We start from the raw sequence: 142,210 nt of genomic DNA, 5'->3' as shown, positions 1-142,210 counted from the left end.
CATAGCTAAGATGGTAAACATTTACCCCCTGTGCATCTGCACCGTCCTTATCATAGAGCCGTTATATCTGATTTATCAGGAGCCCCTGGCTTTGCCTCTGTGACTATGAGCTGTGACCAAGTGAGAGAAGCCTGATAGATGTGGTCAGAGTGATTAATGGCAGCCTGTCTCTAGAGCTATGGGAGTGGCAAGTGAGACGCTATGCCCTGACTCCCCTTCTAATTCTGTATTGTCATTTGCTCCTGTTTGGCCATGCGGAAGCCCCCGACACCTCTCATCACAGCGTCTGGCTGTGGGCCTTGGATTTCCTGGATCACAAAGATAGATTCTCTGGGCATTGGCATTTACCCAGAGTAGAGTATGAGCGTGGGATGTGTGTGCAACTGCAAGTCTGCACTTGACTGATTGTGTCTCAGGAAAGAATGTGGGTCAGAGAATGCGCAGCAGAGTCACGCCTGTGTGTGTCTCGTCCCTGCTACTGCAATGCCATTGTCTGGAGCTTCTGCAATGAGCAATCCATCAGTAGTGCCGTGTGCCAAAGAGTGTTAAGAGCCAAATCAAACCAGAGAAGAGACCTGTCTCATTTTCAGATCTGGGTATCGAGGACAACGCATCTTCTGGAAATGAAATAGTAGATTTTTTGCTAAACCCTGTACTTACCAACTTCCCTTTTGCAGACACACAGATGTCTCTAGCCTTAGGTCTGGAGGATTAAACAGAAAAAAAAAAAAAACCCAGCCAACTCAGTGACCTACTAAAGTTAGGACTCTCCCCTGACCCTTAGAGCACTCACTGATTTTATTCAAGGGGAAAACAGCGGGAAAAATGGCTTCTTCTTCCTCAAGCCAGTTCTTAAATAGAAAACAGAGTTTGTGGGACTGCAATGTGTCAGGAACAGGGAAGCCCAGGTCTTGCCCTGCTGGGCCAGCCTTCCTGCTCTCAACGCCCCCAGTAGAGTTGGAAAAACCACTGCAGTTCCTCTTTCAAATTACACAGTTGGATGATGTTTCTCTTGGCTTCAAGTAGAAAGGCTGGTGCCCAGAGCCATTTTTTGGCAAAAAAATGCAATGTATGAAGTTTTTCTTCCCTTCTAACATTCTCAGCATCACTCTTAATCACTTTTCTCTTGATCTCTGTCCAAGTTTCTCAAGAATGATTTCTTTTTTTCTCTTTGCCTCATCTACTTGTGAACTCTGAGGGATCTGAAACAGCTTTTCCATCTCTAAAATTGGGAGCAGTGTTTCACAAGTATAATGTGTGTATGAATCTGCTATATTTAGTTCTTTTCTGATAACAAAACTCCTGAGACTTGATAATTTGCAAAGAAGAGAGGTTAATCTAACACACAGTGTAGGAGGCTGGTAGTTCAAACAACATTGCACTAGTTCTAGTGATGACCTGCCTGGTTACATTGCATTATAATGATAGGATCAGCAGAGATCTCCCATATCAGAGGGAGAGATGGCATGGCAAGACAGGAAGCCAGAGGACAGGTGGAGGGGGAGTGGCAATGTTGCTTTGTTACATCAACGTTTTCCAAGAACTAACCCAGTGTTCCCAGAACAGCATTATTTCCTATCATTCCTTTTATACCCATCAATTTTGGACACCTAATTTCCTCCCATTAGGCTCTACTACCCCCCAAACATGATGATATCTGGGCTAAACTCAAAACACAAGGTGGATACATTCAATCCACAGCCAGACCATACCTAGGATTATTAAAATGCAAACTCAGATCCACTCGTTCTGGAGTGAAGTCTGAGTCTGCATCTCTGAAAAGCTCCTCAAAGGGATGATGTGCCTGGTCTATAGTATACACTTTGAGTAGCAAGGCCATAAACCAATGCCAGGGGAAGCCACCCATAATAGTTGTGACAGTATTTAAGTAGGAAGAGGAAATTGAGACAGGTGCAGAAATCTCTGGGAAAAAAAAAAAAAAAAAAAAAGATGATGGCCAAGGCCTGAGCTCCTGCAGGCTATTTTAGTCTAGGAATTAAGAAGCGATTGCTCCTGCTTCTAGCTTTGTGGGGCTCACACTCAGGAAACATCACCAGCTGGACACCTCAGTTCTGAATGTCCCCAGGCAAGGAGTACCAGATCAGACCTCATTCCACCATGATTGAAACGTTCCAAGTAATGGGATTTTTGAATAAATTAGCTATTCATCAAGAAAGAGGTATTATAGATAAATACCATATCTCATTGCTATTCTAAGCTGTCCACCAGTCATCTCTCTTAAGGAGAAAAATAGAAGAATTAATGTGATTCTGAGCAGCGATCTGCTTAATGATTTCAAGGTTTTTATCTGAAGAGGATTTCAATAAACTACTTTAAAAGAAGTGGAAGAGGAAAAATGTATGAAGGGCTCATAAATTGCCAAAAGGTTGGTTCTCCAGGACTAGAAATCAAGAAAAGGGTGAATGTTATAGGAAGATGTTTAAGTACTTATTCAGAAAAACTAAATAGAAAATCAATCAGAAAAATAAAAAATTCATAAATCCAATTGCTTCTAATTGGCTTAGTACATAGTACAGAATTTCAAATGTTTGTCTGTGAATAACTCCATCTCTTGAAATGAGGCCTCTTAGCACAGGAGAGTATTTGGGTTGCATTTCTTTTCCAATCAAAGAGACCGTATCAAGCCGACAGCAGTCCTTCAAAAAGCTCAGACCAAAACTCCTCATCCTGGGTATTTATAGGGAAATTCCCACCAAGGATTCACTTAAGTCAGGGAAGAACACATTTTCATTTCTCATCATTTAATCATTTATTAATTGCCTACTATGTACACAGCACTAGATGGGGGGGGGGGTTCTCACAGGAGACACACCATCCCGAGCTAGGATTCTTGGAAATGTGTGATTTTGGGGGGGGGGTGCCTTTGTTTGACCGTGAAAGAGTTGAAAGCCTAGTTAACTGAAGAACAAGAACAAGAGCGACAGGAATGATGACAGCAGAGACCTCTCCACGATGTGAGAGGAGAGGCAGAGGCAGCGGTGATCTCTGATGAAGGGAAATGCAGATGTTTCTTGAAGGAGGTGAAATTTACTTTGGTGGGTATGAAGATACAGGGTGGAAAAATCCACAATGCTTTCAGCAAATATCCAGTAGAAATGTGAGTTAGGCTTGGAGAATGCAGACAGACTTCTAGCTTTTTATAGCGAACTCTGCACCTTGTGAAAACTAGAAGTCACGCCATTGGTTCTGAACCTCAGAGTCTACCTCCCCTTCTCTAACTTCTGTGATTGATTTGACCCAATTCCTTTGGTTTTCTATGTTTTGTTTTGTTTTTGTGTGTGTGTGGTGTTTTGTTTTGTTTGTTTGTTTGTTTGTTTGTCAGAACACAGTCTTCCCACTAAGGCCTGCAGAGATGGATCGTTGGACAGGGTACATACTGCTATTCCAGAAGACTCAAGTTTGACTTCCCGCACCCATGTCTGGCAGCTCACAGCCCCCTATAATTCCAGCTCTACTGTGTCCAACACTGCTGACATCCACGGGCACCTGTATTACACACACATACCCCCACACAGACAAAGTTGGGTTCTGCCTCCAAAGAGTATTTGCTTTACTTTTAAAAAAGTGCAAAGGGGGGGGGGTGGTTTCTTCACTATGTGTTTGTTTAAGAATAGAAGAATTCATGATGTGAGAGAATTCATAATGTAAATAGCAAAAATAACTTTATGAAGCTGTTGCCCCCTTACCCCCTCCACTTTTTTTTTTTTTTAGCATTTTCCCTTTTCCGGACCTTGCTCAATGAGTGCTTTTATGGTGGAGACAAAAGGAAACAATCCCATTATTTTCTAAGGTGCAATCATTAACCCCGGAGAGATTTCTGGCACCTGAGTAAAGGTTCCATTTTCAGGCCACAAGATTTACCAAAGGTCACCCTGGGTGTAGCCCTGGCACTAGACAAAGAGCCTGTGTTGGGGAACCGGGAAGTCCTGGGTTTTGATTCCAGCTCTGCCCCTCGCAGCACTAACTCTGGGTCAAGTGGCTTCTGCTTCTCACAGCCAAAACCTCTGTTTGTGCAAACTTAAAGTGGCTGGCTATGACCAAGGAAGGCCTGAGTGAAGTGCAAAGTCCCTTCTGATCATGACAGGAGGTGGTAGGTGTCCTGTTACCTACCAGTAAGGTCGTTCTCAGCAGTAGACATGGCTTGTCAGAAGGGCTCATGGCACCTTCAGGGTCATGGAGTCCCGCTGCCTGCCTCTAGCTCAGAAGAGCTCCACAGCCCTTGACAGCTGGCTACCACTCTCTCTGTCTAGTGCCTGCTGGCTGGAGTAGTCATCCCTGCCTCTTAGGGGAAGAGGTCTTCTTCTGGGAGACTTTGACCCACACAGAGCAGGCAAGGGCTGATCTCCTCTCACTCCTATGCCAACTTCTAATTTACCAACCTTCAGTGTCCTCATTACTTAGAACATTCACATGGGTAAGTACCAGCCTGGGCTGTAATGGATGAACGCAAATACTCTTTTTTAAAAATTGCCTCTAATGATTTTTAAAATTTTCTAAGTTGATTCTTAGTGAATTTCATACCATGCACCCCAATCCCACTTTTTCCTCTGTCCCTTTGTTTCTGCCCTCTGTCCTTGCAACTCCTCCCCCCACCCCAAAGAAAAGAAAATAAGATTTTTTAAAAAATCTTTTTTTGCGGGAAGCTGTAGTGTCTCACACAGTGTCCTCTTTTGTCTACACATCTTCACTTGCAAATGTTCTTTGAAGTGAATGATTGGTCTGGTTCGAGGCCTCTGGCTTCGGCTACACCATTAACATTGGACCCTCACAGGGACTTCTCTCATGTATCATGTTGTTGCCCCGTGTCATGGAAATCCTGCAGCTTTGGATCTGCAAGCCAAGCCCTTTCTTGTGCTCCAGCCAATCATAGGTGTGGTAGACGTTGAGGTGGGCCAACCAAAAGCTCTGGATCTGGAGCCTGGAAGGTGGCTGAGTTGGTCAGCCCACAAGCTCTCCAGCACCTGCAGCACCAGGGGGAGCTCTTCAGTGCTACCATAACTAGCTCACCCAATGCCTTAGTTGGCAAGGGGCAGGGCCCTGCTCTCATGTCCTCAGGCCAGTTCACTCATGCCTTCACCACCGGTGCCATCTCTACTCTATTGCCCAGATGTAATGTGGGGCCCACACTCCTGAGTGCTGTAGCCGGTGAGGGTCAAGGACAACTCTACTCCTCTTATGACCTCAGGTTGGCTCACCTACTCCCCCCTCCCCGATCAACAGGGTCAGCTCTATTGTGCTGCCCAGGGGAAAAATGTGCCAGCTCAGTACAGTGTCTCATGTAGCAGTCCAGATCAGGGACATCTACATAGCCTCTGATGATAACGAGGGCCTGGGACATCAACACAGACCATGGCTATCATAGGACCATGGACCAGGAGCTATCCCCACACTCTTCTTGACTTCAGATATCCACATGGTCTCCATGGCAGCCCAGACCACAGACGTCTGCCTGGCCTTTGGTGGTAACTCAGGCCACAGACCCCAACTGCAGCAGGACCACGAATGCAGGCATGGCCCTTGGTGGCAACCTGGGCCCAGGACATCACCATGACCTCCTCATATCTGCCTGTTGCTCACCACCATTGGGCTTCCAGTCCCACCTTTCTCTGCAGTGTAGGAACCTGGGCTTCACTTTCTCTTTCACCTCTCTACCGCATACTCCGTCTTTTCCATCTCAGCGTCACAGATTCACCCATCGTAGGGACGCCTGCGGCAAGTTCTTGTGTGTCTTTCTTTGGACAAGGCCAGCGGGGCTGGGCACTTAGGTCAAGCACAAGTATTCTTGAGTGAATGAAGAATAAAATGGGAAGGTGAGGGAGATAGGGAGGGAAGAATGGAGGAAAGATCATGTTAAAATCTACTGCACCACAACCCACTAGACCACCATGGGGGAATGCCAAACTAAGTTGGCAGCCACCGTGGCAGAATCAGAGGCATCACCCATTAATATGCTATGATCTTTCTGAAAAATGACATGAAGGCTGCCCGATGCTAGCTCATTCCTATATGCATCCGCTTCCCTTTCAGCACATTTCTTGCTAATGTTTAGCTGTCATCGTCGCGATCCTGGGGCCTCAGGAACGTCACACAATAAAATTCTGCAGACTGGCACTCCTCCATGGCACAAGAGAAACCTTCACAGGCTTCTTCACCTGATTTACAAACTGGTCTCTTTCTACTAAGTAGAGGGGATAAATATTTTAAAGTAGCCTTTCAGGAAAATATAATAGAATATTCTATCATAAGGTATTCTGCTTCTGTTTGCAATGTCAAATATTTGATGGGGCCTGGAATGGGGAATTTAAAAGGCTCTCCTGAATATTGGAAGCCCTAGAAAGGAGGAGGTGAGGTTATAGAGAAGTGGGGATGTGCATCAGGGGATTTACAGCTCAGTGTAAGGAGCCTCTATGAAGCATTTAGTGGGCTGAGCAGCTCAAAATAATGCCAAGCATCAGATATCTACCATGTTAATAGTTAAAATGTGTTATGCAAGTGCGGTGTCGGGCATTAAATCATCTCCCTTAATCCTATCGCTTCTGCAGGTGGTACCATTCTATGCCTCCTCTAGTTGTACCAGACACAATAATCAATTTAAAGAGTGTACAAACAACACACAAAAAGGCTGCATAGTTCTTTAGTGGTAAATACAACAGGACAACTGCTCCCCCCACTCACCCCACCCCCAGCCTTGGGCAACGCAGGTCAGGCCCAGTGGGTGGGAACGGAGGGAGAGTGGAGTGGGAAGTCTGGCCTTATGTTGGAGGTGCTTGAGCCATCAGAAGTGCATGACAGGAGAAACTCAGTGCTCTCATGTTTCTATCCCTCCTCAAATCACTGAAGCTCCTCTTGGAACTAGAGAAAAGTCTATTGTGCACTGTACTTGCTGTTCCTATAATCTTCTCTTGTCCCTCTGATCCTAATATTGTGGCTACAGCTGACTGGACCACAAATACTGAGGAAAGGAAACATTTTCTAGGTGAAGGAAATCACTTTTTCAGGTGCCTGTTGTGATAATGCCTTAGACCTTAGAAGAGTGTTTACTGGAGAGAGAGAGAAAGGGAGGAAGGAAGGAAAGAAGGAAGGAAGAAAGGAAAGAAGGAAGGAAGGAAGGCAGAGAGGTAAGTCTAGACTCAAATGCTGTCAAGTCCTGAAGCCCAACAGTTTAGCAACCTTACAATATTATCCTGTAAATATTTATTCAGCATTTGTTTAAATGGGAGTCTGAGATCTGCTGGTTAAAGGGCAGAAGGAAGGCCATATTCATCTGTCCTATGGTCCTGGGTTAGCTCTGATCACAAACATCATGTTAATTCATCAAAGCCAAGGGTCTATGGTAAAGATCAGCTTCCCTCCACCTCGCCTACCTCTTTTCTTATACCTCATTCCTTCTGTCTCCATCCCCGCCCCGGGGGACTTATCTTCCACCCCATTTCCAAATGCCTTAAGCTTTCCAAATGCATGTGGTGATCCCAGAGAAGAGTTGCTTCTCTGTAACCATTTGGTACTAAACTATATCTGTACAGTTCTTCTTGAACGGTGGTTCTCAGTCAATGGGTCGGAACCCCTTAGGGGTCGCATATCAGATAGCCTGGATATCATATGTTTACGTTACCGCTCATAACAAAATAACAGTTATGAGGTGGCAACAAAAATAATTTTATGTTTGGGCATTTCCACTGCATGAGGAACTGTATTAAAGGGTCACAGCATAGCATTAGGAAGGTTGGCCACCAGCATTCTAGAAGATTCTCCTAAGGAACTGATCAAACCTATCACTCATCTCTGAGACAAGGAGAGATACATTGAGAAGGTCGGTTCATGATGGCACAGGGCCTTGGCCTAAGGACAGTGGGGGATGGGAGCCACTGGAAGTTTTAAATGGAAGTGACATGGTTTGTGTTCTATGGGGACTGCTGTGCACAGGACGACATGCTGGCTGTGACTGGAGAGTCTATGGCACTGAGGGTCAGCAATATTAGAACCTCTCAATTCCCCAGAGTCCAGGTTCCCATCATCCTCTTTTATTCATAATTATTGTCACAGTGATCACCTTTGTCTTCCTGGTTCAATGGGCCTGGGGCAAAATGAAAATCTAGCCTCTTAAGAATTCAAAGATAGAAATTAGCCAGGTTGGCGCTTGTTTGAGCCTAGGGCCCACAAAGCCTGTCATAGCTTCCCTGTTCCAGAATTTACTGTAGTAGTCCAGCCATTTCCTGTTCCAACATCTCCATTATACACTTGCTGACTTTACTGTGCCCTTTGCTGCCTCGTTGTCTGCTTACTGCTTTTCTGAATGTCACTGTCCCTACTGGTGAGCAAGTCTCAATAATTCATGCTCAGCCTTCACACAAGAGAGAGCCTGAGAACGCAAACAGATAGCATCCAATAGGGACTGCTTTTTGTTAAATGAATACAGGCAATGATTAATCTCAAAGTCATAGGCTGACCTCAACATATCCAAGTACTTTGGGCCAAGCTGGCAGGAGTACATGGCAGATGGGGTTAGGGAGGGGGCAGTGAAGGGCAGACAGAATTGTGTAACAGACCAAACTGTTATTAAAACAAAATAGAGATGAGCCCTTGTCTGGGCTTTAGGCCTAAAGAGAATAAGAAACATGATGGAGTGGTCTAGAGAGGGGGCTCGGTTATTTAAAGAAAGTACTTCCCACTCTATTGGAGGAACTGGGTTTGATTCTTGGTACATACACAGTGGGTGGCTCACAGCTATCCATAATTCTAGTCTCAGGGAATCTGGCACCCTTTTTCTGACCTCTCTGGGCACCAAGCAGGCAGATGGTGTGGACAGCATACCTACAGGCAAAAGATTCATACACATATGCATACACACACACACACACACACACACACACACACACACACACACACACACACAGAGTAAATCTTTCAAAAGAAAAAAGTACCTTCATAACCATCTCTCCCCCTGGCACAGGCTGGGAAGTCACCTTACCCACACTGTCCCCTGTCCTATCACCCACGTTCTGTTCCAAGCATGTTTCTTCATCTCTATGGACTTCAACCTTTTCATTCATAAGACTGGTACAGTAGTTATGAGGTCCCAACATCACAGAGTTCTGTGTCATAAAAGGAGGGATCATCTGTTCCTGGCTCAGTAAATAATTTGACTTAATTTTTTCTGCCATAAACTACTGTCTTCCTCTATTCCTTAATTTCCAAGTGTTTTAGTTAGGGTTTCATTGCTGTGAAGATCACAGCAACTCTTAGACAGGAAGATATTTGATTGGGGCTGGCTCACAGGGTTAGCACATTATCATCACGGTGACCACCGTGGTCGCATCCAGGTGGACATGACCCTGGAGAAGAAGCTAAGAGTTCTATATCTTGATCCGCAGGCAGAAGATGGGGACTGGGTGCCACACTTGAGCATAGGAGACCTCAAAGCCAGCCCCCATAGTGACACACTTCCTCCAACAAGGCCCCACCTCCTAATAATGTAACTCCCTATGGACGAAGCATTCAAACACATAGTCTATGGAGGCCATACCTCAAAAGTCAGAATAGTTCATCATCCAAGCCCCTGTTGACCAGGCAATCTGATCTCTCTCCAGAAGAACCACGCCTTTTTTAAAGCTCTCGTAATTCTGCTCACAATCTTTCCACCACTTAGCGTGTCTTCCTTTCTCTTAACCCACCATGGCCTTCCTCAAACTGTCCTTGATGGTTTTAACCCCAAGATGGACTAAGAGAGCAGTATTGAGAACTAACACCCTCAGACCTCAGACAGCAAACCTTCCACTATCCTGGAAATTGATGTTGGCTGAGTCCAAGGTCTAAGGCCTTGTTTCCAACCCCCTGTTTACATCCTGCGTCTCACCACATATCATGACACTTAATCATCATTACCTCTGCTTTTCCCGCTTCCTGTTCTAAAAGCTACTTCATGTTCAGCTCTCAGATCAAAAGAATCTTTCAACTTTTTTTTTTTTTTTTTTGATCCCTGGAACAGACTAATCTTGCCAGCTACCCTCTCAGGCTACCTGCTCTTCTCATTGACAGACTTCTCCTAAGAGTGCTCGGGAGTGCCTGCTGCAGTTAGGTATCTCATGCCCATCTCCCTCCTTCACTGGAAAGAAATCTGCTACTGTTTAAAGATCAAATGTTTCCTGTCCATAGTGAGCTGACTACTAATGATCCGATGGTCACCCAAGCGATTTGTTCCCTGCCTTCATGAATTCTATATAAAGCTACACAACTGAAAATTGAGTATGAGCTCCTCCGATGTATGGGATTTCTCACAAGTTGCAAGTACTTCTTTAAAAATAAAAAGAGAGCTGGGGATTCCTTCCTCTAAATTGAGGTGAAACAGTAATGGGATTTCTGTGGTCAAACAAAAAATGGAAAGAAATACCTCATGCTCCTAACAAAAGAAATGGAAATACCACACTCTTTGTGGAAAGTTTTGGGTTTGGGGCTCAAGTGACACACTGAGATCGGCTGTCCTTTTAGGTTAGAGATTTATTATTGGAACATGTATCAGTACCGTAGACAGACAAGCAGACATGGCATGGTGAGGGCTCTGTGGGCAGTGTGGTGTCCTTCCTGATACAGGTATCAAGAGAAGGGATGCTCTATGCAACACAGTTCATAAGGTGTTCTTAGCACATGCTCACTATCAGGCAATCTCTAGCCAACTATGACGGGTATGGGGCGGGGCGGGGGTGGGGCACGGCAAGAACCTAGAAACCTAGAAACTCTCACTTTTCAACGCTTGCCCTCCAAGGTGTAGCCTGGTGCTTTGTGAAGACGACGACGGTGGTTGTCAGGAGCACCTGAGCCTTATCTTCCTTCATTAAGTGATACAAATGTAAACTAAGTTCTTCCCAGAGTTCCCTTTACTAACTTGTTAAAAAGAACCAAATTCTTGGGAAACAGCACTAAATTATAAGCATCTGGCTCATAAGGGTGACCTGAAGAATTTTCTAGGCTTCTGGTTGTACACTCATGGAAACCTGCATCTCTGGTTAGTTTGTTTGAAAATATTCTCTCCTGGGATTAGGATGTTTGCAGCATCTCCAGCTATAGGTTTTTGTTGCCTGGTGGTGGGTTCTGCTTACGTTGGTGCAGAGAGCTCAGGATAAACAGGTTCCGGAAGGCCTTATGGGTAATTTCTCTTATTCCTAATACCCACAGGTGACCCCTCTGAGTTAGAAATCTGAGACATGCTCCACACTCCGTAGTCAGATGTAGACACTAAGTACTGTCAGAATATGACTTTGGTGCCTCCTTCCTCCCCGAGCCACATCATGATGCCTTTATTACTGTAGAAGACACTTGCTTTCCTCACTTTCCACAAACAACCTACTTGTTTTCTCTAAATCTGATCTCCTTAAGTCAGTTCTCTTTGCAGTTACTATCCTGCCACTTGCCTGTCAAACCTTACAGTGTACTCCAGTGACGCTCAGCATTTTTCCTCAAGGGATGAGCTCCTTTGAAATGTCTGGAGGGTGGTATTTCTGCAATGTCTGTCACACTGCAAAACATTAAGCACTCCCACTCCTATCCCTGGTCATTGTGATGACCAACACATGTTTCCCAGTATGCCTTGGTAGCACTTTTTCTTTGTGTCGGCTTCTTGCTTCTCAGCCACAAGGAGGTAAGGCACATGAGTGAGGAGCAAGGAGGATTTATTAAAAGAATGAAAATGCCCTCAACAAGATAGGTTGTGGCAAAGAAGCTGCCTGCAGTTCCAGGAGTCTTCCTTCATCTTGTCCTATCTGGTTTCCCTGAATGTCTTGCTGTTGTTCCCTTCCTGATTCCAGCAATGATTGGTCAAGTTATTTCTCCGAGCACATTTGACAACACAGCAACATTCACAATGCTGAGCCTATAGGGTTACAGTGACCTGCTTTTGCCTGTTATTTTGGGGACAGATGTATCTTCCAGACCTTATTTCAAGGGGGACTTTGGTGTCTATATTAGTTTTCTACAGCCGGTGCAACAAAGTGTAAAAACTGGAGTGAATCTCAGAACCATTATGGAGAGCTGAAGTTCAAAATCAGGGTTTCGACAAGGCTGCTCTCCCGCTGACAGCTCAGAGGGAGAATCCTTCTTTGGTTCTTTCAGCTACCCATGACTCCAGGGGTTCCTTGGCTAGTGGCTACATGATATTAATCTTTGCTTCATTTATTTTATGTCTCTTCTGTCCTTACAAGTACCCTTGGCATTGGATTTAGGGACCTCTGGTCATTTCAGGATAATCTCATTTCAAGATATTACCTGTGGTCCAAGTCTGATTTGAGTATTCTTGCGATTATACCCAAAGAATTGAAATAAAGCCTCACAAGGATTGCAAAGTAGCAGGGAAACTTTGCTCCAAGCAAAGCGACAAGATAGTACAGCCCAGAAGGAAATACACTGACAAGGAATAATAGAGGGACGCATGAGTAAAAGTATTCAAGGGCCCAATTATTGTTTGGGGATTCCTTTTATTGGATATATATTAGTCACTTTGCTATTCCTGTGATGAAAAGCCAGGGCCAAGGCAACTTATAAAATGAAAGGTTCATCCTGAACTTACAATTCCACAGGGACAATATTTCATGCGTGATGGTGGAGTAGAGGCAGCAGAAAGCCAATGGCTGAAGCAACAGCCAGGAGTTCACATCTCAAACCACAAATAGAAGGCTGACCATGCAATGGGCACAACACATGACTTTTGAAACATCAAAGCTTGCCCCCAGTGGCATCTCTGTTTTGGTTCATAAGTTTCAATTATGTAAGCCTTGTCTTGTTGTGCACGGACCTTCCCATGATGCATTTGCTTTTTTGGGGGGCGGGTTCCCTTTGAGAACAGATTTTTTTTGTTGTTGTTGTTGTATTATAGATTTTTTTACCAGCTTGTTGAGAGTTTCATGGGCTATGTTTTGATCATATTCACCCTCTTTGTCCTAATGCTTTCCAGATGGGTTCTCACTTCCTTACCAACCCAAATTAGTGTTACATATTTTGAATCCTTCAAGACCAGTTTATGCTGCTCAAATATTCTTGGATGTGTGGTTTTAGCTAGAGAGTAGACAACTACCAGGCACTACCTTCTTAGAGAGAACTATCTCTGCCTCTCTCATCAGCTAACAATCTGGTCTCAATCACATGAATACTTAATTATAAGTAGATATTCTATCTAAAGGTTCACTCAGAGGACATCCAAAACTGGTCCAGCCTGAATTGACCCCTTGCTCATAGGTCCCAGATGTGTTTGCATAGACATGGGCATTATCCAGGAGATCACTAAGGAAAATAGCTAACTTCCGTTTTTTTAAAAGCAGGTATATGAAGCCTGGTGCAGGTGACAGTCCCAGATTGCTAGCAAGTTGTTATATGTATTGATAGAAGAGGGGCCTGTGCAATGTTAATCTCTACGTTTGCCTGAATCAAAGAGTCTTAGCTTAATTACATCTTCACCAATGCTTTAAAAACATATCTATCACAATCTCTGGTTCCACCAGTTAGGAGAAGGTACATTTGGAGAGGATCCACCACCTCACTGTGTGGACCAGGCTGTGCCATGCTCTGAGCTAAGTTGTGAGAGACAGTGGCTTTTACACTGTGCCTTCCCCTGAGTGACTCCAGTCTACACACCAGCATTTGGCTCCATGTTGAGGCAGAATGACTCTGCAGCTCATTTGTTGCATGTGGACACCATATATCCAGCAGCAGCCCTAGGGAGCGAATAGCTGATAACTTTTTTTCCTACAAATAAAAGGATGCTGACTATAAACTTAACAAAGTGGATCAGAAGCACATGTGTCCATGGGCATATTGACACCACATCAGACACACCAGGCTTCTGACCTTAACAAAACGCACCAGATCCACAAAGAGTACAGCATCCTAAAGAAGAAGTCCATATAAGAAAAGACAGCAGACACAGCTGTGCTGCTTGGCTTTGTTATCTCAACATACACACACACACACACACACACACACACACACACACACACACACACACATCTGGGAACAGGACCTTAACAGAAAACAGCATCATAAGATTGGACTGTGGAAAATTCTGTGCAATATTGTCCTGACTAATGATTGATATAAAAAGGCACTGTGGGCAGTGCCATGCTCGGCAGATGGTCCCGGGTTGTATAAAAATGCAGGCTGAGAAAGCCATGGGATCATGCTAGTTCAGTAGTTGTGACAGTTTGAATGAGAACAGCCTCCAATGTTTAAATGCTTGGTCTCTGTTTGGTGGAACTGTTTGGGAAGGATAAGGAGGTGTTAACTTTGTTAAAAGAGGTGTGCCACCAGGAAGGGCTTTGAGATTTCAAAAGACTTGTGCCACCCCCAGTGTGATCTCTGCCTTTTGTTTGGCATTTGAGATCTGAGCTCTCAGATGATCCTGCCACCATGTGTCCACTCTACCATCATAAATTCTAACCCTCTGGAACTGTAAACCCAGTTGGACACTCTTTCATAAATTGCCTTGGTCATGATATTTTATCACAACAATAGAAAAGATACTAATACATCAGTGTTCCTACATGGCTCCCACTTCCAGGCTCCTGCCTTGAGGTCCTGCCATGCTTCTGTCAGTAATCTATAAGATGAAATAAACCTCCCTGCCCCCAAGCTACTTTTGGTTGTGCTATTGATCATGGCAATAGAAAGCAAATTAATGCAACTGCAATACTCATGGGCCCAACAACCTGAGCCATGTGTACGTATGGTCCAATGACTGACAGGCAACAGACTCCTGTCTCTGTGGTTTAGTAGTTCCCACGGCCTGACATAGTTCACGCTGATATCTACCCATCTATCCTTCCTTTAAGAATTAGACGTGTACCTCCCCTAATGATCCGTGGTCTCTGTAACCTGGGTTTAATTCCTCTGACCTCTGCTAGAGTTCTTACTGGTTTCGTCAATACATAACTACTTCCAGTAACTTCCATTGCATCTGTATCACAAGCTTACTGCCTCCAGCTTTAAGATGTCTTTAAAATCTGTGGATTCCTTAATTCTTTTATTTGTAGCCATTCTATAGTGTGTGTGTGTGTGTGTGTGTGTGTGTGTGTGTGTGTGTGTGTGTGTGTGTGTGTTGTATTACATGATCTTAGGGTCGATATTAGGAATTAAGATAAAAAAAGAAAAAAACGTGTGACTGTGGCTAGCCACAATGGCAAAGGAAATTGTGATTTCCTGGTAAATTGTAACTAGTGAACCAATCTAACTTGTGAACTTGTTATTCAACTAATTCTGATATTACATAATGATACAAAATACGTCTATGTATCTGGCACGGAATCCCAATATACTGATCCCAACACACTTATACCAACACACTGATCCCATCATACTGATCCCAACACACTGATCCCAACACATTGAACCCAACACACTGATCCCAACACACTGAACCCAACACACTGAACCCAGCACACTGATCCCAACACACTGAACCCAACACACTGATCCCAACACACTGAACCCAACACACTGAACTCAGCACACTGAACCCAACACACTGATCCCAACACACTGAACTCAACACACTGATCCCAACACACTGATCCCAACACACTGAACCCAACACACTGATCCCAACACATTGAACTCAATACATTGATCCCAACACAATGAATCTAACACACTGAACCCAACACACTGATTCCAACACACTGATCCCAACACACTGAACTCAATACATTGATCCCAACACAATTAATCCAACACACTGAACCCAACACACTGAACCCAACACACTGATTCCAACATACTGATCCCAACACACTGAACCCAACACACTGATCCCAACACACTGAACCCAACACACTGAACCCAGCACACTGATCCCAACACACTGAACCCAACACACTGATCCCAACACACTGAACCCAACACACTGATCCCAATACACTGATCCCAATACACGTTCCAATTACAGGGATACCCCAGTTACAGTTTTACAGAAACATCATGTTAGTCTGCATCACCTGATGGCTATTGGTATGAGTCATGGAGAATTAGTCATCTTCTCTCTGGGAAATGAATGGGACCACAGCCAAATGCATCCTCTTTTCACTTTTTTATGCCTCTTTGACTCACTTCTCTGAGTCTCTTTCTGTGAAAAATTTCTGAAATCCTTTATGTCCCTCATCTGAGGTGTTGAAGTTGCTACAGGAGGCATCTAACAAACTTCCTGGTCCACCTGGGCCAACCCTCAGGATAGGAGGGCTATGATTATGTATCATGATGAGCAATAAAGAAAAGTATGGGCTTCAGGAAGAGAGCAAGGTCAGGGTCTCTTGGGCTCACTTTCTAGAGCTGTGATGTCAGACCATCCTTTGATGTTTGAAAGTTTTAGACACCAGCTTCCCTGCAAGCCTCTACATGTAGGTTGAACTCATAGAGAAAAGTTCATGTCTGCCTTGGGCCCCCACTGGGCTATAGAGCTAGAAGAACCTTCAGCAGAGGAAAGAAAGGCAGTTCGCTAGCCTGACAAACTAGGGGGCAGATGAGACTGGGCATCTAGCTAAAGTGTGAGTGGGCTTCCCTACATAGAAGAGGAAGAGTGGTCTTTATGAATGGAAGAGGAACATCTCTAGTACAAAATAGTAGAATGTATGTGTACGGGTGATTGCACCTTCAGCTGTGTAGAGGCTGCTCTGAAGCTTGTTGGAGGCAGAACCTGGAAGGAATTTTTAAAGAGGGGAGAGAGAGGTTGGAGTAGAACTTTTAAATTATCATTTTTTCAAAATTTTTTATTTTTAAGGACTGGAAGGACAGTGTCCTCTTGTGGAGTACTTTCCTGGTTTATATAAAGCCCTGGGTTTGACCTCAACATAGTAAAACAAAACAAAAACTATTTTGCTTCTAGGGAAATTGTTCAGGACACTACAAAAAGGTGAAAGAAGCTGGATGGTGGTGGCGCATGTCTTTAGTCCCAGCACTCGGGAGATAGGGGCAGGCAGATTTCTGAGTTTGAGGCCAGCCAGGCCTTCATCTTCAGAATGAGTTCCGGGAGAGCCAGGGCTGTGTAAACAAACCCTGAATCAAAACCAACCAGCCAACAAGGAAGGAAGGAAGGGAGAGAGGGAGGGAGAGAGGGAGGGAGGAAGGAAGTAAGGAAAGAAGAAAGGAAGGAAGGGAGAGAGGGAGGGAGGGAGGAAGGAAGAAAAGAAGGAAGGGAGAGAGGGAAGAAGGGAAGGAGGGAGGGAGGGACGGAGAGAGGAAGAAAGGAAGGAAGGGAGAGAGGGAGGGAGAGAGGGAAGGAGGGAGGAAGGAAGGAAGGAAAGAAGGAAGGAAGGAAGGGAGGGAAGGAGGGAGGGAGGGAGGGAGGGACGGAGAGAGGAAGAAAGGAAGGAAGGGAGAGAGGGAGGGAGAGAGGAAGGAAAAAGTGAAAGAAGAGAAACAGGACGCCAGTGTGAGATGCTGCTGCAGTTCCCTGGGCGGTTTGCAGGCTAGGACTTAGAGCTGAGGTGCTAGCGATGTTAGAAGCCCTTGTGGATTGTTGATTTATTAACTGGTGTGAACTTTAAAGGGAGAGAAATCTCAAATCACGTCAAACTGAAGAGGCTGGGAGATATTTAAAAGTACAGATTTTTCTCCCCCCAAGATGAGCTTGCTTTGGGACATGTTGACCTGCCATAATGTCAGGAAATTCAAATGGAAATGCCCAGCTGTTTGTGAGAGGCCTCGTGACTGCGCTGTCACTTGCTCCAGGTTAGTTCTGTCACAGGCTCGCCTAACAACAGGCTGTCTCTAGGGGAGACAGCTTCCTGTTACCTCCACAAAAGCTTTCCATGTCTTATCGTGAATGTGACCTTTCCCTTAGTTTATAATATCTACTCTGGACTCTTTTCATTATGGTAGTATCCGTTTTCTCCTCTCGTAGCAGGAGGAAAGTCAGGGCAACACACATTTATTTGTTCACCAGATGTTTATCAAGCACCATTTTTGTGCCAGGCACTGAGTTAGGGCTGGACGTTCAAGAATGAATACAACAAATGTGATCACTATACATGGTGGGGCAGACAAATGACAAAGAAGGGTGACAGGCATGAAAGAGGGAGGGCAGGATTCTTAGCTGTACAAGAAGCCCGAGCTCTCAAAGGCATAATAATATGCTCTGTGGTCGGGTCTTGCAGGAATTTGCGAGCAGGTCAGAATTGATTCTGCCCCCATTCAAACTGAGCTCATAAGGCATTAATACATACATATCCACTTATCTGTTTGTTAATTTTCATGCAAAATTTGAGCATCTGTCGCGAGGATCAAGGATTGACAGCCTAGAGGTGCTGACTCATGCTAAGTAAATTCCCAAGGCATAAATATATGCAAGCCAGCATGCCGGTTTGCTAATTTTCTATGAGAAGCAGAGTCTGTCTGTCAAGCAGACCTGAGATTGACAGCCTGCCCTCTCTCTGTATAGAGCCTCCCTGAGAAGCTTAATTATCCTAGTGCTTCGTGGTGAGCCTGGAATCAGAGTCAAGAACAAATAGTTACATGACCTGCAGATTTATGGACCTCAGCCTCTATGTCAGATGGGGACAGGCTCAGTGGGCTTGTCAAGAAAAGGAACACTATGGGATGACAGGGCAACGCCCACTTCTATGCCACAGAGCTCATTAACCCTCCTGATTCTTCCGAGGCTTAATGTGCTTACGAGATAATTTTGTAAAATCGACAGTGTGTCGATTTAGGAGTTTAGTCCTATTATCCATGTTCTTCTGCGGCATTCCTGCTGACTTTATGCCTCCTCATACCTACAAGCTAATTTGAAACCTTAGTGTTGGGGTTCCGCAAAGCTCATATACTTTTAGTCTCCAACACAATAATGTTGAGGAGTGTGTCCACACGTAATCAGGGAAAGGCTCAGAGTCACCCTGGGATGTCATTTAAGTCACCTTGCCAAGATAAGAACTCACACCTTCAGACTTCCTGCTCCTCTCTGCTAGGGCTGTGTGGGCCTGGCTACACCCCTGCCCCAGGCTCTCCCTTCTGTACACTCAGTCCTGCTCAGTCTCGTGTTTAGTGTGTGTGTGTGTGTGTGTGTGTGTGTGTGTGTGTGTGTGTGTGTGTAGGATGAAGACCTTTGCCTTAGTCTGTTTTGTGTTGCTATAACAAAACCCACAGACTAGATTGGCCATAAACACTTCAAGTTTGTTCACTTTTGTGGTCCTAGGGCAGTGGTTCTCAATCTTCCTAATGTGGTGACCCTTAAATACGGTTCTTCATGTTCTGGTGACCCCCGACTGTAAAATTATTTTCGTTGCTACTTCATAACTGCTATTTTGCTACTGTTGTGACTCATAATGTAGATATATGATGTGCAGGACATCTGCTATGCAACACCTGTGAATGGTTTGCTCAGCCCCCCAAAGGGGTTGCCACTCACAGGTTGAGAGCCACTGTTCTTGAGGTCAGGACACTTAGGAACTAGAGTTCTAGAACTAGAACTCCAGTCCTGTCGCCTTTCTTGCCACATCCTAATGTGGCAAAAGGCATCACACGGTGACAGAGTACATGTGCTGAACAGCACCCAATCCCTGCGATTATAATGAGTCCCAAATTGATAGCACCAAGAACCAACTAGGGGACAACCTTGGGTTGTGTCTGGATTAGGTTTATTGAAGTAGAAAGACTCGTCCTAAGTGTGACTGCAACCATTCTATAGGTTGGAGCCCCGCCCTGCCTCCCCCCATCCCCTCCACCACCCTTCTGGTGAATAAAAAAGATGAAGTGATCTGGACACCAGGGCCCATCATTCTCTGCTTCCTGACTGAGGATACGATGTGACTAGGTGCCATATGCTAGTCCCCATGCTTCTCTGCAATGGTTAACTCTAAGCTTAAACTGTGAGCCCAAACCAACCCCTCGCTCCTTTAGTGACCTTTGTTGGGTTTCTTATCATAGCAGCAAGAAAAGTAACTAATGCATTCCCTTAACTCTTTTATTCAAGAGTATCAACCTCTCCTTGAATCATCAACTAATAACCTCCAAAGACCACACCATCACATTGGCCATTTACCTTACAGGATGATGAATTTTGGAGGAACCATTCAAGCCGTCACACCACCCCCAAATTATGCACACTGTAGCCTGCAAATGTGATCTTACCTCATAAAAAAACCCTTGCAGACGTGATAGAGTTAAGACATCTTGAGTAGGGGAGAGAACTGTGGATTATCTGGACCCAGCATAATCACTATGGTCCATATAATAGGAAAGGAGGCGATAATAGGAAAGCCAAGGGCATGAAAACACAAGTCAAAGATTTAAAGATGCTATTCTGCTGGCTCTGATGATGCGTAAAGGGGCCAGGAAGTGTGATAGACTTTAGAAGCCATAAAAGGCAAGAAAAAATTTCATCTGAGAGCCTATGGGAGAAACACAACCCTACTTATGTCTTGATTTTAGAGCGTGTAACACAGACCTGTCAGGTGCTACATTTGTATTGCCTTATAGCAATGATTGGGGTTGTAAGGACTGAACCGGAGGAAATAGGGACTATTAGCCTCTCTCAGTTAACTTCCAAGACCTACATGCCACTGTCCACTCCTCCTTCCAGCATTCTGATCACTGTACACATTAGAGGTCCTGTTGGTGCGAGGTAAGTCCTCAGTGTTTGTTCAGGACAGTCTTAGTTCTCAATTAAATCCCCGGCTCACTACCTGTGTGTAAATGGTGACTCCCGTGCCCTGGACCAAAAATACAGTGTAGCCACCTGTGTCTGATCCGAGCCTCCTAGAGTGCTGATGGCGATGTGGGCTTCCTTTGAAGTTGCTGTTCAGATCAGCGCGATGGGGGGCCTCAAGCAAGATGCGAAGTAGGTCCAAGATTCTCATCACGATGCGGGTTTCATATCAAAATGCACAGTCAACTGACTGGAACAGGAAATAATTAATCAGGACATTACAAAGTAGTTAAGTATAATTAATTCATACAAAGGAATCTGAGTGTGTGCAGTTTTAGCTGCCAGGGTGATTTTATTTCCATGCAAATTTAACTCATGATAAACAAACATCAGAATAATCTTATCAAAAAATTCATGACTCATAGGCTATTACTTCCTTTTTAGCTACCTAAAATATTAGCAAACTCTAACACAAACACCTTGAGGTTGGTCATATATTGCAAGAACAGCTGTCTATTCTTGGTATGAAAAACTGACTATGTGAGAAAAAACACTTTTTACTTATATTAATGTCGTGTGTGTGTGTGTGTGTGTGTGTGTGTGTGTGTGTGTGTGTGTGTGTGTGTTGGAAGGAAACTAAGCTGTGGGTGTTGAAAAAAAACCTGGAGGGAAGTTTTTATTTCTGCCCAAACAACTTAAAATCTGAGCACAATGCATAAAAAATTTATGCTGTGAAAACACCATCTGAGAAAGTGACTTGATCCCAAGGGTAAACTTACTGATATTGTGTGGATTTTTCCCTCTCTCTTATCTTTGTTTTTTCCCCCTTCCCTAGAGCTGGGAGCTCTTTATAAGGGAAGAGGCGGAAAATATGTATGGTACCCTGAGTTGGCTGCAGCAGCAGTATTATTGGTCTTCCACCCACTGCTCCTGTCACAACAGGGACCCAAGAAGCCAAAATGTCATGCCCCGTGCAGAGGGTTTTATGTAGAGGTGGAAAATCCATCATACAGGAGTGCTGGAGGAGATATTTCCTCCCTGTTGTGGCTTCATAGAGCACAGTGTGCTCTGCCGAGCTGGACAAATAGAACCGGGTCGGTGTGATGCACGGTTACAGTTTGGAAATACAGAGCCATCAAGACCACAATAGGAAAGGCAGGGTTCAGATAGCTTGCAGTGCTCCAGTGGGTGCCTCTCTCCCCGATGGTTGTCTGTAGGGTCTCAATTTACTTCCCAGATTCATGGGATCACAAAATGTATATAAACGGCTTCTCTGATTGCCTGAGTCAGACAGGAGTGTCCTGTCATGTGGCAAATACAGTGGTGTTCCAGTTTCTGGCCCCACCCACAGTGCCACCATGTTCATTTATTTCCAGGCTTATTTCTTGCAGCTGGAATCTGTGTGGTACCCAAGAACTTTGCTTTCATGTCTCTACCTTCACTGTAGGATATGCCTTTCAAGATGAAAGTTACGACCCACCCGTGTGTTTTAAAATACATTTAGTGGGTCACAACCAGCATTTTTATTTTTATTTTTTTACAAAGAAGTAGAACAGAAAAGAAAGTGCCAGAATATGTCACACCTAGCATAGAGTTTAAGACCTTAGTTGCAAAGAAAATATGTGTGTTCCTCTCTATCTAGGCTCCCTCATGTACATTCACTTACATGGATACTGGTTGCATTTACATAACGAGAACTAATTAGTGGTGTGACAAACATCAAACATCAGAAAGCTTCTGCTGGGTTTGTCCATAGGCCTACCATATCTTCTGCAGGGCTCTGAGGACCAAGTGTGATGAAATTCATCTCTAACTAGGAGGAAATAATGGATACAGACAAAAAGACAGGGACATTCAGGGCACACTCATCGCAGCTACTCTGGGCTTGCGGAGGTTTCTGCCCCCAGACACAGTTCTCTCCCTGAGTGCCTAGAATAAGCCTTTTATGCTTTTCACTATACATGCTTATGGCATGTGTGAGTCTTCATGTGCCAAATGGGATGTCACTGGTAAGCTAGGGGGTATCTACAAAGTCTCTTAAAGTGAACGCGGAAGCAGATTGTGTGGGGAGAAGGAAGAGCCTGGTGCTTTAGTACCACAACTCCTTCATTGTGCTAAAAGTAATGTAAGCCTGGAAGATGTGCTACGTAAGCAGTGGCCTCGAGGACCACTGCTGAATGGGAGTCCCTTGCAGTCCTGAGCTGCATGTTTATTTTATGTGCTTAGGTGTTTATCTTGTGCCCTCAGAACTACAAGCAGGGGTTTTGTTATAGACAGTCTTGTGGTCTCCACCCCCCCTGTGTTTCTTGTTAGCTGAAACAAAGCTTTGTGTAGTTTGGGTGTGGTTCCGTGGGTCCTTACGTCACTGCAGAAGACACTGAGGTGTGAACAGAGAGCACGATTCTTCCTTGTAATTGAAGGCTGACTGGGAGGCACAGCTCCTGTTCTCAGCCTCGCCATTTTGTAAGGGTTAGAATGTGGGGCAGTGATATCAAAAGTGCTGGTTATGATGAAATCTAAGATATCATCAATAAACAGCCAATAAGAACTAGAGACAACCAGGTATTACATACCTCCCGACAGATGTACCCCCCCCCCAAAATTAACCACACATATCTTTACAGTAGCCGATACCCATGTATAGGAACTGTGGGAGAAAAGGACCCATATTAAACAATGTTGTATAGACCCCATCCACGAAGTGAAGCCACAATGTGGGACTCTCCCCCCACCCTGAGACCTGGTTTATTTAACAAGAAACAGGGAAAAGGACCCGGGCTTCATTTGGATCTTGAAAAAGATAACCTCCAGAGGGAAGAATGACAGAGGTTATTAATAGGAGACTGAGGGAAATGGAAGTACTGTGATGATGCTATTGAGGGATTTCTTAATATTAATTTTAGGTAACTGTGATGACTTTAGGGTGGTGTGCTAATGTTGTCATTTTTTAAGTATTACTTGTCTTTTTACAGATACATATCCAAACATTTACTGATGAGAAGCCCTGACGTCTGGGATTTACTTCAGAACTCATCTGGAGCAGAGAAGGTGTGGGTAGGGGACAGAGGAGACAAGACAGCCCATGCGCTGAAAAGACTGAAGCTGCACAAGGCATGCATTTAATTCGTCAGAACCTGCTTGACAGTTTTCCTAATGAAAACCTTCAGAGTCTATTTTCCTGAGGTGTTTGTTCTTCTAACAAGCATATTTTGGAATCATATGGCACACCAGGTATTGGTGTTCTGGTCAGACATTGCTTCAGTCTCTCTTTCTAAGATGTCATTGATCTTTAGGATATACAATTATTTTAATTGAAGCTTTTAAATTCTCCTGACTTGAAGATCAGTAACTCTTCCTGGAGGAAAAGAGATAGGAAGAGAGAGAGAGAAATGGGGCAGGCGGAGGAAGAAATTCCTACCACATTAAAACTATGTACTGATTTTTAAGAGGCATCCTGGGTACAGGTTATCCATACTATGTATCTTAGAATAAAAAAAGAGTGGGGATTCCCCCCCCCCTCCAATTTTGGCTCTATAGTAAGTTGCACTGTTTATGTATTCATTTTTAAATGTGTCAGAATGTAGCCATCACGTTGAAATAGGTCAACGTGCTTTTACTGCCACTAGGCCTGTCAGTCATCTGGAGCATGTGGCTGCAGGAAGTCACTCCAGTACATTCTCCAGGAAGACAGCTGTAGAAACCATGTTTGCAGCTGCTGTAAGCTGCTTCCTAGAAGTCAGCGGAGATTCAAAGGTCTGAAACCCAAGGAGCCTTCCTTGGCACCGTGGAGAACAGAGTGGGGCTTGGAGTCAGACAAACTGACTTGAGACTTGCCAGTGTCTATTATCAACAGGGTGACCTTGGATATTTTTTTTTTCCTCCAAATCTGTGTGGCTCGTTGATAAAAGGTATCTGAAAGACCCTGTCACAGACTGTTGCGGGATCGAAAGGAGTGAGAACAAATCCAAGGTAACTGAATAGAGTGCTGGGACTTAAGTTGTTATCACAAACTACTTCCTGGAACCCGGAGTGAGCTTCCGTCAGCCTATACTCTGGATAGAGGTTTTTATGCCAGATTTCTAAAGGACACTTTTGCTGACTGGTCATTCTACAGAGCTATCACCTGGTGAAATCACAGCCAAAGAATGCCTGTGGGTCATATCTTATCCCAGGATGCTGCATTGCTGTCCTGTAGACTAGGTAGAGACTGAAGGTGGCTTGAAGTACAAACATTTCTTTCTCAGCTCTGAATGTTGGGAAGACGCAGGTCTGGCAGGTTTTGTGTCCAGTCAATCCCTCTTCCTGACCATTGGCAGAAAGGCCCGACCCTTGTGAACGCAATCGAATTATATATCCCAAAGACCACATGCCCAATATCATCCCCACCCTTATGAATGCAATCAAATTATGTATCCCAAAGACCTCATGCCCAGTATTGCCACTGCTGTTATGATTGCAATTGAATTATGTAGCCCAAGGTTCGCATGCCCAGTATCATCACAGCAGCCATTATGCTTTCAGCCTGAGTTTGGAGGAGAAACACAAATTTCAGTTTCTAGTAGGCCGTTTCCATCCTGACTGGAAACTGTAGGTACAGAAACCTAAGGATTTTCTCCTGGTAGGATTCACACACAACGATGAGTCATCTCTGTGGCCTGCTTGGTCATAGACAGGGATGACAGGGACACTGCGTTGGTCTCAGGACCTAACACACAGTAGGCACTTGTCAAATAGGCCTGGTCACTGGGACTGACGAGAAGATTCTCAGAGTCCAAAGCTTGGCCTGGACTTTATTCATATGAATAACACTGTGACTTTTCCTTTTCCGAGGATGGTCTATACGCTATTAGCTTCTTATGCCCAGGAGATGCTCTAGATCACAGACAGTACAAAATCATATGTGAGTTTCCTTTTTATTGAAACACACCTATGATAAAGTTTATAAACTAGGCATAGCAAGAGACTAATAGATAATATTAGACCGACTATGACAATTACTATAATAAAAGTTATATAATTATTCTCTCTCTTTGAATACTTTTGACAGTCGTCATGTCCTTGGCGATGCTGAGATACATTGCTTACATGAGACAGGGAAGAGCGGAGAATATAATTCATAAGTGAGGCTACCCTCATAAAGATTAATTGAACACAACACTGCTGTACCACAGCAGTTAATCTGACAACTCAGGTGGGCTACTAAGTAACAAGGAGGTGATACATATAGCTTGGAAACACTGGACAAAGAGAGTAACTCACGTCGTGGGCAGGACCTCGTCGTGATTTCAATATGCTACTCAGAAGACTATGCAATTTTAATCCTTTGAATTTTTGGTATTTTTGGAGCTTCCCACAGAGCACTTTCAGACAAGAGATGCCCACAGGTAATTAAAATCATGGAACGTGAGACCACAGATGGCAGTGGACAGGAGCTACTGTATACCCTCCGTGTGTCATGATTTAAGTCACACCGCAGCTCTAGAATGTGTAACCATTTCCTTTCCCAGACCTTTCTGCTGGGATCCAGGCAGCACTGTGGAGCCAGAAGCATAAAAGGGAGGTGGCTTCTAATTGTCCTTGTTCCCAAGCAGCTGGTGTTCTCAGGACTCTAGGACTTGGTTTTCATGGCCAGGCTCTTTCTGCAGAGGCCATCTCATCTGGCTGCAGGCACCTGGCTGCTCTCTCTGCGGTGCTCCATCTGCTTGATGGGGTGACGAGGAAGGGGCTGGGAAGATCTAGCAGGCTTAGAACTGGAGGGCTAGCATGCACACATATTTCAGGCATCCTGAGAGACTAGGGAAGGGAGCCATGGGAAAATCTCCTTGTCCTTTCCAGGAAATGAAGCAAGGACAAGTTCATGTCTAGAGCAGCTGATGTTCCATTTCCACTCTTTGGACAAGTTGTTTGCCTGTCTGAACCTGTGTTTCTTTATGCCTATGAATGATGGAAGAGACAGAAATAGAAATTCATGCTCTTAACATTCCAAGCAAACAAGCTAAAGGTTAGCTTCCCAAATCCTACCCCTTTGAAGATTGATGGATGAGATCTGCTAAGTTTGCTGCAGGCAATGAAACAAGCAAGGGGCGAAGACTATAGACCTCCACAGTGGTGCTACAGTAATCCCGCCAGGACTTGAGGAGGAGGAGGAAGGGCTTGGAAGAGCAGTTGCAGACTGTCTGCTCATTTCCACTTTCCAACTTTCCCAGAGAGACACAACGAAACCAGTAGAAGCAGACTAGGTATGTGAATGAGCCCAGGGTGCTAGGGGTTTGTGCGGTAAGCGTCAACATTATTCCTTGCTTCCAAAAAGATGCCTTTTCCACTTGCTGGGAAAGGCCCTGTGGGTATATGTTTTGCCTTCTCAGATTTTGTAAATTCAGAGGCACAGAGAAATACTTCTGTACTCACAATAATCGCAACACTGAAGTACATACTCAAATAGCAACCGTGGAAGGAGCTGTGAGGATTGGAGAGCCTCACTCCCAGCAAAGGACCAAGGCTGTACAACTCCAGCTGAGCACAGAGAAAGGGCCAGGTCCCATACAGCCACATCGTCATTACTATCATGAGCATCATCACCACCTCCTCCACTTCCTCCTCCTCTTCCTCCTCTTTTTGATTTTTTTTTTTGCATAGAAGCTGGAAATTAGGAATTTTTAAATGCTTTGTTTTTTGTTTTTTTTTTTTCAACTTTACTTCTTTTAGTAAACTTAAAAAAAAAAAAAATCGAACAAACCCTGGCTGCCTGTTGCCCATTTGCATGTCATCTTGTACACAACTCTCTGAACGATGAAGGGTCTTTGCTGAATTTTTCTGAAGGTACTCTGAGCATCCTTAAGCTGGTCCTAAGTGATCAGGAAGACATACCTTTGAGCTTGACTTAGGCCTGGTTTCCTCAGGAGATGTCATGGGGATAAAGTCGGCTGGGTGGAGGGGATATTTGTTTTTCTTACCAGAAAGGTTTTCCTTTCTGGTGTCTTTGTGCCAACTGAGGTAGGAGATGGGACTCTGGATTCTTTTGTAAGTGACTCCTGACTTCTACCTAGGGTCAAGACAAGCGAAGACACGGAGTCCAGGAGTGCTGAGCACATGCCAGAGGTGACTGATGTGTAGAATTGGATGAGGCAGTGATGTAGCATCTGGGCCAGACCCTCGTGTTACACAGGCGTAGACTAGGATACAGAAAGCCATAGACCTATCACAGCCTGGCAGTTCATCAACTACAGTGATGGAATGAGATTGCCTGCTACATCATGTGGCCTCTGCCAGTACCATGTACATTCAGGGTCTCCCAGCCTTCCCTGGGGTTTACTCAACAGTCAAGCAGAACAAAGAACTAAACTTTAGAGCTGAAGTTGAGAGAACTGCATTATAACCAGGGGGAGATCTGAGGTGAACGGCGAGTGGTGGTGGTGGTGGAGTTAAACAAGGAGTTAACGAGAATTGTTTACTTTTCAATCTATCAAAAAAAATTCTGTTCCTGGTTTTGTCTGTTGTGAACAACATGTGCCCACGCTGCCTACGGGATCTGAGGGCCTGGCCTGGGCCTGGCCTGGGCATGACCGTGCGTGTCTACCACCTTGCATAAAGTGACTATTATTTGTAGCAGGAAAGCCATTTCTGGGAATCCAGGGTGTAGATTCCACTTCCCAAGGTCTTGCCCTCCTTCTTGGAGCCTAGAGACTTTTGGGTTCCAGGACTCGGGCAGCCATTGCTCACTGCTAATGTTGGGCCCACCCACAAAAGCTGCCCTTGAACTCATGGTAGTTCTCTGATTTCTTGACTGTGAACGAAATAGCTCATCTGCTTTTTTTTTTTTTAATATTAAAAAGCTCAACTTCTATCCAACACCACCATTAATATAATTAAGAAAAGGGAAGGGCTGCAGAGATGGTGGCTCAGTATTTAAGAGCTTCTGTTGTTGTTGCAGAGGACCTGGGTTTGCTTCCCAACACCCACACTGTGGGCTCACAAGCATCTGTAACTTTAGTTCCAGAAGAACTAATGCCCTCCTTTAATTTTCTGAGGGCACCAGGCATGCACATAGATGCATGCATCTGAAAACACTCATACACATGAAATACAAGTAAGTACAAAAGGTTTTTAAAAAATGGAAGAATGTACGGTTATAATTTTTTTTTCCTTCTTATTTGTGAGTGGTAGGGGAAAATGAGTAAAATTTGTCGAGTTTCTCATTAGGTGCTCTTATGTGTACACAAATTACCTGAGGTGCAATAAAACCATACAGTTAGTTCATTTGAATAGAGAGCAGTTTATGAACTGGGGAGTCCCGGAGTGAAAGGGGTTTAGCGTTTTGATAAGATCAGAGGCAAGAATGTACCAGGAAAGTTAGAAGCAGAACAAAGAAATCATTGAATTGGCTGTATCCAAAATTCCCTTTTCCACTTTCCCGGTTGGAAACTCCCTAGCCATACCATCCTGTATCAGCTGCCATGACTGGGTGGGTGAGGCTATATTTTGTATCCACCTGACATGTCTAAGTGATGACTAACAATTACCCAAGTGAGGTGTTGTTTCTTTTTGCAGTTTAACTAAGAGTAAAGATATTTTCAAGGCCTAATTGTGTTTGCCCAAGACTTTTCTAAGCCTTGTTTATGTTTCATTTTTGCCATAACCATATCTTATAAAGCTCAAAGTACAACAATAAAAGGAAAAAGAATGCTATTCTTTTATTTATGTTTTTTATGTGTAAAAAAATAAGAGGTCAGTGTACACAGAAGGTATGAAAGCCACTGACTTTTTGTACTCTGTCCTAGAAGAACTCTGTTTCTGCCTGTGTTTTCAGTGTCGTGTGTCGTATCTACAGGCATGATGGCTGAGAATGTCATTTCCAGGGTGAGTGAGTGAGCCACTAAACGGTATCTTCTCAGAAGTGGAGGAAGGGAGTGTATAGGATAAAGTAGACAGGAATGAAGCCGACACAATTAACAGTGACATAAGAAATGACATTGATTTATATATCGTCCCATCTTTCTTCCTGGGATTTTACGGCGTTTGACACGCTGTCTCACCTGTCTATTCACCAATCCAGGAACTGTTCCTGAAATGTGAGAAGAAACACACAGGGAATGGTTTGGCAAGGGATGAACGTGAGGCTCTCTAAGGCAAGGTAGAATCATCTCCAACTCCTGGTTTTGTCTCTTACCCCGAGCCTTCTTAGGACTGTGGGGAGAGTGGGAGAGAGAGAGAGAGAGAGAGAGAGGAGGGAGGAGGAGAGAGGAGAGAGGGAGGAGAAGAGGAGAGAGAGGAGAGGAGAGAGAGAGGAGAGGAGGGAGAGAGAGAGAGAGAGAGAGAGAGAGAGAGAGAGAGAGAGAGAGAGGTCTGTCTCCCTCTTCCCTCCTCCAGTCACCTACTCACCTTTCTGCTGCTACATTTAGCACAGATCATCTCAGGTATCAAGCCTGGGTGCTTAAGTTCATGATAGAGATGGAAAGGAAACAAAGTAGAAAATAAATTATGCTAAGGCATTTAGACAAAGTGGTCGTGATCAAATCCTGAGGCCTGGCCCACAATGCATACTGCAGTGCTGAGAGTCTCACAAAACTGTAGACAGAAAGAGAGGTATCAAGTGACTTCTCTGCTGGGCATTCTTGTGGTGTGTCTATTGCCAGAAAAATAACATACTCATGATTTTAGCTGCAGATTTGTTTTTCTGAGCTCAAAATGTTGTGTGTTTTTTTTTTCATCACAGCCTGAAAGTTACGGAGGAAGTAGCTTAACTTTTTGTTTCTCTTGGTGTGTTTATGTGCATATGTTCGTGTGTGTGTGTGTAGAGGTATATGTCGAGGCTGGAAAGCAAAGTCTATCTTCCTCTGTAGCGTTCCAGTTTTACTGGTTTTGAGGGAGCCTTTCACCAACACAGAATCCACCAGTTGGCAAGACTGGCTTGTCCATGAGCTCCAAGAACCCCACTGTCCTCACATGCCTGTCTCCATGTCCCCTCCACCCCAAGTGTTAGGGCTCCCGATCACACCCCGCTTTTATGTGGTTGCTGGGGATAAGACTCAGGCCCTCATGGTTGCACGGCAAGCACTTTGCCAACGGAGCCACCTCCTCATTCCAGAAATAGCTTCAGAGTTCCAGCTCCGCGTGGTTGTGTGCAGAATGGAGACCTACCGACCTGAACCGTGAAAGGCAGCGGAAGTTGGAAGCCGATTGTGCCGCACTACCATCCATCTCAAGAGAGCAAAATGCAGAATTCTTGATTAAATGCAGATGACAAGATGTCCTGAGTTAATTTTTTTTCTCATTTAGTATTAGACTGTCTTGATTTAAACAGCTCAGTACAAAGTATTACATACTTCAGACTCGCTTTAAATTATGCCTATGGATGCCACTCATGTTCCAACACCAGTGAGATAGTGCTTCATTTTCACTAATGCTGTTGGCTTCTATGTTCCCGTAGAACATTCTTGTTAACATTGTTCGGCTGTAGTTGGTTGTTCTGTTTATCTAGATGGTTCTGTCGTTACTCCACTGTAGAACAAATGATTTTACAGTCTTCACTAATGGGCACATCCCTCTCCCTGTGAATTGACTGATAAAGCCAATGACTCACAGTTGCACGTTTATTTCTGGGAGGAAAGGAATGAGAGATGGGTTTGGAGCAGAACCTGAGACAGAAATGTGTGTAACGCTCCCTTCATTTCATTGCAGTAGTAATGTACTGCGGTGCTCCCAGTGGAAGGCAAACGTGGCTACCCTTTGATAGGATTATGGGGCTGTAATTGGCTCTCTACAACACTTTCTGTTCCTCAGGGACAGATGACAGGATAAGGGAGGACCCTAGAAGAGTGACTCATTCGCAAACACCAACCAAACACAAACACCCAAAATATTCCCCCACCCACCCCCCAAAAAAACCACTCACAAAGCATCTTTTAGTGAACTATGAGCTACTGACTCTTCATAAGATCTTGTCCAAACGGGGAGTCAGGAGCTAAGCACTATCACAGGACACTTCAGCCTCTTCTCAAAGGACATGTCAGTCATAGTATTGTAAGCCTTGAGAGTTAAACAGAAAACCACGCTGCACATGTAATTTGGGTCTATCTGTCTGGTATCTTCTAAAATAAGTTTCTGTGCTGTCCTTGAAGAATTCGGCTACTTCGCCTACACGATGCTTTAGTCCTCCTTGAACCGGGCACCACCTCTAGCCATAGGAGTGGGCAGAGGAACAGTCACTAGATGCCACTTCAATTCACAGCACCTTGCCAGCTGCCTTTCCTGGCTTCCAGCAGCTCCTGAGAGGGCAGAAGGAGCGAGGATGTCAGTCATTTTTGGAAAAGGGAGTGGGCTGATTACAGTACAACCCGAGACTCAGCAAAATGTCTAGCCATAAACGCTTCCATTTGTGAAGCAGCATTAATGAGGCTGCAATTTCTCCACTACATAGCTCCACTCCCATATACTTTGATTTGCTTTCTGCTGGTTATTAGGCTAAGACAGCTCCATGTTCTCAATCACATTCTGTCCAGCATGATTGGAGGGTCCGCTCTTAACATATTTCTCAGAAGTCTTGAGGATCAGTCACTGGTGCGAAGGAATAAATTCGATGGACAACTGCTGGCGAAAGTGGAGCCCCAAGTACCCTCCATGTCCTGCAGAGATGGCTCCTCCTCAGTTCTTTGCATTCAAGTAGAAGGAGAATTACCTGCTGCCGCGTGCCCCTTTCTGTCTTTCGGTTTCACTAATGGGAATGCTGTGGCCGAGGCTGGTGTTTCGGTTTAGCCATGCTGGTTGTTTATACTTCAGTCACTTCATGGTCCTCTTTGGTCCTTTGGCAATCACAGCGCAGGACAATACAGACTTCAGTGTGCGCATGCTCTTTACTGGATTCTGCCAGGCCCGATGAGCAACAAGAGGAAAACGGGAGAACTTCCTGGGTGTTTTACATGGAGACTGGCACTGGGTCAGCGATACTGCTTCTCACTGAGCTGTATATTCAGTCTTCATTTGGAGAAGCTAACAGTGCAAGGTGACACGGGGGGGGGGGGGGCGCAAAGACCAGGAACTCTAACTGTGTGCATTGTCCCACTTACACTGCAAGGTCTCCCATCCGATGCTAAGACAATAGGAACAGAAGAACCTTCCCTCTTCCATAGATTAAAAAAAAAAACTGATTACTGGGAGACACTGAAATTGCCGTGGCCTGTTTCCAAGGGCAATAACACATGTGATGACCTGCCCTTCACGGCACTAACACTGCGCTCTGAGCATCACTGCAGCTATTACTGTTTTCAGTATGACACTTGGCCAGGTCTTTCTCTTCTTCACTTTCAGGCTAATAATTAGACTTAAATCCCTGACAGGACTCCAAACATCACCACAGGGAGTGCTACATTTCCTTACTATTGCTTACAAAGATTTCATTTTTAAAAGACCCTTTGAAATTATAAGTAAGTTATGCTCAGCAATAGCTTTTTAAAAATCTGTTATCTTACTGAGTCTTTTGAAAGGCCCATACAGCTCTCTCCCTCTTTGCCTAGAGAGACTATCCCCTCTTTTTAATCTCCAGCTGGAAGAATTAAAATGCCCAGGAGGATCAGGGTGGATTGATTCTAGACAGCATCTACGGCCCTAGAAAATGTGAATTCAGGAATCTTGTCCTCATTTCATTACAAAACAAATTTGTTTCCTATATAGAGTGAAATTGTGGTGGCTTTGTTTCCCAGGGGAAACATGACAAACAACTGTTCGTTAGAAATTAATCTCTCAACCTCTGTCTCGGTTGCGTGGATCAGAGCTGGAGAAGCCTTGGCATAGAGGTGTTTGCCTGGCACTGCTCTGCTCTCTCCCTCCCTACCCATCCATCTCCAGTATAGCTATAATCAGAGGGAGCCACTTTCCTGTCCTTTGAGGAGCAAGAGGGAATCACATGAAAAACTGCAAGTAGCATCGTGGGCCTCACGAAGATGCATGAAGGCAGGTGAGTGGCCTCCCTGGAGGCTCACCACTCCAGGAAGACTATGCTCTGAGGCCTTCAGCAGTAGTTGCTACTAGAACGAGTTCTGTCAATATGCATATGATCAAAGATATGGGCACTACTGAATTCATGATTATCAAACTAAAGATCACACACACACACACACACACACACACACACACACACACACACACACACACACACACCCTAGCCCATCCAACTGTGAGAGGAACTCTTGATAACACTGGAATGAAAAAAAAAGGTCTCTTTAGGTAACCAAATATATGCATCGGCTAACTTGCAAATAAGCAGCTTAGGAACATCACCTTCTAAAAACTCCCAGTTGAGATGGGGATGGAGCTCCCTGAAGAGCAAGAGATTCCTTCCTAGAAAGAGCTGCCTGTGATGTGGGGTTAGAGGCCAGCCCACAGAGGACCGTTACCTAAGGTGATGGGTGTTAGAGAGCTAAGGTTTGTGGACTGACCAGCTGCTCTAAGCCAAGCTGAGTCCCTTTACCCTTTATTTAGAAAGCCTAATAGCATCTAGGTTGTCACTTTAACCTGGAGGGATTTCTCAGGTCCCTATGCCAATCTGAAAGAAATCTATAGTAGTTAGCAGGGGGTGGGTACTCAGTTCTAGCACGTGGGAGGCTGAAACAGGATGATCATAAGAGGTCAGCCTGGTCTATATAGCAAGTTTGATGGTGAGATTCTGTATCAATGAACAAAGTGTGTGTGTGTGTGTGTGTGTGTGTGTGCGCGTGCATGCGTGTGCGTGTGCATGTGCGTGTGCATGTGTGTTGTTTAGAAGTTGGGTCTATGAGCCAGTGAGCTTGTTTTAAGCAGAGGCTCTCAGAAAGCCTATCACCATGCTATGGAGTTAATCATCTGTCCCCAGAGAGCAAGTGCACATATCACAAAAACCGCAAAGCTAGCATGCTGGCACCAAGACTGACACCACTCTGTCTTTCAGATTTGCGAAATATTAATCTCCAAACCTGGGAAATGTTTACCAGCACCCAAATTGGATAGAGACACCTGGTTCCCCCCAGTTGGCTACTCCAGAGTTGCAGGGTTGCTGCCTTCTCATCAAATGACTAGATACATACACAACTGATAAGAGCTAGTGTTCTGGTCACGTCTGTGTGGTCTATAGGGCTGTCTTCAGCAATACATAAGCAGCTCAATCATCTGTACCTTAGGCTAAATACTTCATTTCCCTCCGGTGTGGTAGGTGAGTACTTGAACCTACAGCTTACCAAGAGCATACTGTGTGAATTCCCACAAGGCAAACACTGCCAAGTGGGCAGCCTCAGATATTACCCTAATCCACTGTTTTGTAAAGTTGTCAAACCTGAGGCCTTGGGTGGAAAGGTGCCACACAAAAGTGAAACCCAGTTGCACTTGAAGCCTACACCTCAGTGGGAGTTCTAATCAGGTTGAGTACAGTCCTGTGCTCCAGCAAGCAGCTTTCAGTGCAGGAGGTAGGCCATTAAATGCTTTCTGAATTCCATTAGTTACTCCTGCTGAGAAGGAAAAAGTCCTCCTAAGCGCATAAAAATTAAATTGCCTATGATGGGGGGGAACAAGATGGTACTTTGCTGCCAAATATTATTTTCCATTTAAATGGTCGACAATCACACATGTAGTATAGACTTGTAAGGACCTGAAGGGATGGGGCACTGACTGGGAGCCTGGTCCTCAAATCTAATGACTTCAATTGTCTGGTAACTACCCAGTTCTGCTTCAAGAGACTTTGCCCTCTGTTCTCCACATCCCAGCTATGTTAATGCACTGTGAATACAGCCTGGCACCTCTGTTTCAGGCTGGATGTGGAAGTGGGTCTGGCCAAGTCAGTGCAAGAAATGCTTGGCCTAGTGATTCAGACATGGACACTGAGACAGCTCCTAACACCAGTTTGACAGTGTCGAAGGCCACCCAGCAGACAATCCTCTGGGCATGCCGTGAGGGACTATCTGGATTGGGTTGAGGTGTGGAGACCCAACCTAGCTGCTGGATTAAAGACTGAGGAGAAAGGAAGCTGAGTGACAGAGTGCATCCCCTTTTCCCTGACTGCGGATGCAATGCCAGCTTCCTTGAGACCTTGATGTCATGGCTTCTCTGGACAGTAAACTCCTGACTGTGAGCCAAAATTAACCCTTTCTTCCTTAAATTGCTTCTGCCAAGGTATTTTGCCACAGCAATGGGACATGAAATGGATACGTACTCATGTTTTTAGCTCTGTGTTAAGTCCTTCAGTGTTAAGTGGAACCTGAAGGCAGGGTCCATGAAGAGAAAAGCAAGACAAGACCACAACTCCTTGGCTAGCTGAGGCCCAGACTCTAGCTGTAATGGCTGAATTTTCCAGTTACACTGGCCAAAAGCTCTGCATGGCCCCCACCTTAGAATTGAGTCTTCTTTCATTGTAGTCGAACTAGCTTCACCAAGGACAAATTAAAATGAAGAGCCATACATTTCTGTTTGGGCAGAGGCTAACTTCATCCTCCAGAGATGCCTGGTAAGTGCTTTGCCAGGGAGCACTGCTTCCAGTATTAGATCCCAGATTAGATCCCAGAACCCTTGTTTTCTCATGTTTACACTCTCTTGTGGGAAAAAAATTATGAAGAGTTACCTGAAACACACATTGCACCTGTTTCAAACTTCTAATATAAACTCTAAGAGTCATATATTGAATATACTTAAACTATTAACTCAAAATTCTTTTCAAAAAACCATCCTATCCACTACATAGAAATTTGAAAACTAGAAAATATATTTTTAAAACCCACAAAATTTCTCAGAAACGTGCTTGTGGTCTGTCATCACAGGAACAGAAACAGCCCAACAGAATAGCTTAAAATGTTTTATTAAGTATATATAATATTACAGGGTAATATTTACACAGTTATTTTTTTTAAATAAAAAAGTATCTTGGCAAAGATTGCAGGTATTCAAAGCTTCAAACAGTGATAAATTGATTTAATACATATAAAAAAAAACCTTTAAGGGTAACACAGCTGTAAAACAACTTTGGTCTTTAAATCACTGCAAAAAAATGGCTACTGACAAATAGCATACCTTTAATTGCTATGCAAAAAGGCCCCCAGGAGAGTTCCTTGCACATAGCAACACTGGAGTTCTCTTACAATTTAGAATAGTTAATGGATATTTATGTGATGTGGGAACTAATTCTCAACAATGGCTTTCTGTAAATAACGCTCTGTTTAATAAAAATCTAAAATGTTTTCCTCTTTCATCCATCATGCTAACACTGAAGACCCCACCGATGCCATCTTAGAGAAATGCTTACTAAAAATGCGTTTTCTTTTCTCCCAAACACTAGCTATATGGAAAGTTCAGAACTAAACAGCCTTAATTAAGGGTGATCAAAGTTAAAGGCAGGACAACTCCTAGCTACTGCTTATCTCTTTAAAGTTAACTTGGATCATCCCTGTTAGCCACTGAAGATGATGTAACAAGTCCCAAAATGGGTGTGGCAGTTAAGAGCTTTTAAAAACTCTTTTTCTCTAAATAAACCTTCAATTAAATATAGTAAAAAGACAAAAGGTTTCCAATTTTTTTTTCTTCAGGTCCCAACAACAGGCAAATAGAGGCAGCTATATTTACACACCTCCTCTGCTGTCCATTTTGAATATCCATTGTAAGACAAGATAAACCTAGGCGGTGATATACAGCTGAACTCTTACTGAGATAATAGCAGAGTGAATGCATCACTTTTTGAGCTTTATTAACTCAAATACATTTTGGTCACTCTATGGACTACAACACCCTGAAAGAAAGCCTGCTATGATACAGCTCCATGACTTCTAATCTGATATCCTCAATGATTTAAACAGAGCAGACTTGGAATTTTCAGGTGAATTGTCACCTTTTATAATTTTCAAAGCATGTGAAGTTTGTCAAAAGAAAAAAAGAAAAAGAAAAGGAAAGAAAAGAAAACATTCTAGCTCACCCTATTAAAAAAGAAATCTAAATACAGGCAATGTTTGCCATCAAACTTTTGGACGGAGGGTCTGATGTGTGCAGAACACTGGAGGCAGAAAGGGAAGCAGCACATGCACTGTGGAAGGAATTTTAAAGTCCAGTCAAAAGAACAAGAGAGAGAGAGAGAGAGAGAGAGAGAGAGAGAGAGAGAGAGAGAGAGAGAGAGAGAGAGGGAGAGAGAACCCAAACAGAGCTAAGCAGGGATACAGGAGGCAGCAGGAAGGGTAAGTGAGAGATGAAAAGAGGCCCCCAGACAGATGGGGACAGACTGCCAAGTACAGCCAGTGAGGGGAGCGGGCTGGAGCGCAAGGGTTTGAAAGAGAAGAAAAGCGGGACTCAGCCATAAAGGCTAGAAAAACTGTTACAGAAAATGACAAATGGCATCACTCTGTACTATTGTATAAATGGAGAGCAGAAAATAAATAAAAACAGAATAGAGGATATGACAGCATAAATTGGGATCAGGGAGAGAAAAAAAGCACATTGTGGGACAAAACAGATGCACGATGCCCACAATATTGTTAGCAATTTATATCTGATGGGACAAGAACTGGGAGCCTTTGTGGGCTTGATTTCAAGAGGGTGAACTGGCCCAATAATGCCCAGGCAAGAGGACTCTTGCTGCTATGTTCCTTCTGAGAGAGAAGTTGGTAAGAGCGAGCAAGAGTTGGGTTCACCTTGTGTTTCCCTGGCTACCACCAGTGGCACCGTCTAGGGCACTCAGTGCCTCAAATGGCAGGCAGCAAAGAGGACATGACAGCTGGTTAAGACCCAAGACTGAACCCCGAGCAGAGGGGCGTTGAGTATATTAAAAGGTACAACTTTAGTTCATTAAAAAAAAAAAAATCTGACTATAAATATTTTCACACCTGACTTTCTTAATAGGGAATAGGAAAGTTTGAATCTGTTCCAAGTCCATCTGCTTTTTGCTCTCTTCATCAAAATTGATTTTGAGTAACCAACATATGAGCAAAGAGTAAATATTTTCTGGAGGAAAAAATAAATGCATCAGGAGCCACCAGGTTTGTGTAAAGGTATTCGGCTCTCTCTTGTTATGCTAATATTTTGAACAGCTACAAAATCAGGGAGGAAACCTACTTTTTGTTGAGAAGCACTATCTTGGTAGTGTGGTCAGTTTTCTGAGAGGCCTCAGCAGGTCATAAGCTTAGGTTTGCCACAGACAAACCCCTTGGTCCCCACGTGAAAGATGACAGTAAATTTGGCATACAAGAGGCACATGGAAGCATCCAGTGGACTGAGAAGGAATAACCATTAGTAATGCAAACACAAACACGAATGCCTTGGTTACACAAACAGGAAACATTACTGGTATTTTCTTAGAGGGCACTGGTGAGCAGTCAAGAAAGCTTGGCACATTATCTAGTTTTAAAGTTTTAAAGAGATCAAATATTTGCATCAAATATAATTGCACCCAATAAAGACTTGTGTGTTTAAATGTATTTACTAAAAGCACAAAGTTAGCATTTGCTCTTCTGTAGCTGCCTCGCTTTTGTTCATACAGAAGACGCATGTGCCTACCTTATACATGTGCACACACAAACACGCCCACAGACGAGGTAAAAAAAAAGTGCTAGTAATCTAAAAGTACTCCATGCGGTCACAACTGTCAGGACGTTGGTTTTCTTCTAACTGGGGAGGAGATGTGGTGGTTTTGTTTTGCTTTTCAAACTTAGGGGAGGAGGAAGAGGAGGCAGAAGGCAGGATACAGGAGGAAGGGGATGAGTGTTCATCATGCAACAGACGGACAACAGGCGTAAAACCTCCTCCCTGGGCCTTGCTCGGGCCTGACGGAGACACATGTTGCCATGCAGGAGACGCATAGTTCAGATTTCAGTCTTGCTTTGTCATGCCTCCGATCAGAAAACATGGGAAGAAACACTGTAGATTTTTTTTTTTTTTTTTTTTTTTTGCCTTCAAACCAGAGGTCTGGAATACATATGTTACACCCATAGCTATTTTTTATTATTTTTTATTTTTTGCTGAAGAGTGTGAGCACAGTGCTTTGAGAATAAGTCTGGCTCCTTTCTGCAACTGACACGCTAGTGTCACAAGACCATGTTTGAAGAGGACAAAAGGTACACAAGCAGCAGGACAGGACAGGGAGCAAAGGGTCATATGCAAAAAAAAAATAAAAATAAAAAAAGAAGAAGAAGAAGAAGAAAAAAACCCACATCTGTAAAAAAGAAAAATGTATCCAAAATCTGGGTGTACTGTATGTCAAAGGGGGGAATGTGTGAACGGCAGCAACCCCCAAGAATGAAGACACTAGTGCCATCAATATCATAGCACATATAGGAGCCACATGGGATTTGCCCAACCACGTCCATCATTTCTACTCCAGTCTCTACCGTTCTGACCCAGAAGTGGCAGTCTAGTTATTCAGCTGGCAGCATAAGCAACAAAGCTGCCAGGAACCTGAGTTTACTAAGGCTTGCTGGGTACCACTGTTTTTCACAGGTATCTCTGGGTAATCGCCAGGTTAGTGCTAGGCAAGTCTCACAGAATCGATTTAAAACTCAAGTGTCCAGAGACTCAAGGACCGAACGAGCATCATTCTTGGAAGTTGCCCCTGAAACTTTTACCCCTAGTTGAATAGTTGAATAGAAACAACAGAAAAAATGGATTTCAATTGGTTACACAACACATGTCGTATTTCTTTTATTAAGTAAGTTACAGCTGCTTTGAATATAAACTTAACTGTAATAATCATCTATGGGTCAATGACATGTTCTTTCATAGATGAAAAGTCAGTTTCTGTGGTTTGTGTTCATCTTTCCAGCTGTGAGTCATCAAGGCCATGGTGCTGAAACACAAGTGTATTCCTCCACTGCCGACTCTCAATACTGCCCGTCACTTCCCTTCACTTATTCTGGAAAAAAAAAAAAAAAAAGAAACATGGACATTTGATCACTACTCGTGTCTGCTTCCTAGGCATTAAGTCATGATCTGTTTCTAAAATCTGAAACTGTTTCAAATATATTATATCAAAAATCATGGAAATGTTATCTGTAAAGGTCACAGACAGAAACCAGGCAAATCATTAGCCTTTTCAGTTTGGTAAGTAAAATGCCAATGACAAGTGAGAAGAAAATCAACACAGACTGATCACCTTGGTTTGCTGGGTAAGCTCAACAAAAGGCAAGAAATGGTGATTGTTTTTCAAAGCAGAAGTTATTGATCCAAGAATAATGTTCTATCGTGTTTACTTTAGATTTACACTGTTCAGTTGACATACGTGAAAGAGACTTGTGATCTGGCACAGGTAGAGAGGAAGTCCCTGGGATGGTACCGTGAACCTCATTCGGGGTGACAAGGCACACTATGAGTCCAGAGTGGACGTCGGAAGACACAGCCCATCAACAGACATTGAAAAGCAAACTGTGACTGGCTAAATGTAAACACAGTTAGGGGGCATTTTCAAGCTCATCACAGACATCACGTGCTATGCAAACAAGTAAAAAAAAAAAAAAAATCAAGTTCTTTATGGCATCGCCTGATACAGTGACTCAAAAAAAAAAAAAAAAAGTCACATTTTAAAGAAATTTAACAAAGAGGCACTGAAGGTTTTCACATTGGTTTTCTGCAAATGGAGAAAAAGGTTGTTGCTGTTTTCCTTTTTTAATCCACTTACAGAAAAATGACACCATGGTAGGTAAAAGAAAGAACGTAATAGTTGAAAAACAAGACACGGAGGGTAAACATGATAAAACCATGCCAGGAATCCTGGCATCTTTCACATCTATTCCCACTAAAAGCAATATTTTTAGGGAGCAGCAGCTTGAGTAGCAAAACACACATTTAAAAGCTCTGACAAAAACCCTGTAACCATGGGACCATTCTGGACTTCCCGTTAAACCGAAGCCTGCGTTAAATTTAGCTCACCCAACACATGATCGGGAGTGTTTTTAATCTTAGGCAGATATTAATTGTGCTCTAGGGAAGAGGGGCCTCCTGTGGTCCTCCCAGCCAGTTCTTTGTTATGGAGGTGAACACACAGGTCACAGGCTTTACAACAGTGAAATATAGTGGGGACATGAGCAAGTCCTAATGGTATGAAAACACTTTTTTGAAAATAGGATAAGTATGCAAATGTAGTTGCCAAGTGTCAATGGGTCTGGAGGATCATAGTATATTAAGGTTAAAAAATGTACACATTAAGGTGAAAACTCACAGACTTCTTTGATAGTAATTAACAAGTATGTTGGGCAGTGGTGGTGCAGGCTTTTAATCCCAGCACTAGGTAGGCAGAGGCAGGCAGATCTCTGTGAGTTCGAGGCCAGCCTGGTCTACAAAGTGAGTCCAGGGTGGTCAATGCTATACGGAGAAACCGTGTCTCAAAAAACAAACAAACAAACAAATAAACAAAAAAAGAAGAAAGCCCAAAAGAACAAAACAAAACCAAAAAGACTTAACAAGTACATGTGTTGGTCATAGTCGGGAAACTTCAGGAAACATATGTTTCTGCTGCTCTGGAGTTCAGAAAAGCAGGGAAAGCTTGGGTGGGCAAAGAAGTCTCTTTCTTTTTCTTTAATACGTTTCCACCAGATTGGGAGTAAGTTCCTGCTTGGAAAAGTAACTTATATCATGCCCGCACCTTCCCTTCCCCGCGCCCCAACCCCCCGCCACCATGCAACATGCAACCAAATCATCTCTCTGAGTATTAAAACAAACCCTGTCAAGGTGAAACAAACTTGTGCCAGAATACCTGCACGTCTTATAAAAGGCACTTAATTTAAAGGCTCAATCAACAGACGCGTGACCTGAAACACGTTTATCAAGAGCGGCAACCGCTCTGCTGGGGAACCAGGAGGTTCCGGTTTGTGAGACCCTACAGGTTTTGTTCTTTATCCACCTATGGAAAAATGACATTATGGTCGATAAAATGAAGAACACAACAATAGCAAATTAGACCTAAGGCTTAAGCATCAAGAAATGTGGACATCCATGATTGACAGTGTCCCTCTTTAGTTGTTGTTGTTTTGAGTTGTAATTTCATGAATCTCTTTGCTTTCTTTTTAAATGTCCATGCATAGGTGAGTGTACGACCACAGGGGAAATATATACTCACCATCGTTCATCATTCCTTTTGATTCTTTAAATGCTAAGGATTAGTAACAAGCAGGCAATTAGTAAGAAGGCAAGTTAGTAAGATTTCACAGTTAGAAATAATCTCAAAATAAACAAATATGCAACAGCACAACGCCAGCTACGCCTCAATGAAACAGCTAGACACATTTGAGGCCATCAGTCACTGCGAAAGTTTGTCTACAGTTCACACCCTCAGTGTCCACAAAAGCAAGCTGACTTGCCGCGGGGGGGGGGGGGGAGAGCTAGATTTACATAGAAAGTAAGTGACACATCTTGGTATCACTCCATGGTGGCAGCCTATATTTTCTAAATTTGAAAAATTAGAAATAATAAGCTAGCGAGATTTTTTTTTCCCCCCACTGAGGGTGTGACACTCCATCTTGTCTGGTATAAAAAGGGTCAATGGTCCCCTTGCCCAAATGTCACTCAGGATAGCACAGGACAGTGAGAACATTACCAAAAAAAAAAAAAAAAAAAAAAAAAAACCCTACCAATTTCTGATGAATAATCAAGAAAGAATCAAGAGATCAAGATAAGAGATTATACGGACAAAAAAAGCAAGCAAACAAACAAAACTCCCAAACTAGATTCTTCCCAAGGCATTGATGAGCATTCTAACATCTTTGAGGATCAGTTCAAATTATGATCTGCTAATGGGCCAAGACTACTAAGTTTATAATAATCACATACCGTTAAGGGGTTCCTCTACAGCTTTCTGGAAAATATTTAAGATACATTTATATAAAATATATGTTATTTTATGTCTTTTATGCAAAAATTTACACTATCATTGAATCTGTATTATAAGCAGAGAACCCTAAGGTTTAAAAGCAAAATAAAGACAGCAGAAGCTAATGAAGCAAAGCTTCCCAGGGCTAGTTAATAGTTTAATAATAACCATATTATTCTCTTAGTATATTTTCTGTGAAAAATTTCCCACACCACCCACCACTCAAGTAATCCTTATCAAAGTATTAATGTACAAACACGCAAATTGCAGCAACAGATAGAAAATACAGTTAAATAAGAGGTGGTAGCGAAGCAGAATCATTTTCGTATCATGCAAATTGAACTCAGTAACAGCAAGAAAATTGTGAGGATTTAATGGTCCACTGGTCAGGTTATCTCTAAGAGGCACTAGGAAAACTGGTAGCTGCTTGTGACTAACATAGCTATGACACCAGTCTCCTTAGAGTGAAAGGCTGAGGTGAATTAACAGTCTGCCCCAAGCCCGCCCTTTGGGAGTGTCCTTGGAGGCGTCCGGAATTTATCTGTCAGTCACTGTGCACAGGAAGCTGAGTACAGTATAGTCCCTTTCTGATCTTAATTCCACGTAAGAAATCTCAGCCTTGTCACCGTGGTGAGTCTATATGGTAATTTTTTTCTCTCGTACATCTCCTCCCGAATTTGCTCTTTTTCTTAGAATTTTCCCCAAGAGTTTATGAAGGAACTCAAATACAACGAGACCCGTAGTACACCCTTGGGAAAGAGATGCTGATAAAATGGGGGAGTCGTTATTCAGAACAGATTTTTTTCTTCAACACTGTGTACCTTACAGACTATATTTTTTGGTGAAGTGGTTTTAACACAAACTTCTCTTCCTTAATGTCATTCCTGAAACTGTCCTTCTGTGAAATCACATCAAACAGATCCAACAGGTGGGGAGACACTTCGCATGGAAGAGGTAACTACATTCCTCCTCCTTGCATATCCAGTTCCATGCCGTAGAGGATCATTTCAGTGCCTGCGCATGAATGGGTCTGACTGTGTTGTAAAACTTGTCTTGGGGCACTTAAGTACCAATGCCCCAAGACAAGTTTTACAACACAGTCAGACCCATTCATGCGCAGGCACTGAAATGACTTTAGCATTGTCTTTAATTTGATGACACATTAAGCAGAGGAAAAAAAAGACCAGTTCAATATTCCAATTACCTGCCCCTCATTTTAATCCATCAAACAATTGGTCTTAATTCATTTAATAAACTGGAACTTACCCTAGGAGGTTGTATAGTCCTCTGGTTGGAAGCTGGTAAAAATAAAAACATAAAGGCAACAGATGAAGTAAACGAAGTAATACAATGCTTAAGTTTAAGATAACATGCTCAGGACTAAAACCAGAAGGTGCTAGATACTCCAGAAAAGGGGTTCTAGCCTTGATGGTCTATTCGAAAACTAGACGGCTCTTGATTTATGTGCTTTGATAGTAGAGAAGGAAGCAAATAATATTTGCCTACAGCAAATAAAAGCAGAGACTTGCTCATGTTCCTGCGCCTCTCTCACGTTATACCTCGTGCTGAAAAGACGTTGTCAACTACTCTCTCCTACCAGAGTTCTGTCTCTTCCTGCTTCTCAGCTGGGACGGCCAGAGAGGGCAATGAGCACAAGAACAGTTCCCTTCACACAATCTGTGGGTTCCTCATTGAGCGGCCTTTTCTTCCTTTCTCTCGTATTTACAGTTCCCACAGATCTAGACAGTAATCTTGCAAATGTGACCACCCCTAGCCGAGCCCCTCCCGAGCCTAGAGCTGTCCCACACTGCTGGTCTCGTACCAAAGCAGGCCCTTCTCTGTGTGCTCCTTCTTGCCACTCTTGAGCTGCCCGCTTCGCTGCCTCTGCACAGATTAGCTAACGAAGATGCGAGACTAGAGAGAAGAAACTAAATCACGAGGGAGAAAAGAACAACTCTGGATTGGTAAGAAAGAAAACTTCCTTATAAAACCAGGCGAGGAAGCGATAGAGCAACCAAAGCCAGCCTCAACACACAGCCAGTATCCAAAAGACAGGAAAACATGACCAGAAACATTCTCTCTAAGAGTCAATGTTCTTTTTCTAGACACAATTTCCTACCCCACCCATCTATCCCAGTTTATGAAATCCAAACTTCTCTCTCTCTCTCTCTTTTTTTTTTTTTTTTTTTGACAGCACAAGCATTCAGAGAGCTCCAACAGATTGCACAATGCGGTTTTAAGAAGGGAGCAAATCAGAATCATTTCCAAGTCCTTTGGACTGCTGAGGAACATTGTCAGGGCTTATATACTTCCACAGAAACCCAACTGGCTAGCACAAAGGCACATCCAGGACAGCCAAGTTCCCCTACCCAGCCCCTACACATTCAGCAAGCTTCTCCAAATGGGAAAACTGCAGCCGCCAGGCCACTAAATATCACGTTACCAAGAGAATTAGGAGAGCTTAGACAAAGACAACTAGAACCTTAGTGATAGGGCGGGTAAAAAAGAAACAGAAAGGAAGCAAGGAAGCATCTGGAGTATAGAGCTACAGGAAGGAAAAGTGCCTATAAAAGGAAGCAACTATAGAACGCACCACATGGCTAAGCAGAAGAGGAGAACAAAATACAACCATTTTTTCTTTTGTTTTTATTTGTTCATTTGGTTTTTTGTTTGTTTGTTTTGGTTTTTCGAGACAGGGTTTCTCTGTGTAGCCTTGGCTGTCCTGGACTCACTTTGTAGACCAGGTTGGCCTTGAACTCACAGTGATCCACCTGTCTCTGCCTCCCAAGTGCCAGGATTAAAGGCATGCGCTACCACCGCCTGGCTGTTCATTTGTTTTTTGAGACAGGGTTTCTCTGTGTAGCCTTGGCTAACAGGATCATTCTTAAGTTCTGTAAATTGAACTCAGTAACAAGGGTAGTAAGTGCTCAAACTACAAATAAGCGCTCCCACTGAGACCCAGGGAACGCTGGGGAAGAGAGAGCAGAAATCACACAAGAGCTGGAAGACAGAATGCAGAGCTACAGAATTGCTCTCTTCAGGGCGGGATGTATTCTAACGATGAGCTCAAAGCAACTACACCTGTCTGCACAGCACCTAAACAAGAACGGGCTGCCAGAAGCCAGGCATTAACTGAGGGAGGACCCAAGGGGTCTGGGTCCTCACCATCAAACAAATGGCCAATGACAGATTCTGAGTGCAGTAGAGTCACTCCCTCAGCTGAATAAATACTCATATGCTCATCTGGCTCCAATAGAGAGCTCCAAACTCACGGTCACATAGATGGCCCTGGTTAAACCAGCTCAGTGTTAAAACAGAAGAGTAACTCAAGAATACAGCAAAGAGACTTGCAGGGAGGAGAGTGGGTTGATGGGGGTCTCTGAGAAAAGGGAGGGTGGAGAGTGACAGTCATCAGAACGCACTGTACATATACATATATGAAAATGTCAAAGGACACACTTAATAATAAAAAAAAAAAACTGAGAAAGCATGGTAGTGCATGCACATATGCAAAAACAATAGAAAAAGGATGTTTAATTGAGAGCACGTGTGGGGAAGCCAGACTTGTGCCACACTCAACCTTGGTCGGAGATGTTTCCTTCTGCCGTTGTTAGTGGCGATTGCAGACTCAGAAATAGTCAACGTGCTAAGAACCAATGTCTGCATGCTCAGCCATAGGTGGGCCCTCTATACCAGCCTCTCCATCCAAGGCTCAGTGAGCATCTTGGAAGAGTGAACAGAAAGAGTTTAGGAGCTGGAGGATGGCAAGGCAGCTGTGAAACGCTGCCTTCTGGACATGACATCACAGACAGACACACCCAACTCACAGCACATGCAGTTGCTTACACAACGGCTGTGAGATCAGGCCAACTGAAACTCCGGCATGGCTGGGGGAGGGGGTCAGAGGACCTCCACACTAAAGGGCTACTGGCAGGTGATAGATGCTGAGGGAGGGGGAAATCAGTGTTCTCTGGGGATGTGGCTCCAGTAATTGGACTCAGGAGACTATCATTATCATCATTATTATTATTGGCAAAAATATTGCCCATGCACATGTGATCAGCATTAACTGGACTCAGGAGACAATCAGTAATAATACTAATACTAATACTAATGTAAAAAAAAAGACATAGAGTCAGACAAAAAATAGATTAATGAGTCACAGGGAGAATTCAAGGATAATAGTTGGAGTCTATATGATCAACATACGTTGTACACATATATGAAATTTTCAAAGGATAAATAGGGATTGATAACCATAAAGATTTTGGAAAAGGGAGTCATTATTTTATGTTTATTACAATTATGTGTGTACAGCTTAAATAAAGTCCTGACACTTGGGGTGACAATACTCCCCTCAAAAGCCATTGGCCATGTACCAAAAACCCCACTAAAAGACACAAGAAACTTCCTTTCACGTTGTTGATCAGGGGAGTTCAAGGACTCCCCAAACAATTTAAGCTGTTGCTGTTGCCCTTGGTTACCTTCCCAAAATCGAAGATAAGACCCTACTGCTGAAGACAACACACACTTTGGACAGAGGACTTGGAGGGATCAAGCTAGACCAACCTGGAACCCTCTTTCTTAAAGACTAGCTCTCGGGGAACAGCAAGGAGCTATGAAAGCTGCCAAAGGAGAAAAGCAACCAATAGTCCTGCCCAGCTGTAACACATACGAACCACAATGGTCATAACAGCAACACACACCCAAAGGTGCAATAGTGTCACTACATACAACAACAGCTGCCTCGCTGAACTTCAGGTCGGCTCAGCAGGAGGGAATTCAGACTTGACAAGCGTACTCCTAGCCAACTACCTGTGGCCGGTGAGGTCGAGGACACAGAAGAGAACCTACTATCGGGTCTTCCCCTAAAGCAGAGCTGCGTTCTAAATACTTACACTCACAGATAAGTGCAGCTCCCACCCCTCTTCAAAAAGAACTTTCTTTCTAAAAGGGATGGTGACAGAAATAAACAACTGGTCAATATGCAGAAAACAACTGACCATGGGGTGCCCAACTCCAACTGCTTCAGCTACAACATAATCCCTATACCTACAGTTTAGCATACAAACACTGAGGATGAGGTGGGGTGGGGTGGGGGGGGGTGGAAAGCCTGTTAAGAACAGATAAGCACATGTCTGGTGCAACATGTTGGGTAACATATAACACTTGCCTACAGCATCTTTAAATGACAGGGCAGCTGCACTCATGACGTCGCAACAACATGGCTGCCTAAACAAGACCTGTACAGTCACAGCACCAGCTGACATGTGTGGATGGGGGACATCTCACAAGGTCCTGCCCTTAAATGAAAAGCTACAGGCAACTTGTGACTCCTGAGAGGAGTTCTGGTAGATGACTGAATCCCAAGGACTCAGCCATAACAACATGTACATATGAGCAACACTAAAGGAACTCAGCAGGTCGTGCTTACAAATTTACATTTTATATATATATATACACACACATACACACACATGCATATGTAGTATCAATAATAATTAAAGAATATAAGGACATGAATTTGAGGGGGGACACTGGAGAAGTTATGGGGAGAAGGAAAAAGGGCAGACATGATGTAAATACAGTACTCATATAAAATAAGAGTATTAATTACAGAGCGAGGGGAATGCATCCTAAAGATGATCTGTGGCTTTGGCTGGTGCATACTGCTGAAGTAATACCACTAACGTGTTCTGATCTGAGGACGACTAAACAGCAAGTCATCTCTCCTACCAGTAAGAGAGCATCTTTGAGAATTAAGTCAATTAAAGCTTCCTTTTCTTAAAAAAAAGAAAAAAAAAAGAAAAAACATTCACTGCCAACTGTAAGACTTTGGAGTAAACGTCCATTCTCCTCATGAAATTTGTTTGTTGATGGACCACGGAATTGAAGCTCACTATTTAGAAAAATAATGAGGAAGTAAATCACACACACACACACACACACACACACACACACACACACACTATTGTTTGGTAAATATATAAATCTCGCCCAGCTCCACTAACTTCATTCACTCACTAGGAACAATGGCTGTATCCTAGGGCAAACAGACCGCAAACTACTGCTGAGGCCTACGTGTTGTGTAATGTACATGCCTGACTATGAAAAGTGAAATATGAATCAATTTTCAAAAAATAAAATAGGGACCTAACGCTGAGGATAAGACAGTTGTCAACAATGAAGACTGCAGGGCCAAGAGCCATGGGATGGTTCTCTTGTGCTGTGTCCTATAACATCTAAGCTACATTCTGCCCCACTCTGTGAAACCAGTTATGGGCCTGGCCTCGTGTGCTCTGTGTCTCTCTGAGAGCCCTGGGTGGCTTTAAATGAATGGCCCTCACTGCGGCGGTACGTGGGGGAGGGCATGTTCCTTGCATCCAAGCCAAGAGACTGTTCTTTTCCCAGTGGTAGGGAGTGAGGTGAGTGGAGACACACCACACCCAGCGGCCTCCCCAGAAAGCTAAGCTGAGTTAGAACGTGCTGACCATGCCCTATATGGGAGTTTTATGAAGCAAAGGAGCTATCTACATTTCTGAACTAGGAAGTGTGGTGTAGCAGTGTTCTCTGAGATGAAAAACTCCATCCTGCAGAGAAACTCCATAGGCTCAAGGAGAAAAAAAAAAAAAAAAAAAAGAAAAGAAAAGAAAAATCAAAACAGCTCTCGGAAGTCCTTGAAACTGACCAGATTCACTAGGCTGTCTCCTCCTCCTCTCAGCTTATATGAGCAATAAAGGATGTCTGATGCAACATGTGGACTAGTGTATGTGACTTGCCGACAGCATCTTTATATGACAGGGCAGCTGCACCCATGACGTCTGTTGCTAGTCACTCTCAGATACTCAGACCAGACTAACTACCTGGAAAAAAATGTATCACATGAGGCACCTGGAAGGCAATCAGAACAACTGGGGCATCTGCATGGGACACTCCAGCCTATGGAGCTGCCTGAAGGCTGTGCAGGGTTCCAGTTTTCATGGGCTGTTTGCCTCCTCTGCTGGAGTGGGCTTTTGGTGATATGGGGTTTTTTTTGTTTTTTTTTTTTTTGTTTGTTTGTTTTTTTGTTTTTGTTTTTGTTTTCTTTTGAGACATTCGTGCTCCTGTGTGTAATCCCAATAAAACTCCCTGGCTCCCCAAATTAGATTTTGGGGTTATTCATGCTTTGATCTGCCACTGTTTACCTACATGGGAAGAGGAGGCTCTTCATCTCCCCTGGCACACTGCAATACAGCCAGGGTAGAGGTAATAGTTTAGAGTTGTAGTCGAGCTCATAAATGTGCTCATCGTATGAAATACCAAGAAGCGGTCGGCTGTGCCTCCATCCTCTGTTCACTAGCACACGATGGCTTCTAACTTCTCACTTTCAAATCTAACTTGGCTAGCTCATTCTGAAACAGAACTGTAGTTCCAGTGGCTATGAGGGACACTGGTCAGTCACAATCCTCGGAGAGTGTGGAACTAACTGTGCGGGAGTTGGTTGGTTTCACCTGGGCTAAATCTCCCTAACTGTAAAAGCCACGTGATAAGGAACAGGGTGGGGGGGGGTTGGTCTGTTGCTATCACGTGTCATAAGCCTAGGCATTGGGAGCCATCTTTTCCCCCCCGTTTTTCTTTTAAACAAAAGCTTTAAGCATTCTACACATGCTTACTTGCAGTCTTGCAATGAATCTTGGTATGTTGCTCTCACTACGAAATACCTGACTCCATGCCATAAATATATTTTCAGGGATTCCAATTCCTCAGGAACAATTTTCCTAGTGATTTATATACAGCTTGTAAACAGCAGACAAGAAATTATATCTGAATAAGCACAGTCAATATATGTGTGTTTCTGTATCGTTTCAGAGTATCTGAGACGCTGTGGCAGACACGGCTCTGACTACTACCAAGCTGATGTGAATGAGAACAATTGCACCCGCCCTTGTCCATGAACTGAATGGTAAAGGCTTTAAAAACAAACAACTTGTGCCACAGTAATGACTACCGGTGCCCTACACAAAATCAAGCTCTGCTACAGTGAGTACAGTTAGCTCCCTTCAATCTCTCTTATGTGCTCGTATTATTACAGTTTTCTGACTTCATAAATTAAAATCTCCTCATAAGAAAATTACAATATAAATTTAAACTTATATTTTGCCATAGAAAGCAAAAGGTAAAATCATATCCCTTAAAGTTGCAATTAAGGCTACAAATTTAAACTCAGAAATAATAAAAAATATGAAAGTTATGATCATCAGAGGGATATTAACTCGCTTTAGAAAGAGAACTTTTAAGAAACGAATCTGAAGATTTTATTGCATTTAAATCAAAAGTCACCCACCTCTACAAAGGTGTCTGCAATGAGCAGAAATTGAAACATGACTTTTACTTCCTGATGAAAATGCTCAAATTTGCAACCTTAATGCTACATATGTTTAGGTTTAAGCAGTCAGAACACATAAGCAAAACACATTCACTGTCCTAGTCTACCACGGTATCTAAAAAAGCAGCCGTCCTGTACCTTTTCTTCTTGCCTTTCAACTGACCGAAGGTGTCTCTCTCCACTCTGGCGTCAGACAAGTTGATTTGAAGAGTTAATTTAGGATAGTCTCAAAGTGTCAGTAAAACTGGACTAAATTCTTAACTTACATATAGTATGTCTACCTAGCAAATCACCATAAAGAGGAAACAACTTTGGTTACTTCGATTTCACTTTCATTGAACACAGTAATATGTGCAATTACTGTGGCATTATGAGCTTCAAGGGGACATAAGGCACGAAGAAAGTGCCAGAGCAGAGACAGGGGTCAGTCATTAGTTGATGGCAGTTCTCATGGCAGCTATACTGAACTCTTGGTCAGATACAAAAGCTTGGCAACAAAAGGATGCATTACAGATAGAGAGGGAGAAATCAGAGGCGATGGCTGACCATAAGTCACAGACACCTAATTCCACTGTATCGGAGTCATGTGAGCCCAGCATCGCATACTGAACAGGAGCTGTGTGAATACTGCGGGTCACATACTGTTCTTAGCATTCATGGGAGCAACAAAATCAGCGGTGTCAGCTCTCAAGTCCAGACACAGGCTGATTGGAAGTCTAACAAAAATAGAATATGCATCAGAATTCACAGCATCAGAGGCAGCTCCGGAGTGCCAGCCTGCTACAGATGTCTTAGCTGCGGTTTATGGGTTTATGTGGCACAAAGTCAGGAAAATTCAGAAAGGAACAACTAATACTATGAACACACAGGCTAAATGCAGATGGGCTTTGGAGTATTTTAGTTCTTTACATAAAAACATTAAAGAGAAAATTATATATATATATATATATATATATATATATATATATATAGCATTTCATGATGAGAAATTAAGACATGAAGTTCAGAAATAAGAGTGAAATTTCTTTGAAAGTCTTTTTGTATTAATCTTTAGAAAAAGTTAATCTAAGAGCACTTAAAAATATTGATTTGTTTCAGTGACTTTTAAGTTTTGAGTTTCCTGCCCCTCAATGAAGAGTTTGCTATATTTCATAAACACAACAAACTATTTCTTTTAAGGGGGCTGTCATAAACCATATGGCTGGGGAGTAGGTGTGGGTGGTTGGGCAAGGCACACTGTAGTTCAGGTACCACTCAAAGCGTTTCTCTCCATCTATAACTGTTCATAATAAGAATGCAGAAACCCCATATTTGAGATTCGCAGATTAAACAACAAATGCCAAGTCCAAATCCACACTTATTAAAAAACTATTTTAAAGGCAGTAAAATCTTAAATTTAAATATCTCTTTGAATATACTGGCTTTTCAGTAGAAGTGTCTTAAAGCAGTGCACTGATAGTCATTGCATATTAAATTACAGATGTGACAGGTTATAGTTTTCAGTTCCTGCCTCCTCACGGATGTGTGTACAAAGACTACAGCAAGTGACAAAGAATTCCATAAGAGAAACCGGGAACGTGAATGAACCTTTCATACTAATTAAAACGGAGCCTTCAAAGGCGCTTTCTTTTGCTTATAAAAATAAATTCTATAACGTCTAATACACAAAGCCACCTTCTTTCTTAGTTTGTAACTCAGACTGCATGGATGCACATGCCTTTCCCCTGATAAACTGCCATCTCTCCAGTTATATTTTCTCATTTTTGGAGACATCAATAGATTTCCACTTTTAGCTAGAGGAGCACACTATACTTATTTTCTAAGTTATATATCTGAAATTCTTTGCAGGAGCTTAAAAAATAAGATTAACTTACCAACAAATTTCATATAAACTAGTCCAAGTAATTCTGCTAGAGCTATGATACCCAAACCTGAAATCAAAAGGGGGCCGTGCACAGGCTCACAAGCTGCAGGAACAAAAGAAATTCTGTTAGGAATGCATATAAAGTTAAAAAATATTAATTTAAAGAATCAACAATAACTAATAATATTGAGGTTAATTTTTCTTTTGTTGTATTTGGTGGCTGTAAGTTCCCAACTCTTTAGATTTATATACTAGGAACATAATACTATACCTCAGCATACACCAGCTTTAAGAATATTACTTTTTATTCTAATGACCAGTAAAAACATTAGCTACATGAACACAGTATGAGAATTACTAACTCAATAAAATAGCTTAATTTAAAAAAAAAGGATGGTTAATAGAGTATGCTTACTGTACCAAGATTAATGAAAAATAGTGTGTAAAGGTACCAATCAACTAGAGCCCGGTTATCTGACAAGTTCTCTCATGAATATGGCCACCATAGTTTGGCTATCAGACCAGCCATGCCACAAGGCACATATAGGTAACATTATAGCTATGGAAAAGATGTTAATTACAGTGGTGTGTGAGTGTGTGCATGGAGGGGGAGGGTTGAAAAAGATATGCCAATTCCAAATGCTGAAAAAATATGTGGACAAGCAAAAACCTCCCTCGCTGATGGTGTTACCAAACAGAGTTTGGCAGTTTACTACAAAAATTAACTGTACCTTACCACACAATGCAAAAATTACAGCCCTTGGTATTTAGCCAAGTGGAGCTGAAAATTTATATCCACACAAACACATGCTCATCGATGTTTATGGTAGCTTTATTCATCTGTCACAAAAAGAGGAAAGCAACCAGGATGGCCCCTCAGTAGGTGAACGCAAAATACTAAACACATTATGGCAACAATATTTTCCAGCACTAATGAGCTATCAAGCTATAAAAAGACATGGATAAAACTTAAGATTTATATTTAAAAATGAAAAAAAGAAGCCTGCATGAAAAGGCGCAAGCATAACCTCTATATTGTATGTGGACAAAATCTGTGCTTTTCGCACAATATAAATCCAGCTCTAAGGAAAATGGACAACTACATAGAAAGTTAAAAAGTTAGTGGTGTCAGGGGTTGGGGGAGGGACATGGGAGATGGGGTCCATGAGACCCCACAATGGGCATACACGTCGTGGCACAGCCACGGAAGGCACTGTATGTACAACCCCAGTAATCAACTGTGATGCAAGCTATTAATTTGGGATGGTAATGATGTCTCTATGTTGGTTCACCCACTGCAATGGTGTGAGAGGCTGAGGGAAGCTGTGGGTGTCTGGACAGTAGAGAAATGGTAGGGAATATGGAAACTCTCTGTACTTTCCACTAGGTTTTTTCTATGAATCCACCACAGCTATTCTTTAAATTAAATTAAAAAAAAAAACAAAAACAAAAACTCCATATAGTTAAAAAGAAGAAGAAGAAAGAGAAAGCGAGAGTGCTGACCTAACTGACACTAAGATCAGAAGCGTAGAAGCATATGACTCACCCATGATGCAGAGACACAGTCCAACCAAAGCAAGGACATAGCCCAGCACTTGAGTGATCAATATGGCAATGGTGAAAGAGGTCATTCCAAAAGCTGGGGGAGGAGAAGGACAAAATAGAAACGTGTTGAGAACTCTGATGCGGCAATCACTCCTACTGGCAGTTGACACGCTCAAAGATGGACTGCAGCTTGTCGATGACATGTTTGCCAGCTAACCTTTCCATACGAATGCCAGCCCCACACTCTCACATTCTGCAAGCTCTTACTGTCAGTCATCTGAGAGGGACAGGCAGTTTTTTACTAAAATCTTGAAACAATGTCACCGTTACATGTCTAAGTTGTGCACTATGGATGGCTTGTTATGCCCAGCTTCTCCATATTCACACACCTGCTCTGAGGGGGAAACCTACCACACAAACATAACCTCTGACCTATGTGGGCAGACAAGACCTGGGCTTTTCTAATGAGCCTTTAAGTACAGCCAAAGGACCTAAGACTCAGTGCTAAATGAGACTCTTTCACAGTAATAAAATATGACCTTGACTTATTCTTAAAATGCACAAAAATGATAATGATTATAGTCATGGTACCTACATTCTTCAGTGTCACCAGTAATAAGAAACTGTTCCCAAAATTTTGTGACATGTAAACTCATAGAACCAGTCTTTTTACTGCAAAGGTTTACTAACAGAAAAAAAGAGTGCTTTTAGTACTGACTTATAGATACAAAAATTAAAATATGCAAATAACCATTAAAATTATACAGCACGCTTTAAAATTACACCAATGCTATCAAATATTCAAGAAAACTGCCTCCTACAAAATAATTTTTGAGAAGACCTAGCAACCTCAAAATCAATCTGTATGGGAGCTGTCAGTAAGAATACAGTGGACAATCTAATAAACCAGTTTTTATTGAGCCATTAAAACCATATAAGAATATTTTCACTGAAGTATCTTTTTTTTAAGGAAAAAGGCAAAAGCTAGACTGTAGCAACAAACACTCACCTGTCATAAACACATTGTATTGAAGTGGTATTAATATTCCTATAGAGATTACAATGAGGCCAAGCCCAGAAGCATTCTTCATAGGTTTTTCTCCTATAAGTAAACAAATAAATAAATAAATATTAAAGCATTTTCTTGTGTACTTCTTTATCAAGTTGTATACTTATTCTACTAAATGTTTTAATCTCAATGCTTAAATTGAGATTAGGCTTAAAGTGTTTTCCTCAAGTTCATACAAAACAAGTTATTCTTATTTTAACACTTGAGGCCAAACTAAAGGATCTGTGTTTCAACATGCTGGATCCTTTATTTGTCTTTGACTCTTTACCTGTATTACATAATTGCCCTTAACTTCCAGCCCCATTCACTGTCAGTATTCAGCCTGTCCCCAAGCCAAATCCACTGCTCTTTTATCACTTTCCCAGGCCCTCAGCAGCCCTGGAAGCAAACACAGCTACCAAATCTGTGTTCTAAAGATCCGCCTATGCCTGCGGTCTCCTTAGGAGAATGCTGTGGCATTCTGTGGCCCACCATGATGAGTCCCGGCCTTTGCTTCTCTCCCCATCTGCTCCTGGCCTCTATAGCCCACTCATACTTTTACCTCTCAGCTGCAATGACCACTTCAGACAGACGTAGCTCTGTGCCCATGGCCATTTCCACAGCTTAGACAGTGAGCTTTGCCTCCACAGTGGAGTGTTTGTATGGAGGCTCAGGTTATATTCCCACCTTCCTGTCTCTAGAAACCATGAGTATGCCTCATATGGCAGAATAGATATTGACTGGGAAAAGATATGCTATTCTGTTAAAGATGTAGAAAGAAGCTCTTATCTGAATTGAATGAGTACCTGGATACCTAGTAAGGGTCCTTGCAGAAGGAGAAGGGAGGCAGGCCTCACACAGACACAGGACAGAAGGCAGGAGAAGGCAGTGGTGGGATATACTCTACTAGCTAAGGGATGCTAAGCACCGTCTGCAAACACAAGAAGCTAAAGACCCAGGACAAAGTCTTTCCCAGAGTCTCCATGGGGAAATACGGCCCTTGAGGGAGACTCCAGGTTCTTCAGAGAACTTCTACTGAGACCATATCACTTGCCAACAATCTGTCATTGCAGCCCTAGAAACCAACACACACCCCTCTATGTCACTTTACGTCAGCCCCGTAGCCCTGATCCCACTACCCACTCATCTTACCGGGAATGAGAAGGATGGCTCCAACAATGATGATGACATTGAGCACCAGCCCAGCGATGAGAAGCAGAATGATTCTCTTATTCGTACGACTGGATTTATATTTAAGTGCTTAAAAGGAAAACAGAAAATTATATAACTCAGTTACAAGTGATGCCATTTCTGTAGTATATAATGTGTGTGTGTGTGTGTGTGTGTGTGTGTGTGTGTGTGTGTGTGTGTGTGTTTTAGAGAGAGAGAGAGAGAGGAGAGAGAAGAAAGAGCAGAGGGGGGTAGAGCAGAGAGAGAGAGAGAGAGAGAGTGAGAGAGAGAGAGAGAGAGAGAGAGGAGAGAGATGGAGAGAGGAGAGAGAGAAGAAAGAGCAGAGATGGGGGGAGAGATGTGAGGAGTAACCTCTGAAACATCACTCCTTACCACCGGGCCACTCCCTAACCCCTGCATTTTTTATGTCACAGCCTTACAAATGTAGAAGCTGAAGGGTTAGGTGACATTTTATTCCCTGCACTTTATACAATCAAACTACATATATTAGGCTTTCTAAATTGAAGCATTATTAAGCCCTTTTCACATTTTTTTTTAACCAAGCAGTAGATTTGTGCAAATAATATGGCAAAATCTCCAGACCCCACATCCTAGATGCCAGTAAGAGTCCCTCCTTTCCCTATCAACCAAAATGTTTTTAGTCATTTCCAATGTCCCCTGAGGAGCAAAATCACCACAGACTCCTAACACAGCAGAGCCACACACAATGCCGATAAGACATAACTACTTAAAGACCAACTCCAAGGAAACAAATGTTCCTTTTAAGAAACTTAGCAAGACACTGAGAAATCTGGGTAATCTAATTTGAAAATGAGGATAGGATAAGCAATAAACAAATCATATCCTTGTAAAATCCCTATGGAGAAAAATGCCCAAAACTTTCAACCAAGACCCAGAAATAAAAACACTGCCAGGGTTCATGAGGAGTCATGGCAGGGTTCATGGGCAGTCATGGCAGTTGTCACCAGTCCCGATGTAGGTTCATACTCAGGTGCTGCCACCCTCCCTGAGACAAAAGGTAGTGACAGGCCTCATGATGGTTTCCTTTGCTATCTACTGGCCTTTTTGTTTGGTTATTACTGAAATAAATTTTTTTCAGCAAAACAAAAGGAAAAAAGAAAGAAAACAGACCATTACAGGCCACCTGAGAGAAGAACGAAGAACAGAGTGCTGCAGATTGAGATTGGCGTGCTGCTGGCGCCACCTACAAGCTGATACCCTGCTTGCTGGCACCAAGGGGGTGTGGTGGTTTGAATCAGAAATGCCCCCCTCCCTGCCCATAGGCTCATGCATTTGAACACTTGTTGGTGCTGTTTGGGTAAGGTCATGGAGTCGTCCTGGAGGAAACACTTCTTTAAAAGCAGGCTCTAAGAGTTTATGTATCCTCCCCGTTTCCAGCTCTCTCCCTCCCTTCTCTCTCTCCCCCTCCCTCCCTCCCTCCCTCCCTCTCCTCCCCTCCCTCCCTCCACCTGTCTCTCTGCTTTGTGTTTGAAGCCGAAGATATGGTCTATCTGCTTCATGGCTGCCATGTATTTCTGCCATTATGCAAACTTCCCTTTAGACCCATAAGCCAAGATAAATATCTCTTCCTCATTTAAATTGCTTTTGGTCTTGATATTTTACCCACAGCAACAAAAAGTAACTAATACGGTGGCGGGGGGGGGGGGGGCAGATTATTTTAAATGTTGTATTTGCTTTTAATTTTCTTCTACTGAAATGATGAACAGATTAAACATAACAAAATCGGAAAAGTACTTAACGACCATAATAAAAATCTATCATGAGGACACCTGATGACTTTTATTACTTTCTACTTCTAGTGTCTTTCCTGTTGCTGTGATAAAACATCCTTCCTAAAAACAACTTGGGAGAGGAAGGCGCTTCTCTTAGCTCACTGGCTACACTCTATCATTGAGGGCCATCAGGGAAGGAGATCAAACAGGAAGTTCAAGGAGAAACCACAGAAGAGCACCATTTACCAGCTCATGCTTACGCTAAATAATTTCTTCTATAGCCCACGACCACTTATCTGTATAGGAAATAGTGCTGCCCTATACAGGAAATGTGCTGGGCTAGGCCCTCCTACATGATCTCATTTAACAGTCCCTCAATTGTCTGTTCTCAGGTGGCTTTAGACTATGTCAAGCTAACTAGGGCAGCCTCGGGACCACTCTCTTGATCACAACCTCAGTCCTAGTCACTTTAGGAGACAGTGGTCTACAAAGCTAAGTAAGAGACCCTCTTAGGAACCAGAGCACGTCATGTGACAAGATCCCTGGGCTTCGGTTTGGTAGGTTATTTCCATGCAGCCGTGAAGAGTCCCAACCCCCGCCTCTTTAGAAGGAAGCATTTTCACAGCTTCCCTCCTTTCAAAGCTCATGTACCAGCTAGAAAGAAACTTGAGTGTTTGGGTCACAAAAGACAAAGACCTATTTCAGAAAGGCAGAAACACATTTTCTCTAGGCATATGTTTCACTTTCCGTCCAATACCATATACGCTGCTATCTAAATACAGCACAAAAACGTGGCAAAGGGTGCAACATAAAAGTTGTTTCAAATGTACCGCACAACCAATCAAGGATCCATTAGAGACTCTTCCCAGGGTTAACATTTTAAAATGCGCCATTAAAATAAAGCAATAAGAATTTAGAATACAGCATCATTTCATGCAGAAACACTGGCTACTGTGGCTCTTAGTAAAAATAAAAGTTTCAGCACTACCTCAACTTCATCCCCATCAGGCTTAGCAGGCAGGCTACTGTAGTAAGGGAAATAATGCCAACAACAGCAACAAAATAAAATGCTGCAAACTATTACATCCAAAGGTCTTTCGGGTAACCCATGTGCTGGTGGCAGCGTTGGTTCTTGGTGATGGGTTTAAGTACTGTTTTCCAGGTTACCTATTTCTTCTTACGTAGCTATTATAGCACATACGTTACTGGGTCTTAGGTAATCCAAGGCAAATGGAAGAGCCTCTGTTCTTTCTTGAGCTAACATTCAGAGGGAGGTCTCTTCTGACTCATATTCTCTGCTCACAATGGCCACTTTCAGCCAGGCCCCGCCACGGCAGGGAGAGAAGGTATCCAGTGAGCCTAGGTATCAGTGTTCTCGGCTGCAGGGAGATCCACAGAAGCCAACAACCTCAAGGGTTTCTGCTGGTGATCTCTTCTCGTTCTGTAACCAGTGGATTTGTCCTTATCTACACAATTTATCTATCAAGTCACTAAACACAACAGGGACATCATGGATTCAAGTAACTTCCCAAACACTTGAGACAAAAATAATTGTAGTTCGGTCTCTGTCTGTCTGTCTGTCTGTCTTTTCATGACAGGGTTTCTCTATGTAGCTCTGGCTGTCTAGGAACTCACTACGTAGACCAAGCTGGCCTCCTGCTCACAGAGATCTGCCAGTCTCTGCCTCCCAAGTGCTGGAATTAAAGGTGTGCACCAACACACCCAGCTTAATTTAATGTATTCTAACAACAGGCTCTTACCAAACTTCCCAGTATAATTCTGTGGTGCAGCAGAATAATTTATGTAATTTCAATAATGTGTATGCTTTTAAAGATTCCCCTCAGCCAAAACTACTGAAATCAATACTTGTAATATATAAGAAATAATCACATTTACAGTTTTGGTTTGGTTTGGTTTTGGAGATAGGGTCTCTCACTGTGTAACCTTGGGTGGCCTGGAATTCACTTTGCAGACCAGGCTGGGGTTAATGTGTGTGCCACCATGGTCCCACCCCAGCTTATCAAGTCACAGCAGGACTGAGTTCATCCTCCTCCCCTGTGGTCTGGCAAGGCAGTCCCACAAGGAGGGAGTGATAAAAAAGCAGGTAACAGAGTTCATGTCAGAGACAGCCCCTGCTCCCCTTACTAGAGGACCCACATGAAGCCTGAGCTACCCATCGGCCACATCTGTGTAGGGAACTTAGGTCCAGTCCATGCAAGGTCCTTGGTTGGTGCTTCAGGCTTAGCAAGACCCTTTGGGCTCTGGTTAGTAGGCTCTGTTGGTCTTCTTGTGGAGCTCCTGTCATCTCCAGGACCTTTTTTCCTTCCCGCCACTTTCTCTGAGCATCACCCAATGTTTGGCTGTGAGTCCTAGCATCTGTTCCAATCCACTGCTGGATGGAGTCTCTCAGAGGACAACTCTGCTAGGCTCCTATCGACAAGCATAGCAGAGCGTTGTTAATAGTGTCAGGAACTGGCTCCCTCCCATAGGGAGGGTCTTTAATAGTTCAACTGATAAAGCTTCAGACCCTGAATCTGAAGATTTAGGGTTCAATTCCAAAATTTGTATTTTTAACAAAAAGTTTCTGACCTTACTGCTACCAGATACAGGAAAATCAAGTGTCAGGGAAAAACATATGATATGATTTTTGTTTTGTTTTGTGATACAGTTTCACTATGTAGCCCATGGTGGTCTTGAACCTGCATTCCTACTGCCTCTGCCTCTCAAGTGCTAGGATCCCAGGAGTATATCATCTTGCCCAGCACAATGTGACAGTCTTTATCATAACATTAGGTATTCCTCTAATTCAAATATATGCTGTAAAATTTCATATCACATGTAACATGAAACAAATCTTTCAGGATACACCTCAAAAATGTGTTAGGTGGGTTAAGAACAAATGTTTACTCTGCGTATATGCTGCAGCATGATTTGGTCTTATTACTCCAAATCAAGAGACAAGCAATAGATTGCTTTATTCAACAACAAGTATTATCAACCCACAGAAGGCAGAGGTCTAGTCTAGTCTTAGTTCCGTGTGTACTAAACCTTTCAAATCCCAGTGGACAAAGGAGCCATGTGCTCTTCCAGAGACCTGAATGAGGGGCTGATGTTATGAGCAAGTGCGGTTTTCCTGGTCTCTGCCACTGACACAGAATACATAGTAAGATGGCACATGAGCTGTGGCTGAAGAAATCTAGTAAAGTTAGCCAAGCCAATTTGGGGTTAAAAAGTCACATCTATCATGTTAGAGCTTTATGATCCTCTAAAAGTGAGATAGAGAACACCCACAAAGGCCCACACAGATCGTAGCTACCAAGAAAAACCCAGCACGTGCTCAAAAGATGTTCAGGCAGTCCCTAGCCACATGCCTATGGAGAAGAGACAGAAGGTATACTATTGAGATAAAATATATATCAGATTAAGAGCAAATCACAAAGGGTGACAAAGCATCAATTTAGTTATTATACTGTTCTTTTCTGATAGCTGGCAAAATAGTTTAGCATCCTTTGGCGTCCACCGGGCAGTAAACCAATATTATTTTCAGTATAACTTGATAAAGTAAATATGATAACTTTGAAAACAAAGCACAATTTCATTATTTAAACATACACTCATGGATGAAGGCCTTGCGGAAACGGCACTAGAGAAAAATGAACTGCCATGTGTAACGTGTTTACTTGGCACAAGTGAGTCAGACAGTTGTAATACATTCCTAGCCAACTTCTCTGATGAAATAAGTTTATCAGGATGAATACTGCTAAAGATCACACTCCCTGTCCACAGGGCCTAGAAAACAATGGCAAATATTTGAACACAACAGTGGGAACGCCCAGGAGACATCTCCCGATGACAAATTATTCTGGCTCAATGGAAGGCTCCAAGATTTCAGAGGATACTCAGGAGCAGTGATACCCAGATTTTGAAAGTGTAAAAGAACTATTAACTACATTACTGTAAGAGTAAAATGCTCTGCTACAGTTTGACCCAGCTCCTCCTACAGTAAAGTCAGAGAACAACTATATGGCTTAGTGATCCTATGTGCACTACAGGGAGAGGACCAAGCTTAACGCTAGTGAATAAAATTCACATTAAACTTCGCATTTATGATTAGGTGCCACCAACCAGGCCACAGACTGACTTTCTGTAATAATCTTTATCAGAATGTTTTTGTCTTCTCCTTTGAATAGTCTCCATTGCAACTTAGTGTTTGTCCTCACTTCTTCAGAATTATTTTTCCTGTTCCATGAGAAAAATTTCTGTTCTATCACTTCTTTTACATGTGCCTTTAAAGGCCTGTTACTCCTTTCATTAATCTGGGCTTTGAGGCCTTAAGAGAGAGACCTCAAGGTTCTTGTGATGGAGGACTATTTGAATTTTCCAATAATGATAATGTTTTCCCAAATACCACCAAGCGATAAACAAGATTCTCATGGGACAATTTTAAGGAGAGATGAGAAAGAAAAGGAAATAAAGGGTGTCTAGAATATGCAGAAATAAAACCCAGAAGCCCTCACTCTACACAGGACCGGCATGCATGCACTCCACAATTTACTTGCATAATTCAAGTCCTCCAAATACAGTTTGAAGTTTCATTACCAAAGCGCAACAAGTGCGTGGTAAGTGAAGTATGCTACGGCCTTGATCTGCAACTCACAGTAGAACGTAAGTGGCAGAGGTGTCATCAATGTCACAACTACTGAAGACTGCTGGTCACTGCATGCTTTCTCTTCAACCCATGCAGAGCCAGCCAAGTGCCTCGTTATGATATCTCCCCGTTTTCCAGTGATTTAGCCCACAGGGCACTCCTAATGCATTGTCAGAAACGGAAGCTGGGCAAAAGAGGGGTGGAAGAGGCAGGAAATGACAAGAATGAACACTGGATGTTGAGTTCAAATGGACCGTAAGCAGAGTTACAGAACAGCTACTGTAAGGATGCTGCCACTACCAGCATGGAGAGCTGCTCAAGAGACAGCACAGCATCCGGGGGAAGTGAACTCATTGACATGAATGAAGAAGTAAGGACCAGGTGACAATGGGAATGTCCTGGAGGATGGGACTCTGGTAAGTAACAAACAAACAACAAAAGCAAACTGCAACAGCAAAAAACATCACATTAAAAAACTACACCATAAAACTCTTGAGACACTTCATGAAATTCAAAATATGGAGATGAAACGTTGCAGGCTGATATGAACTAAGAAGGGAGCCTAACAACTTACCTGGGGATGTTTGCTCTAGTCCCAAAGTTAGAGGGCAAAACCAGAGCGCCCGTCAAACTGTACTTGATGCAGCATTTTCAACACTGCCTGTTTGGTAGTCTGATTCGCCATGCATTCGTTATTAACATCCAATACGGTTGTAGTAGGGAAGTTTTTATATTTTCAAAGGTTTGCTTTTTATTTTTTTTAACTGCTTTATTTTTTATTTTTATAAGACAGGTTCTTGCTACTTAGCTCTGGTGTTTGTTTGGTAATGCTAGGATCACAGACCACACCACCAACCCAGCTTGTTTTGACAACATATTTTGAAGGCCCCTGCATGATAGTAATTTTCCTGTCTGTTATCAAGTCTGCTTTGCAGAGCTCAGCTCCCACGGTCAGGTTCATGGTCACGCAGCTGAGTGCAAAGTAAAAACTGTCTGTGTAGGACACGGGTTAAAGAAGAGGAAAACAAAGAACAGCTGGCCAGCTTTGTACGTATAGCTGGCCTTAAGCCTGGAAAACTACAATTCTATACAGCACTTGAAAGCACCTATTAGCCATCTAAATGTAGGAAGGACCTTGCATTCTCACAGCATACACAGAGAACCCCAAAATTTGGCCAGGAGCCGAGGAAAGGCTATAGGTGGCATGGCTATCTGTAAATGAACTGTCAGGTTTCTTCTTGCAGCACAACAGAGCCACATGGCAAGCCAGAGAAATCACCGAAAGAAATGTCCTGTAGTCAAGTACAGACCAGGATGGAAAGTTAAAAAGGACCAGCAATGCAGTAAGGAGAAGTCTTGGGTCTGCGTTACCATTAATGCATAGCCTGACAGGTGAGATAGCATGTCAGCACCAAAGAGCCTTTCACAGGGTGGAGGGGAATGGTGACTGACTGGCTGACTGACTGACGTGTGGTGGCCTCCTAGCCAACAGGCATGGGCACTCACGTCCACACCTCACACCTTTAGCTCAGTGCCCGGCGGCCCTGCCAGAGGGCACTAGTGGAGTAAATGAACACATGAAGTCAGCATTCTGCTCTCTACTACGAACAGTTTCATAGACTCAACGTGGTACACTGGATCCCCATCCATCTTGCCTACAGATAAATTCAAGACAGGCAGACAATCTAGTGCCTAACAGCACTGTCCAAATCCAGAATTACCAGGAAACAGCTAGGTGACTGTGGACAAACTGCCTGCCTCTTATCTTCAAAACAAGAACAACAACAGCCACAACACTGGCAGAGTCCCCGTGGGAAAGAAATGGTTTCGCTGGAGAGCACTGGGCTCGGCGAGTGACCGCTCCTTAGAGCAAGAGCCCCTCAAATATTCAGCTGTTCTTATAACTCCTCAACTGTAAATGGAGGCCAGGCTGGGTGAGTCAACTACAGAGGCCTGTCTTCCACGCACCGCTCTTCCTCTCCCTCAGCCTCCCCCTTGTTTAAGATGAACCAAAAATAAACACTTCCCTTAAATATTTCCTTAGGTTCAAATGTAACTGGTAGAATACAAATATTAAAAAGAATGTCCAAACTCACTAATAGAACACTGGCAATTCTCCTCCCCCCAACCCCCCCAGCCCCCCCAATCCCCCCAAACCCCCCCCACCCCGCCACAGCAAATCAGCAGAAGGTTTTTAGAACTCTAACAGTGTCAGGACCCTGAGATGAATGACGGGCATTCTCGTCAGTGGTAGCAGCAAGCGACAGGATGGGTCCGGAACACATGTTGGCAAACCGTTATCTACAGGCTTAAAATACTGTTGCTGTCTTAAAAAGCCCATACGCTTTCATCAGAGTTTCAGAGCATCGAGATTTGGAAACTTCCTTAATATCCATTGAGATGAAAGTTTGAGAAAACATTTCACAGCCATAGCAGGAGAGGACATGCAGCCATGGCAACACTGAAGACACTGGGACACGGGGATTTACAAATACATGAGCTCTGAGAGCCAATTGACAATTTCCTCTTATAGAAGAAAAACAGCAAAAACCAAACAGTGAAAGACAGGACAGGAAACTGGAAGGTCACCAGAATCCAATGGAGCCTTATTTCTAGATATGGGGGCCAACAGCTGATTTGCTTTCTTGATAACTTCTTACACAATGTATTCCATAGTCGGGGGGCGGGGGAAATCATTACTCTTATTCCGTATAAATATGGCTGATCATAAACAAACTCATTTCTGATCCATTCCACTGACAATGGTCTTGCTAATGATAATGTCATAACCGGAAAACCTCTGTCCACCCAAATTCAACATCACTGCTGAGAAATCACTGTATGATACTTAAAATGTTGTTTCCTGCCTGAATCACATGACTCAGCCCTGAAAGCCTGGATCTGCCAATGTGGCTGAAAGCTTCCCCTAATACCAGTGATTATGGAGCAGGGCCTGAGGCCATATCAGTCCTTTCCTTAAAATAAGAGGCTTACTGAAATGCTAAGATAACTTCCAATGGCGTCTGCAGTCTTGGAAATAAGGGCTGCGGTGTGTTGACAGTTGCGGCTGTCAGCCCTTGTTCCCTCTTTTTCCACTTAGAGACAACCTGAAGAGTTTCTCTAGTCTCTGGACACTTCCAGAGCCTTGTGCGCTGGGCAAAGCTCTTCAAATAAACCGCCAGTCATCTCAGGTCTGTTTTTATGTCTCACTGAGGCCCCTTGCAGCCTCACATTCCGAGGGAACCACTCCACTGACTATCCAGGAGGCACTCTCTGAAGGCTACTGGGCAAATTTAATTAGCACCATTTTCTCCTTCTCTGAAGAGGTGTTTACTGCTTTTCAGTGACCACCTCAGGGGGCTTACAGAGTGAGCATGGCTTATATTTTAAAAGTTCACCTCAGAACTTAATAAATGTAGTCAATTTCTCCTACTGCGTCCTATGGAAATGCTGAGGAGATCAGGCATGTTCCCGGTGGGATGGCTAAAGGTAGGCACGTGGACACTGTTGGGTAGAAGCCGGAGCTAGAGTGTATACAACTCATTACCCTGTCAACTCTACATGGCTGATGTCAAGTCAGACTCAGCGTCAGGTCTGGTCTGCAGCGATTTGGTTATGTAGCTGTCAGGGCAGGTCCACAGTGCACAGCTCCTTCCATCAGGGCACAGACAGGGTTCTGTCTACAGACAGGCTCCAAGTGGATAGGAAGAAGAGAATCCTAGGGCCCCAGAGCACAGAATTCTGTCTTTACACACAGGTATCCTATGACCATCTGTCTACAAATAAGACAGCATTTGTAAATAATCATGCCACAGGATCGAAGTGCTATTATCAACATCTCTACTCACCACCCCCCTTCAGAGATCTCAAAACACCACCCAGAGCAAAGCACCTTAAACTTAATAAGAGTTGTAGTAACATGTGGGGGACAATATATGCTTTAAAGAAACTGTAAGTAAACTGGTTATGCATATTTACTATAATAACACTTTTCCTACAGGTCAGTTAGAGTATTCCACTGATAATGTCTTAGATCAGTGGTTCCCAACCTTCCTAATTCTGTGACACTTTAATACAGTTCCTCCTGTGTGGTAAACAACCCCCTCCCAACTATAAAGTGATTTCACTGATACTCCATGACCATAATTTTGCCACTGTTACAAATCCTAACATAAATATCTGGTAGACAACCCCCAAAGAGGCCACAACACATAGGCTGAGCACCACTGTGCTAGAAATACCAATTGTATAACTAAGGCATAAATAGGAAAAAAATAACATTGAAATACTTACTTAAAATACCAAACTTTCCCCAGAACAGGAGTATAGCCAAAATTGGGAAAATAACAATGAGGATCTTTTCATTTGGAGAAAACCAAGAAGCTGTGGAGAAAGAAAACAAAAATCATAATTAGTGTTTTATTATACTTACTGCTAATGGTCTCAAATATATCTTTATTACTGTAGTAGAAGATATAAATAATTAGAGCTGAGGGGCATGGTACACACACACACATACACATGCACACACCCACCTCATGTATAACTTACTCAGCAACAGATTCTTTGACTGTATATAGCATGTGTACACCTGTGTGGAGTCTAGAGATTAACGTCTGGTGTCATTCTCAATAGCGTCTCACCTTGCTTTTTGAGTCAGGGTCTCTCCTAAACCTGGAGATCACTGCTTAGACTAGATTGTGGCCACTGAGCTCCAGGGCACAGGTGTTTCTGCATCTCCAGTGATGTGCCTCGACCTTTGGTGTGGGTGCTGGGGATCTGAACTCAGACCCTCAAACCTGTACCGCAAGCACTTTATCTACTGACCCAGCACACACACATACCCAACCCCGATCCATGGAACAACACATTTTATTTAGAAGTTCCACGGCTCTAGTTACTTCCATGTGCCTCGCCACACTCCTCTGTCCTATGTTGCGAGGAAGGGCAGACAGTACTCGAGACCAGGCTCTGGCCACCCTGCTAGGTGTGAACATCAACTCTGACTCAAAATCTGCGTGACTGTAGACAATGTCTGAACACCTCTGTTCTTTAGTGCCCTTGAATGACACAGACCCTCTTTGTTGAAGAGTTTCTACTACCACTGGGGAGTAATTATGTAAAGGGAGTAAGGTTGCTGCTTACCACATGCTCAGTAGCTGTGAACTGCAGTTATTGTGAAGTTTTATTGTTGAATACCCATGTGTGCAAAGTGCCTGACTGGCCATCAAGTGTTCCTATAAAGCCTGACTATGGGGACCAGGAACAGGAGCTCTCAGGACCACTAGGTCCTTCCGCTTACTGTGACTATGGCCAACACAGGTGTCCCTGGCCTTTCCCCAACTGGCTCTTGAAAAGAAGATGTAATTCACAAGCCATGGCCTTGGAGAGACTAGTTTTATGTAAACATAAGGGACTTCAGGCTATTAAGGAAGCTGTTTAAGTGTGTCACAGGTCACATGGTGAAAATCTACCCTACCCCTGCACCCTACGTTCACAGAGCTTAGATGCTAAGATTCCAATAAGACTTGATAGGAACTTTTAAAATGTTAGGTTTTTACTTCTACTGATAATCCCACTGGATGGAAATGCCATGGATGAGATCTGTTGCTCTCTAACAACAAAACCAAGTAAACACAGTGAAAGAAGTTCAAAGTTTGCCTGTACAGAGGTTTGTGCTAGCTGAAGGACTCTTTAGCTCTTGGCTCCTGTCCCAAGCAAACACTGGAATTCCTCTGAGATCAACCCCATACATCCCTTCTGCCATTGGTGTCAAAGTGGAAGTTCATGGGTTTTCACCGACAGTGACAGCCATGTGTTTCTCATATTAACCTTATATACTAAATACATGTGAAAGGCGTACACTAATCCCTATAATATAACACAATTGTCAATTCTAGCTTGAAAATAGTGCCTCGGAATCTAATGTTCTGCACAGTAGACATAACGTACTGGCTGCTGAAGACAACAGATATTCCAAATTAGCGAATGAACAGTGTGCTGGCTGGTTTCATGTCCCTTTGACACAAGCTAGAGTCATTTTGGAAGAGGCAACCTCAATTAAGAAAATGTTTCCACTATGCTGGCCTATAGGTGGGCTTGGGGAGCATTTTCTTGGTTGATGATGGATGTGGGTGGGCCCAGATAACTGTGGGCAATGCCACGCTGAGGCAGGTGGTTCTGAGTGCTATCAGAAAGCAGGCTGAGAAAGGCCAACCATAGCTTCTTCTCAATTCTTGCCCACAAGCTCCTGAACTGAACTCTTGCTCTGGCTTCCCTCAAGGATGACAATGAACCCCACATTGCTTTTGGTGATGGGGTTCTACCACAGCAACAGAAACCCTAACTAGGACAAATGGAATGTAAGTATTTGATGCTCACTGGCTGCAGATCTCTGAGAGAAATGTTCCCAGCTATCCTGATATCCTGAATCAAGACCTTAGTGCCCAACTGTGTAGCTGAGTATCACCTTATACAACTCTATACAGCATAAAATCCTAATAGCAAAGAAATCGGGCACCGCTCTTCTGCAAAGATTCGAGCAGAACCTTATGGCTTAATAAGTATGCTCAATCAATTCATTTTTTCCTAATCAAGACCTTCTATTATGCTACATTGAGTTGTATATGTTAGCTATTCATATCCGTATGATGTGTGGAATTATTACCTCGAGGAAAATGAAGCGCAGTGAATTAAGGATCTAAGTACCTTCTGTTTTCAAATTCTTAATTCACTCTGATTTTCCCACCACCCTAAACCTCCTCACTCAGGCGTCTTCATTCTAGCAGTGGCCATCCATGTTTTTTAATTTTCCTTGACTCGTGTTTCTCTCACATCCCACATCTGTTTAGACGGGAATCCTGCTAGCTCTTACATTAAACTATAGCCAGTATGTGATCTCATGTTTAACGCTAGCTGACCAAGCTGTCCCTTCACTGACCTTTCCCCCCTAACCACCGATCTCAGGACACAATAGCAGGAAGCCATTAGCAAAATTAAGAGACATTTTTTTCAGCAGCAGTCGTCTACTCATTTTCTGTATTCAAGGAAAGCCCACCACGAATGACAGTCCTCCTTTACACAACAGCAGATTAGCAGTTAACACTATAGGGGGTGCTGACCCTAAGAAGGAGCAAAAGTAGAGAACTGATGCCTGGGGGACATGGTTTGCAAAGGCCTCTAGGGAAAGGAGCTGATCGGAGTCTTGTGTGGGAAGGAGCCTGTGGAAAGTCAAGGCCTCAATGATGTAAAAAGGGAGGGGGGGCGGTTGGCTAACAAGCACCACCACACCCTGGGTTTAGTTTTACTTGTCACTTTTTAAGTTGAAAGAGAGAACTGACCCAAAGGAAGGTGGTAGGAATGAGGATCGGATGGCATCAGTAATGGCTAAGTGAACTGGACTGCACCACACACAAAAAGCTTGGGAGAACAGCTACAGCCCTCCCAGCAAGGAAGACAGCATACCACAGCAAATCCCACTGAAGGAAGACCTGACCTGTGACATCAGGCAGGTCCCCGGGAGGTAACGGTGTCTCTGCACACCAAGCAGTTAGGTAGCAAGCTGGAATGGTCCCCAAACAAGCTGCCTGGCACAAGAGAAATCAGGAATGAGTTTCTGTGACAGAGTCCGTGACTACTCAAGGCCTGGAAGATTCCATGAAGAAGTAATGAGAAATGGAAGAGGACAGTTCAAGGACTGAAAGAAAACGACGCACAGCAAGAAAATACTGTAGTCTAAGATTCTTATTAGGAACATTTGTTCACATTCTCCGCCCTCATTACCACACCAGGACGTCGTCTGCACATTCCCTGGTGTGAGTATGTGGGGAGGCTGGCAGGAGGATGTCTACCTTTGTTTAAAATGACCACTGCAGGTCTTCTGGAGTGCAGCTCCTGTCACTGACACCAATGTGTTATCTTCCTCTGATCTATTCTGCTGAGAAAATGCCGACTCACTGTACTGGACCTTTAAAAATCAGTTGAGCTGACTCAGGAATCAACTGAACTCGGTACGGCGGTACACTTCTATAATGCCAACACTCAGAAAGCTGAGGCAGGAGTATCATGAGTTCAAGGCCAGTCTGGACTATATAGCTAGACCCTGTGGGGAAAAAAATGCTAGGGGAAAATCCCCAATGTCTTATATAAACCCATTTAGATGTCCATTAAGCCTCTGATTTACAGAAGTGTTGTCAGGTGCCATTAACTCCTCCTCCCCAAGGGGAGTGAGAGATAAGGCACTTCTCTAAGATCTATTTCAGCTCTGACTTTCTATGGCATTAGAGAAATTAATTAAGCATAAAATGATCTAAGAAGAGTATGTCAGAACTGGGAAAGGTACACCAAGGACAGCCACTCTGACTCTCCCTGAGCGATGGCCCACAACTCTCCCTACATGCTCCCCAAGCTCCCACTCCTCATCAGGAAGATGACACCCTGGGAAACGAACTTCTTATTACTAAAAAGACAGAAGCGAGACTAAGGAGGGTGTGGTCTGTCGACAAGTGTTTAACCCTCACTTCCAATCTGACTGTTATCGGCATGCAGGATGCCACTTCTGCAAAACGGACCTGCCTAAAGAGGCGAAGGGACCATCCCTCTTCTTCAAGTACACTGCAACACATCATCACCTATAGTTTAAATAAAGTTCTCTCTTCTGGCCTGACAGTGCCTTCCACAAAAGCCATAGACTATCAAAAACACCAACAACAGACATGAGGAGGCCCGCCTCTCCCTCCATTTTGAGTTGTTGGTAAGGTAATCCAAAGGACTCCAAAAACATCATAGGCTACCGCTGTTGCACACAGTTACCTCCCCGAGGTGGATGGCAAGATGTCACTGTTGAAGACACCATGAATTTCAGACACAGGACTTAGAGGATCTGAGCTGGATCTGGCCTGAATGTTTCCTCCCTGAGGACTAACATCTATGGAATCAAAAGCTGCCATGCACGCTTCCAAAGGAGGGAGGCAGCCAACAGCTGATGTCTATGAACCAACACAACCAACTTGGCACAGTCATCTTAGGGGTGAAATAGAGGCATGTGTGTCTGGGTAGTAACCAAAAGTTCTTTGATTGTACCTACGGCCTGCCCAACAAGAGGAAAATTCTGACTGGCACTGTAAACTTAGCCAACTACACAGGGCTAGTGACATCATGGACCTCAGAGGTAAACCCACAACAGCCAGGTTACTAAGTTGGTATAATTCCTGAGAACATTCTAAATATTTATCCTTATGCCCAAAAGTAAGAGTGTTTCTCACACCTCATCAAAGAAAGTGCTCTTTGCAACACAGACCATTACAGAAAATCACAGCTGATCAAAATGCAGAAAACAAGAAAGTTGCGATGCCCAGCCCCAACAGATATAACTATGACACAATTCCTGCATGCAAGCCTTGGGGATCATTGCTGAACAGGCGGTGGGATGGGTGAAAGGACTGTTAAGTGCTAGAGCAACAGGAAGATTTCTGTGAGAATATGTCTCCTAGAATCTGTAGAGCGTGCACCCATGAAGGCTCATCAACATGGCTACCTAAACAATGAGAGCACCCATGGACACGCCAAACTCAAAGTGGGAAAGCTCATGGAGCCTCAACAGCAGACAAAGAACTACTGGTAACTTGGGAATGTTCAGAGTGGGAGAAATAGCTGTTTTCCACAGGGAAGAGTCCCTAAGTTGGTTATCCAACACCAAGTAGTCAACCCTGAGATCATATACCTACAAGTAACATTACATGAACTGAGCAGTTTCTATAAATATAAATATAAGTGTGTGTGTATGTTTGTGTCTCTGTCTCTCTCTGTTTCTCTGTGTCTGTCTGTCTGTCTGTCTGTCTGTCTCTCTCTCTCTCTCTCTCTCTCTCTCTCTCTCTCTCGTTCTGTGTGTGTGTGTGTATGTGTGCACATGCACACAATAGCAATTAAATAAAAAAAGGCCTAGAATCTGAGAAATTGGGAGATGTGTACATGGTAGGGCCAGAAGGAAGTAAAGGGAAAGGGAAAGGATATAATTTCAAGAAATAAAAATATTATAAAATATACATATGCAGACCCCCAAAACATAGCAAAATGACCTTTGGCCAAAGATCACAATAAATTTATAATATTAAAATTCAAGGTAAGCCATGACCTAATGTTTCAGGATTATGACAGCATTTCTGGAATGTCAATATGACTAGTCTGCATTTGCCAGTCATTTGACCAAACTCAGAATCCTAAGGTGATCTCCCAAATCCCTGACATAATTGTCTATGCAATTCTCTCTTTCTCTCCATGTAAGAATGAATAGGTTAGATTTCCTATAACTATTACAACCAGAAAAGGAAGTTTGCTAATGCAATTAAGATGGCAATCAGTTGCCATTAACAATGGGAGGTTATCCTTGAAGGACAGAAATTGGCCCAATCAAATGATTCTTAAAGGCTCCTGTATTCTTCCTGGAAAAGACATTTTATACATTGGAAGGGTTCAATGAGATAAAGAGCCCCTTTCCCTTGCTTTGCACATGAGCAGGACCACATGGCAAAGAATAGGATGAACCTACAGGAGTGGAGAGAAGACCCCGGCAGACATCCAGCTAAGGAGGAACCTTATTCTTGCTGTGTCAAGAGACTGAATTCTGCAGCAATTATGTGAACTTTTAACAGTATCACAAAATCCCAATGAAAACAGACTATGGTCAATATCTGAACTTTTGTCATAGAACTGAGCATAGAGCACAGACACATCATGATCAGAACTATAAAACCATTAATTAATAAGCATGTATTGCTTGAGGCCGCAGTGCCTGTAGCACTTTGCCATCCAGCACTACAAAACTAACAAAAGAACTCTATGGTACCTTCATGTCATCCTTATGAACGTGGTCTACAGCATGCTGATGACAACAGAAATGACAACAGTGTTGAGCTGATCGTTTGGCACAAAATCTGAACAGCTTTAGGTCTTTACAGTAATTATTCTAAGCTTTCTGCAGTACTCATAATGGAAGTACTAATAACTAACTTTTAAGTTTTACTATTTACATATTTATAAAATGTTTTCATAGTAATTATATCTCATGAAATTTTCCAGCCAGGGAATTTGCGCTGAAGTCCTGGGTGTGGAGTGGCCTAGAACACATTACTTGAGTGCCATTTGCTTTCTGCACCGAGAAGAGGCAACACCTACGTCTATGTCGCAGAGTTCTCAGAAAAGCACGGCATATGATATAAATAATGCATCTGGATGTACTCAGATAAATGGGAGGTCATCCCACTCCTGCCATCTGCACTGTAATCACTACCCAGAACACAGAAGCAGCATCCTTCTCACCACTGAATCCACACTGCCAGCCTCAGCACCTGACCAGCCTCAGTACCCAAGCAATCTTTACTCAGGAGATACCTTCTCTCTAACCCAGACAATGCTGTGAAGGAGAGGGTAGCCTCAGTTTGCCGATTGAAAAACAACAACAATTTGAGGACAAAAGCCTATGAGAGTGTGTGACTACTGAATGCTCAGCCATAAATGGGACACTGTACCACCGCCATCTGCAAAGCTCAGAAGAGAGAATAAAAATAGTGGAAGAGCCTGAGGACAGGGCCTGGCATTGTGGAATGCTGTCTTGTAAGCATGACGTGGCCATTGTTCCGCTGAGCTCACAGCAGCTATGATTACATACACATACAAGATCTGTACAAGATTGGAGCTGTCAGTGTCCTGTCGTGAAGCGGGGAGGGACTCCAAAGCTCTCACCCTTCTCTGGGAATCTACAGCCAGACTATCAGCTACTGGGGCTGAAGGAGAGACATTTTTTTTTTAAGTGGTATTATGACACATCCTTGCGTGGCCTCAGGAACTTGACCTGGCCTGGGTGACAAGAGAGAGAAGAAAAGACAAGCACAGTCAGACAGACAAGCAGACAGACGGACAGTCAGAAAAGCTGGAATTGGGCAGAATGGGCTCTCTGATGGAGACATCTCAGCACTCTGGAAGCTCAGCATGCTCGCTTTATTCAGTTGAATAAGGAGGCAAGGATATTACCTACAACTAAACAGGGATGTGGAGCAAGGATGAGGTATGTTTAACTAATCTGCGTAGGAACACATTCTACTAGGGGAGCATTTTTCAGGCTATAAAACACCGGGGGGAGGGGGAAAGCCATGGCGAGCATTTTCTGCACACACTATCAGCATCTGCACATGGACCAGACAAAAAGGCTCTGCCATAACTCTAAGCCTCACCCCTACCCCCAGGGATCATGGTAGGCTTTGCCATTTTCCTATGGGTTTGAGGCTATGGACCTTGAATGGCCATAGCTGTGTCAACAGCATATATTCATTCAGGATTTCATCACTCAGTTGCCCACCACTCCTCACAGTGCAGCCGCTGGCAGGTCACCCCTGCTCCTGTAAATAACCCCTCACTAATGTTTCTATAAGCAATCCTAATAAAAGTCGCTCGATCACACACACATACTTAAAAAAAAAATAGCAAGAAAGTAGATGGGGGACCATTTGGGAAGAAGAATGGAGATCAGTGGGGGTGGGAAGGGAGAGATGGGGGTAAATATGAGCAAAATGCATTATATGCATTATAAAAACATCATGATGAAAACCATTATTATAGTTAATAAATACTAGTAAAAACCATTTTTAAAGGCCCCGAAGACAAGGTAACTTGAGCCTCCTAAGTTTTCCTATGCTAGGAAATAATGAAGTATAAAACAAAATGAAAACAAAACGCCCTCTGTAAACTCACGTCCTGGAGCACTGGCCTAGAAACACATGAATGTCATACAGTGTTTGCACACTGTCAGCCCCGCGCTCCAATGCAACAAATGGTCACCATTACCTGTGTTCTACTGAGTGGAATTCAATTACATCCTAGACAATTTCTCTTTCTTGTTTATGCTTACATTTGCAAAAAAGCACAACAACAGTAAAAATGATTTCTAATACTAAATCCACAAGTCCACAAAATAAGCATCATTATAGTAACAAATACATATTCTTCCCCAAAATAATGTTGTATGCCAAGGTTTACTTTTTTGAACCTTTTTCCCATTCAAAAACAGCTCTAAGAACAGAGAGACAACATACCTGACAGGAGAATCTATTTTCAACAACATATTGGGCAGTGATCATCACCTAAAACCTTAAAAGAATCTCCAAAAATTTAACACCAGAATGTTCCCCAATTTATCTGGTCAATGAATCAGCTAGAGAACTGAACAGAGTTCTCAGAATGAGAAATCATCCAGTGAACAAAGCCTCCCAAATCAACCACTTAACAAATGAGCTTCAGACCTGAACAGTTTTCAGAGGGAGAAGTCAAAGGAATCAAAGAACATTTGAAGAAATGTTAAACATCCTTAGCTTTGAGACCCCATCTCATCCTAGTTAGGATGGCTATCCTTAAGAAACAAACAGTAAGTAGTGGTAAGGATGCAGGCCTTTGTACATGGCCATGGGACTATGACACTGGAAGTCAGTGAAGATGGCCCTCAAAAAACTAAAAGTAGAACTACTGTAAGCACTGTACATAACAGTCCTGCATAAACCTGAAGAATTCGTATATTGTTGCACTACTCACAATAACAGAGGCAAAGAACTAGCCTATATGCCCATCAATGGGCAGAGAAAAAAGAAGTGGTACACATACAAATGGAGTCTTATTTAGCTGTAAGGAAGAATAAAATTGTGGCATCCATGGGAAATTAGAACTAGGTATCATTATAAGTAAATTAAGCCGTACTCACTCATCACTCGTGTTACATAGATTCAAACACATTTATAGTTAATTAAATATGTACATGTAAAACATAAAAATAGAGGACTATGAGAAGGGAGAAATAGACCTAAAGGAAAGGAAAATGAGCGGATGAGAGACTATGTGTGACATGAAAGCAGAAGTAGAAACAAGTTATGGGGAAGAAAGAGACCAGGAAGAGGTTAAGGTCAGTGGAGGGCAGTAAGGGGGGGGGGGTGACAAATAAAAAAAAGTATAATGGTACAAATTTATGAAAATGCTACAGTAAAAAATGTAATGTTCTGTATGTTAATTATAAAAGTTGCTAGGACCTGGTATTCTGTGCCAACAGCTCCAATGTTCACTGCACAGCTGAGGTTTTGACTCCACCATCCCCACAGTTCACCACAGGACTGGACCTCTGGCTCCAGTGTTTACCAGGGGACCAAGCCTTTGGCTCCAGTAGTGTGCAACTGGGATTCTGACTCCAGACCCCAACCATTTACAGAGTTCAGAGTTAGGTAAGCAAGTTTAACACACATGGTTGCCCTGATGGTCAGTGTGTGGTCCTATTAGTGACCCTGGTCTCATCTAGACAAACTCAGACTATATCAACAGCGTCATCTGAGAATCAGCATCAAACCTGACCCGTCTCTATGGGTGATCTCTAAGCAGCCCTCCACAAAACAAGCAAACAAACATCCAAGTAGAACTGGAGGGAAGAGAATTAAAACTGCAAAACTAATCCATTCTAGCAATGAGCAAAACATTAAAAGAAACAGGAAGAACATTATACAACTACCCAACTCAACCCATCCCAACTTACCAATGACTCCAAACTGATTACACAATAGGTCACAGATCAAATCTTAACAAAAAAAGCTGAGATAATTTCTTGTCTTTTATCAGAATACCAGGAAATAAAAGCAGCAATCAACAGGAAGAGAAACTAAAAAAATAGTGAGAGACAAGACAATGCATTTTGAAACCAGAGAGAAAATTCAGAAATTCCTTGAGTCAAATGAAAATCAGAATGCAACCTACCAGGTCCTCTGAGATGCAGCAAAGGCAGTCGTAAGATGACCTTATACACAGAGATAAGCACTTAAATAAACAAGCTGGAAACATCTCAAATAAACATCAGGATGATGCATAGCAAGGCTCTAGCAAAGCAAGAGGACAGCCCCAGATCCAAAGATGGCAGGAAACAATAAAGATTGTGGCAGAAAGTAATGATGTGGGGACCGAAAAAGCAATACTCAAAATGAATCAAAGACTTGGTTCTTTGAAAAAGTTAACGAGACTGACAAACCGCTAGCTAGCCTGACGAACACAAAGAGGGAGATGGCCCAGTCTGATCAAATTAGATAGGAGAAAGACGTTAGAACTGACTCCAGTGAAATCCAGAACACCATGAAAGAACGCTTTGAGAACATATACACCACAGAGCTAGAAAAGTCTACAAAGAAATAGACGACTTTCTGAAATGCCTATCACCCATCAAAATTAAAGACAGAACGCATGAGTGACTTAAACAAAGCCATGGCAAGCAAGGAGGCTGAAGCTGTCTTCAAGTCTCTGCACAAAGAACAAGGCAGGATAACATGGAGTTACTGCAGAATTCTACCAACATTTCAAGGAAGATCTATTTCCAACAGTCCTCAATTTGTTCCACAGAATAGAAATGGAAGGCACGCCACCAAATTCATCCTACAAAGCTACTATTATGCTGGTATCAAAGGCATATAAAAAGATAAAACTACACAGCAATGTCCCTGAGGAACATAGGTACAAAACTTTTCAAATTTCTTAAATTCAAGAACACATTAAAAAGAGCCTACATCATGAGCAAGTGGGCTTTATCTATTGGATGCAAACTTGGTTCAACATACAGATTTCAGTATGTATACATCATATAAGCAAGCTTAAGGGCAGCAATTAGGTAATCATCTCAATAGATGCAGACAAGACATGCCTTCAGCATGCCTTCATGATAAAAGTCCTGGAGACATTAATATTAATATGTAATATCTTGTTGCCATATTGCCTATATATATTCATATGTATACGGCAAAAAGTAAAGGCAAATACACTAGAGTAAATAGGGATCAATGAGAGCATTTTCTCCAAAATCAGGAATAAGATGATGATCCTCCACTATTCTTATTCAGTGTGGTACTTGAAGTTTTAGCAACAAAACAGGAGAAAGACATGAAAGGAATAAAAACAGAAAAGAAAGAGTTCAAACTATCCATATTTGCAGATGGCATAGATATACATCTGAAAGATCCTAGAGAATCTAACGTAAAATGCTTAAATTTAATAAACACTTTCATCAAAGTTGTAAGATACAGAATAAATATATAAATTTAGTAGCCTTCATAAATACTAAAATGAAGTCATGGAGAGAGACGTTAGGAAAACTATGTCACTTTGTCATTCACAATACAGTTAGGAATAAAACTAAGCAAAGGAGTGAAAAACATCAACAAAAGCTTCAAAACACTGACAAAGGACATCAAAGAAAATACTAGATCATGGAAAGATAATCCCATACTCTTGTTATGATGAAATTAATGTCATGAAACTGTCTATATTATCAAAAGTAATTAACAGATTCAATGCAGTTCACATCAGAATCCCAATACTATTACTTAAAGGAATAGAAACAGAAAACAAACAAGCAAACAAAAATAACCCAAGAGTCCACATGGAACTACAGGAGATCACAAATAGCCAAAGCTACCCTAAGGAGGAAAGCTTAGCTGGAGATATTGTAGTTACACTTCAAATAGTACAGAGCCACAGTGATAAATAAATACAGAAAACAAGTTAGACAGAGAGATCAATGGAACAGAGCAAAGAAGCCAACAAAAGTTTAAAAAATAGGCAGTTGAAAAAAAGACAGCACATTCAAGAGAATGGTGATGTCCAAACTGGACTAAACTGGATATCTTCAGATCCATTCTGTTCACCCTGTACCAAAAACTCAGCTAGAAGTGGATCAAGCACCTTAACTTAAAACCCAAGTCACTGAAATTTCTAGAGGAAAATATAGGGAGTATATCTCAAGATACATGTTTAGGTAAGAACTTTCTGCGTGGATTTCTACCAGTGCAAGAAGCAGCTCCAAGAATCAACAGACGGAATAACATAAAACTAGTTTCTGCACAGAAAAAGAAAGTATCAGCCAAGGCAAAAGACAGTATACAGAATGAGAGAAGACCTTTAACAGCTATACTACAAATTGGAGGCTGATATCAGAATTTACAAAGAGTGAAATCTAAAGGAAAAAAAAAACTTGTCAATCAATAAACAGGCACAGAGTACCTGAAAGAGGCAAAAGGACTGGGCGAGAGGTTACATTAAAAGGAGCGGATCAGAACTAATGGGCGTAGTGAGATGAAGGGGCAGAGAATCTACTAAAATAGGCCTTGAAAATACCACAATCATATTTAGCACCTTGTATGCTAAATTAAAAACTAAAAAAAAGCCACAATTTTTTAAAAGAGAAAATGCTGCAGCACAGTGGCTCCAGATCCCAACAAGGTGCAGAGAAATTAGGTCATTCGTGTTGCTGACAATAACGTAAGAGAGAACAGCCACTCTGGGAACCTGTTAGTGGTTTCCTTAAAAAGTACGCATACACTTAATGGATAACTGGAGACTCAAAAACGATCAAAATGTCTCATAGAGGTGAGTGATCAAACAAGCTGTGAGACAGCGATGGCATACACCTTAGTGGAAAACCCACTGAGTTTGTATGTGTTATGAACATGTGTTACACTGTCAAACAAGCAAGAATAAACACGGTCAAATACAAGAAATCCACTGTGTCGAGGGCATCATGCCCAGTGGGCATAGCTTAGAAGATCATCTGTTATTCACTGATTATAATTCATGTTATGTTCCTTATAATCCAATAACTCACCGATGGATTATTATTGAATTGACCAAGTCACAGATAAGGATGACGCCTTAGTGCCTGCCAGTCAGGAATGACTGTGGGTGTGACTGAAGGGTTAGCACAGAGAACTGCGAACTACTTGGTTGTGATATCATGGCACAGCTACGTAAGACGCAACCACTCAGGGAGGCTGAATTAAGGGTTCACAGAACTTCTCTGTCTCTGTTGCTTCTCATGCAGCACTAGTTAGTTAAATAAAATATCTAAAAATGGGTTAAAAAAAAAAAAAAAAAAGGGCAGAAACGTCGAGCCTCTGGTAGAAGTTTTCCACTGTATACAACAAAATTTTCTCATCTTAAGTAAGGCACAAAACAAAGTCTGTCTCTTAGTTGTGTGTGGGGTATTTTGAAAACAAGGACAAAACAGCTACACACAAAATAAATAACTCTGTCTTCATCTCAGACACCCCCTATTCATCTCCACTCCACTTCTGGTTTTTTCGGTTGCAAGCTTATGTTTTTGTTTTGTTATTTTTAAGTTTTATTCTCAGTGACCCACATCGCTGTTCCTAATGGCTGTAGCCCTTTCCCTCACATGAACCTACCCACTCTCCCAGAAGACCTCCAACTAGATATGGAATGACCTCTTCCTGTGCACACTGCTGCTGACTGTCCTGAATGGCAGACATTGAGGAAGGAAGGAAGGGAGGAAGGAAGGAAGGAAGGGAGGAGGGAAGGAAAGGGAGGGAGGGAGGGACTTAGAAAATCTCTTTAACCCAAATTAACATCAATCATAAATTTACAGTATATGTGGGACTCTGCAGAAAGGCCTTCCAAATTCTTCGTGCCTCCTGAGCAATTCCTTAGGCCCTCAGCAGCAGCAAGCAGATACCACATACAATAAACACCCCATGAAAACAAGATTTTCATCCTAGAGGTAGGCATCTTGGACTCAGTATCTCCCACTCAGATCTTCCACTGTGACATGGTCCTGAATCGGGCATGTAACTCAGACTGCCTGGTCTCTAATCCTATGTCAGAATGTTGAGTCAAGGCGCCCTCCCCCTCTCAATCTGCTAATCAACATTTTGTAATTTTAAAAAACGAGAACAGATGGAAAGTAGCTGACCTAATTCAGCCCACCCAGAGCTGGTTCTCAAAGTGTCACCAACCCTGAGAAAGGTAATACACCTGGTGGCTTAAATAGAGCTTAAGATGCCCTCTTTAAAACTGTTTAAAAATAAAAGAAAGAAAGAAAGAAAGAAAATCAGCCAGCACAGCAAAAAATAGAAAAAAAGAAAAAAAGAAAAAAATGAAAGGAGAAGAAGAAGAAGAAGAAGAAGAAGAAGAAGAAGAAGAAGAAGAAGAAGAAGAAGAAGAAGAAGAAGAAGAAGAAGAAGACTGTTTACTTTAGATAACAGCATTGGAGTACACAACTCACAAACCCACTCATGAAAGTCTGGGCACTAGCACCAAGACTGAATTCAATTTGGTTAAGTTGAACCTCTCCTTCCCCAGTATGCTGGCAAGGGTAGCTAGTCACAGAAGCCCCAGGAATCAGCATAGTTACCTAATTTGCAATCTCCATTCTCCTTCTCATCCTCTGGGTGGTAAGAACAGTTTGATCCTTGGTCAAAGTTGAAGAGTACAAACAGATGAAATAACCATGAGGAACTTTACAAATTAATAGAATAATTAAAAAGTACATTTTGTTTGCAAAAGTTTGGTTTAGTTTGGTGAGGTGAGGTCTTGCCCTGGAGCCCTGGGTAGTCTGGAACTCGCTGTGTAGTGCAGGCTTGCCTCAAATTTGCAGCGATCCTCCTGCCTCAGCATCTACAGTGCTGAGATCAGTCCCGGGCCATCACTCAGGTATAGTACACTTGATGACAGCAAACGGGAACCCCTACTACCTCAAAAGAAGTGTCCTGAGACCAAGAGGGGAGCCACAGAACATGCACAAGCAAGTGAAGGCAAAGCAAGTGGATTTTACTGGGAAGTGTGTGGGCTAGAACTCCTGGAAGGCACCAAACACTCGGCTTTTACTAATGGTCATCTCTTTACTAATGGTCATCTCTTTGGTTCAAAGGAGTTCCTGTTTCACTTTTCTCCTTTCCTCCCTCCACTTGCTGTTGCTTTCGAAATGGGGTTTCCTCTTACTCGGGCTAGCCTCAGACTTGCTACATAGCCAAGGCTGGGCCTTGCTCCTGAGTGACTGGGCTGTAGATGTGAGCCAAGTCATCTGGCTACTTAGTGTGCTCTTTTTCTAACAGGGTCAGTTCATCAGGACACAGGAGGCCTTTACACAAGCCTTGGGTTTTACTTTGACTTGCAGGTCTGTTGTCTCCTGCTCTAACAGAGTACTCAGGGCAGGCGATTTATGAGCAGCTTAGCTGGGTTCCTGGTCCTGGGGCTAAGTCCCACCGCATGCTGCTGGCATCTGCCTAGCTTCTGGTTAAGGGTGTTTGTGCTAAAGGGCTGGATGAAGCCGTGTGCAAGAGACTTGCTCTCTCTCCAAATGACTAACCCACCTGGCCTGAGGAATGCCTTAGTCCCTCCCAGTGGCTTCTTCAAGGTCTCGCCTCACAGTACCACCACAGTGGCAACCATATTTCAACACAAGTTTCAGAACAGGCAAACTGCACCACTTACCCATCCGGTATTTCAGCTCTATAACTGTTTTGCCTTGTCTGGACAATTCTGTGACTTCACACGTATAGTTTCCCACGACAGCATCATGCTTATCCATTTTCAAAGAGGCATCGCCTTTCAGTAAGTCCGAGACTGAGATTTTGGCGCTGGTAAAGTTAGCTACTGCCATGGAAGTGTTGCTGCCTCCATCGTAGAAGAAAACATATGTTTTGTTCAACTGCCATTTCACATACATATCTCCGGTACTTTGTGCCCCCACATTAAGGACCTTGCAAGGGATGACGACAGTTTCATTGCATGAAGTGTACTCTACAGACTTGACTTTACTAAGCAGTAGTTGAGCTGAACCTGGAATACAGACATAAAAATATTTCATTATGATCTATATATGCAACGTATTATCTTAGGTGTTTTACAAACCCTTAAGATACAGAAAAACACTTCAATTGTTCATTTAAGCATGCCGTACAGGAACGAAGTGAAAAACAGCAGCAAATTATTTGCACACCAGCTAATAACTTTTCTCTATACAGTCTTACTAATACAAGGTATACATTACCATGCATTTTGACAATAAATTTACCAATTGGTTGGAACATGCAAGGGATAGTATCTAGCTTTGGAGGCTCTGATGTAATCGTGTCTGCTTACTGATATATGTAGGAAAATACTGTCCTTACTATGAGAACATTCTGAATAGAAAACCAACTATTCTATCCGGGCTCAACTCCTATACACATCTTCTAGATGGAACCTGCTAAAGTGATATGAAATTTATCTCTGCATTCAGGCTGCATAAGCAAAAAAAAAAAAAAAAAAAGTAGCCAGTTCTATTATACTTTAATATACAAAGCAACTGGAATGAATCAAATCTTATCTTTCCAAGAGGATGGAAAGCCTTGGAATACTAACGAGAAAAAAAAAAGTTCTCTGTGGCTATTTCCCACTTCGAAAGAGACAGCAATAGATGTTCTGTATGCAAGTCTCACAAAGGATTACACACAATTGAATGGCATTTTCCTACCCCCGACATTTCATTGAATCCACAGAACAATTCTAAAATGTGGACTACAGGTATGGCTTCCTCCTGTAAGCCATATACTACTCCAAAAACCCAAGAAACAAGTTGAAACCAAGAGCAGATGCCACTACGTAGCAGAGAATATCCCTTGGTTCTCTGGGATAAGCCACCCCGCCTGCTGGACTATAGACACGGCTCACACTAGACTCAAACGGCAAACATGTAGCTAAACTCCAGTTGCATTATATGATGTGGCCATTTATCAATGCTCTTACCTAAGTAGTTTGTTGACTTTTCCTTCAAAACACAAAATACCAATGAATATAAAACATTAACCCTGTTAATTTTTAATATTTCCTCCTTCTATGTAAACTTGAAATAAAATCAAGGGCATAAGATGGTACTATAATTATTAATTAATACCCATCAGTTTGAATATAAGGATCTCTCCTGGACTACAATCTGGACAGTGTTCAAGAAGACTCAAGCTCAAGTCCTCTGTCTGGCATGCTGGATGCAGCGCTCAACAATTCATTTGTCTATAGCACGGCTTAATAAGGAGGATGAGTACAAACAGTGGGCGAGTTCCTAGAACATTGGGGAGCAGCAGAGGAGAAAGCATCTAAGAAATGCTCCCTAGGCAACACCATGCTGCTCAAACACAGGGCACTAGCGTAAAACTCAACATCGTGGCATCTGCTGTAACGAGCTGGGGCCTTCCGGAAGCTCCTGGCAATGAGCCACCTGAAGCAGCATCGGGGCATCCACGGCTCATCTTTCCCAGTTCTCTAGATGTTTAGCCACCCGAATATTAGGAAGCCCCAGGCAAAACCTGAGCGTCCAATTCCATTCCCTACACCCTCGGAGTTTTGTGTTATTTCTCTGGAGAAAGAGCCACTGAGGGCAAGGCACCATATGCACAAAGACAGATAGGTGGGGGTGAGGCGAGATCACAACCAAGGCGAGTGTCAGAAAATACCTGTGAAGATTCTGAAATGGACAGAAAGTTCCCATTGTGTCTTGTCAGCAGCGGGGGCTGGGCACTCCCTAGAAGACCTGCAGTCATGAGACTCTAGGCAGGCTCTACTGCCACTGACTTCAACTTGGGTATCTACAACTGTGCAGGTTGTTGGAGTTAAGAGTCATGCACAAGATTTTTCTACAGAGCTAGAGATTTTGCTTTGTAATGGATTCATATCTCATGGAAGAGCGCTCCAAGCAATATCAACTTTAAAAAAAAACTAGAGACACTGCCCGGTTTTACAACCCACTAACACATTCTTGCAGCATTCTAGCTCACCTACAGTGTGCCTGCTCTATCAATTTGTCTCCTTTGTCTATTTGCTCAATTTTTCTTTAAGGAGTGAAATTAAAATTTTGATGTATGTCCATTTTATAGCAGCATGAGTCATTTCAAAGTTTAAAAATGATATTCGTATGAGTCATTTCAAAATTATTCTTCGCCAGAAGACACAAGTGAAGGGCTCAGTCCCTCTATGAGATTCCTCATCTCCCCCACCCTCAAAATGTTCCCAGGTAAGAATGATGTGGCTGGCAAACACTCCAGACTTGTCTAGCTTGCTTGGGATATACCTCTTTCAAGAAACACATGAGGTATTAATCTCACTGTATTACTTCTTGTGGTAAAAACGCTTCATAGCTGATGGAATTTAAGTAAATTTGACCTTGCTAACTCTAGCCAACCTTTGTAATAATAACTAGTAAATAAAAGTAGCCTCCATATATTAAATACTACTTCTTTATGTACAAATATATTATTAAAAGCAGTAAGCAACACCGTCTGATATGGCTCTTTATCTCCTGAGGAATACTGACTAACATGAGGAAGTAACTGACCATAAATAACAAACATCAGAAAATTCACACAGATACGACATGCTGTAACAGACTCCTCAGAGCAGGGGGACTTAGCCAAGGATGACGCCAGAGTTACAGGCAAACTACCAAATGAACTGGGGAAGGCTAACATATCAAATGGCAAAAATTATTGGATGTCACAACTTCCATGAACACAGCACCAGCACAAACCTCCCCCCAAGCCAGTCCTGTGCATAGCTGTGCAGAGGCAGAGGTCTCGTCCGTTTGTTACAGCACACGTGTGCAGCTCAGAAAGTTAGCGATGCACTGAGCAGTTGTTGGGATAGCCTGGATGGAACACTGACTGGATGGAGGGATGTGATAATGAAAAGAAAGTGGAACTTATCTTTCAGGGGCTTGGAATCCTCGTACGGGGAATGTAAGCAGGTTATACAACACAAGGTCCCAAGTGTGGCTCTTTCTGAAGCCACAGGCCGAAGGTCAATCTGTCTAGCAGGTTTCTAAGAAAATGTACATTGCTACTGGAGAACAGGACCTTGCCATTCAGTCACTGCTCATCTGGGCCTGGAAAGTTTTTAAATATCCCATGTAAAATTTCCCCCTTTTCATGACTTAGACAATTCACTTTCTGCTTCTCAGGCTGTTCTCCCCGGCAGCCATCTCTCCCTACTTAACTCAAATGGAGTCCCTGTGGGAAGCCAAAGGCTTATAACACCTCCCACACAGACTTACCCACAGCCTCAACCATCCATAGGTTTCCCCCGCCCCCTCACTTCCAGAAATGAATTCTTTTACTCGGAGCTTCTTCCCATTGCTGAGCCTAGCCCATCATCTAGAGAACTCAGGAACGGCCCAGCCTCCATACCCCTTATTCCATTTCTGAAGTGTTTTTAAGTCATTTTTTAATAACTGCATATGAACCAAAATTTAAAAGGCCCACACATTCATCTCTCTTTCCCAGCATCCCAAGATAATGATCTATGTGCATCTCTTGACCTCCGTGTACTCCCAAACTCTGTGTCGACAGGACTCCACTCTGCACACTGTTACTCTACTGTTCCTCTAGCTCTTCCTCAAATCACCAATGACCTATTAATAATCCAATTCACATGGTTCATTTTGTCTTGACTTCTCTGTAACTACTGAGGCAGCGAGCAATTCCTCATTTTTCCCCCCTTACTTTGTCCCTCTGCCTTTATTTCTTACACCTTGTCCTAGCTTTTAAAAGTTAGTCTTTGGTTCTTACTAAATATCAATGTTCCTAAAGTGTGGTGATTTTGATGAGAATGGATCCTTAGGCATCTCTGTTTGAATGCTGGATCCCTAGTTGGTAGAACTGTTTGGGAAGGATTAGAAGGATTAGAAGGCGTGGCCTCATTGGCGCACGGCCTTGGGATGGGCTTTGAGGTTTCAACAACTCAAACCACCCCAGTTGACTCTCTCTGTGTCTCCTGATGCCGCTCCAGCAACCATGCCTGAGTACTGCTACTATGCTCCCCACCATGATGTGCATGGACCGCCCCCCTCCTCTGTAACTGTACGCAAGCTCCCAAGTAAATACTTAAACAATAATAATAATTTTCTTTGGTCATGCTGTCCCATCACAGCAAAAGGACTAAGTAACTAAGTTTTTGTCTTTTGTTTGTTTGGTTTATCCGCCCCCACTGCCCCCTGCCCCCTCCCGCCCCCAGGGCAGGGTTTCTCTGTGGAGCTCTGGGTGTCCTGAATTCTCTTTGTAGACCACAGTGGCCTCAAACTCACACAGATCTGCCTGCCTCTGCCTCCTGAGTGCTGGAATTAAAGGCATACGCCACCACACCCAGCTCAGTGAGTTCTTAAGGAACAGTAACTAAGACAAAGTTTACATGGTCAGCAAGCTCTTGCCAAGCAGTCCCCTTTACTCCCATAGTTTTAACGATCAACACCAGGCCCCACCTCTCTTCTTAACCAATGGTCTGTAATGCATTCTACAGAAAGTTACTAGAATCGTTTATAAATTAACAGTGTCCCAAAAGTTATATAATACTTTATTTCCCAAACTTCACCATATTTACAATTCTCTACCAGTAATCAGACTTGTATCCATAAATCATTCTAGATTTCTATCTCTTTCTGTAGGCACAGGGAAATCTTGTTGAGCTAACCTATTCAATAGTTTCTAAATCAAAAGCCTGTTGAATGAATGAATTACACCTTCACCCTTGTCCCTTGAACCACTGCCAGACTTCCAAACTGGCTCCCTGCCTCTGTCTTCCATACTGTTCCATGACAATGCCAATGCATTTTCCACAGTCCTCAAAATAGCTGTTCTAAATGCAAATGTGTACCCCTTTGCCCAGCGACACCCCATCACCCTTGTTCTCAAGCCAAATTCTAAGTACATTAGCACAGGAAACAAACAAGGTCCTTTGAGGCCCTTTCCAGCCTCACATCTTTCTTGTTGTTATTCTCCATTAATTAATTTATTTATTCACTTTACATCCTGATAAAAGGCCCCTTTCTCTCTTCCCATTCCCCCCCCCACACCCCTTCCCCCATTCTCTCATTTCCTTCTCCTCAGAGAAAGGGAGGTCCTCAAAGGGTACCAACCTACCCTAGCACATTACATGTTTGCAGAGCTAAGTGTATCCTCTTCCACTGAGGCCAGACAAGGCAGCCTGGTTAAGGGAACAGGATCCAAAGATAAGCAACAGAGTGAGAGAGGCCCCTGTTCCAGCTGTTGGAGAACCTACATGAAGAACAAGCTGTCCATCTGCTAAATATGTGCAGGGGGCCTAGGACCAATCCATGTATGCTCTTTGGTTGGTGGTGGTTCAGTCTCTGTGAGCCCCTGTGGGCCAGGTCAGTTGATTCTGTAGGTTTTCTTGTGGAGTCCTCGACCCCTCCGGCTCTCTCAATCATTACTCCAACTCTTCCATAGGAATCCCTGAGTCCCATCTAATGTTGGGCTGTGGATCTCTGTATCTGTTTCCATCAGCTGCTGGGCGAAGCCTTTCAGAGGAGTTATGCTAGGCTCCTGTCTATGAGCACAGCAGAGTAACCTTAATAGTGCCAGGAATTGGCTCACTCCCATGGAATACATCTCAAGTAGGACCAGTCTTTGGTTGGCCATTCCCTCAATCTTTGCTCCATCTTTATCCCTGCACATCTTATGGGCAGGACAAATTTTAGATCAAATGTATTGAGCGGGTTGGTGTCCTTATCCTCCACTGGAAGTCCTGCCTGGTTATGGCTACTTCAGGCTTTATATACTCTGCTGCTAGAGTCTCAGCTAGGGCAACCCCATAGACTTTATGGGGTCTCCCCTGGATCTCTGGCAAGGCCCAGAAATAGCCCTCACCTCCAATTTCCATCCTCTCATCCTAGCTCTCCCTACTCCTAATCCCCACTCCTGCTCCCCATGGCCATCTCCTCTCCTACACAGTTCCCTCCATCCATCCACCCCCAATGCCTATTTTATTTCCCCTTCTGAGTGAGATTCAAGCATCCTCCCTTGGGTTCTCTTTGTTACTTGGTTTCTTTGGATCTGTGGATTATGGTGTGGCTATCCTGTACTTTAACCAACCTCACATCTTGTACTCTCATTTCCAATCCAATCTCCCATCACAATGGCCTTCCTTCAACCCCATGAATGAGTAAATGTGCCCTTATAAACATGGCTGAGCAATATGGATCCCTAGCATTGGGAGGACCACATCCTCTGAGCATAGAGTATATGCTGTGGTTAAGAGCATACACACTTTGGAGTCACACCCCACAGCGTAGTTGTAGGACCGTAGGCAAGTTGCCTAACCTCTGTACTTCAGTGTTCTTGTTTACAATGTGTTCGTAGCAATATCTACTTCATGGAGATTTTGTGAGGATTTTATGAGATGAGCATGAATTATCTTTCACATACTTTGCAACTGTATAATTAAGCCATAGTAACTGTAGCCTCCTTACTTTCACTCTTCTTGTCATAGCATCATTGAGATGACAATTCCTCTCCCCCTGCCCACTCTCAACCATTGCTCAGCTGTTGTCCTTTCTTACTGATCTTTGCTCCCTATTCAGATGTGCTCACTGTGCTGTTTTACACATCTTTCCATTACTCTGAGAAGATAGGAAGATGACCTCACTGGCTTCCCAAGACTCTTTATAAGCATCCAGAAAGCACTCAATATATTTTTTTGAATACAAACTTTAAAGTAGACATTTTTCTAAAATCCAAAAAACAAAAAGAAAAAAGAAAGAAAGAAGGAAAGAGAGAGAGAGAGAGAGGGAGGGAGGGAGAGAAAACTTCACAAGACAGAAGGGAGAGGAATACCTTCAGATACCCAATGTTTCTATCAAAGTGTTTGTGAACTTGCAAAGCTGCATGTTCTAATTTTTTTTTTTAAAAATCAAGTGTTTATTTGGATAGAAAGATTCCCCCAAAAAGCCACATAAATGTACTTACGAACGTCCTTAGGAGGAGCTATCACAAGTGGGTGTGAAGCATGAGCAGAAGTGTATGTGGAAAGAAGGGCACAATACTTACACTACCTAGACAATATGTAGAGAAAGAGAGAAAATAACTGAAAGCAGCAAATTATTCAGGTAAGCTCTAGGAAAGGAGATTGGAAGGATGGCTGAGACAATCTGCAAAGTCTTCCTTGGATGTCATGCTGAGCAGTTTAGCCTTGACAAGGGAAAGTTCAACTCAGGTTTACTTTAGCTCTAAGAAAGGCCGCATTTTATAGCAGCACGAAAAGGGGATTGAGGGCAGGAAGGGGAGAAGGGGGACCCACTAAGAACCAACTGCAACAGTCCAGGTAAATGACAAGGAGAGAGAAGGCCTAAAAATGGCATTAAAAAAAAAATCAAAGCGGCAAAATCAACAGAAGTCAGATGTGGGAGGTGAGGGATATAAAAAAAGGAAAAATGAAAATTGGAAACTAAAATAGTCTGTGGAACTAGCTGGTTGTAGCTAGATTAATTATATGGAAAAGAGACCGGAGATTTAGGGAAGTTATCCTTTCTGCGTTTCAGCCTCAGCATTAAACGTGTCAGTGGTACAATGAAGTGACCGTGTCCAGTAGATCCCAGGATATATGGCTTTGGATTTCAAAGAAAAGGTCAGAGCTATAAAGACTTGGGAATCAGCAGGAACATCCTTGGTAGTTGAAACCGTCGGCATAAGGAAGATTGACCAGAGTCCTTGTAAAGTAAACAGCAGAGAACAAAAGTTTGGGGACATCAATAGTCATGAAAATAATACTGAAAAGGAATAAGTCAAAGGAGAGACAGAAGTGAGAGAAGCAAGAGAGGCAAACAAACCAAACCACCATGCTAACATGGCAGACTCCAAGGTAGGGTTCACATGGACAAAGGAGATGCTCTACCTACCACATGTTAAATACTGAATAACCAACTGAGGACTAAAAGGTAGCTTCTCTCTATGTAACGATGCCAACAGACAAGTGGGATCACGTAGAACTTGCGCATGGGAGGTGATGAGAAGGCATCAGTAATGGTTCTTTAAATAAACCTCACACAGTTGGAAAGCAGAGAGAAAAGGTCCAACAAGTAAGCCTTGAGGTGAGGACAAGGACAAGGATGTTTCGGATCTTCTTGAGCTTCTGTTTTCTCTTTTATTACGACGTAAAACTTGATAATGGCTGCAAGCTCCAGGGAAGGAGTCAATGGCCAGGGCAGGCTGTAGGATCCAGGGCTGAGGAACAAGTGCCTGGAGCAGGTGCCTGAGGTGAACGCTAAGAAAGACGGGTAGCCAGGCAGAAGTGGGACGGGTAGCCAGGCAGAGGTGGTGGCGCACGCCTTTAATCCCAGCACTCAGGAGGCAGAGGTGGACCACTGTGAGTTCAAGGCCAGCCTGGTCTACAAAGTGAGTCCAGGATGGCCAAGGCTACACAGAGAAACCCTGTCTCAGAAAAAACAAAAACAAAACACAATAAAACAAAAAACAAAGAGGGGTAGACAGACAAACGAATGTGGTTCTTTTGGAGTGAGCTGAAGGACAGGGGTGGGAGGCAGTCTATGAAGTAAGGGTTAGTAGTAGTGTTGGAGGGCAGTGGGAGGCCAAACGCCACCCCACCATTTTCCACAGAGGAGTAAGAAGTAAATTATCAGCTTCGGGTGGTGTTCATGAATGGACTGAGAAGCCCCAAGGGCTGCTAGGTAACTAATGCAGACACCCGCTGGCAGAAAGTACCTTACAGCTCTGCCCGTAAAATGGCCTCTAGCAGGAAAAACTTGGGTCTGAGACTAACATTAAGTAAGGACCAGAGGAGGACAGAGTCGAAGCTCTCTTTGGTAGAAGCTAAAATAACGATCCGGGGTACAGTGGGGAGCCCCCAGGCGAATTCAGTCAGACTCAAAGCAATCCTGCCACATTCACTGGCTGGAAAGCATCCTTATAAGTGGCGCATGCCTTTAATCCCAGCACTTGGGAGGCAGAGGCAGACAGATTGCTATGAGTTCGAGGCCAGCCTGGTCTACAAAGTAAGTCCAGGACAGTCAAGGCTACTACACAAAGAGACCCTGTCTTGAAAAACAAAACAAAACAAAACAAAACGAAACGAAACAAAACAAAAAACTAGAACTAGTCCATATAAAATTACAAGGGTTGTTGGGGCAGTTTAATGTCATTTATAGCCAGAAGTACGACCTTATCATGAACTGAAGTACACCAAGTGCCAGGGCAAGATAAACACTTCTTTTTTTCTCCTTCTATAAACCACACAGTAAGTTACTAAGAGACATACAAGTCTAAAATGTGTTTCTATGCCTTTAAGAGTATTGTAGGGAGTTTAGCCCAGGGTGCAACATAAGCAGGCACTTCTTGAAAAATGACCACAAAGTAATTTTTCCTTCTTGCATCTGAATTCTCTTGACCTAAACCTCAAAGATGGGGGCTGAACAGATCCCAAAGTTTGTACAACGCACCATGGGCATGGAGTGAAATATTTAAAAAAGGGGCGGAGCCTCTCATATCAGATTCAGTGCCAGGGGACCAACCACAAAGAAAGAAACTCCACGTCTGCAGTCTTTGTCTAGGGCAGCCCTTCTCAACCTGTGGGTCGCTACCCCTGTGTGTGTGTGGGGGGGGTGGGGGGCTGTTGGATGAACCTTTCACAGAGGCTGCATATCAGATATCCTGCACAGATATTTACATTACGATTCATAATAGTAGCAAAATTAAAGTTATGAAGTAGCAACAAACAATTTTATGGCTGGGGGGGGGGGGGGCGGGGCGGGTGACCGTAACATGAGGAGCTGTATTAAAGGGTCACAGCGTTAAGAAGGTTGAGAACCTCTGGTCTAGGGAAAGAAGAACCACATTTGCTGAGTGCTGTTTCCTTCTTCTGTATTACACTGAGTTTAGCAAAATCGAATCGACAATATTATTCTTGTTCTTTTTCCAGCAAGTAGCTGCCCTGATATGCAAAGAGAAAGTAACTTTATAACTGGGTACACATTATATGAGACGGAGCCACAAGCTGTAAAAATTATAATTTTGTGTCTTATATAAAAGGCTATGACAGAAAAAAAAAACCCTTAAAGACAGGTAAAATGATTCTCCATCAATGCTAGCAGCAAGAGAACACTGCTGAAATAAAAACGTGAAGTGTGATGACTTTGTATTTAGGGCATATTTCAACGGAGGGAGTGGGTGTCTCCTCTTCAGCCTTTAGAACATGGCCTTCCAAACTTCCATGAGCACTTCAGTGATGGATATTAGCCATCTGCCAAAACCCAGATGACAGCAGAAATGTCCCAGTGTAGACATGTAATGCAGTGCATGAGCACGCTGCTCCAGATTGCTGATGCAGCCCCACAAATAAGGACACACACAGAGGCATTTGTTCCTTTAAAATGGCAACTTGTGCTTTAAAATAATTCTTCAAGAGAAAAGAAAACCTTTTTATGTGAGCAGCTAAATTACTGCTATATTTAGATAACAAAAACATTTTAATTTAATCATGTGCATGCCTGCCTTTTTAAAAGTCACTGTGAACAAAGGAAAATCGTTCAACCATCAAAAAAATATATATATTAGTTCATATACACAACTGACATTATTCATTTAAGGCTCTATTTACTAGTTAGTGACTACCCGGAAACTGCGATGCTTTTAAAGGAAGTGTAATCAGACACACCAAGGAGGAATACAGACATTCACTCCGTATCTTTTAAACCATTACAGAGGGCTGCACTGGGTTTTAATTGGCTGAAGGGGGTGGTTGAACCCCACCCACTCCCCTTTTACCACAGAGGTCACTGAAACTGTTAAGATTAGAGTGGTCCCCTGGTTGTCGGCTCATTATAAATGAAACTGAAAACAAAATCAAACTTCAGCACAAAGAAACATTAAACATCCATGACTCTCCTACTCATTCTGGATTGTCAGTCAGTCTCCCAGCTCTCTTAGCAGCGCGTGCGTTCTGAGACTGCTAGCTTGTTTTCATACATGTTCTTTGGAGCCTACATACGATATACACACAAAAGTCCACTTCATCTTTGACAAACATTATCACTTCCTAATGTGCAGTGGCCTAACAACTCAACAGCATAATGCCTGAATTTTGGGGTTGTTTTTCTTTCCTAGTTAATAGCAAGCACAATAAAAAAAATAGTGTAAGTTCTGAAATTTGCAGCTCCTTGTACACTCAAATGTGTTAACATTGTACAAAGTGAGTGTTAATTACTGTGATCATAACTATTGCTAACAAAGGCCTATCACGAATTCCTATCACCAAAACTACCATTCCAACGATTTTGTTTTTTAGTCTACTTGAGTCAGACTTTTTTCTTTTTAACATAGTATATGGTCTATACTTTTTACTCTTCAGACAAACAAGCTTCACCATCCATCGTCTGAAATAGCAGCATCTTATTACAGATTTGTATCTGGCTCAATATGAAAGCTCTCTGATTATACAACAGGTATTTGAAAGCAGGGTTATAAGGATAGCGACGGCAACAAGCACAGTAAAGATGACTGAAACTGGAAAACATCTAATACCACCAATTTAGATAACACAGACCTTTATTATTATCTACAACATCCAAGATACTTGGGGAGGGGAAATTGGTGAGCAAGAAATTAAGGGCATCTTGGAAATGGACCCCAACACTGGCCTTTATGAGTGGTACACTGAGGTTAACCATCAGTTTAACGTTGAATTAATTTACCATCCAAAGACAAATTTAACATTTACTGGTATCCTGCTTCAAGTCTGTTCCTAATCTTAAAAAACAAAAAACAAAAAACAAAAGTTCGCAGAGGAATCTGCGGATATGAAGCCTGACTTGCCGGGCAGTATATGGTCACAAAAATCCTACCCTTTCCTCGGCTTTTTACAAAGGAGGTACACGTTTATAAATAGCAAAATACTTTACAAAAGAGAGGGGGTACATTCTTGGCATCTAAGGACAACAGTCTGCTGCATATGTATTTTGATTCGTTATTACTGTCTTTAGACCACTGGCTAAATTAAAAAAAAAAAAACTTTAATCTACATTCGGAATATATTAAAGTGCTGGCGGGGGTGGTGGGGTGGTGGCGCGGGTGTCACGAGAAAGTGTTTCCAGGAAGCTTGTTTTTAGGATTCAAAACAACCACCAGAATACGCGGCCAGGAAAATCTTTGATAAATGCTGGGTGGAAAATGAAACTTAGGTCCACCGTGTCCCCTCTGCTCCAGTGCTTACACCATAGAGCAAAAGCCTTTCCAGTCGACTTCACCAAAATGCGCACTTCATTACAAGAGGCCCAGCCCTCCCACTCTAGTTCTTCGACCCCAAATGCTGCGGGAAAGCACTAAGTAGGGAGAGGGGTGCAAGAGGAGGGGTTCCCTGGCAGCTGCCCCCTCGCTTTCTTTGCAGTTCGGCTCTGCACAGTTGCGGTTGTTCCCAGTCTTTACATGTGCGCACTGGAGAGTGAGGAGCTCCAGCCCGATCTCCCTAGGGGAAAAAGGAACTCAGGAAGGAGAGCAGAGGGAGGTGGCAGGGGTGCCGATGCCCCGCGGGGCCCTCCCACCGTGGCGCTCGGGGTGCGCAGGGCCCGCGAATCCCGCCACCCTCTCCTCTCTCCTCTCCGCTCTTTTCCGGGCGCAGCCTGGCCGGCGGGGGTGCAAGCCCACACTCCTGCGGGGGCGCCCGGGTGCTGCGCACTAGCCCGAGAGCCGGGATCCCCGAGCCACTCACCACAGCAGCAGGAGCCCAGCAACAGCGCCGCCACCACGGGCCACATCTCCGCGCCGCCGGGGGGTCGCCGCCGCAGGTGTCTGGAGCAGCCGCCGCCTCCGCTGCCTTCAAGGGAACCGACCAGCAGCGCCGCCGCAGCAGTGACAGGCAGGAGCGGCCGCCTAGGCTCCCCGGGTGCGCGCGCGGGCGCGTGCCCGCCGTCCCGCGCCCGCTCCCACGCCCCGCGAGCCGCGCACGCGCACTCCGCCCCGCCTGGCCGCCCCTGCTGGTTGACGTGACGCTAGCCTCACACCCTAGCTCTAGGCAAGGCTCCGGCGGGGAGCGCCAAGCAAGACCCAGCCTGCTCCCCGAGCTGCTCGAGCTGGACTCTCCGCTCACAGCCCGACTCGACAGCCCTCTTCCGGCTTTGTGTCCTGGGCCCGCCTGAAAGACGGAGCGTGGGGCACACACGCTCGCCGGAACTCACGGCACGCGCCCCTGCGCAGCCAGGCTGCTGGCCGCTCTCCCTGGCCAGGCTCACTCTGACCTCGGAGCCGCCCAGCCCCAGTCCTCCTCCCCTCCGGGTGTAGGCGCTGCTTCTGCGCTCCCTAGGCACCGCCTCCCCTTCTGCGGCCTTAGAGCCCCAGGGGCGGGGGGTGGGGGAGGGAACCAGGTGGGGGACGAGGGAGGGGGCTGTGACCTGGTCCTGGCCCCCAAGGAGCTCCTTCCCTCGGGCTCCCTTTATCCCTGCGCTTCCCCTGGCCTGACTTGTTTCCGAAGTGGTCCTCATCCGTTCTTCTTACTTTGTTAGCTCATGTTTCCATTCTCGCACAGGGTTAGGCATACAAGTTTGGTGCAGGATGAGTACTTTTAAAACGTGAAGAGCAAAACTCGGAGGTTTGGGAAAGAGGGACTGACACAAGGATTGTGACAGACAGGCCCTAGTGTGAGTAGACAGATCCATGGCATTACTAGCAGTATTGAGAACCTGACTTATGTTGCATCTTTGTGTGGACCTCTGTATGCCCTGTTTGGGTTCAGTTCTTGAACAGTGGGTTAAAAATGCAGCTCTAAGCTTCATCCTGAACTGAAAGACCTTGATCTAAGTAATAAAGGGTGCACATCCTACACCTTCCCTGGGTCTTAGTCTCTGACCTGAGCCAAAAGACAGTAATGGCTATCACATTATTTCTACTTCTTCAAATCTTCTGCCGGGGCCTAAATATGCAGTGCGACAGTAATACAATTCAGGATAAAAATTGCCACTGTCAATGATGCTGTGACAGTGTGTCCTTATGTCATGATTATTTTTCCCGAGGAGCCAATGGCTCCCTCCAGATAGGGTTCCAAGAGCAAATTAAAGTAGGATTCCACCAAAGTCGGTCTTGAACCGGAAGCTTGCTGCAAGGTCTTGAACCGGAAGCTTTGAGCTTGCTGTAAGGGGTTTCTTTCTATCCTGCAGCACATGGAAAAATCTCAAAGCAACCACACCTTCAGATTTCATCGCAGCATGGCTGATTTCCTCATTCTTCTGTTGCCCTTCCTTAGGCTATACTCTAGCACCTACTTAGGGCGGTCTGAGAGGTGCAGGAGGGAGTAGCTGGAATCTCAAGTGAGTGTTCAAAGACTCTCCTCCTCACCCCTGTCTTCCAGGAGGGAGCCTCCACAGTCACCAGACTCTATCTCAAGAGTCCCAAGGAGTCCCAGCTTTTCTGTAGAACATGATGGCTGTTATGCTCAAAGAATAGCACTCAAGAAACATCCTTTAGTATAGAACTTTTCCGTGTGTGTGTGTGTGTGTGTGTGTGTGTGTGTGTGTGTGAGAGAGAGAGAGAGAGAGAGAGAGAGAGAGAGAGAGAGAGAGAGAGAGAAAGGAGAGATTTTTCTCCACAGCATTATCAATTCCTCAAAACCAGAAAGTGTCCCCGTCTTCCCATTGATCTAGGTGACAGAAATTATACAGTAAGTGCATAATATATGCGTTGACGTGACTTGACTGTTAAAGCTGTGATGGTAATGGTTTGATTGGCAGCCTAGACACCCCAAGGCTAGCAAAAGGACTGGTTGCTTCTAGTCCACCCACTGCTGATCTCGATACAAAACAATCATCGCCCACCAGACTTGGAGCATTAGGGACGCTGTGTATCAGAGAGCAGCTGCTTGGCTAAAAAAAAAAGACTGTCAGCTGTCCCTGAAAGCAACTAACCCTGTAAGGCTGAAGTGGAACGGACCGCGCTCAACCTGCAGAGGTGGAGACCCTGTGGTAGGAGCTCAACTTCATGTACAAAAAAAAAAAGTGGAACGGGCTTGAGTCAGGTAAAAGAGAAGCCATGGAGGTGGGCACTGTCCTCTCAGGCACTCCAGATGGGGGCTGGGGTTGGGATGGGCCTATCCCAAAGCCCCATTCCCCGCCCCCCAAAAAAAATCCGTAGCAACTTTTTCAGATTTGATAGCTTCTTCTCTCTGGGATAACCTTAAACTCCACATCCAGAATCTAAAGTCCTTGGCAGTTCTCTTTCAATTAATCCAAGCATTTTTATCCATACTTTGAGCTCAGCATGGGAGAGGAGGCATTTTGAACACAGGTGGCACGCGTTAACTATGTTAACTGAGTTTCCACACAGGCTCTGGGGAAGGTGTTATCACGCTCAGTTTAGATAAGGAAACAGGAAGGGAGGCACACAAGGGGCAGGTTTCCGGTGGTTACATATCCTCCTGCTCTCTAGAGCTCTTTCATGCCCTTGTCTTACCTTTTCATGCAACATGTGGTTCCCATTTTGTGTGCACAAGTAATCCCTTCTGACCTTATAGATGAGGGATGTGGAGCTCGGTGACAAGCTCAGAGAAGGGGCATTCCAGGGATTTTAGTCGATTCCAGATGTAGTCAAATTGACAGCCAAGATTAGACATCACAGGACGATTCCGGATTGAATTTGGGTCTTCCTGTTTGTAAGTACTTGAGTAACTAAACTTTTTCCACGACCCATCTGATTTTTTTTTTTTCCAAATATAGTCACATTTTTAAACCTCTGGCCAGTGTAATCCCAGCTGACTTTTATTTTGTGGTCGGCGCTTTACTTTAGCAGCACTGGATCACTCCACACCCAAAAGATTCCATTTCTCCACATCTGTGCTCCACTCAGGTTGCTCCCTCTACACGTGTTCTCTTCTCTCACCACCCAATGAGTTCCAAACCATCCTTCAAAGCTCAGACTGAACATTACCTTCAAGAAGTCTTTCTAAACCCTGTTCCTCCTCAGTCCCTTAACTCGCTGTTACTGTACAGATCTAATTACCTGTCCTGTACTCTTTGTCTACCTTGTCAATAAATATTTATTTCTATACACACGTCTCTTCTTCCATCACATGAGCTCAGAGGAGTTTTCCCTAGGTATGTTTGCATCTCTGTATAAGTCAAGGCTATACAGAAAGGCAGCCCTGACAGGCTTTGTCATATACTCATCTCTTGGTATTTATGGAAGATTGGTCACAGGACTTCAAAACCTATGAATTCCCAAGTCCTTTGTATAAAATGGTGTATTAGTCAAGGTTCTCTAAAAGAACAGAACCAACACTGTAAATATATTCCAAAAGGAGATTTATTAGAGCGGCTAACATGGTAGGGACAGGGTAGCAAAAACTGGAGAGTGTGTATAGATGATATAAAAATACACCATTTATAATGATTCACCTTAACTGGATCTGAAATCAATTAAAAGAGATGCCTCTTTGTCAGAACATTGCTAGGCAAGATTAAGTATGAAGGGAAAACCCCTCCTGCAGAGTGGGTAGCACCTTAGGGCTACAGCCCAATTATAGACTGGTCACAGGAAGAAACAGGGATGCTTTGCCTGCCTGCTTTTGCTCCTTGCTGGAAAATACATCTACTGTGTTACTACTGTTGCTACTGCCATCATCACTGCATCAGAAACCTGCATCTTTGGCCTTTCAACATGGATTACAGACCAGAAGCTGTCCAGTAACACTCCATGATTTCAGTGCCAGATTGAGGCTGCTGAGACATTCCATCTTGTAGATTGGCCAGGAACAGGTTTCTCAACACAAATAATGTATTTGCATTTAACTTATTCCATCATCTCTAGATTGGTTATAATAGTAAAAAAAAAAAAAAAAAAAAAACATGGACACACACACACACAATGTAAATCTATATTATCCTGTATTCTTTAGAAAAGTAATGAGAGGAAAAAAATGTACTTATTTGTAAAATCACAGTATCTTCTTCTGAATGGGTTCTGTGCAATGTTGATTGAATGTGTGAATGCAGAACCATGGGTACATAAAGCCTACTCTGGGTAGTATATATGTAGGCAGGTGTATCATAGATAAGTAGGTAGAAAAAATACTAATCTGGAATGACGGATGGATGGATAAGTGGTGGAATTTATTAGAGGGATTGGACTGTATGATTGTAGATGCTAGGAAGCTCCATGATAAGCCTCCTGCAAGCTAGGAAGCCAGGAACCTGGTAGCAAAGCTTATCCCAAGTCTAAACTCGCCAGAATTAGGGAAGCCAATGATATAACTCAGTGTGGGGCTGAAGAGTTCGCAGGCCACTGCAGAAGGAAGGGCAGCGGATTGGTGTTCTGATATTCAAGTGCAGGAGAAGTGAAGTGCCCCAGTTCCATAGAAACCCCTCTCTTCCTTTCTGTTGGAACTAGGTCCCTGGCTAAGGCCCAGTCTATCTACCAGCTCACATGCCAGTCTCTTCTCAAAATGTCTTGATGAATATACCCTGGGGATCTTTTAAGCAGTGGCATAGATGCCTAAGTCCAAGGCGACTATTGGGAGCAGAAGCTGCTTCTGCATTAAGGCCATTGGACTGAGAGAGCTCCCTCCTGCCATAGAGATGCTGATCTAATCATCTGTGCCCCGCCCTCTGCACAACAGGCACTAGCAGATGCTTGCTTTTTCTTTGGCCATGGCAGTGTAGTGAGTGATTCTTGTTCCTGCCTCTGCCCTTCCTGCTGCTGGTGCAACTCATGTGGGGAGCCAATAGTTGTGTGGCTATGAAAAGTATGAAAGCACTGGGGGGTGGGGGGGGGGCGAGAAAGAGAGGGAGAGAGAGAGAGATTCCAGGTAGATTTTCAAATCAAAGTGCATACAGGTCTTTGAGAGCTACTACCAACTACTATGTTTGGGGTCTAGAAGCTGTTTGGTATCTAAACTCTACAGTTTGAGGGTAATAACCACAAATTTAGTCAGTACATTTTGCTATTACTGCTGTAATAGACAGACTCCAGGGAAGAGTGTATCTCCAGCTGTGTCATCCAGGTGATGGCCAGGCATCCGCATGCGTAGGGTCAGGGTTCCCGCCTCCTTGTTGACTGCCGTCTCCCGAGTTCTTCCATCTCCAAACACCTTAGAACTGGCATTAGCCCACTGATATTTTAGAGTCTCCTATCACCTCTGTCTCTCTTCCCCACAGCTTTAATTTCTCAGCCTACTTTCTGCCTTTCCCTTTTAAATCCTCAAGTGATTGGCTGGATCCCATTTGGTAACCTAGGGGAATCCCCCTTCTATAAGATCTGCAGCCATTGTCTCATCCATACAGTCTCTTTCGCTTTACAAGCTGAATTATTCCTATACAACTGGGGACTTGGGCTTAGAAGTCTTTGGGGGGACATTATTCTGCTAATTGTAGAGATGTGCTTTTAAAATATATGTTCCATATTAATTCTTACAACATTCCCCAAAGAAGAGCAGAGTGATACCTACTATTCATGAGAAAAAAGTGAGGTTCTGGGAATTTTGTATCACAGTTAGTAAGTGGGGCAGCTGGCCTCTGAATCCTGCCTCAAAGCTCACGTCCTTTATCGGTCAGAGTGAGGAAGGAGCAAACTCCGGGACATCTACAGGGCTCTGACTGTTTTTCCGTCTTCTGTTTCACTGTTGCTGCTTCTAGCAAGGTTGTCATTGTCCACTCAAGATGTGCAGCTCACCTCTGAGGTACGTTGCTTGAGTGTTTTCTGGGTCCCAGCAGGAAACAGATGGCATGCTCCAATGAAGTTACCAAGGAGAGATTAATAACAGGACGGTTGACAAGGCTGTGGGTGGAGTTATGGAACACCAAGAAGACAGACAAGTCACCTTTGTAGGCACCAGCTGTTGCACCCTAGGAACACGGGGAAAAGTAGTCAGCAGCCACCTGAGAAAAGGTAGAAATGCAGCAGGGCTATATGGCAGGGACCATGACCTTCACAGCAAACAGAGCTAGCCTGGCCTTGCAGAAGAAATGTTGCAAAAAAGACTCTGACTTTTTTCTCTATGCCCAACTCCCATGACTGGCAAGTCTCAAACAGAAACCAGAGGGAGTGGGGCTGTGGGTCCAGGGGAAATTCATCAAGTTTATCTTTGTTGGCCCAAGGCACAGGAGAGAGCAATAGAAAAAGGGCTTGAAGGAGGCCATCAGCCTTGCAGGACCATTCCTGAAACTCTTTAGGCACTAGCCCTGGCACAGGCCCCCCCCCCCCTTGCCAAGGCTGTTTGTTTCTATGGCCAGCAAAACAAGTTAGCACGAATAAGAGGCTTAAAGCCAGAGAAGCAATTGTGTATAGTTCTGGAAGCCAGAGGTCCAGAGTCAAGGTGTTGTCTGGGTCCTGATCTACTTGAGGGCTGGAAAGAAACTACCACCACCACCATCACCACCACCACCACCATCACCACCACCACCATCACCACCACCACCACCACCATTACCACCACCACCATCACCACCACCACCACCACCACCACCACCACCACCACCACCACCATTACCACCACCACCACCACCATTACCACCACCACCTACCACCACTACCACCACCACCACCACCACCACCATTACCACCACCACCACCACCATCATCATCACCACCACCACAACCATCACCACTACCACCACCACTACCACCACTACCACCACCACCCACCACCACCACCACCACCACCACCATCACCACCACCCACCACCATCACCACCACCACCCACCACCACTACCACCACCACCACCACCACCACCACCACCACCCACCACCACCCCATCACCATCACTACCACTCATCCTACTCCATTCAGCTCCTACTAGGTCCTGGCAACCTTGCCTTCTGACATGAGCTGCAGGCCTCCAGTCTCTCTCTTCCCCTGTCCACACACACCCTTTGTCTCTGTCCTCTCTTTCTCTCATCAAGACATCAAAATCCTTAACCATATCCGATTGCAAAGGACCTGTTTCCAAATTGAAACCATACTCTAAGGTTCTAAGTGGCCATGAGTTTGCACACTGGCTGGTGATAGCTAGTGAAATGTGTTGTTTCTGAACAAAAAGCGTCAGTCCCTAGCATACAGTGTACCACTTTCTCTGTGTTTCCCTTTGCCATGGCAATCAAACAAGACTGCAAGGATTGCTGCTCCCTCGGGCGGGGTCCTGGCGTGAGGATGAAACAGAAGATGGAGCCCCAGCTGACCTGCCAAGAAAGCACAGGAATACAAATGAACATGTCATCTTCCCTGACAGATGTCATGTGCAGTGTTCAACCACAGCCCTGTTCTTCAGTGAATCCCCTGTTGAATAAAACTCCCAGCTTCAATCCTTCTACATGCGAACATCCTCGAATGGTTTCAAACCACTCTGCATGGTCAAGGTTCCTCTCTGTCTGTCCCAAACCAAGGCACCTTTTCAGTTCACTTGAACTCCTCCTTCTAAGGCTAAGACATAGAAAGAATCTGACTTTAGAGACTGCTGAGGGTCAAGGTCTCCAGGGTAAGCATAGTGGATGCTCTTAGTTACTTTTTTCTATTTCTGTGAAGAGACACCAGGTCTAAGGCAACTTGTAGTAAAAAGATCTTATTGGGAACTTACATTTTCAGGAGGTTACTGCATGGCCATCATGGTCAGGAGCATGGCAGCCGGCTGGCAGGCATGGCACTGGAAGAGTAACTGGGTGCTTAAAACAAATCTGAGAGCTCGAGGAGGGGGGTCAGGGTGGCCAACTGAAAATAGCATGGGTTTTGAAACCTCAAAGCCCACCCCCAATGGCACACCTTCCCAAATAACTCCACCAGTTTGGGACCAAGTATTTAAACATATGAGCCCATGGTGGCTGTGCACACTCAAACCATCACAAATGGTCTTTGTAATTGACTATGGGTTGTCTACATTCTGCACTGATAGTCCTGTCTCCAGCTTCCATTAAATCTCATCAGCAGCAGCAGCCAGGAAAGTCAATGGAGAACTCAGTTTCTTGTCTATATCAAGGCTCTCTGGATGTGCCCTTCCTGCTCTGTTGTATTCTCTTGTGCAAAAAAACTATTGAAAACCATGCCTCAGGGTACATATACTGATGGCTTGATCCCTTCTCTAACTCTGGGCCAGTGGCTGTGGCTGTGGACCAGGGCACACAGATTCACCCGACAGTCGCTGGGAAAGTGGCATGGATGGACTAGGACCACACTTCCAGATGAGTACCATACTTGTCTGGAGCTATGAGAAAGGTTGGTGGCTCCATGTCTCTAACTGTTCTTATCTGCATCCAAAGGCGTCATGGGCTTGATGGCCCCATATGCCAAACACAGCTGCAGAGGTTGAAACATTCTCTTCTCTCCACCCACCACAGCTTCCTATACCACTGCAGTTAGACAGAGTGTGGCCTGAAAGTATGGTTCTCCAGGAGGGTGCCGGGAGCAGTGGCAGCCAATGGCCCCTGAGGAGTTGCTAGAAACTGCCAATCTTGTGCTCTGTACCCAAACCTTCTAAGTCATACACTCTGGGATGGTCCAGCAATGTTGGTTTGGGTGAGTCTTCCAAGGGGTTTTAGATACAGACATGTGACAACTGCTGGCCTGGAACAGAACCTAAGAAGGCAGGTGGGATGCCTTCTGGAGTATTCAAATGTCCTCAGCTTCTCTCTGCTTTTTTTTTTGGTGGCAGAATCCTGCAGTGGGACACACAACCTCAGCTCTCCTTGTCCTCTGAGCATTTGACAATATCTGCAGGTGTCTCACGGGCTGTCGCAAAACCCAGTAGATGAAGCGAGGGAGGCCTCTCCATGGACAGCAAGGTCTCTAATGCCTCACGCTGAAGGAGTAGATTACACTTCTGCTCTGACAAAAACCAACACATGCTTCCAGGTGGCACGAAGAATCCTTGTGCTCTCTCTGTAGTCAGTTTAGACTCCATTTGGCAAGCAGGGATCTTTGTAGTTACAAAGTGCTCTGTGTGTGTGTGTGTGTGTGTGTATGTGTGTGTGTGTGTGTGTGTGTGTGTCCATCAAGAAACTGAGTATCAGAAATCTGCACTAATGTCTCCTGAGTTTCCACTTAGAAGATGACATTTTGATAAAACCTGAAAAGCTTCTGTAGGCGACACCTCTGTCCAGAGAATGAAATAAACAAGACCCGAGGATCCCCCGGAGAAATGGCAGATCAATACCCATTCCACCCAGTGGCAGACTCAGAAGCCTGTGTGGATGAGAACAGAACGATGCTATACTCTATTATAATTGGAAAGAAAACTTGTTCATTTTTAACAATCATGGGAGCCAGACCACCTGGAGCTGGCTCTGGGAAACTAGGCAAAATGCTTGGCCTGACCTGCTATGTCTGGGAAAGTTTGGGAGTGTTCTAGACAGGTCAGGTGTGGGTGGCCATTGGTCCACTAGAGATGGCATAAGGCACTCTGCTTGCGAGTGGGTAAAATCCTTTCTCATTTGTTCAGGCGACTCCCTTGTTTGACAATGCTGGAGAAATAGGCTTATCATTTGTTCCTGACCCCCTACCCAACTAGTCTTTTTTCTTTGTTCTTTTTGACTGAGCTATACATATACAGTTTTTGTTTTCTCTCCCAAGAAGTGTTTTGTGGCAGCAGGATTGAAAGCTAGCTAAAAAGCTATCAAAACCCTAACAGGAGGAATCGATAGTACCACATGCACGCGTGCGCATTCGTCACAAAGTACAGGCTTACTTCTTTGCAAGTTAAAATGTTCTCAGCACCTCTAATTGGCCCCCTGCCTAGCCGTAGCATGCATGCTCTGAGGAGCATACATGGCTATGCTCACCTTACAGACCCAGAGCAGACAGCTATGTATGGGTTGGGATTTGATTTTTCTTCAGGGACCTCTGTGTGGCTGCCCTAGCTAGTCCAGGCCTGAGGCCTACTGAGAACTCCCTCTCCATTTACCCTTTTGCATTCAGGCACCAAAAGTTGTTTAAATGCAAATTATTTTCCAGACAGTAGAGACATTATTATTCATTAATATTTGGGCTCTAATGAGTTTATTGGCTTAGCAGAGAAGTGCTAGGGTCTTTAGGTAATAGAAACTAGGGAGATATGCTTTAATAAGGGCAGGTGGAAGAGAATAGAGCAAGTTCTAAAGCACTGTGGGAACATAGCCAGAGACTCAAGACATGGCATGAGACATAGCTTACAAAGCAAGAAGTAGGATAAAGGAAACGAGTGTAAAGGTGGACACCAAAACGCCTTCACACACCTATAGGTTACTTATGCCTGGAGTTCCTAGCATTCAGAACAAGACCACGTGCAGAGCCTTTGCTGGGATGTGGATAGTATCCACCTGGAACATGGTGGCATCCTTGCCACCCAGGACTCCCAGGACTTGCTCATCTGTCATGCCCAGGGCTTCTGGGTGCAGTGGGGGAAACAAACTATCTAAAACTCTGACTTAGTGGTGCTTCCCGAGATCCTTTCAGGTAAAGAAGGCAGAAAATGCAAGGCTTTGCCTCAGGGATATGCCCAGGTTATTTGAGGAAGCTAAGGTTTGGGGGAAATGGTGGTCAGTGTGACAGACCATCTCTAGATCAGAGTGAGGGAAAGTGGGCAGAGTAGGTCAGAGGGATAATGAGAGCTCCAGTTCACACAGGATCTTCCTAGACGTTAGACTTTAACCTTTACCCGGATGAGAGGCTTTGAGGCCAACAGTGGTATCTCCCAACTTACAATACAGTTAGAGCCTTGAATGGTGGGTCATGCCTGTAATCCCAGCACTCACGAGGTAGATACAAGAGGATCAGGGCCAGTTTCAGCTACATACTAAGGAGGCTATGCTGGGCTATATGAAACACTGTTTTGTTGCTGTTGGTTTTTTTTTTAAAGCCTATTACACATGTTGGAAAACTCAGTAAAAAGACAGAATTTTCAGTTAGCAGGTCTCTTCGGTGCACTGAATCTTCTACTGTTGTACTGGCTAATGAGTGTGGCCATGGACCAATAAATCATCAGTCTCCAGAACAGATAGCTATTATATTTGACACATATTGACATTTGTGCCATTGTAAGGATCCAAAGGAGAGATCTATTATTTTAGAACCTTACTTAAAATACATATAAAATATATAGATTCACACACTATATATGTATATAAATTAATTGGAGTCACCTACATGAAGAGATAATGTGTCCCCAGAACCATAGATTATTTAACATAAAGTCCAGTGCCAGGAAAGTGGTATGTTCCTTCAAGTTGCTGGTCAGGGGGCTTAGAGACTCACACACGCACAAAAAAACGTAGGCTATTGCCACTGCTCTTGGCTGCCTACCAAAACATGATGGTAGGATTCTGTTTCTGAAGATATCACAGTCATAGACTTGGAGAATTTAAACTAGTACTGACCTGAAGACTCCTCTCTAAGGGCTAGCTCTCATAATGTTGGAGGCCGTTATGACAGCTGTCAAAGGAGAAAAGTTATCAACAGTCCTATGCAGCTGTAAATCCAATGAGCCACAACAAGCCCTGCATCACATCACCAGCAGTGCAGTAGTGGCTCTTACATATTGGAGCTAACCAACTGCTCTCTCATTGGACTTAAGGCTTACTCAATAAGGGAACTCATGCTTGGTACAGTAAGCCTAGCCAAGAACCTGTGGAGAGGAAAACCTACAACTACCATTTTTGCTAAGTTAACATCTTTTCCACCTGCCTTCCAAGTATTTATCCTTCTATATATACATTAGTGGAGCTCTTATTCTTCATCAAAAAACCTTTGGCAGCACGTGGGGACTATTACAGAGATCTACAGCTAGTCAGCATGACTACAGGGTGCTCAGGGAAAATAAAGAAGAAATGGTAGAAACATTGTAGAAGACAAAGGACCAGGACAAATGCTGTGAGATAGCATCTTCTGGCTATGACAGGAATGTTGCATCCATGAACTCTCAACAATATAGTTGCCATGGAACACCTAAAGAAGACTATGTCAGTTGATATACCAACATGGATTGGGAGGAAGTTCTCAAGTCTCCACTCCTACGTTGTGTGTGTGTGTGTGTGTGTGTGTGTGTGTGTGTGTGTGTGTGTGTGTGTGTGTGTTCATGGGCAGCGGAGTGATGAGCTGTAGGAGGCAAGAATGCAGTCCAGTGCATCATGACTCAGTAACCAGTGTTGTTTCAAACTTCAGGAGTCTGACCCCTGAGTGGTTTATTTTAGGCGTATGTAAGCACAACACCATCTTGTGAGAACTAATCTTGTGATAATTAACTCAATCCTCAGTGCACAACAAAGCATTCATAAATCTCCTTGAGGAACAGAGTAATCTACATACAGATAAGTCTTGACTACATTGAAAACGTTTTGCAAAGTACTAGGGACATCTCCCATAAAAATGGTTCCTAGCTGGGCGTGGTGGCACACGCCTTTAATCCTGGCACTCCGGAGGCAGAGGCAGGTGATCACTGTGTGTTCGAGGCCAGCCTGGTCAACAAAGTGAGTCCAGGATAGTCAAGGCTGCACAGAGAAACCCTGTCTTGAAAAACCAAAAAGAAAAAAAGAGGGGAGTTCTAGAGACTGGATGAGGAAAAACAAGCTTATAAGAAGGGTCCGGAGGAGGATATGGTTTTGTGAAGTCTCCAGCCACCAGCCACACAGATTGCACAAACATCAGGTCATCAGGGTAGAAAGCACATCGGTTCCATCTTTATAGGCAAAGAACAGATTTTGCATTCCTCCCCGGGAAGGAACTCCATGTACTTAACATCCCAGGCTTTCCAGTGCATGTGCAAGGACCTCTGTGCCCCATACACAGGCAGTCAGTGGCCTCTGAGGGAGAATCAGTTCTCTTCAGGGATGAATCCTCTGATAGGCTGTTCATGCCTAAGGTCAGCCCTAAACCTGTGTATATGTAGGAAGCACTCAGTATATTTGTGTGTGCGTGTGCACATTTGCAAGCCTGCGTGTGTGTGTGTGTGTGTGTGTGTGTGTGTGATATGTGTATTTGTGTACTTGTGTATGAATTTTTAAAAAGCTAAAATATGACTTCAGCTGTAGAAAAGGAGATAACAACCAGGGGTCAAATTCTGTATGTTGAAAGAACTGATAACATTTGCTGTCAGACCAACTGTGGGGTAGAAGAGAAATGCAGGAGGCGAATGTAATTCTCTGGTGTTTGGCTCCAAGCAGAGGTGGAGTCAGCTCTGCTGGGTGGGGTGGGGGTAGGGTGGGGGAACAAGGCAGGGAGCTGAGTGGGAGAAGGACTACCAGGAATCAACTTGAGTCATTAGGATTTAAGATGCATCTAGGATAAAGGAATTGGACAGGGTGTTCCCTGCCTCTCATTCTAGCTCTAATAGTCTCTGGTCACAGGGCAATGAGGCAGTAACACTTCAATTACTGGCAGATTCTGCTATGATGCTGCTCTTTTTAAAAAAATGATTTATTTATTCTTATATTCTTATTCTATGTGCATTGGTGTTTCACCTGCATGTATGAGGGTGTCAGATCTGCTGGAATTGAAGTTATAGACAGTTGTGAGCTGCCATTTGGGTGCTGGGAATCAAACTCGGGTCCTCTGGAAAGAGCAGCCAGTCCTGTTAACCACTGTGCCATCGCCTCAGCCCCATCCTGCTCTTTAGAGAGCTGTTCTACAGGTCTTACTTTGTCTTTCCCAAAAGCAGTTGATGGTTACGCTGAAGAGAGAAAGGGGAAGCAACATAAATTTCACTTCCTTCCATCATGTGGTCAAAGATGCACGTACTTGAGATGTGTTCTCAGTCTTTGGAGCTCTCCCAAGCCTTTTTTGGATTCTGATAGCCTCTTTACATTACTAAGACACCGCAGGAATTTTGCTAGAAGCTCTTCCAAGCAATCTTCATTCTCACCCTCTTCCCCCCATCTCTCTCATCTCTCCTCCCCAGAGCCTGTGCCTTGATCCTTTGCACCCAAGCAGCAGCTTAGGCTGTGCGGTTGTCTGTGGCACAGGGCCCCTACCCACCTCTGTGGAGCTATTTACAGCACAAACCCCACAAAACCGCACTGGGCTGGGTGTATGCTGATTGTAGCATATCTAAAATATGAGCATTTATCGGAGGCAGCAGATGGAGGCAGCAGAGTGGAGCTCCCAGAACCGAGGGCAGGGAGTGTTTCAGTCAAGTGTAAAGCTCACACCATCTAGACTCGGCTGGCACCAGCTCATAAAACCAGTGAGGAGAAAGAAGGGTGGGGGGAAAAAAGCCACCTTTGTGCTAGGTTCGGAAGGTCACAGTATTCCCTGACCTTGAGTCTTCTGTGCCTGAAAGACAGTATTCACTGAGGGAGGGGAAGAGCCAACCTTCCCCAGTGATGTCCTTAATGTATTTTACTTTCTTAAAAACGAATCAATCTAAGGAAGATTCAGAAACTCTGAGTAAATAGAAATAGAAACCATTTGACTCTTTGAGCAGCCATTTGTTATGTGCCTTGCCCAGGAGCACTCTGAGATAAGAAATTAGGCAGGTCTCTAAATGGAAATTCCTAAATTTTAGATATGTCTGGTGTATTTTAGTTTTGATTTTTTTCTTACTGTCCTTCCTCCTCACTGCTTTCCCTAAAAGCGTAAATATATTCAAAGCCTACTTTAGTGACTATTTGAACTAAGAAGTATGTTTTGGTGGTGAGCTTACTTCCTCCAGGCTCAAGTACCAAACTCAATATATTAATGGTAAAAAGAAAGGAAGAAAAGAGCTAATTACAACATGCCTGTTTGAGAAAAGAGCTAGGAGTGTTGCCATTCCATTAGGCAAAGTCAATTTTAACAGTTGATCTCAGGTTTACTGAAGTTCTCGGAGTCACTCAAAAAAGGGCCACAGATTAGACCAGAACAGTAAATCTTTCTTTGATACTTGCCTCCCATTATGTTTTGAGAGGCACTAAAAAGTGAAGTGAGTAGATCGTGTATTTCCTCCCAGTGCCCTTTTATGAGATTCTCAAGGAACCTTTGCATCATTATATATGGAAGATAAGCATCCCATCCTTTGCAGAACCCCTCCTTACCTTGGCCTAGTCAGAATTAATCACTGCCCCCCAATAGTACCACCAGGAAGGCATAATGTCACATTTAAATATACCACATTTGTACTTAGCTGGTACTCATGATGCATTGTGAATCTGTCAGAGAAAGTAGAGCTTAGTGCCTGGCACACAATTGGTACTGAATTCATTGAATAAAAGACTAATGACTGTAGAGAAATATGTAAGGTTATATGAATAGGGAAAAAGATCATCAAATGTCCCCTTTTATCATAGTGTCTCCGTATAGAATAGATCTATTAGAGAGGCTCCCATTTGGGTGGATGACAATATCCTCAATGTGCCCTCAGGGTTGTTCTTATTTCTGGTGTTTTGTTTGTTTGTTTTCTTTTAGCATTTGTTTGACAATCTTATTGAGTATTTATTCAATTCAGATGAGATGATTACTGGGGATGATAAGGATGTTTAGGAGACTTTCCTGCTCAGAAGTCACCTGGGCTTTCCAATGGACTGGACCAAAGTGCTGGGTAAGAAGGGGAAAGAGCAAGAGGGAGAAGATCTAAGGCAGCACAGGATGCAGATGACTGTGTACATTGAGGCTTCGAAGGAGAGGCAGAGTTTGGACAGTCTAAGGGGCCTTACTGTGGCCACTCACAGGAGGATGTGTCTATCATCCAGTGGGCGGGGCCGGAGATGATATATGTTCTTGTGATTGATTTAATCCACGTGTCTCATATGCAGCACAATGTGTACATATACCCCAGGCATTCCTGTTGGTGAATATCTGGTTATAATTTTCACAGTCTAACACCTAACCCATGTCCTGTGTGAACACAGGGCATGCACCACATACCTCTAGAAAACACTGCATTTTCCAGGAAAACAGTTTCTTTGTGAATAAAAAGAAACTGTCTTTGGGTCCTTGCCAGGACTTGGCAGCCATCTTGACAATTCATCTAACTGCCACGTTGTTCTTAAAATCTATGTCTTCAACATAAAACATCTGAATCAGTCTGTGATTGTAGCCAACAATCCTCAGTGCTTCTAAGGAAACTTTTCTTAAACTTTGTTTTGTTATATCCTGTTTTGTTTTTCTGAAACAGGGCCTCCCTGTGCAGCCCTAACTGGCTCAGAACTCTCTCTGGAGCCTTGACTAGCCTAGAACACAGAATCTTCCTGCTTCCGGCATCAGAATGCCTGGATTACAGGACTGTGCCATCGTGCCCAACTTGTGTTTTGTTTTAGTGTAATGGTGCCCAAGGATGTACATGCAGAAATTTTTTTAATTTAATATGTTGCTTTCCCTTTCTCTTTTGTGTGTATGTGTGTGTGTGTGTGTGTGTGTGTGTGTGTGTGTGTGTGTGTGTGTGTGTGTGTGTGTGTGTATGCATGTAGAGGCCAAAGGTCGACATATGCTGTTCTTCAGCCAGCTCACCTTATTCTTTGAAACTGGGTCATTCACTGAGCCTGAAGCTGACGAATTCGGGGGAACTGATTGGCCAGCAAACTCCAGGTCTCCTCCTGTCTCTGCCTTCCCAGAATCAGGACTACACATCTGGCATTTACGTGTGTGCTGGGGGATCAAATTTAGGTTCTCATGTTTGTGCAACAATACCTGTGCCAACCGAGCTGTCTTCTCAGGCTGTGCATTTGCTCATTTACTCAGTGTAGCTTGAATTGCCCTATAAACGTTTTAAGTATGACTATAGATAGATACCCGTGTTATCTATGACATTTCAAGATAGTAAAGACAGGTTGCATTAATTTTAGTTAACTATCAAATTAATTGTTTAGATTTTAAATAGTTCACATATACAAGAATTGCCTAGTGATCTGAATAAACTTGGTTCTGGCGTGAAGTCTAAGCTTCTACATTTTCATCAAGAGCCCTGGTCATGCTGCTAGACTATAATCTGAAGTGGAAAAAAAAAATCATGTGCAAAAGTGTAGAGGCTCCGAAGAGGTTTCCTGGGAGATGATCTGTAACTTAGTATACTTATGTAACTAAGTGTCCAGAGCCATGTGGAAGGAGGTGAGGTTTGAGGAGATACAGTTGAAACACACCGGGATTTGCCCTGCTTGTTCGCCTTCATTTCACAGCCAGTGATGCATCCAGAAGGCTCTATGCAGCACTGTGCCTGCTTAGACCTCTGCACTATAGGATGCTGCCCTGCTGAATGTAAGATGTTCAGGGAAGATGCTTGAACAATTGTGGTGTCAAGAAACTATGAGACCCGGAACTGAGGAGTAGAAGAAATCAGAAGAGCATGCTCTTTTAGAGTTAGATTTTTTCCTAACACTGTGGTTGCCTGAGTGTGAGTAGTGAGGACCAAAGAGTAAGTTTCTGGTTTATGCCCTGGTTGTGGAAGGATAGAGAACATCAATTTGTAGACATGTGAAGTCAGGGTACCTGTTCCATAGAAGCCAGAAGCCAACCCACTGAACTAACATGGGAGTTTTTAGTAGGAGTGTGTTGTAGCCACTGATATGGACATTCTGATTTTACCAAGCGCATGTAGAGGAGGAACACATATAATCCCAAAGGCATAACTCACCAGCCCAGCAGTTAGGATGAGAAGAAAAAGAGTAGCAGCTATCAGAGAAAGTGTGTTGCACACTATGATCACCTGGGTGTCAAAGAATAGCAAACAAATGGAACTAATTTCCTGCTTCCTAGGCTCAATCCCTTTCTGCCTCTAACATTCAAACAACACACACACACACATACACACACACACACACACACATACAAGTGCTCGTGCGCGCGTGCGCGCGTGTAAGTGTGCATACACATACACTCACACAGAAATAGAGACACAGAAATACAGACACACATACAGAGAGATGCACAGACATACACACTCACACACATACAGATGCAGACACGCACATGTACACATACACATGGAGGGGGGGAGAGGGGGGAAGGGAGGGAGGGAGGGAGGGAGGGAGGGAGGGAGGGAGAGAAAGAGAGAGAGCCTGCTGTTTTATACCTCTACAGGCACTAATTGCCTCAGACTAGAGTCCTCCTACACAGAAGTCCCAAGCACAGTCTTACCTGGCATTCCTTAAAAACACTACCACAGAGTCCCCTGTCTGTGAAGACTCTTCTTAAAACCTCTGCACCCCCACCCCCAACCTCATGCCCTTCTCACAGCTCCCTCTTGCCTGTATCCTAGAGCACTGTAGTCTGTGTTTGTAGTTCCCCTCTTCTCTGTGGGCTTCTAAAGGGCAGGGGCGTGTCCTAGTGTTCAATCATCGCTAGCTCAGAAAGTCCTAACAATTACACATACAACTTTTTACCAAAAGGGGCTTTCACACTGGGTTCTCTCACCATTAATATTATACTTAATTATTTAGATTTGATTTATTGGGAGTCAATACTTAATTTAAAAACTAATTTCTATTTCGTATTTTAATAAATAGTAACATTAAATAACTATCAGGAACACATCAGAATATAAAAACATTTAATTCTTCACATAATTAAATTTTAAATAAAATCTAATGGAAATAAGTCCTTTACACAAAATCTACTCCTTACTTAAGTTTTAATTCTATTTCTCACGCTTGTTTGTCTTTGTCCTGCTGGTATCTTCCGTTTTCTGGTTCTCTCTTCCTGTTCGTTCTTCAGTGAGGTTTATGTGGAGGAAAGTGAACTTCCCTCAGGCCTGCAATTAAGGAAGGTGAATGCTACTGGCTTAAGAAAAACATAGTTCCTTTTAATGTAACAGAAAATTTAAAATGTCTTTAAATTGACGTATTTGGGTTTGGATACTACATTCTATCTTTTTGCAGCAAGTGTTTAATTTGATCACAAAGGAACAAAAACATATTAATGGTTAAAATATAAAGACTGCCTGCCTTCTGACTGTGCCGTCAGAGGATGTACTGTAACATAGCAAACACATTCATGTGCAAACAGCACTCACACCCACGCATGCCCCCTCACACACACATTTCCAGAAAGCTACTGCGTTTGCCTGGCTCACAAGGAAAAGCTCAAGGAGAAGAAAATTCCTCAAACAGAGGTAGCCCTTATCTCAGACTGAGGATTATGGGAAGCAACTGGAGTAAACAATGTAGCTGATCCCTTAAATTGTTTATTTTAGTCAATGAATTAAACATCATTTTTGTATAAAAACCAGTACAGATACTCGAAGGAGAAGAATGCAAATTTCTCATGAAAATTTAAAGATCATGGCAACATGAGACTGCAAAGAACTATCGAGCCTGTGACGAGCTGCCTGAGCTCTGTCCCAGACTGCCAGTCACATAGGGTCTGTTTGTTTCTCTGCTTAACTGGGAGGCAGGCATTCTTGTACAGGATTCACACAGAAAGAAACACAGCAGCTACTGCCAGCCTCACAGAAGCCGATGTGGAGACCGAAATGTTGCCCAGAGAACTAAGTTAGCTCAAACACTGAGTGGTTCTGTTAACAGAGTTAGCAGGACACCCCACCAGCCGCAAAGAGCCCCGTGCCCTTGCCCCCAGGGACTCTGATAAAGGCCTCTGCATGAGCATCAACAGTATTTATGCCCACCACTATCTGTCTTCCCGTTCCTGCCTTCTTACAACTTTATTCTCTAAGTTTAGTATATATAAATTCTTCTTGTTGGTGTAATTTCATTGTACAAAATGGGTCTCGGTACATTTTCACACATATACACACTGTAATTTAATCATATTCACCATCCCACTCGTGTCCTTTGTCCTCCTTCCTTCTCCAGCTGGTCACCCTCCTCTTCTACATAGTCACCTTTCTATTAATTAATGTCATCCCATAACTTCGGGGGCCAATTATCTCTCTGGGTCTTTTGCTCCTATTTTATACCCCAAACGACTGAATAAATGTGTAGTTTAAACGTCTCACTACACAAAAGTGAGAAAACAATCCCTTGATTCAAACCCAATCATGTCCATTTTCATATAGATCTGGTGCCACTGTGGCACAGAGAGCACTTGTTAGCCTGCATGCTGTTTGCCCTTGAGCCCACTGTCTGCTTTTGGAAAGGGTTACTGTGTTGTTGGGGTATGCCATGACTTAAGGACTAAGGTCATGGCACTCTTGTATGCACTGTGGTCATGTTTCCTCTGCACAGCACCGGAAATATGCTGTGGGAATCCTGACTCACTCTGGAAGATGTCAGATACTGGTGAGTCAGTGTCAGAGTAAGATAAAGAGCCAAAGGCTTAGCGCTGAAACCAAAATTATATAGGAATTTTAAAAATGGGAACTCTAGTTGAATGAAGATTTCTGTATGCTGTGGGTTTTTTTTTTTTTTAATATGTCTTTTCTTATTTTCCAAGTCTTCTTTTAAATTTCTGTTACAGTGCTAGGTTAAGTGTAATCGTTAGTGCCTAGCCCACTATCACAATCCACTAATAGAACATTAGTATTAGTGCTGGTATGACAAAATACCTGCTAGTAAAATATTTATTTTAAAGTAGAAAAAAATATGTACTGTGAGGCCAGGAAAACTGCAACCAGGGAGCCCGTCCAGAGCAAGAGTGAGCTTGAGATGTGTCCAAAGCCCAAATATCTCATCCTGAGATTGGAAAGAGTAGGACTGCTTCCTCCCTTCTCTGGGCCTACATGTCCCAACCCATGTAGCCTTGCAATCCCTTATTCTGCCACCTCTGAGGTGGTCACATAGCTTGGTGGCCAAGGTACAGGTTAAACTTCCTCTCTCCTTATAAGGACATGTCCAGCAAGCACCTAGAATTCCTCTTTATGCAAATGAAGCATTCCCAGCACCTTCGCCCCAGCCAATGATATACACTCATGCCAAAAAACTTCCACTACTCACTCTCCAAGGATTATGTAACCTTTGGTTCCTCGCCCTGCCCCCACCCCAATAAAGAAGAGCTATTTCACTTAAGACTGTCTCTGGAGAAGGCCGTTTCTTCCTCACTCACACTTACCATTGTGTTGCCTTGTTCCTGCATTCTCTGGAAAGAAAGGCATTGCTGCTTCATGTTTACGAAGGGCAAAGAGATATTCCTTCAAGTTTGAGCCCTATCATAAGAAAACTAATTCTAGTCACGAGGTCAGAGCTCTCTAGTTACCTCCTACAGACCGCATTTCTTAGTACACTGCATTGGAGAGTGTGATATAACAGATGTTTTAGTTTGGGCCATGTGTTGTGTGACTTTTCCCTGAGGAATGTGAACAAATATTTCTTCATGTCAGGTATAGATCTGATCACATACAAAGAAAAGGATCATGTCCACCCCCAACTATGGCTTAGTAAAGCAGTGAGTTTATTGGAGTGCATTATGGGAGGAATGTAGGTGAAGGGCTGCTTATCGAACAACTCAAAGGCAGGTATGTCACCAAAACTCCCACCGGAGCTTGAGTGACAATTTAGAAGCACTAGATCCCTGGAGCTCACTGCCTCACTTGCAGGCAGGTCTGTGTGTCAGTGAGTTTCTTCTCCCCAGAAATAGCTTTACTGCTTTTATAATCTTGAGTTGTGATGGCTTACCTTGATTGTCAACTTGACACACTGAGGAGGAGGCATTCCTAATGGAAGAATTTCTTCATGTTAGATATGTCTGTGAGTAAGTCTCTTGGGGCATTTTCTTGATTGATGATTGATGTGACAAGGCCCAGCCAGCGAGGTACTATGCCTGGGCAAGTGGGCTTAAGTTATACAAGAAAGATAGTTGACCATGAGCCTAGGAGCAAGCTAGTAAGCAGCATTCCTCTGTGATTTCTGCTCAGTCTCCTGCCTTGAGCTTCTGCAGTGGTTTTCTTCAATGATGGACTATGACTTGTAATCTAAAAGAAACCTTTTCCTTTCCAAGTTCCTTTTGGTTATACTGGTTATCACAGTAACAGAAACAAACTAAAACTGAAATTGGTACCAGAAAAGGCGGAGTTGTTGCTGTGATGGGCTGGACCGTGTTGGGTTTTGGCAGATTTGTGGAAATGGTTGAAATTTTAAGCTGGAAAAGCCATTGAGGTCTCAGAATATAGTACTACTCTCTGTGGGGGGTTAGATGAGACTAACAGAATGGATGCAAAAACAGGATCCATCCTTCTGCTGCATCCAACATCAAGGATAGACATCACCTCGGGGTAGGTAAAAAGGATGAAAAGGATATTCCAAGCAAATGGACCTAAGAGGCAAGCTGGTGTAACCATTTCAATATCTGATAAAATAGGCTTCAAACCAAAGCTAATCAAAAGAGATATGGAAGGAGTCTACGTATTCATCATCACAGGAAAAATTCATCAAGAGGACATTGCAGTTCTGTATATCTGTGCATCAAACACAAGGTCACACACCTTTGTAAAAGAAACACTACTATAGCTTAAATCACATATTGACCCGAACACACTGTTACTGGGAGACTTTAATATCCCACTCTCATTAATAGAAAGAGCATCCAGACAAAAATTAAACAGAGAAATATGGAAGCTACCTGACATTATAAACCAAATGGACTTAATGGATATTTACAGAACATTTGACCCAACCACAAAAGACTATACCTTCTCAGCACCTCATAGAACTTCCTCCAAAATTGAACTCACACTCAAACACAAAGCAAGTCTCAACAGATAGAAAAAAAAAAACTTGAAATAACTCTGCACCCTATCTGACCACCTCAGATGAAAGCTGGGTATGGACAACAACAACAGAAACAACGGAGTGTTTACAAACTCATGGAAACTGAACAACTCATTACTGAATGAAGAACGGGTCAAGACAAAAAAATTAAGAAAAAAATTAAAGACTTTCTAAAATCAAGTGATGATGGATATAACACACCCAAACTTATGGAAACAAAGTAAGGCAGTTCTGAGAGACAAGTTCATAGAACTAAGAACCTACATTTTAAAAAAGAAAGAAAAGAACAAAGAATTGGAGATATCTCATACTAATTAACAGTGCATCTGAAAGCTCTAGAACAAAAATGAAAAAAAAAAATCACACTCAAAAGGAGTAGACAGCAAAAAATAATCAAACTCAGGACTGAAATCAATAAAGTCAAAACAAACAAACAAAAGAACAAACAAAAATACAAATCAATGAAACAAAAAGGTTTTTTTTAAAGGAAATCAATAAGATTGACAAGTCCTTATTCAAATTAACTAAAAGTTAGAAAGAGTATATCCAAATTAATAAAATCAGAAGCAAAAAGGGGGACATAACAACAGACACCAAAGAAATCCAGAGAACTGGAAGGACATATTTTTTAAAACCTGTGCTCCACCAAACTGAAAAATCTAAAAGAAATGGGTAATTTTCTCCACAGGTACCACTTTCCAAAGTTAAATCAAGATCAGATAAACAACTGAAATAGATCTATAACCTCAGGGAAATACAAACAATCATTAAAAGTCTCCTAAGCAAAAGAAAGCCCAGGACCAGATGGTTTTAGTGCAGAATTCTATGAGATTTTCAAAGAAGAGTTAATGACAATGCTCATTAAATTATTTCACAAAATAGAAACAGAAGGAACATTGCCCAATTTGTTTTGAGGCTACAGTTGTCCTGATACCCAAACCACATAAAGATCCAACAAAGAAAGAGAATTACTGAGCAGGTTCCCTTATGCAAAAAAATACTCAAAAAGTACTTGCCAACCAAATTCAAGAATACACAGAAAAAAAAAAAAAAAACAACAACAAATCATCTACGATGATCACGCAGACTTCATTCCAAAGACGTAGGGATGGTTCAACATTCATAAATGGGTAAATGTAATCCATCATATATACAAACTTAAAGAAAAAAAGCACATGATCATCTCATTATACGCAGAAAAGGCCTTTGACAAAATCCAACATTCCTTCATGATTAAAGTCCTGGAAAGATTAGAGGAACAAGGGACATACCTCAATATGATACAGCAATTTTTAGCAAGCCCACAGCCAACATCAACCTAAGTGGAGAAAAACTCAAAGCATTTCCACTAAAATCAGGAAGAAAAAAAGGCTGCCCACTCTCTCCATACCAGTTAAATATAGTCCTTGAAGTCCTAGCTTAGGGTAGTAAGACAACTGAAGGACATCAAGGGGATACAAATTGGGAAGAAATAAGTAAAATTACCTGTATTTTCAGATGACATGATTATATATCTATGACCTTTAAAATACTACTGGAGAATTTCTACAGCTGATAAAAACTTTCAGCAAAATAGCTAAATATAAAATTAACCAGAAAAATCAGTTCCCTTCCTATATGCAAATGACAAATAAACTGGAAAAGAAATCAGGAAACAACACGTTTCACAATATCTCAAATAATAAAAAATATTCTGGGGTAGCTCTAGCTAAGCAAGAGAAAGACTTGTATGATAAAGTCTTTAAGACATTGAAGAATGAAACTGACAAAAGATATCAGCTCTCCCATGTTCATGAATTGTAAGTATTAACATAGTTAAATGTCATCCTACAAAAAGTATCAATCTACAGATTCAATGTAATCTCCATCAAAATTCCAACACAATTCTTTACAAATCTTAAAAAGACAATTTTCAGCTTTGTATGGAAACACACACACACACACACACACACAGAGAGAGAGAGAGAGAGAGAGAGAGAGAGAGAGAGAGAGAGAGAGAGAGAGAGAGAGAGAGAGAGAGAGATCCACACAACCCAGAATAGCTAAAATAATCCTAAATAATAAAAGAACTGCAGAAGTTATTGCTGTCCCTGATTTTAAGTTGTACTACAGGGCTTAATTAATAAAAACATCATAGTATTGACACAAAACCAGACATTCAATCAATGGAATCGAATTGAAGACCCAGACATAAAGTCACATACCTATGGACACCTCATTTTTAAAAAGGAATCCAGAAATCCATACTGGAGGGGAAAAAAAAAAAAAAAACCTTCAACAAATGGTGTTGGTCAAACTTGGTGGCTGCATACTGAAGAATCCAAATAGATTCATACTGATCACCCTGAACAAAATTCAACTACAAATGGACCAAAGATTTCAGAATAAAACCAGATACACTGAACCTGATAGAAAAGAAAGTAGAGAGTTGTGAGCGCTCATCAGCAGAGGAGAAGACTTTCTGAGCAGAACGCCACTAGCCTAGGCACTAAGATCAACAAGTGATGAATAAGACCTCATGAAATTGAGAAGGTCCTGCACAGCAATGGACAGCATTATTTCAACAAAGCAGCAGCATCCAGGATGGGGAAAAGATTTTTTTCCAACTACATATCTGATAAAGAGCTAATATCCAAAATACATAAGACTAAAAAAAAAAAAACAGATGTCTAGAAAACAAATAACTTAATTTTAAAATGGAGTATGGATCTAAACAGAGAATTCTCAAAAGAGAAGTCTTAAATGGCCAAGAAACGCTTAAAGAAATCCTCAACATCCTTAGCCGTCAAGGAAATGCAAATCAAAACTACTTTGAGATTTCATCTTACACATGTCAGAATGGTTATGGCCAATAACACAAGCTCATGATGGCTAGTATGCAAAGTCAGGGGAACACTCATTCACTGTTGGTGGGAATGCAAGCTTGTATAGCCATTATGGAAATTGATGTGGTGATTCCTTAGGAAGATAAGAATCAAAGTACCATGAGATCCAGCTATACCTCTCTTGGGCATACACCCAAAGGATGCTTCATCTTTCCTCAGAGACACTGCACAATAATACTCATTGCTGCTCTATTCATATATCCAGACACCTGGAAACAACTTAGCTTTCATTCAACAGAAGAATGGCTAAAGAAAATGTGGTACATTTACACAATGGAGTATTACTCAGCCATTGTTTTAAAAGGCATTATGAAAATTTCAGGTAAATGGGTGGACCTAGAAAAAAAATTATCCTGAGGTAACCCAGACAGAAAGACAAATATGCTATGTATTCACTTACATATGGGTATTAGTGGTAAAGTCAATGATCACCAATCTATAGAACCACAGTGGTTAGGTAAAGAGTAAAGGACTAAGAAATAGATAGCTCTTGTTAAGAAAGGGAAATAGAATAGGTAACTATGGACAATGGTGGGGCCTCTGGAGTCAAGTGGGAAGGAGAGAATAAAGGGAGAGAGAACTAAAATTAAGGGCCATTTGAGGGGCAGTATAAAAATCTAATACAGTAGAAGCCTCTAAAATATATACATATATAAAGTCAACCTAAATGAACTCTCCAAATAATGGGTGATATAGCTTCCCAACTGGCCTATTGTAACCCAATGAAACTTCCAGTACCAGTAAGGGGTTACATGTAATTGAGTTGATGGCCAAATGAGTTCCATGTGCACCCACAAACAACCCAGGCTGTTGCAAAGGCTGTAGGTTTTTTCTCCATAAACTGATGGCAAGGCCTTATTGATGAAGACAACGCATAACTCATTGAATACGGAGAAGTCAAGTTGGGGCCTACATAGAGCCTTTACCTTGTTGTGCTATCATCTTTGGTACAGGAAGGTACTCTTCGTGCTACCAGAAAGTAATCATAGACACCCATTTAGCTACAAACCCTTTGCCTACAATGATGTCCTGTCTGAAACATATGCTATCTCAGTAGTAGCACAACGTTTGTTGGAGTAACTAACCAGTGTCTGATTTGACTTAAGGCCCAATCTGTGAGATGAAACCCATACCCAACATGGCTTGGGTGGTCAAGAACCAAAAGCTGTATAGCCAGGGGACCTAAGATAAAACCAAATACTGTTCTACTAAAAGAATTTAGCAGTAAAACGACTCCTAATGACATTCTGCTATACTCATAGATCAGTGCCTTGCTCATTACCAAAGAAGCTCCTCCTGCAGTAGATGGGGACAAATACAGAGACCCACAGCCAGACATATGCAGAGAGTGAGAGAGCTTGGGCCACTGAGCCCTAAATGGGATGTCTCCAGCAAATCCCTTTCCCCAGGGTCAGGGAACCGTGCAGAAGAGGAGACAGAAGGTGTGTAAGAGATGGAGGTGAAGGTGGTCCCCTTGCACCAGGAAAGCAAGGTCCTTTAAATAGACAGGATCAACACACGTATGAACTCACAAAGACTGAGGCAGCATGTGCAGGGCCTTCATATGTCTGCACCAAATGAAGTCCTAGAGCTGAAAGAAGGTAACACATAACTCCATTCTTCGCCTGGAAGCGATTTCCAGTTTATGACCACTTGCAAGTAAAAGTTTCGTTTTCTTCAATGGAGTCTCTCTGGGGGAAACAAACTTCTCTTAAGGGTAGGCTGCATGCCCAGCAGTAGATGGCCAATGGAAAAATAACTCAATGGCTACCTTTGGAGGGGCCTTGTCTTATAATGTCATTGCAGGTTTTTTGTTTTGTAAATTTGATTTTTAATTTATTTTTCATTTTATTTTATGTTTCTTAAATTTCTTCTCTTTCTACCCTAAAGATCTTTTGCATATATATTTTGGCTTCTAGTTTAATGTTTTTATGGGATTCCTGAATATGCAAATGAGTAGGTCTCTGTGTTTATATCTGTTTCTTGTGCTTTTTCTTGAGTTCTTTTTTCTATTGTTTTTGTTGTTGTTGTTTTGTCCTATTCCCATGTATTGGTTTTTGTTTTGTTTTATTGTTCTACGTTTTATTTTGTTTTACTTTTATCCCTTGGAAGCCTGTTTATTTTCTGATGAGAAACAGAAAGGGGGTGGATCTGTGTGGAAGAGAAGGGAGGGAGGGAACTAGGAGTAGAGGGAGGGTTAATTGTAATCAAGATATATTATAAGAAAAAAATCTATTTTTTATACAAGGAAAACATGTGGGGGATGAAAGGAGAAGAAGAGGAAATTAGTAAAATAGCACCAAGCAAAATGCAGACAATGGAGGTAGGATTGTGACATTTCTATGGAAGCGAAACCTCCATCAAGGCTGTTTGTGTGATGTTTTCTCTTAAGGGTGTGAAAGTGAGACCTGTGCTTCCCTGGGATAATGGATGCTGGTCATCTGGGGCTGAAGCATCAGTTATGATTAATAAGAGGCCAGCATCACCGAATCAGAGTCTTCTGGGAAGTGTTTTCATAGAACCAGCACACAGGAGCTGCGGTGCGGTGGGACTAAGGATGCATCTTAAATTGGCAGCCTAATTTGACAATGCATGAGAGTCTCTCTTGTGATAGTGGTTTTGGCAGCAGAGAAGCTACAGGACTGAGGGGGTCATGGAAAGACTCTGAGGTTTGGAACCATAGGCGAGGTTGGATTCCTTGAAGAGAAGCAAGTTGACATTGGTGAAGGTGAAGTCGCAAGTCGCATGCAATGGAGACCCCCAAGAGACTCTAGATGCCAGGACTGTGAGATAACCACCAAGAGAGTGATGTGTTGCTGTTACTTTAGTGGTATGCCCTAATAAATATTATTAGGCTTATTATTATTATGGCAGTATTATTTATGGTTTTCTGCTCTTTATATGAGCAGAAGAAGGGCATCTGCCTTTCTTTAAGGCAGTCTGGATTGCATACCAAACTTAAACACCAATGCTATTAAAAGAATAGCATGACAAGTTTTGAGGATATTGTAGCCAAGGATTTATTGGCCATAGTTGAAGTCTTTGTCAGTCTTAGAGCTGTTCCCATGTGGAGGGATCAGTGGTTATGTTACCTGTCCTGTTTGGTTTTCTTGATTTCTTTCTTCTTGTGTCTGTAGCCAAAATATTCAGGAGGTCTCCCCTTGTCATGTTTGATCCTTATTATTCTGGGTGAAGTCCAAAGCCCTTTTCCTTTTCCCGATGTGTTGCTGTTAGTTTAATGATATGGCCTAATAAGTGTTTAGTATTAGGCTTATAATTATTACAGTCATATTATTTAACCCACTTTTACAATCAATAAAGACACAAACACCTCATATATTTTAGAATAGCCTTATCACCTGGGGTACGACAGATATTAACTCCTAAGCTACCTTCCATTATACCTCAGCCTCCATCACATGCCATCTGCTTCTAATAATTTCTATTTGGGACACCTACCATCCATAATCACAAAATACATGCTAAGGTTGTGTGTCTGGGCCATTTCTTTCCATGTGGAACTTCACAGTTCTTCCTGTTGGCCCATAGGGATCTTTCCTATCCCATGGTGAGCCTCTTCCTTCTTCCTCCTCAGGTACCTGTCTGCTTCTTCTTCACAAGATTCTTCTCTCTTGAACGCCTTCAGACCTTTTATTCAGCCAATCAGGAAGGCAAGGTTACACAGCAATACTTGGGATACGTGAGAAGTTGCTTGTCAGGGAAGCAACTAGATCTTGGGAGCCAATAATTAACATCAAAATACATTGCACCAGACCAACCTCCAACAATGATGGATACAAAATAGAGCCATCCTGAGCCTAGCTGTGTGTGCTTCAGGAGGCAGAGCCAACAAAATAGAGCTGCTTAGGCCTTTTGGAGCCAGAAGATTATGTGAAAGTCCCAGATGCCTGATACTGAGCTAACACTACTATTGGAACTTAGTTTTACTTAAGTTTGGTTAGAACTCTCTATGGTTATTTCCCTTTGGAATTAGAACATATGCAATTTAGTTTTTGATTCTATAGGATCCCACAAGTAAGATGCTTTGGGTTTTTAAAGAGGCATTGAACTTTTAAGTGTTGATTTGTAAGGACCATGGGACTTTTGAAGTTGTGCTGTGTTTTATACTGTTAGGTCAGCATGCCATCTTGGTAAAAAAAAAAAAAGTAAAAGTTATAGTTTAACAGTGATGTGATTGTGTGTCTAATTGACAAGGAGTACATTTATGATAGCCAATCTTGGTTGTCAATTTGGCATACTTAAGAAGAGAGAACCTTGCTTGAAGAGTGGCCTCCATCGAACTTACCTGTGAGCATGTCTGTGGGGCATTTTCTTGTTTGCTAACTGATGTGGCAGGGCCCAGCCCACTGTGGGTGGTACTACCCCTGTGCAGGTGGTCCTGGATTCTGTAAGAAAGCAGTCTGAACATGAGCTAGAAAAAAAAATCAGTAAGCATTGTTCCTCTGTGGCTCCTGTTTCAGTTCCAGCTTCTAGGTTCCCACTTTGACCGCTTGCTTTTATAGACTATAACCTGTAGCCTGAAATAAAGTTTCCTTCCCAGTTCCTGGTGTTTATCATTGCAACAGGAAAACAAACAACACTGGAAGCTTCCTGGGTCCTGTACAGTTTTTTGGTTTTTTGTTGTTGTTGTTTTGTTTTTTTGTTTTTTTTGTTTTAATTTCATGAGTCTTAGGAGCCTCCCTCCTCTCTCAAGGAGGAATGTTTATCATGAGGGGAAATGGCTTTCTTAGATTATATTTTCTAGGCAAAAGTTCCCTAGACTATAAATTCCTAGCAATGGTAGATCAGTAAAGTTCTGCTCTTCCTCTGCCTTCAGTTAGCCATAAAGAAATTTTCTAGATTGCTTGAAACTGAAAATACCCTCCTTATTCTAGAAGAGTTTTGCCTTAATTCTCTAAAGAAAAGAATTCAGCACAGAAGGATTCAGGTAGATCTCAATACATGGGCCTTGCTGGGTTTCCTCTCCCAGCCTATGAGGCACCATGCTTATGTACCATAACTTCATAAATCCCCCAAAGACAAAACTCAGAGAGCTCCTAGTTAGCTGAACACATGGACATTCATAGAGAGTGGCTGGAGAGGGCTTGGAAGCTGTCTCCCAAACTCACCCTCTGCCTTTATTAATTTGTATCCTTTATAATAACATGCCTGCAAATATCAGGCATAGCTTCCCCAAGGTCTGTGATTGACTCAAGCAAATTAATCAAATTCAAGAAAGAGAGGTGGGACTCCTCTCCCCATTGCTCAAAGCACAGGTAGAATAATCTTGGCTTTGTGACTGGAATCCAAAGCAGTTTTGGGAACTGAGCCCCAACCTGTAAGCCTTGCTCTTATTTCAAGGAAGATGGTGTCAGACTTAAATTGGATTAGAGGACAAGATCTGGATTAGAGCAGAGCAGCTGCTGTCCACTGCTGCAGAACTGCTTGCTGGTTGGGGAAAATCCATGTGTTACGGTCACAGCAATTGTGTATGGACTGTGATGTGAGAGTAGACGGAAAACATACAGTTTCCTTTTTCTTGACACAGGGGTTAAACTTCAACATGAGTTTTGGACAGGGACAAAAACATTCCAACTGCAGCATCTTCTTTGATTGACTGTCGGATTGATTATTGATTGACAGAAATGCTCACCATGAGATACATCACAGGTATTTTAACTGACTGCTAGAACTCACTGTCTGATAAGGGCATCATCTGATTTGACATAGAGAATTCTCTAGCTTTTAGATAGTTATTTATAATATCAAGGAAAAAATATCTTTCCTGAAACTTTGTTTTCATTGTCTTGGGTCTTTCTTGTGGAACTCTATGGAAAAAGTCTGTTTCTTCCCTCCTCAAAACAGAATCTCAACTCCATCACTTCGGCTATCATGATGCCCCAGTTTTCATTTTTCTACATGAGGCAGTCTGTTTCCTCACTAGTTCTTTTTTTTTTTTTTTTTGGGTATACATATGTATATATTTACTTTATGCACACATAAGAATTTATAAAAATATTTTGCACAATATACTTGAAATAATTACCACAGTTGTTAGCACCAGAAAAGTAGTTGCTCAGGTCATAAGGCTGTGTGCCCCAGACAACCCAGTCTACTGTGAAAAGTTCCTAAAATGCCACTGGCCTCAGTCCACAGTGAAAGTCTGAAAATTCTTAGATGGCCATGTGAGCAAAAGTTGAATGATCTTCCTTCTTCTGTGTGCTCGTTTATCTATGCTGCTAGGAGAAGGTGCCTATGACGTTTAGTGTCCTCACTAGTTCTTAGTATGATGTGGGATCACTATACTTCACTACCAAGTTACCTTCTCTTAAGCACACTCTGTTTAATATGATTTTTAAATTGTATATGGTATTAATCAATCAATACAAAGGAAGAAGGAGAGATGGAGGACAAATAACACCAGGGTTGTTTGAAATCGTATTATTTCAAGGTTATCTAAAATACAGTATGTTTATATGTATCTTGCAGAAAGTAATGCCACTTGGGTTGATAATGCTACCCACCAAAAACAAAACAACAACAAAAACAACACAATGACAGCAAAAACATAGACTAACAAAAAACCCAGCACAAGTCAGGAGAAACCTCCTTTTGGATGGTTTGTCAAGTGTGCTGATTACACTGCTGCACATTTAAGACACAGGATTTGGATTATTTGAGCTGGATCTAAGCTGAAAGGCCCCTTCCTGGAATTTAGCTTCCACAGTATAATCCTATACATGTTGCCAAGGGAGGGAAACAATAAGAGCTCTACACAGCTGTGACACCTGGGAACTACAGCGATGACCAACATGGCAAGATAACCATAAAGGTGCACACGTGGCACTCACATATTGGTGGTAACCAAAAGCTATCAAATTCAAATTCAGAGCACTCAACAGGAGGGAAATCACGCCTGATACTGGAAAGCTAGCCAACATCCTGGGGCTAGTGAGGGCATGCACTTCAGAAAAGAATCTGCTGCCACACTTTGCTAGACCAGCAAAATTCCTAACTATGTTCTACATCTTACTTAAACTTATATCCACATGTAAGTGTAGCTGCCACTCCTCATCAACAAGGCTTGTCTTTACAGCAAATGGAGGCCATTACAGAAAACCACCACTGGACACACAATGCAGAGATCAACAAACTGTGGAAAGCTCAGCCCCAAGGGATTCATCTATATGTATCACAGCTCCTGCTTTTAGGACTCAGGGAACCTGATAGAAGAGGAGACAAGAAATATTGCAAGGGCCAGAATATCAGGAAGTCGGCTGTGAGATGGTGGCCTAAACAAGACCAGAACAATGGCAGCATTAATAGACCTGCTAATGTGCAAGTGGGAAAGTTTCACAGGCTCTCACCCCTAGACAAAGAATTACAGGTAACTCATGGCTTCTGGGAGGGAGAATTAGCCCCTCTCAAGGATGAGTCCCCTTGCTGGTTAGCAGTAAAAAATGGTCAGCCCTGAAGCCTCATATACACAGACACCCAAAACACACTCGAGAGGTTTTGTTTTTTAAAGATCTATTTATTTATTTATTTATTTATTTATTTATTTATTTATTTATATGTATATAGGTGCTCTGTTTTCATGCACACCAGAAGAGGGAATCAGACACCATTACAGATGGTTGTGAGCCACCATGAGGTTGCTGGGAATTGAACTCAGGACCTATGGAAGAACAGCCCTGAGCCATCTCTTCAGCCTACTCAAGAAGTTTTTGTTTTTTGTTTTAATGTCTTATTTTATTTACATCCGTGTCTTGCCTCTATGTATGTTTACGTGAGGGTGTCAGAGTCCCTGGAACTGAGTTACAGACAGTTGCGAACTGCCATGTGGGTGATGGGATTTGAACCCTAGTCCTTTCGAAGAGCAGCCAGTGCTCTTAACCACTGAGCCACCTCTGCAAAACCCAACTAAAGAGGTTTTATATATAGATATATATTTTGGAGCACTATATATGTATATAATAATAAATGGGTTGTATGTTGTCATCATAATAATACTTGAGGCAACCAATTTATAAAAAGAAAAAAAACTTATTTTGGCCCCTGGTTATGGAGATTCCAGTACAAAACTGAGTGTCCCCACCCTGGCTTAGGGGTCTGTAGCAAGGGTGACACCTCATATGGGGACTACATGGTGAACTAAAGCTTTCACCCCATGCTCCAGGAAGCAGGAAGAAGCAGACAGAGACTATGGGCCTACCATCTCTATCAAGGGTTCATGCCCCATGGCTCACTAACCTCTCCGAGCACCACCTCTTAATATTTTACTGTTTGTGCTCAGTACCACCCTGAGGAGCAAACCTTTACTAGGTAGCCCATGAAGACATCCAACATCCAAACTGTAACAAGGTCATCAAATCTATTTACACTTTTAAGTATCTAAAAGTCATTGTGCTTCAGCAGTCTGTGAAGTGATGGGCACAGCTCCGCCCCTCCCCTGCTTAAGTTCAATTTCTACTAATGCCTTCTAAAAGTTGTTGTAGTTTTCTGTTAAAAATAATATCCCGTATTTGACTCTCATTGAACTTTAAATCTTCACCAAGTGAACTGCTGTCAATCTGCAACCTTCCTACCTTGTATTTAAGTAGTTGATTCTTTGAACTTAGATGCAAAACTTAACATTTAACCCTATTAAGTGTATATTGTTAATTTCATTCCATTCTTCTCCTTTTCAAGGTCTTTCGACTTAATTTTGATTCTTTTATCTGGTTTTCCAGCTTCAACTTTCAGTCATGTATAAATTTGACAGGATGAGTTTTTTGGTTTTGCTTTTGTTTCTTGCTTTTGTGAGAAGGGCTCTCACTGGCTGATCCAGAACTCACTGTGTAGACCAGGCAACCCTTGAACTCACAGGGATCTGTCTGTCTCTGATTCCTGGATGCTGGGATTAAAGGTGTGTGTCACGACAGCTGGCCAGCCCAGGTGTACGTCAGAAGTCAAATGACTAACTGATTAAAAATGTCAGCCACTGTAGGAGGGTGGAGGATGACTTCCCAGCGGTTCTCAGACCTGAGGTGTTAAGGAATCACTCAAGATGTGCGTTCACTGTGCTTGATCCCTGAGTCTCATTTCCTGAAATTTGGATTCAGTGAGTCTGAGACGTGACTCCAGGAATGTGCATTTTTAACAAGCTCCATATGCTCTTCCGATGCTTTTGGTCTTAGGCCACATTTTAGAAGCATCTTCAGAAAGTTTCTTTAGGTTAAGGTTGACAGCGTGCCCCTTCATTTTCACAGGGTGCGCTGGCTTTCTGGCACAGTGTAGAATATAGAATAGATGCTGACTGAAGGAAGGTGTGAGCAAAGGAAGGAATGAAAGGTGGAATGGCACTCAGCTAATAATTCAGACGTGTTTCCAGCTTAATTACAAAGCCAATATGATCAGCCTTTTCAAATACTCTGTGTAATTAAACGAATTGATACCTTTGATGCTCCCCACTGGGAGAAAAATAAAAAGGGATGTTTTGTATGACCCATGCTTAATGAACATATGTTGTTTCTTAGTGATCAGTACATTCCTCTCCAAGTGTTCAAGAATCTGGTACTTACTGCATCTGTCTGGACTCTGAGAATTAAGCAATGCCTTGTCCTACACCCCCTCCCCCACAGTGTAAGCTTAGGTGACATTCTCTCTCTCTCTCTCTCTCTCTCTCTCTCTCTCTCTCTCTCTCTCTCTCTCTCTCTCTCTCTCTCTGTCTCTTCTCTCTCTCTCTCTCTGTCTCTCTCTCTCTTTCTCTCTGTGTGTGTGTGTGTGTGTGTGTGTGTGCATGCGCGCATGTACCCACTTCTAGAGACTAGAGCAGTGGTTCTCAACTTTCCTAATGCTTCAACCCTTTAAAACAGTTCCTTATGTTGTGGTGACCCCTGCCCAATCATAAAATTACTTTGTTGCTATGTGACAACTGTAATTTTGCTACTGTTATGAATTGTATATCAGATATGCAGGCTATTTGAAACCCAATCCCCAAAGGGATCCTGACCCACAGATTGAGAACTGCTGGGGCAGAGGATAATCTTGGCTTGTGTTCCTCAGGCATCTCACCTTGCCATTAAGGCAGGGTTTCCAACATGCCTGAACTTGTCAAATAAACCGGGAAGCCTCAGAGATGTGCCAACTGCCACCTCCTCCACGCTGGGTCACACGAGTGCACCACCGTGCCTGGCTTTTACATGGATTCTGGTGAATAAACTCAGATCTCCATGCTAGGAAGGCAAGAAATGTATCAACGAAGCCATCTCCTCATCTCTTGGTCTTTATTTCTTACTATTTCCCCCAAATAATAAGAATCCAAGAACCAAGTACTTTGACCAGTAGGTTTTGTTTTGTTTGTTTGTTTGTTTGTTTTTTTAGTTTCCCCATAAATATATCTTGAAAGAAAATTTAAGGACCACCAGAAAAAAAAAACCCTCAGAAATAAGGGAGTATTATTAATCCACATTAATCTTGTTTGCCTTTTTCTGTTTGCTCGGGTTTTTTTCCTGGCCTAACAAGTGTTGTAGTTCTTCAGTCTCTTTTCACAGAACAGTTCCTCCACCCTGCTCTCTGCTTTTCCAATTGGGCACTCTAGTTCTCAGAGTGTACTTCTTAATGTTGTTTGTTTGCTTACTTTTTTCAGGTTTTTTTTTTTTTTTTTTTTTTTTTTTTTTGGTCATGTATATTTAAAAAGTAAAACAAAAAGATAATTTATCAAAGCCAATGTTAAACATTGTTCCCAAAGGAAGGTGAGGGTTGTACTTAACTCTTCCACGGTGTGAAGGAGGCTGGCGAGGGCTGATTCCAAGTAAAAGAAGGAAGGGATCTAGGCCACTGACAACTCCAAGGACATAGTAAAACACCAAAGGATTGCTCCAGAAAAGGTCATCTAACAGATCTGTCCCCACCTTCCAGGAAGGGGCCTGCCTGACTATGCCACTAGCCAGAAGCAGTAGTGGCAGGAGTGGCCTGGATACAAACTCAGGATGGATTATAGATGCCAGTCCCTCTTTCTACAGGAGGATACCCAGGTGGTGACACTCTCAGGTATGACAACAAGTCCCCATTCATTTTCTGGCTGACTCTCTTCTCATTGCTTGCAGCGGTGTGAAAGTCCCCTCTCTCACCCTAGCTTGGGACAGATCTCGGGAGTTTCCCAATAAGGTGCTGTGGAGACTTCATGCCAGCTCAATGGCTCACTCTCCGCCTCATCTTCCGGTGCTCGGTGCTCTGGAACTTCAGAGCACCTCTCTGCGGACCCAACTACAGCCACTGCTCTCTGAGCTTTTCCTCTATACAGTCTCTACAACCCTGTGGTATACCTTCCCCCATCCATTTTATTCCTGATAAAACTGAGGATCAAGACAGGGGGTAAGTGGCTGTTCTGAGGTACTCCCATCTGTGGGAAGTGGAAGAGGCTTTCGGCAGAGGCAGTCATTCTGATTCCTTGCCACACTCTCTCACCTGCCTTTCACTGTGCCTCTCAGTGACACAGAGATTCCCATTGGTTCTATCACACAGTGCTACAGAAGAGCTTCCTGAAGAACTACTGTCTGTGAGGGCTTGTTGCAGTTGTGTAAAATGGAGAATGGAAAAGGCAGTCTGAGCCTTTACTCTTCCACAGAGCTTTGTGGGGCATGTGGCACTTGCTTCATCCATCCATTTGCATTCCCCAGGGCTCAGTTTTCCCCTGGCAACTGGATACAAGAGCCACTTACCTTCTACAAAGGAAAGCCTATACATAGTGCCAAGCACGGGACAGCCTCCTCTTCCTCAATGGAAGAGTGACTTTTTTGAGTGCACATTGAGACTGAGTGATGTCCCTAAGCCAGGAGGGTGGTGTTGATGCACTCGGCTCATTATCAACAAGTGCTTCCTTTCAGATGTAACTTAGGCAGAAATCTACAGCTCATGACCTGGAAGGAATTATCAAGGTGAAGGTTGAAATTTAGAGGGGAGGTGTTTTCATTAGAATGAGGCTCCCAATGCAAAGGTAGGATCATGGCCAGCTGTCCTCACTTTCTGGAGGATTTTGCTGAAACAGAGAGAAAGCTTAACAAGCAGGATAGTTGCTCACCCTATAATGAACATGTTAACTATTGAATGTTCCTCTATATTGAAGATACTTTCTGGTCACTTAAATGTTATTCATATGGTGTTGTTCATCTAGGAAACTGCCTATTGAAACTGTGACAGAGAACAAAATGGAAACTGAGACCTGTATCAGAGCTTGGAATACAGCAGTCACCATTTAAACCTTTCACATCCTCCGTGTGTGTGTGTGTGTGTGTGTGTGTGTGTGTGTGAATATAAAATTGAGCAGTGCAAATAAATTGTGGGCTGCTTTCTCATCAACAAACATTTTAAAAATCTCATTAGAATGGTTGTGTGGCCTCCATTGAGGGTGCTTAATACTTTATTTATCCACTTTCCAATAGTTCAGCATTTAGACTAATTTTTGCTATTAAAGGTAACATTGCTGTGAATGTTTGTAGGAGTCTAATGCTTTATTTTGGAGAAGTTTCCAGGACCTTCTTGAACAAAGCCTTGGAGGTATAATTAAAAGCCACTGTATTTTTATCTCTAAAGCACCTCTTGGAAGGCTGTACCTCACAGTTCAAAGGCCCACTTGACTACTGCTGGTCCCTACCCTTTCCATCTTCAGCAGCCGAGGAGTTAAGAAGAGAGCATTTCTCCACACTTTCTTTATTTCTTTGTTTACTAGCACAGTTCAAACATCTTTCATCTCTTCCTCAATTGGAATTTCCTAAAACTGTTTGTTTATACACACTCCCAGAACTTTGATTGAGTTTTAAGATCTTGCTCCTCATTTATGTAAACTAGTTACTAACTTACTATAACAAATCTTTCTGTGACAGCCTTATTTTGAATGCTTTTATGATTTAACTTTGGCAGACAGTAAAAAAAAAAAAAGCTATCACTCAAAAAATGTTAACTGTTTATAGTCTTTAAATAATGAGTTAAATCCTGCACACATACTTTCCTTGAAGACACTTTTGCCCCACTATTAGCTCATTAGCAGTGACTTAAACCAGTTTATAATGCCTAAACGTAACATCACGTACTTGTGGTGAGGAAGCAGAACCTGTCGCCCAGAGCTTGAAGACATCGGCTGCACTGTGCTGCTCTCCACTCTGACGGCCTTGATTTGTCATAGATGGGACAATCACGGCACTTGTATAGTTGCTTACACTGCTTCTAGCCACCACCCCTAGCTTTATGACATGTAGGTTTGTTTCTCTAGCTATACATGTGCTCTTCTTACTTTTAAGCTTCGAAAGAAAGCTCCATAAAACCATCTTTTATTTCCTATTCTGACTTACTCCCCTCCTCCACTCTACGGATATACAGCTTACTCAGATTTTATGGGAGGATGTGGCTCATTCCTTTTCACCAGTGGATGTGAATATCTGTGTGCATATTCTTGGAGCCTATGGGTGAGGGTTTCTTTCGAGGCTACACATAGAAGTAATATTACAGCATGAAAGTGTAAGTGCACGATCTGTCTTACTAGCCAAGGCTAAGTTGGTTTTTTCCACTGGTTGTATTCATTACATCTTCAACTGCAGACTTTAGGATCTTGTTGCTGAGCTTTCTTGCCAATACTTTGATATTTTCAAGTACTGAAATCCCGTAGCCATTTTCACCCAGTGGAGCCTCACCAATGTTTTAGGCTTGTTTGTCCAAGTTTCAAACGCTTGAAAAGGCGATTCTCAAAAACAAATCAAACCTCACTCATTTGGGTTTTTCAGTTGCTCTGTAGGGTCAGACACTTAGGAAATTGTTTATAATGTATTGTGGTGAGCCTCGTGTTCAGCCCTGGGAAGGGGAGGTCACATGATCTGGAGGAGGGAACAGCAGCCTGAGTACAATTAGGAACCTGCTTCCCCCCCCCCCCCCACTTCGCTTCGAAGTCACATCACCTCTCTGCACTCCTACCTGCTTACCAGGCACAACAGAGCTGACCTCTCCCAGTTCCGCTGTGAAATCCTGCTGCAGAGCACTTTGAAATCTTTGGATGACAGGCACGACAGGAGCGCCAAGTATGATTGTTACCCGTGCCAGCAACGCTAGAAGACAGCATAAAAATAGGAAGCAAAGAAAATTTCATTTTGTAAAAGCCTTCCTGAGAAAATTGGCTGGTCAGAGTGCCATTCCCTGTTTCTGGTTCACATAGACACTGGCTTTCATAAAATTAAAAGGGGGGAAAAAAGAGTACACTTTTTTTTTTCCTTTGAGAGACAGAAGTCTTTTGCACACCTGGTTCTTGTGACACCCCGATAAGGAAGGATGGTGCCTGAAGAGCTCTGGTCAAAACTGTTCTTGTAGATGCCCTCCACACTCTGCTTCTCATCCCAAGGCGTGTAAGCCATCAAGTCTGCGAGGATGTTACAGGCTGAGGACTGGGGAAGGTCTAAGCCTTAGCAGTGTCAGAACATAGCTGTTAATCTAACTGCCACAGAAACAGATGATCCTTTGGCCCTGGCCTCCTATTTTCCGTTTTCTTTTCTCAGACCTCCTCCCTGATCTGTGGATGGGAGAGCATGAGAGATGCAGAGAAGGGACATTTCAACAACCTTTGATAGATTAGCACCCACAGAGTAAGATGAGTCACGCGCGCTAATGTGAAGGCTTGTTCTGAAATTGCCTTAGCCGTGATTTTAGTAGCTCTTATCCATTTCGATCTGCTACTTTAAATGAGTTGGGATGAGCCATACGCACCTTTCCTTATAAATTCGATGCGCTGTGGAGACAGTTCCAAGCCACAGAAAAGACATTTCCCAGTCTGAGCTTGGTGCCTGATATGACACCCAGAGGATCTGAAATGGGAGGTTTTCGTTCAATTTTTCTTCTTCTTCTTCTTCTTCTTCTTCTTCTTCTTCTTCTTCTTCTTCTTCTTCTTCTTCTTCTTCTTCTTCTTCTTCTTCTTCTTCTTCTTCTTCTTCTTCTTCTTCTTCTTCTTCTTCTTCTTCTTCTTCTTCTTCTTCTTTGTCTTCTTCTTCTTCTCCTCCTCCTCTTCTTCTTCTGTAGATCTTTACACCGGGGATTTTAAAAGTCAAAATTGCACAGTGGTTTGGTTGTTGCTGCACCCCAAGGAGAAGTTCGGAAAGTAAAAGGTAAGGGGGTGTAGCCTTAGGCTTGCAAGGGGGATGTGAGTGACGTGTGTCCACCCACAGGAACTGTTCTGTGAAGCTATGATTCATAATGTACTCACCTCCTAATTTTCACCCAGGAAGGAAAAGCTACTGAGCACTGTTGAAGTGTTTTGTTCAAACGTTTCTTCCAGAGAGGGTCCTCATGCTGCCTTCCAGGGGGATGTGCTCTCTAATTGGTGTAATTCAATTATTGCCGTAGAGTTGGCATGGTGTGGCCCAGTAGGAATTCTCTCCATCAAGAAACACTTCTTAAGAAAAACACTGTCCAGTCTTGTATCCATGCACATGGCAATCTGTTTGCTCTATTCTTTTGCCTCCTAAGGAGAGGCACGCTCAACAGATTTTGAATCACCTTACTGAAGAAATCAGTTGAGAAGTGGAACGCTAGCCTGCTGATAGTTTCTTTTGCAGTTCACATCTAATGAATGGTTGATTTCTTTTTTCTTCTTAAATTGACAGGTTATTTACTCCTGTGTGAGTTACAATGTTGCTAAGGTCTTTCCTTAAAAAAATTTTTTTTTTAAGTTTAAAAATGTTCACAGTAACCTAAAATTCAGTTCCCCTTTTCCAAGTTCCTCTTTACCTGATTTTTAAACAATGGATATGGGATAATCATGCAGCCTTGGACTGTCACAGTGAAGAAGAGCATAAGAAACATAGAAAACCGATACCATGCTAAGTGAAAAACACCCTGAAAGACACCAGTGGTGTGTTGTAGTTACAAGGCCCCTCTCAAATCCATGCTGATATTTGATGCTCTTGCAATCGGTGTTAAGGGTGGCAGAGTTAAGGAATGGTTAGGTCACAAAGATTTTCATGAACGGATTAATACTGTTATTGTGGGAGTGAGCTTTTGGTGAAAGAAAAACTCCTCCTTCTCACTCCATTGTGTTCTCTTGCCTGCTTGCCATGTTAGGACATAGCACAGAGAGCAGCCAGGCAACAAAACCTGTTCTTGGACCTTCTAGAGTCATAATTCCTACTTTTCATAAATTACCCAGCACCCAGTATTACGTTACAGAAGCGCAAAAACCCATGAGAGCATCATGGTTTCAGGCTTTTAAGTTGTGCATGTGAGTGAAAATTTAAAAGGAACATAAAATATAAAAGATAAAAAGAAAGAAAGAAAGAAGCAGATGGCAGAAATGCTTACATCCCCTCCCATCTTTTGTTTTCCATCAACATGCTTACAATATTGCTTGTATAATAAACATGGCTATAAAAGTACTCAGTTAAGTGCAAGAGAAGATATGTAATGGCACTAATAAGGTTTAGGCTACAGGTCCCTTGCCGTTCGGGGTGTGAGTGCCTGGCTTGCTAAGGTTCCAGGTGGAGAGAGAAAACAGGGTTGTAATCAGCAAACATTTCTGTGTCAGCATTTTCAGCAAATCACTTGTAGGATTTTTTTTTAGAAGAAAGGGGCCTGATTCTCCAGCACTCCTGTAATTTGTCATGATGTAATTTCTCATTCTAAGTAAATATTCAGTTTTCATGTCTAATTTTGTATTTGTAATTCTGCATCTTTTTCTCTTAACAAGGGTTCCTATGATTGGTTCGGCATCTTGCCTCACAAATGCTGAAGGTGCCTTTGGTTAGGTGGGTCATGGGAACACCCACCAGCTATGCCCAGTGAATGGGAAAGCTAGCACTGGCTCCCACCCACTACTGACTTTTCCTAAGGATCATTGTCAGTGCGTTGGACATAATGCTGCTGTGGCCAGTGTTTCCTGCCACTTCTCCCGATCTCCCTGGCCTTCTAAGTGGCTTGGAATTCTCAGTCACAAGAGGAGCAGCTGGAAACACTGGGTGGGAGAGGACAGTGAGATCACATCCTGACATTCTTCTTGACTCTTGTCCTCATTTGGGAGATCTTTATCCTCACCGAGAACCCTTAGTGCAGGCAATTTACAGAAAGATTTTCCTTTTTGAAAAGCCAGGCAGCCACCATTGGTTTAATCAAGTTAAACGATAATGTCAGAGGCAAGAAGAAAGAAAGGAACATTGGGGTTCGCCCCCCCAAGCCCCAGTTCCTTCTTTATTGTGCTGTGTGTGGTTTGATTTAACCTCAATAACATTCTTGAAGGTTATTATTATTATTATTATTTTTAACATCTAAAATTGCCAGATTTTAGCAATGGAAAACAGATGGCTAGATAAATTTGAATTTCAGATACACATAAATAATTCTTAATATTTGCATTTTCCAAATTGGAATGGACAAGACGTATTGAAGTGCCCTGTGGTTTTCCAGGTTATTCTGTCAGTAATCCATTTGGGAGCTGATGAAACCAAAGGCCAGAGCTTTGCAAGAAGTACAGCTGGTATCCAAGCCCAGGACTTCGCCTTCTAAGCACTGTGTTAGTGCCCCTTCACTATATCAGGAAATTATGTAATATTAACCCCCCCCCCCATGCCTAGATATGGGAGAAATCAATTGCCCCTTGGAGGAGACCTCCTCGTGCTTTGAAAACAACAAATAAACCCTTTCGCACAGAGAGTCTAGCGGAAACTGCATCTAAGAATTTCAACATTGCAGAAAGTATTCCTGGGGAGAAAGCAACAGGGCCACCGCTGGAGCAAACACTGAGAATGTGTGGCATTCAGAGGAAGAAATTAGAACAGAGGGCTCAAAGCCCTGAGCCGTTGTCTTGCTCCAGGAAAGCAATCTGCATTGCGCCCCTTCCTGTAAGAGGGGAAGTGGGCGGGGAGTCGCTAACTGGCCTTCTCACCTGGGTGTCACTAGAGCCTGAGGCCAGCTCACAGTTCCTGTCACCTCTGATGCAGCTGATTTACCTTTCCCACCCATTCTACGCGCTGCAGAACTAATTGCCTGCTTAATTGCCAAAACTAATTGCTCTGACGTTCGCTGTTCATCTGCTCCCTTCTCCCGCCTGAGCTTCCGCAGACGGCTCCCCTGAGGAAAAGATTAGGATAATACTTGCTTTGGTGATAGGGTGCTTCAGAGCACTGGCGCAGAAATTGTTTTTCTTGTGGATGTAGACCTAGGAAACGTCATGTCAAGCTCACTTCAGGAAGGACAATAGCTCTCTGTGGGGCGGGGCTGCTTCCGGAGTTGGTTATGTTTCCCAGGGTGTTTTTTATTTATTTATTTTTTTTCTTTCTCTACCTCATTGAAAGTTTAGCTTTAGGACTGGTGAGAACCAGAAAGGTTAACAGTTTTCCCAAGTCTCAAACTCCTTTACGGCAGGCATGTATCTGTGGCTTAGCTTTCTCAATTCAGAGTCCAAGATTTCTATTCTTTCATTCTGTAATTGAGAGTTATAATAACTCTTACATTTCCATGCAAACATTTACCAAAATGCTATTGGGTGCCATCTTCTCACTTGTAGTTGTAATAAGACTCATCCGTGTCTACTGACTTGTTATGGCTTTTTAGCCCTTTCTATGTGTTATATCGTGTAATCTCAAAGGGGTATCAATGAATACTTTAAGTAAGGAGAAACTGAGTCAAAGGAAGGTTAATAACTTGCCATGTGTGTGTCACGCTTACAGCTTCTGCATTCTAACTTATGGATGAACTTGTGAAATCGTTTAAGTGCTGAAACTGGAGCGACTCAAAATTAGTCAAACTGATTATGTAATGTTATATAGAGGCAGGACTCGTGTGTCCCTATGCCTCCGAATTGCTGAGATAAATATAAACAGTTACAAGACCAACTTGAAATGAACTTATGTCACTATGAAGAATTTCCGCAACTTCCTGCTTGGTGGAAAACCCAGTGGCCTAGAGGCATTAGTGGGTACATGGCCCTGGTGGAGGGGTGGGTGGGTGGGTGGAGGTGGGGTGCCTAAGTGCCTAGCTTTCACCAACTCTGAAATGAAGACAGCGAGGCTCATGGGCCGAAGACACTGCCATTCTGCTCTTCTCAGATGGCCTGGCCAAGGTAGAAACACACACTATCAAAGGCTCACAGGAACCCTCAGGATAGCTCCCCAGTGGTCAGAAATACGAGTTTTAGTGTTTGATAAATGGTCTTTTCCTGCTTTGTAATAGGAGGGATAATAAAAGCAATGACACTGTTGGGTGGAATAAGAGTCTTGTTTTTGTTTTTTGTTTTTGTTTGTTTGTTTCATCCAGAAGACAACTATGGCCTACACAAACAGTAGGTGTTTGGGAGCTCCAAAAATAACTTAGATAGCTCATCACATTTTGAAGGAAAAAACAGTTATGATATGGGAGAAAGATAGA

The 142,210-nt window shown here is 43.1% G+C and overlaps 1 protein-coding gene across 7 annotated transcripts; it reads right to left on the bottom strand.

The window, feature by feature from the left end:
- Window positions 1–40,204: 40,204 nt before the first annotated feature.
- Cd47 (CD47 molecule) lies at window positions 40,205–97,357 on the bottom strand. Of its 7 annotated transcripts, XM_051150029.1 has the most exons (12): window positions 97,155–97,357; window positions 84,108–84,455; window positions 83,029–83,085; window positions 68,112–68,201; window positions 57,399–57,506; window positions 56,208–56,300; window positions 55,200–55,292; window positions 53,664–53,756; window positions 44,691–44,722; window positions 43,385–43,409; window positions 42,675–42,707; window positions 40,205–40,475 (listed from the first exon to the last, which is right to left on the bottom strand). In XM_051150029.1, exons 1-12 carry the CDS (start codon window positions 97,198–97,200, stop codon window positions 40,471–40,473), a joined length of 1,023 nt encoding a protein of 340 aa, XP_051005986.1. In that variant the 5' UTR covers window positions 97,201–97,357; the 3' UTR covers window positions 40,205–40,470. The 7 variants fall into 7 exon arrangements, with proteins under 7 accessions (XP_051005986.1, XP_051005987.1, XP_051005988.1 ...); XM_051150030.1 differs by lacking the exon at window positions 42,675–42,707; XM_051150031.1 differs by lacking the exon at window positions 43,385–43,409.
- Window positions 97,358–142,210: the final 44,853 nt, after the last annotated feature.

The sequence above is a fragment of the Acomys russatus genome, chromosome 8 (genome assembly GCF_903995435.1).
Source record: "Acomys russatus chromosome 8, mAcoRus1.1, whole genome shotgun sequence".
In the NCBI taxonomy this organism is placed as follows: domain Eukaryota; kingdom Metazoa; phylum Chordata; class Mammalia; order Rodentia; family Muridae; genus Acomys; species Acomys russatus.
The sequence above is the reverse complement of the archived record's forward strand: the minus strand, read 5'-3'. Positions and strand labels throughout refer to the sequence as shown.

Excerpts from the sequence above, each read along its gene's own strand:
- Cd47 (XM_051150029.1), bottom strand. The coding sequence starts at position 97,200 with ATGTGGCCCGTGGTGGCGGCGCTGTTGCTGGGCTCCTGCTGCTGTG. Across the intron at positions 56,301-57,398 it reads AGCCATCCTTCTCATTCCCG|GAGAAAAACCTATGAAGAAT; the intron begins GTAAGATGAGTG and ends GTTTACTTATAG. Across the intron at positions 43,410-44,690 it reads GGACTATACAACCTCCTAGG|AAAGCTGTAGAGGAACCCCT; the intron begins GTAAGTTCCAGT and ends AATATTTTCCAG.